At 44.0% G+C, this 130,124-nt stretch overlaps 2 long non-coding RNA genes across 2 annotated transcripts; one reads left to right on the top strand and one right to left on the bottom strand.

Annotated features, from left to right (window-relative positions):
• Positions 1 to 20,488: 20,488 nt before the first annotated feature.
• On the bottom strand, positions 20,489 to 98,024 carry LOC130360861 (uncharacterized). Its single transcript, XR_008890841.1, has 4 exons — positions 97,868 to 98,024; positions 45,434 to 45,527; positions 40,281 to 40,394; positions 20,489 to 20,524 (listed from the first exon to the last, which is right to left on the bottom strand). It is a non-coding gene; the product is annotated as an uncharacterized LOC130360861 (long non-coding RNA).
• Positions 98,025 to 103,462: 5,438 nt separating this feature from the next.
• On the top strand, positions 103,463 to 120,643 carry LOC130360862 (uncharacterized). Its single transcript, XR_008890842.1, has 3 exons — positions 103,463 to 103,546; positions 108,893 to 108,981; positions 120,507 to 120,643. It is a non-coding gene; the product is annotated as an uncharacterized LOC130360862 (long non-coding RNA).
• The last annotated feature ends 9,481 nt before the right edge of the window (positions 120,644 to 130,124 follow it).

Raw genomic sequence — 130,124 nt, forward strand, 5'->3', positions numbered from 1 at the left:
GTCGTATCCACTAGCAACGGCTCACCTCTCTGACTGCTGAAGATGCTGAAGATAGGCGAGGTACAAGGGAGTAGGCAGAAGCAAGGTCGGACGTAGCAGAAGGTCGAGGCAGGCAGCAAGGATCGTAGTCAGGGGCAACGGCAGGAGGTCAGGAACACGGGCTAGGAACAGACAAGGGAACGCTTTCACTAGGCACTAAGGCAACAAGATCCGGCCCGGGAGTGCAGGGGAAGTGAGGTGATATAGGGAAGTGCACAGGTGAACACACTAATTGGAACCACTGCGCCAATCAGCGGCGCAGTGGCCCTTTAAATCGCAGAGACCCGGCGCGCGCGCGCCCTAGGGAGCGGGGCCGCGCGCGCCGGGACAGAACAGACGGAGAGCGAGTCAGGTAGGGGAGCCGGGGTGCGCATCGCGAGCGGGCGCTACCCGCATCGCCAATCGCATCCCGGCTGGAGGCGGGACCGCAGCGCACCCGGTCAGTGGATCTGACCGGGGCGCTGCAGCAACGAGGATGAGGCGAGCGCTCCGGGGAGGAACGGGGACCCGGAGCGCTCGGCGTAACAGTACCCCCCCCTTGGGTCTCCCCCTCTTCTTGGGGCCAAAGAACCTGAGGAAAAAAAAGTAAATTTTTCCGTGATGAGGTCCGATGCACATTAGGAGGGGTTCTGTGCGGAAACGCATGAGATAGTCCAATCTTTTATTGATAATACAACAGATGTAGAGGGGTCTGGCGAGGCTGGTCACAGGGACGTAGAACCTGTTGATAAGAGAGGCCAAAAAAATTTTTCCTGCAGATCCGGAATCCAAGGAGACCATAGTAGAGAAGGAGAAGGTAGAGGCAGATATCCGCACAGGCACAGTAAGGCGTGGAGAAGCAGAGTTGACATCAAGAACTGTGTCACCTTTGTGCGGAGTCAGCGTACGTCTTTCCAGGCGGGGAGGACGGATAGGACAATCCTTCAGGAAGTGTTCGGTACCGGCATAGTACAGGCAAAGATTCTCCATGCGGCGTCGTGTCCTCTCTTGAGGTGTCAAGCGAGACCGGTCAACTTGCATAGCCTCCGCGGCGGGAAGCACAGGAACGGATTGCAGAGGACCAGAGGAGAGAGGAGCCGGGGAGAAAAAACGCTTCGTGCGAACAAAGTCCATATCCAGGCGGAGCTCCAGACGCCATCCGGAAGAACGCATGTCAATGCGAGTGGCAAGATGAATGAGTTCATGTAGGTCAGCAGGAGTCTCTCGTGCGGCCAGAACATCTTTAATGTTGCTGGATAGGCCTTTTTTAAAGGTCGCGCAGAGAACCTCACTATTCCAGGACAACTCGTAAGCAAGAGCACGGAACTGAATGGCGTACTCGCCAAAGGAAGAAACACCCTGTTCCAGGTTCAGCAGGGCAATCTCGGCAGAAGAAGCTCGGGCAGGCTCCTCGAAGACACCACGGACCTCAGCGAAGAAGGACTGGACTGTGGCTGTGGCAGAATCATTGCGGTCCCCATCAAACTTGTCCGGCAGGGACAAGCAGGGGTTAGGAACGGCCGGTTGCTGCGGAGGAGTTGCAGGAGCCGGCGGAGGAGATGGTTGTTGCAGCTGTAGCTGTGACTGAAGTTGCTGTATCTGCGGCAGCAGCTGCTGTGACTGAAGTTGCTGTATCTGCGGCAGCAGCTGCTGTAACTGTGACTGAAGACGCTGTGTCTCGGAGATCAAGTATGCCAGCTGTTGATCTCGTTGGGCGATCTTTACGCCAAATTTGTCCGGCAGGGACAAGCAGGGGTTAGGAACGGCCGGTTGCTGCGGAGGAGTTGCGGGAGCCGGCGGAGGAGATGGTAGTTGCAGCTGTAGCTGTTGCTGTATCTGCAGCTGCTGTATCTGTGACTGAATACGCAGTGCCTCGGAGGTCAAGTATGCCAGCTGTTGATCTCGTTGGGCGATCTTTAGGGCTAGCTGGGCGACCAGTGTAGGATCTTCAGCGGGATCCATGGCCGGATCTACTGTCACGATGCCGGCTGGCAGGAGGTGGATCCTCTGTGCCAGAGAGGGATAGCGAGGACCGTGCTAGTGGACCGGTTCTAAGACACTACTGGTTTTCACCAGAGCCCGCCGCAAAGCGGGATGGTCTTGCTGCGGCGGTAGTGACCAGGTCGTATCCACTAGCAACGGCTCACCTCTCTGACTGCTGAAGATGCTGAAGATAGGCGAGGTACAAGGGAGTAGGCAGAAGCAAGGTCGGACGTAGCAGAAGGTCGAGGCAGGCAGCAAGGATCGTAGTCAGGGGCAACGGCAGGAGGTCAGGAACACGGGCTAGGAACAGACAAGGGAACGCTTTCACTAGGCACTAAGGCAACAAGATCCGGCCCGGGAGTGCAGGGGAAGTGAGGTGATATAGGGAAGTGCACAGGTGAACACACTAATTGGAACCACTGCGCCAATCAGCGGCGCAGTGGCCCTTTAAATCGCAGAGACCCGGCGCGCGCGCGCCCTAGGGAGCGGGGCCGCGCGCGCCGGGACAGAACAGACGGAGAGCGAGTCAGGTAGGGGAGCCGGGGTGCGCATCGCGAGCGGGCGCTACCCGCATCGCCAATCGCATCCCGGCTGGAGGCGGGACCGCAGCGCACCCGGTCAGTGGATCTGACCGGGGCGCTGCAGCAACGAGGATGAGGCGAGCGCTCCGGGGAGGAACGGGGACCCGGAGCGCTCGGCGTAACAACAAGCCAGTGAGTACTTTTGCCTGTCCTTTCACAGTTGCTAGGCCCTTGACAGATTAACAGGTACAAAATAGTACACTCATTAGATGTAGGTATGTGGTATGCACCTATGTGGGCACAAAAATGAGCTGCAGTACGTTTAAAAACGCATTGGAGTAAATACCAGACGGTGATTACATTTGCCTGGCCTTTAACAGTATCTAGGCTCTTGACAGGTTAACAGGTACAAAATAGTACACTATTGAGATGTAGGTATGTGGTATGCACTTATGAGGGCAAAAAATGTGCTACAGTACACTTAGAAAAGTATTTGAGCATAACACCAGCCGGTTATTACCTTTCACAGTATCTAGGCCCTTGACAGATTAACAGGTACAATATAGTACCTACTTTTATGTAGGTATGTGATATGCACTTATGTGGGCACAAAAATGCTCTACAGTATGCTTAAAGATGTAGTGGAGTAAAACACCAGCCAGTGAGTACTTTTGGCTGTCCTTCCACAGTATCTAGGCCCTTGACAGAATAACAGGTACAAAATAGTACACTACTTAGATGTACATATGTGGTATGCACTTATGTAAGCACAAAAAATATGCTTAAAAAAACTTATTTTTGCACAACACCAGCAGTACACAACAGTGCTGCAGCACACAGCCGCTGTGTATTAAACCCAAAATTGCACTCTCTCCCAGACTATTAGGAATGCACTGCTGGGTGTGTATTATACCATCTACAGACTAGTATAACCAGCAGAGCATTTGTTGTGGAACAAAGAGGGCAGAAAAATGTGCTTAACATAGAAACGTAGAATGTGTCGGCAGATAGGAACCATTTGATAAGAATCGCGGCGATATTCGCATTCCTTGAGAGTCTAATTTTTCATGAAATTCGTAACAAATTCGGATTCGTCAGATTCGATTTGTTCATCTCTAGGAGGAACATCAATAGGACAAGGGCTCAAGCCCCCTTTCTAATCAACCTGTGCACGTCCCTGCTGACCTGAACAAACACCAGAAGCATGTGTGATGCAAGCCTCACTGCATGACCACCAGAAGCTCATAGAGATTACTGAACTTGAAAATTTGGTGTCCAACTTTATCTCAGGATCCTCTGGCACCAGTGTCATATTTATGTTAAGCAGCCTGGCTCCATATATAGTCTTCTATAGAGAAAGACTTGAGATTGTCTAACGGACATAACTCATATATTACAAAAGCATAATATTCTTCTAATGTTGTTTTTCAAAATACAGATGAATGAACATGTAAATTTAATGTAAAATAAAGATAAATTACTGGTCATGACCTTTAAAAGACAATATGTATAGACTGGAAAATACTGCACAAGCACCCCCCCCCCCCCCCCCCACACACACACACTGTTCAAATCTATCATGGCACTGCCCATGAGGAATAGTCACCTTTTTCTGCAGTGCTGCCCCTAAGCGAAAGCCTCTTATACCCACAAACAATACATCTCTGGAAAAACAAACAATGGCATCACTTAGTCTGAATATCATATACCATCAGATTTGCCAACCATCTGTAATATGTATATACACAAAAAAGAATCCAACCTGACACTTTGTATCTTAAAGCATCATTTTTCTATCATAGTGTCCAATATGATCCTAAATACCTGATCGTGGAAACTCCATAGACCCCCATAGGGCCTCATTTACTAAGCTGAAACCGACCAGTTTTTGTAGGGTTATTTTGGCGCAGAGTGTCTGCGACATGTCTGTGCCAGTCTGCACCAGTGTGCGCCTGGAAAATCAGACAAACCTGACATTGCACTGTGAAAATCTGAAAAAGGGGGCGTGTACTGTCTGAAAAGGGGCGTGGTTTCACAACCCGACCGATTTACTATTGAATTCACAGAAAATCCTATGGATAAATGGCTGGAAATATCCACCTAGAAAAAGCTGGTCAGAAAATGTTCCCGACTTTTCCCAATAGTAAAAAGAGAAGGATCCTGCAAGTCTGAAACAACTTTTCCCACTAGTAAAAACCCGAAACTCTTAGTAAATGAGGCCCAATATGTACACAAAAAAAAAACACAGAAGAGTTCGTACAAACCACTTCATAAAAATGATTGTATCTTTATTGATAAAAAAAAAAAATGAAAACTCAACAAATAGAACAAAGTGTGTAATATAGATGAACTCCGGACTGCAACAGAGAAATAATTATATAATAAATAATATGATATTGCACTCCTCAAATACTGCACTAATGCCAACCAAGAACCATACTTTTATGCTCTAGTTCTGAGTAACCTTACCATGTCATACTAATCCAAAATTGGGATGCATCCTTTTGCGGTGCTCAGACTAGGTGTGCTGGGTGCACAGCATAAACCCTCACATTCCCAGCACACTATTGTGAAGTACTAGTGAAGCATGTGCGGAGATGACATATCACTAAGTGCAAATGTGCGCACCCATGATTATAATTATCTCTGCGTCACAACGCCGTTTCGTTGTCCCACTTTCTCAAGAGGCCGCCGTCCCCCTGAGAAAGTGGGACAACAAAACAGCGTTGGGGCACAGAGATGTTACACACCTTGTTATATATGTTGAGTTTGTTTTTTTAAATTTTTTCTCAATAAAGATACAGTAATTTTTATGAAGTGGTTTGTATGAACTCTGCTGTGTTTTTTTGGTGTACACATCTGTAATATGTATGGCTTATCCTTAATAATTCAGGACTTTAGTAGTGTTTGTGAAAGAATTTAATGTGTCCATGCATGAATTTTTTAACCTGTAATAGCTTATTGGGGTTATTGTAATTTTTATAAATCACAGTAAATTATTCTTGTGCCAATTCTGGACTTTTTCTAGTGTTTGTGAAAAATACTTCTTGTGCCAATTCTGGACTTTTTCTAGTGTTTGTGAAAAACAAACACTAGCGGGAACTTGTGGGAGCTTATTGGGGTTGCCATTGTCATCGTCATTTTTATAGAGTACAGTAAATGTTGCCAATATGTAAATTTTTGCCTTCGGGGCTGTGCCCGTATATCAATGTTCATAACTTATTGTGGGTCTCTAATGTGTCTGTACATTCAGATGTAGCCATAGTTAATTGGATTGCATTAACCCAATTAAGCAATGTGTGGTGTTGATATCTCCTAATGCACCAGAGATCAAGATAAGGCCAGTAATTAAGGAGTAACCAGTTTTGTATAAGATATCTTATCTCAACTTCAGCAGTGTGGTACAATATCTTAGCACACCAGGGATCAAGAGGATGCTGGCTACATCTGTATGTCTGTTCGCAATTTTTGGATAAGAAATCCCCCCCCCCCCCCCAAAAAAAACAAACAAAAAAAAAAAACATCTGTTAACCCTGTGTATTTTATCACTTATACATGAAGAGCCTTGCTATCTGATTATGGGTCCTCCGCCCCTAGACATGTTATCCCCTATCCAAAGGATGGAGGATAACATGCCTGATCGTAAGGAGCCAGCCGCTGGGACCCCCACAATCTCTGTGCCAGCGCTGCGGAGTTATGGTCACGGAAGCCTGGGGCTCTCATGATCATGATGTCACGCCACGCCCCCTCCATTCATATCTATGGGAGGGGGCATGATGGCTAGTACACAGCCGCCACACCTCCTCCCATAGACATGAATAGAGGGGGCGTTCGGGCTGTGATCGCCTGTCATCCGGAACAGAGCGGAGTTCGCTCCGTGCACCAGATGACTTGGGTGGCCATACATATTTAATAACATGTCAGCAGTTATTTCTCCCTGCCTCCCCATACATGTGAATGTACACGGCTGATCATATTTTTTTTACTATTGAGTAAGGTAAAAATCCAACACGTATGACCCTTGTCCCATAGACTTGCATTGAGAGGGCATGGCGTGACGTCATGAGGGGGGCATGGCTGTACCCCTGCAGAGTGCACACAGCGTTCGGAACTAAATGTTCTGAACGCTGGCCAGTGGAGTACCCCTTTAAGGTCTACCAGCAGCACAGACGGGGTATTCCACCTTCCGTGAACTAGTAGGACAGATGGAATTTTAATGCCAAAAGCCAATAACAAAAAAATTAAACAATCACCCACCCTGTGTTTTTTTTCTGTGCTGCCGGATAGTAGATATAGTAGAAGGAGCCTTATACCGCTGGAACTCATATGCAAATAGGCTTCTTGGAGTTTTCAATCTACCTTTGTTACTCATTATAGGTTGGGATCTAGACAGATCAAGTCATTCTTCCTTTTGGCAAATTATTTTATCATCCTCCAGACATGAGAGCCCTCCCATAGACTCTTGTCCCTGCTAAATCCCCATCTGTACTGCTTATAGGACGTAAGAGAATCAGTTAATTTCTACCGATAATTAGTTTTCCCTTATTCCTCACAGCAGCACACAAATATCCCTCCCTAGCTTTGAGTAAGGCACTTTTGCTTCTTGTAAGTTATACACAGTGGACTGAAGTTGATCTCCACTTTATAGGGTGGGGGGGGGGGGGGTTTCATTTGTTTGTTATGAACATTTGTCATTAAAATTCCTTCTGTCTTACCCCATGTGTGCTGCTGTTAGGATTAAGGAAAACAAATACTGTTAGAAATTAACAAATCTATCAAGTTAACAAAGGTCTATTTTAAAGCAATGACCTGATGCATTATGGGGGGATTACGCTGAGGTGTCAAGCACAGACATAAACTGTCAGTGAGTTATGGAGATGCGTTCAGACCATTGCCCCCAGCAAGTCTATGAAATGAAACATCTCTTTTCAAAACAGGCTTCTGAAATACTATCAAAGAGAAAAGCTGTGGAGCTGCTCGGTTCTTCAAGCTATTAAATGTTATGGAATCTGGAAGCAATCTCTGTAGTAGCACCGCTGACATCATTAGTAGTTGCAAACATTAGATTATCGCAATTTTCTTTAATTCTGTTTACACTGCTATTTGTGTTACGAACGATTTGCAGAGAAGTACATGATACACGGTGTTCACATGACAGATCAAACCAGGGAACAGATATGTTCTCCAAGATAATGTCAATAAATGATTCCACAGACCCTCGAGGGTAACAGGAGAGACTTGTCTGCACTCATAAATAATGCAAATTCCTCCTTGCTAATAATGTATAGCAACTAGACGAAATAGTGTAAATTCCTTTCAAAAAGATTGGGAAGTTTGTGAATAACTTTACAAGATAGGATGATAGGATACATTTAAAGGCAAATCCAATTTTGGCCTTGAATGGGCGCTGTCACTTGGGAAAACATTTAGATCAGGTAGAGAATAATATAATATGTATATTTGTATATTTTTGGGTAAAAAATGCTGTATTGTCCCTGCAGCTCTTGCCTGTGTGTCTCTGTGCAGATACAAAATACAGGATGTGTGGAAGGGAAAAGCAGGGCTCTGTGCACTGAGGACAAGCAGGGCTCTGTACACAGAGGGAAATCAGGGTTCTGTACACAGAGGACAAAAAGGGCTCTGTACACTGAGGACAAGCAGGGCTCTGTACACTGAGGACAAGCAGGGTTCTCTACACTGAGGAGAAGCAGGGCTCTGTACACTGAGGACAAGAAGGGTTCTGTACAGTGAGGACAAGCAGGGCTCTGTACACTGAGGAGAAGGAGGGCTCTGTACACTGAGGAGAAGGAGGGCTCTGTACACTGAGGAGAAGGAGGGCTCTGTACACTGAGGACAAGAAGGGTTCTGTACAGTGAGGACAAGCAGGGCTCTGTACACTGAGGACAAGCAGGGCTCTCTACACTGAGGAGAAGGAGGGCTCTGTACACTGAGGACAAGCAGGGCTCTGTGCACTGAGGACAAGCAGGGCTCTGTGCACTGAGGACAAGCAGGGCTCTGTACACTGAGGAAAAGCAGGGCTCTGTGCACTGAGGACAAGTAGGACTCTGTGCACTGAGGACATGCAGGGCTCTGTACACTGAGGACAAAAAAGGCTCTGTACACTGAGAACAAGCAAGGCTCTGTGCACACAGGACAGGCAGGGCTCTTTACACTTAGGACAAGCTGGGCTCTGTACACTCAGGACAGGCAGGCTCTTTACACTTAGGACAAGCAGGGCTCTGTATACTGAGGAGAAGCAGGGCTCTGTACAATGAGGACAGGCAGGGCTCTGTACACTGAAGACAAGCAGGGCTCTGAACACTGAGGACAAGCAGGGCTCTATACACTGAGGACAAGCAGGGCTCTGTACACTGAGGACAAGCAGGGCTTTGTATACTGAGGACAAGCAGGGCTCTGTACACTGAGGACAAGCAAGGCTCTGTATGCTGGGGACAAGCAGGGCTCTGTACATTGAGGACAAGCAGGGCTCTGTACACTGAGGACAAGCAGGGCTCTGGAAGCTGAGGACAAGCAGGGCTCTGTGGGCATTATTAGCATTGGCATTTTACCATGAATGCTTCATATGTGGAAATTCAAATATGAGACGAAAATTTGTTATACTTATAATGGTAAAATGTAAAACAAAAAACAAAAAAACGATTCTGACAAAAAAAAGTCTTGTTCACCAGTCTCCTTAACCCCTTAAGGACCAGGTAATTTTACACCTTAGGACCAGAGCGTTTTTTGAACATCTGACCACTATCACTTTAAACATTAATAAATGCTTTTAGTTATCATTCTGATTCCAAGATAGTTTTTTCGTGACATATTCTACTTTAACATGGTGGTAAATTTTTTGGGGTAACTTGCATCCTTTCTTGGTGAAAAATCCCAAAATTTGATGAAAAAATGTAAAATTTAGCATTTTTCTAACTTTGAAGCTCTCTGCTTGTAAGGAAAATGGATATTCCAAAAAAAATTAAAATTAATTCACATATACAATATGTCTACTTTATGTTTGCATCATAAAATTGACAAGTTTTTACTTTTGGAAGACACCAGAGGGCTTCAAAGTTCAGCAGCAATTTTCCAATTTTTCACAAAATTTTCAAACTCACAATTTTGTAGGGACCAGTTCAGGTTTGAAGTGGATTTGAAGGGTCTTCATATTGGAAATACCCCATAAAAGACCCCATTATAGAAACTGCACCCCTCAAAGTATTCAAAATGACATTCAGTCAGCATTTTAACCTTTTAGGTGTTTCACAGGAATAGCAGCAAATTGAAGGAGAAAATTCACAATCTTCATTTTTTACACTTGTAAACCCAATTTTTGAATTTTTACAAGGGGTAAAAGGAGAAAATGTATACCTGTTTTTATAGCCCAATTTCTCTCGAGTAAGCACATACCTCATATGTCTATGTTAATTGTTCGGCGGGTGCAGTAGGGGGCTCAGAAGCGAAGGAGCGACAAGGGGATTTTGGAGAGTACGTTTTTCTGAAATTTTTTTTGGGGGGGGCATGTTGCATTTAGGAAGCCCCTATGGTGTCAGAACAGCAAAACCCCCCACATGGTAAACCATTTTGGAAACTAGACCCCTTGAGGAACGTAACAAGGAATTAAGTGAGCCTTAATACCACACAGGTGTTTCACGACTTTTGCATATGTAAAAAAAAAAAATTATAATTTTCACTAAAATGTGTGTTCTCCCCCAAATTTCACATTTTTGCAAGGGTTAATAGCAGAAAATACCCCCCAAAATTAGTAACCCCATCTCCTCTGAGTATGGAAGTACCCCATAAGTTGACCTGTAGTGCACTACGGGCGAACTACAATGCTCAGAAGAGAAGGAGTCATATTTGGCTTTTTGAGAGCAAATTTTGGTCGGGGGGCATGTCGCATTTAGGAAGCCCCTATGGTGCCAGAACAGCAAAAAAAAAAAAAAAAAAAAAAAAAAAAAAAAAACACATGGCATATCATATCATCAAGTGAGCCTTAATACACCACAGGGGTTTCACGAGTTTTTCATACGTAAAAAAAATTTAAAAAAATCACTAAAATGTGTGTTTCCCCCAAATTTCACATTTTTGCAAGGGTTAATAGCAGAAAAGACCCCCCAAAATTTGTAACCCCATTTCTTCTGAGTATGAAGGTACGTCATAAGTGGACCTGAAGTGTACAACTCGCGAACTACAATGCTCAGAAGAGAAGGAGTCATATTTGGCTTTTGGAGAGCAAATTTTGCTAGGGGGGCATGTTGCATTTAGGAAGCCCCTATGGTGCCAGGACAGCAAAATAACCCCCACATGGCAAACTATTTTGGAAACTAGACCCCTAGAGGAACGTAACAAGGGGTAGAGAGAGCATTTACCCCCCCCACTGGTGTCTGTCAGATCTTTGGAACAGTGGGCTGTACAAAATCTTTTATTTGCACAGCCCTCTGTTCCAAAGATCTGTCAGACACCAGTGGGGTGTAAATTCTCACTGCAACCCTCATTACATTCCGTGAGGGGTGTAGTTTCCGAAATGGGGTCACATTTTTTTTTTTTTGCGTTTGTCAAAACCGCTGTAACAATCAGCCACCCCTGTGCAAATCACCTCAAATGTACATGGTGCACTCTCCCTTCTGGGCCTTGTTGTGCGCCCCCAGAGCACTTTGCGCCCACATATGGGGTATCTCCGTAGTCGGGAGAAATTGCATTACAAATTTTGGGGGGCTTTTTTCCCTTTTACCTCTTGTCAAAATGAACAGTATAGGGCAACACCAGCGTGTTAGTGTAAAAAAATTATTTTTTTGCACTAACATGCTGGTGTAGACCCCAACTTCACCTTTTCATAAGGGGTTAAAGGAGAAAAAGCCCCCCAAAATTTGCTAGGCAATTTCTCCCGAGTACGGCGATACCCCATATGTGGCCCTAAACTGTTGCCTTGAAATACGATGGGCTCCAAAGTGAGAGTGCCATGCGCATTTGAGGCCTGAATTAGGGATTTGCATAGGGGTGGACATAGGGGTATTCTTCGCCAGTGATTCCAAAACAGGGTGCCTCCAGTTGTTGCAAAACTCCCAGCATGCTTGGACAGTCAACGGCTGTCCGGCAATACTGGGAGTTGTTGTTTTGCAACAGCTGGAGGCTCCATTTTGGAAACAGTGGCGTACCAGATGTTTTTCATTTTTATTGTGGAGGGGAGGTGGGCTGTGGAGGGGTATGTGTATCTGAAGGGCCAGATGTTACAGAACTACAACTCCCAGCATGCCTAGATAGTAAGGGCATGCTGAGGATGTGTAGTTTTGCAACATCTGGAAGGGAACAGTGGTCTCCAAACTGTGGACCTCCAGATTTTGCAAAACTGCAACTCCCAGCATGCCCAGACGCCAAGGGCTGTCTGGGCATGCTGGAAGTTGTAGTGTAAGGGGACCAGATGGAGCAGTCCAGATCGCTTTATGGCGGTCTGGACTGCTGCAAAGGTCCCGCGCCACCTCGCCACCTTGCCACCTCGCTCCTATACTTCAGCATGGTCCTGGCTGTCTGTGACAACCAGGATTATGCAAAATTACCGGGCGGTCAGGTCCCAGAGACCCGATCAGCCCGGTAATGCCGCAGATCGCAGGGCCAATTTCCCTCGGGATTTGCGACGATCGCCGACATGGGGGGCAGACATGGCCCCCCTCGACGTTTACCCTGGATGCCTGCTGAAGCATTTCAGCAGGCATCCGTTTCCGATCTCTGCCCGGCACGCGGCAGGGACCGGAAATCGCCAGGACGTATGAGTACATGCCTGGTCCTTAAAGCCCAGGGCGCAGGGACATACTCATACGTGCCTGGTCCTTAAGGGGTTAAAGGGGTACTCCGGTGGAATATATATATATATTTTTTTAATCAACTGGTGCCAGAAAGGTAAACAGATCTATAAATTACTTCTATTTAAAAATCTTAATCCTTCCAGTACTTATTTGCTGCAGAGGAAGTTGTGTAGTTCTTTTCAGTCTGACCACAGTGATCTCTGCTGATACCTCTGTCCATGTCAGGAACTGTCCAGAGCAGGATAAGTTTGCTATGGAGATTTTCACCTGCTCTGGACAGTTCCTGACATGGACAGATGTGTCAGCAGAGAGCACTGTGCTCAGACTGAAAAGAACTACACAACTTCATGTGGAGCATACAGCATCTGATAAGTACTGGAAGGATCAAGATTTTTAAATAGAAGCAATTTACAAATCTGTTTAACTTTCAGGCACCAGTTGATTTAAAAAAAATTCCACTGGAGTACCCCTTTAACTGACACAATGGCCCAGATTTACTAAAACTGTCCAATTATTTGACCAAAGTTGTTCGAGATCTTTGGCATGCTGTTAGCAGCTACCAGGGAAACAACAAAAAAGTGGTTCTTGTTAGACTGGTGCTGGTATTAAGTAGGCACTGTCAAATCCAAAAACTTTTTCTATGTTGTTACTGATGAAAATTAAAGACCTTTTGTAATATGGTTGTTGAAAAAATGTAGAATATTTAATAAAGAAAACAACTCCTGAAAATCCCACCACTAGAGGTCCCCTTACCTACTGGGACACTAACCAGTCCTTCAGCAGCATCATCTTGTCCATGAGTCATGGACAAGAGATGACTCATGGACAAGGCTGCATGAGCAGACACACCAATCACCTCCCACCACCACAGCTAAAGAAAAGATGTATTTTTATGATAAATATAGGTGGTAGAGGCATAAAAATTAGATGAACATGGTCAGGATTAGGTACTGAGTAACATATTCATTTCATTTTTTATATTTGTGGGATCTGACAGGCATGCTTTAAAGACTATATAAGCCCAAATATAGAAGTCATCCACACTCATCAATCTTTTCAAAGGACCCAAACATTTTATTGATAAATAAACAATGTACAGAACAAGGCATTTAGAAGTTTGTTTTCTAGCTGTCATTGTCATTATTTTTATCACCTCATATACTAATGGTGCATAGATTGTCAACTAGGCAGACACCAACATTCAGTGCTCAGATTCGAGTCCTGTTGAGTAGTGACCACCCCCAGGGCCGGCTCTGCCTAAAGGCAAAATAGGCAGCCACCTAGAGCGTCCTCTTGATAGGGGGCACCGCTCTGCCTTCCACAAGAAAGGTAGACAACCAGCATCCAAACCACTCGCTTAGCCAGCAGCATGAGGAGGAGATTTGTTACAGTGTGTCACCCCAGTAGTAAGGAGATTATATGAGGGGGAGGTTTATTACAGTGTGTCACCCCAGTAATAAATTGGGGCGTGTCAAAGGGAAGGCCAAGGGGTGGTAAAATTAGCTTTTGCCTAGGGTAGCAAAAATCCCTGCACCAGCCCTGATCACCCCCTTGACAATGACTGCAAAAATGTCCATAGACTGTCAGGGGGGATGACCACTGCTGCCCTCGAGAGGACATAACCCAATCACCCTCCCTATTCAGAACTGAGTGGTGAGGACTGCCCAGATAAAAGCATATGCACAATTAGAATGTCAGGTGATGAAGCTAAAAACAATCATATGAAACATGAGAGAGAGAAAAAAAAAAGCAAGAATCTGAGGATCAGGAGCTTCATTGTAACATTTTTGAACAGGTGACATTTTTTAGGTGGTCATCAGTTCTTTGGGGACACATAAATCTACCCGGCAGCTGTAAACACAGTAAAGTAGTGTAGCTGTAAGATCTGATGAGTTGTTTGGTTACAAAATTGGTTGTAAAAATTAACAAGCCCTTTAACCTTGCATACATATTTGGAAGTTTGTTTTGTTTCAGCCCTTTCTCCCATTAGGTGGGCCGTTTCTAGTTGTGGGCCTACAGGTATTGAGTTTGTGGCATTTATTAAGGAACCTTTTGGTTTCTTTTGTTATTTTTTTGTGATCAAAATGAAAGCTGAATGGTTGGGGCATGGGCGGCGATGTGCCCCAGGCATGGACTTCTTCATCAGATGAAGCTGTCAACACCTCCTTGGACCTTGTCCGCTGACCCCGTCCTCCTGATGAATTGTTTAGCTCCTATCTGGACGCCCTCATTGGGTTGATGCATCTGTTCACCCTTTTCTTGACCTATTCATTTACTTCTCCAATCTCGTTTACATAATATCTGCAAAACTAATCTCCAGGCATCCTCCGCTTCCCCTTTGTATTTTGGCTGCTTACTGCTACAAATTACGTAAATGTGACTACTTCATGAGGCTTTTTAGTGCTGCTGTTTTCTGCACGGCAACTCAGGGGGTGATGTATTTTACCACCGTCTGGACCCAAATTTACTGTTTATGTTACCTATAATTTATGATGCTTTCACTACCAAACTTAAAGTAGAAACCCTGGACAAAAAACTGCACTTCAGGCTAGGGCAACACTAGTGGATTGTCATGAGTTGCGTCAAAATTGAAGAATTGTTGCAAATTTTAATGTTTAAAGGGGAACTCGGCCACTAGAAATCTTATCCCCAATCCAAAGGATAGGGGATAAGATGCCTGATAGCAGGGGTCTCACAGCAGGGGATCTCGGTTGCGGCACCCCAGACATCCGGTTCACCCGGCATTCGTTTAAAGAGTCAGGCGCAACTCCGGAGGCTCGTGACATCACGGCTGTCATGTCCCCTCCCACGGACTTGCATTGAGGGGGCATGGCCGTAACGTCACAAGCAGGGTGCGACTGTGATGACACGAGCCTCCACCCCACATCACCAGTCATCTGGCACGGAGCGAAATTCTCTCCGTGCACCGGATGTCTGGGGTGCCGCAGCCGAGTTCGCGGGGGTCCCCAGTGGTGATAAGGGGATAAGATGTCTAGGGGTGGAGTACCCCCCTTGAAGACACAGCCCATTTTCTTTTTTTTTGTGTGTTTTCATTTTTGTCTCCTTACGTTTTTAGAGCCATAAGTCTTTTGTTTCTTGCACGACCAGTTGTACCATAAAATGTACAGCAAAACCCAAAAATGATTATTTTACACATTGCACTTTATGGTAACTTTTTTACTTTTCCCTATACGGGGCTGTATGGGGGCTTGTTTTTTGCGCCGTGATCTTTAGTTTTTATCCATACCATTTTTGCTTTGATGTGAACAAAAAATCAGCATTTCTGGCAGATGGTATGTTTTTTTACGCTTACGCTGTTCACTGTGCAGGATGATAAATATTATGGGGGAGATTTGTCAAAACCCGTCCAGAGGAAAAGTTGCTGAGTTGACCATAGCAACCAATCAGATCGCTTCTTTCATTTTTGAAAAGGCCTCTGAAAAATGAAAGAAGCGATCTGATTGGTTGCTATGGGCAACTCAGCAACTTTTCCTCTAGACAGGTTTTGATAAATCTCCTCCTATGTTTTTAGCGTTCGGACCATTCGGCATGCGACAAAACCAAATTTGTTTCTTGTTTTGTTTTATGTTTTTTTGTAAAATGGGAAAATAGGGGTAGTTTAAATTTTTATTAGGGGATGGGATTTTAAATAATTTGAAATACTTTTTTATTACTTTTTATTTTACACAATTTAAAGTAGTACTCCAGTGGAGAACATTTTATTTTATTTTTTAAATCAGCTGGTGCAAGAAAGTTAAAACAGATTTGTAAATTACTTCTATTTAAACATGTTAATCCTTTCATTATTATCAGCTGCTGTATACTCCACAGGAAGTTCTTTGCTATTTAAAGTTCCTTTCTGTCTGACCACAGTGCTCTCTGCTGAAACCTCTGTCCTTTTTTTGGAACTGTCCAGCATAGGAGAAAATCCTCATACCAAACCTATCCTGCCCGGACAGTTCCTAAAATGGACAGAGGTGTCAGCAGAGAGCACTGTGGTCAGAAAGAAAGGACATTTAAAAAGAAAATAATTTCCTGTGGAACGTTTAGCAGTTGATAGGTACTGAAAGGATTAAGATTTTTTTAATAGAAGTCATTTACAAATCTATTTAACTTTCTGGCACCAGTTCATTTGAAAAATGTGTTTTCCACCGGAGGACCCCTTTAAGTCCTAATAGTGGACTATCATATGCAATGATTGGATTGCATTCATTGTACAATGCTATTGCTACTGCATAGCATTGTACAGGGATATCTGGGCAATGATCTGGCCTTCAGAAGGAGGGTAAGAGGACGTCCTTCACTATTTTAACTCATTAGACCCCTGCAATCTTACTGTGGGGGTCTGATAAGCCTTCCAAATCCACCGCAATCTGTCAATAAGAATTTAGATGATCAGTGATCAGTTTTCATCACTGTTTTTTTTTTTCTAAAGACTCAGTAATATAACAATAATTTTACAACTCCGTAATACCCCCTTAAGATCAGGTAACTTTATAACTGTGTGAAGGAAAGTGTGAGATGCCTGGTTTTAGAAACAAAATCTTATACCCACTTAATCAACAGCGAATTTTAAACAGATATTGATTTAAAATAAATAAATAAAATGACATATGCTCCATAAAGATCTCAAGGTACCGTATTTTTCGCCGTATAAGATGCACTTTTTCTTCCCCAAAACTGGGGGGAAAAGTCGGTGCGTCTTATACAGCGAATACACACCTATCGCGGCGGTCCCTGCGGCCATCAACGGCGGGGACCCGCGGCTAATACAGGACATCACCGATCGCGGTGATGCCCTGTATTAACCCTTCAGACCCGGCGATCAAAGCTGACCGCCGCATCTGAAGGGAAAGTGACACTAACCCGGCTGTTCAGTCGGGCTGTTCGGGACCGCCGCGATTTCACCGCGGCGGTCCCGAACAGCCTGACTGAATAGCCGGGTTAGTGCTTACAGGACACCTGGAGGGACCTTACCTGCCTCCTCGGTGTCTTCTCCGTTCAGGGATCCCCTGTATGGCCGGCGCTCTCCTTCCTTGTCATCACATCGTCTCGTACGTGCGTCGGCGTGCGTAACGACGTGATGGCGGTGACGGAGAGCGAGGATACCCGGCCGGCAGCAGAGACGTTCCGGAGCGACGGGGACACGGCGACAGCGATGGAGCGACATCCAGGGCAGCGGTGATGGGTCCAGAGCGGCGGGGACACGTGAGTATTACCTCCTATGCAGTGGTCTTCAATCTGCGGACCTCCAGATGTTGCAAAAACTACAACTCCCAGCATGCCCGGACAGCCAACGGCTGTCCGGGCATGCTGGGAGTTGTAGTTTTACAAGATCTGGAGGTCCGCAGGTTGAAGACCACTATTGGGTTCAAAATCTTTATTTTTTTTTGATTTTGCACCTATAAATTGGGTGCGTCTTATACGCCGGTGCGTCCTATAGGGCGAAAAATACGGATTATTATATTGACAGAAATAACACCCTTTAATGTGCAGGAGACAGGTGAGGTTAATAAGCAGAATCTCTTCTCGATCTTCCTGCACCATCATTTCTTTCCATGACATATTTGTTTTGTTTTATATTATTTCCCCCATCAGGATCTGTGATCCCTTACTGACATTTGGACTTTACCTCTGTCAGCTTCCTATTAAAATCTCTTCCTCTGCGCTCAGCGTGTTACTCCTGAACTTATACACAGCGTGCGAATCCTGCAATCATTCCTGGAGCATGAACCCATCTCTCTGCTGGAGCTCTATGGAAGAGTTACATGAGATTTCCCAGCACCTGCGGATGGAGCACATGTGCCAGTAATTGAGATGATGCGCCTCCATTATCCAAAAGGAACCTGCTGTGTCTGGCCAAGTAAGATTATATGTATTAAAGGGGTACTCCAGCCCTGAGACATATTATCCCCTATCCGAAGGATAGGGGATAAGATGTCTCATCGTGGGGGTCCCGCCGCTGGGGACTCCGGCAATCTTGTATTCGGATCCCACCTGTTTGAGCTCCACGACGCGGTGCCAGCTCACAGACAGCCGGGTGGCGACCACTGCGCCGGAGTATAGTGACTCCCTGTGTGACGTCACCCCCGCTATGCAAGTTTATGGGAGGGGGCATGACGGTTGACCATGATTTTGTCTCCGGTTTAAAAACCGTACTGCAACTGCATACTTTTTTTTTTAACATGGACGTCAATGGGAAACGCACATGTATACGGTTCCATATGGGAAACAGTATACGGCTTTTACTTTGCACATGTGCATCTGCATCCTAAAGTCCCCACCCAACACCCCTCCCATTAAAAATGGACAACATTTTAAAAAACTTATGTTTAAAAAAAAAAAACGGATGGAACCGTATGCACTTTTAAAAACAGTATAAGGTTTAAAAACGCATACGGTTTACTTCTTCCCATACTGTTCCATCCGCTATTTTTGCCATACGGTTTTCTTTAGAAAAACTGATTGAAAACAATATGGCAAAAACGTTATGTGATCCCAGCCTAAGGTGCAAACAAAAACATCACGGCACACCATATGACTTCAAAACCAGTGGGTGATTTATTCATTCATGTAGTGATACTTTTCAGCAGGGCCAAAGATTGTTGTGTTGTGCTCCAGGATCATGTTCTGTTGCAGCCAGGCCCAGACTGGGACCAAAAATAGGCCCCAGTATAGACCATGCAGACAATTTTTTTTGGTGGCAATCTGACTGCTGGATATAGCCCTGCCAGACACTGCCCCCCTGCCGCACACTGTTTATTCTGAGTTTGGCTGAACTCCATCCTTGTACTGTCCTCCTCCAGATGCTTCTGTTCCTCCAGACCCCTAAGTCCTCCACCAGCCCCCTCTGTCCCCATCTTCCTCAGACTCCTCTATCCCCAAACCCCTTTGTCTTCCTTTTGACCCCTATGTCCCCATCTTCTCCAGACTCCTCTATCCCCAAACCCTTAAGTCTTCCTTTTGACCCCTCTGTCCCCTCCTCCCCCAAACTCCTCTACCCCCCAAACCCCTAAGTCCTTCTTCAGACGCATTTCCCTTCTCCCCTCAGACTCCTTTACCCCTAACCCCCTAAATCCTCCTCTACACCCCTAAGTTCTTCTTCAGATCCCTTATTCATCCAAGTCCTTTAGACCCCTACAGTATCTCCCATAGATAAGTCCACCCCTCAAATTTTAGTAAATATTTTTTTTTTATCTTTTCATGTGACATCACTGAAGAAATGATTGTCTACTACAATGTAAAGTTGTGAGTGCGCAGCCTGTATAACAGTGTTCTGTCACCTCAAAATAACTTAACACACAGCCCCTAATGTCTAAAACTTGGCAACAAATGTGACTACACCCCTAAGGGGAAATGTCCAAATTGAGCCCAAAGTGTCAATATTCTGTGTGGCCACCATTATTTTCCATCATTGCCTTAAGCCTCTTGGACACGGAGTTCATCAGAGCTTCACAGGTTGCCCCTGAGTTCTCTTCCCTCCTCCATGATGACATCATGGAGCTGGGGGATGTTAGAGACCTTGTACCCACCACCTTCCATTTCAGGATGCCCCACAGATGCTCAATAGGGTTTAGGTCTGGAGACATGCTTGACAAGTCCATCACCTTTACCCTCGGCTCCTTTAGCAAGCCAGTGGTGGTTTTGGAGGTGTTTAGGGTCATTATCATGTTGGAATACTGCCCTGTAGCCCAGTCTCTGTAGAGAGGGGCTCATGCTCTGCTTCAGTTTGTCACAGTACATGTTGGCAATTATGGTTCCCTCAATGATCTGTAGCCCCCAGTGCCAGAAACACTCATGAAGACCCAGACCATGACACCCCTACCTCCATGCTTGACTGTAGGAAAGACATACTTGTCCTTGTACTTCTCACCTGGTTGCCACCACTCACACTTTAGACTATCTGAACCAGATAGGTTTATCTTGGTCTCATCGGACCACAGGACATGGTTCCAGTAATCCATGTCCTTAGTCTTACTTGTGCATCATCTTTAGTAGAGGCTTCCTTTTTTTTTGATCCTCAGAAAGCCTTTGCCATGAGGTGCCATATTGAATACTTTTTGGACAGACCTGACATATATTCAACAAAGGAACAAAGTGAATCCAGCTCAAAACCTCAGTTGTAATACCTTTTTTTCTCCAGCACAAATTTGTAGCTCCGACCAGGGCCTCTGTACACATACAAAAAGAGATCCAAATCTGGCAAGATAAAAGGGCTTGATTTTTTTTTTGGCATTCGTCTATAGTCACTTGGCATGACTAGGGTGTCCCTGTCAATCACCATTTTAATGTAACCATCATATTGGACAACATTGATAGTTGTTGATGACAAACATATCTGATGATTTAAAGCAGTACTCTGGGATATGAAAACTTATGCCCTTTCCTAAGGATAGGGGATAAGTTTCAGATCGTGGGGGGTCCGACAACTTGGACCCCCCACGATCTCCCGTACGGGGGCCCCAGCTCTCCGGCAAATAGCACGCATCAGTGCGAAGCAGCAGCCAACACAACCCCTAAATGCAGCTCTATGAAGATTCGGAGATTGTCGAATGCGGTAGAGTTTCATTGAGGGTGTGTGTCAGCCGCTGCTTTGTGCAGTGGTTCAAACACGCCCCCTTCCTGCGGACCGCCGGGCCCTGTTCGGGAGATTGCGGGAGGTCCCAAAGGTCAGACTCCCTGCAATCTGAAACTTATCCCCTATTCTTAGGATAGAGAATATGTTTTCATATCCCAGAGTACTACTTTAATAAATGTATCCCCTAGTTCGTTTAAGAGTAACATGGGACAACATGGTGGCATTTGAAGGACCATTGCAATATTAGGACCTCAATGTCTCTCTATGGGAAACAAGATCACAATGGCAAAAACTGCACTGTGCTACAATTATTTTTAAATAACTAATTGTTATTGGGTTGTATTTAAAGCTCACTAGGGAACCATAGGTCATTGTGTCATAAATAGAAACTAATATTAGCAAACAGCGCATTAAGCTCATCATTAGTGGTGACATCTTTTATGGACCCATTAACCATTAACTAAACAGTCTATCCAGCACCCAGAAGCTGATATCTCTCCATGTGTGATGTATCAGTAAACAGGACTATTGAGCCTCCTGAGCACTTCAGCATAATGACAGATACAGTATCAGGACAATTGTGTCACCAAAGACTTTCAAGGGGTTATCCACTGGCTAATGGCTCCTCAAATCTCTACTTTTTATAAAACAATGATGAAAGACTCGACTCACAGATAAAGCCGAAGGGCTGAGACATACATGCAAGGTTCACTGATAATAGCGGGAAGGATTATTTGTTAATGATAGGGGAGGAATGAAGAAGACAACTACTTGATCAAAAAGATACACAATGACCTAGTGGAGGAATCAAAGTACATGGTATGCAGAGGACCCTGAAGCAAAAACAATACCTAGTCCTTCCCCAACAGACCATCAATGACATCATCAGTCACTTTATCCAAGTCAAAGCCTTGCGTTGAAAGTATACATCAGAAAAAATTCTGAAATATGCAACATCGCCCATGTGGTCCCATTGTAAAAAATGTATAAATAATAATAATGGTATAACGTTAAAAAATAAAATGCTATTACTGGATTCCTCTATATGGAAAAGTGTAGTCTACCAGTACAGTATATTATATATGGTAAAAAAAAAAAAAAAGTACGCCAATGCACACTGGCCTGGTGTATGCCAAATGGAAACTTTTTTGGCATATGGCATGTTATCCGGTGGGAGGAATTTTTTTTGTAGAAGTATTCATATGTATTAGATAAAAAATGAATCTCTACTCACCACCAGCACTCCCATGGTGCCTCGGGTGTCCTGCTCCAGCCCCCAAAGCAGTCTTCTTCCTACTTCTGGGGTCTGGCACGTTACATTACAGCTCTGCTAACTGCCGACCTCAGTGGTGTCATACCTCTGCCAGTGATTGGATGAGCAGCAATATGACAGATTGGTGCCTGGGCCCAATATGTCACACTGGCTCTCAGCCAATCACTGGCCAAGTTGGCACACCGGTGTGGTGAGCAACAGAACAGAAATGAGGCACATCTATTGCCATTTTGATAAAAAAAAATGTATTATTCTTTATTATTATTATTCCATTCAATTACAAAAAGAGAAAAGACACAATAGTCACTGCCGGGGAGAAGAAGAAAAAGAAATTCCCCAAATAAACCTCCAAATATACATACAATGGCCGCAATTTATCATTCATTGTAGGTGTAAGTGAAGCATTTATCATTGTAGGTGTAAGTGAAGCATTTATCATTGTAGGTGTAAGTTAAGCATTTATCATTGTAGATGTAAGTGAATCATTTTTCTGCACCTTTTTTTGTGCGCTGATAATGTGTAGGAGAACCCAATTTATTAGATGGTCACAGGGCATTTGATGAATTTTGTGCAGGTCACATTTTCTGAAATTTCTCTCTTCACATACTCCAAAAAGCTAAGCTAAGTCTGGGCTGGGGTAGTTTTAGAAACTTTTAAGTGCCTTTGCGCCTTTTTTGCGCCTTTTCACAAAAAGGCGCAGTTCATAAAACCCTTCCATATCATGTGTATTGCCAAAATCAGTGGATTGCAACTCAAAATCAGCAGAAATGTGTAAACCAAAAGGCGCAAAAAAGGCGCAAATAAACCCTGCTTGCGCCTTTTTTGCGCCTTTTGTAGACACAAAAAACAGTCTAAAGACAATGATAAATGTCGGCCAATGTGTGTACAGAAATACAAAATCGCACTACATTCCCACCTCCCTCCTTGCACCTTCTTGACAAAGAGTCAGATTATGCATTTCCTATTAACCCTTTCTATCTTGTGTTGTCAGAGACCAAATCAAGATTCACATATTCTATATTCCTTCTTCACCCCTTCCCTCCATTCATAGACATATGGAGCATTCGGAGATATCCACTTCCTTACAATCATCAATCTTGTGTAAAAAAGTAGCTTATGTAGTTTTTTATTCATATGCTAAGTTATCTCCATCCCCAGATGATCTCCCAGGATCGCTGTCAATGGGGTCAGATCTAACTTGACCTTCCAGGTTTTTTCTATCTCTAAACATACCTCTAACCCAAATTTTTGCACTTCAACACACATCCACAGCATATACTAAATCAGATCAATGAATAATTTTATTGGTTACAGAAATACAATAAAAACCCACACTGGGTGAAAAATGGAATACAAATACAATAATGATGGTCACTATGGGCCAGAACTGAAAGCGGTGGCAAAATGGATAATATTTATACACAATACATAGAAAAGTACAAGGTCTATCCCTTAAGGTCTGGGGCAAAGTCCCCATAGAAAGGTAAATTCATGATGGTAAACTATACACTCCATAGGTATAAATATGAACATTGATACATATAAAACACACAGTGGAACGGAGTATACCTGAGTAGCCACACGCTGAACTCAAAGTTTTGCTTACTGCTTCATCTGGGACGTGGTCTAAGACACATCTACCCCTCCTTTTATATTCCCAGAGACCAATCAACACACAACTCCCTAGGTATAGGTCATCATATTGTGCCCCGTATGTGAATATCCTCATAAAATGCATGCACCTGTGTATAATGACCCGCATGTGGATGGCCAATGAGGGCGCTACAAACGCCCGCCACCCACGTGGACAAGTGAGGTCCGTCTGCGGCGCGATTTGCGCTGGTAACCACGTTGTCACAGGGGAAGAACGTCACTCACACTACAACCCGAGCCCTGCCCACGGAGCGACGCACCACGCCACTGGACACGTGACACGCCAGGTCACCCTGGAGCCGGACCCACACCGAGAACGAGCCTGTCATGTGACTGGAGCCACTGGCCAGCCCCCTCCACAAGACTGCTTCTTCCTGTCCACATAACAAGAGCTCAAGCCATTTTGATAATTTTTGTGCATTAACTTAAAGGGGTACTCCGCTACTCAGTGTTTGGAACAAACTTTTCTGAAGTTTGCTGGCAGCTCAAGATGTCATAGCCCCGCCCCTCATTATGTCATGTCCCGCCCCCTTAATGCAAGTCTATGGGAGGGGGCATGATGGAAGTACTCCTTTCAGGGAGACTAACAATAACTGTACTAGTGGGAGAACATACCTGTATTTCGAGTAAAAATTTTCTGTTTGGAACTGTTGTAGATGGTGTGCTATTCAAGATAGGGAAAATCTTAGAATATGTTTATTATTGTTGTATCATGCTCTGTTATAAAATACAATATTATTATTATTATAATCATGAAAAGGAAGAAACTACAGATGACGGCACTCACCATTCAAAGGTCTTTATTGGGAAAAAGCGGTGCATACAGACTTCAGCAGGCAGAAGCAGCTATGGCAGGGATATCAGGACAGACTGTTTCGCGCGTGTCGCGCGAAACAATCTGTCCCGATAACCCTGCCATAACTGCTTCTTCCTGCTGAAGTTTGTATGCACCGTCTGTCTCAAAAAGACTTCTGAATGGTGAGTGCCATCACCTGCCGTTTCTTCCTTTTCATGATTTATATGTCAGAGTCGGTGTGGAACGTGCGGTTTGGACCCTCTGCTCCCCATTTATCTTACAACTGTGTCTTACAAGTGTGTCTGAGTGTGTATAAGCTCCTAGTGATGCAAATGCCAGATTACCTATTTCTTTCCATTACGTATTATTATAATAATAATTGTTATTGTTATTATTAGCAGTAGTAATAGTAGCAAGCAATGTTTTTAAGATGGAACTTGTAATACTGTATCCAGGGAAGTGCCCCATCATATTTCATACAAAATCTGTCAAAAGTAAAAATAAAAGGTATACGTAGCTACATAAGATTTCCACATAAATCTATTGGTGCCGCATTACATCTCCATACAGTTCCTAGGTTAGGAAGAGCCATAATACATAAGGGCATGACAAAGATTTACCTAATTAGAGAGGAACAAATTGTTTCAGAACGAATCAAATTCATTCCAAATTTCTCCAAAAATTCCAATTCACCGGAATCCAAAACTCTTGGGATTTGTTTCATCCATATTTATCAGATTATACATATTACATAAAAACAGGGGATCCTGTCAAAAATAGGAGTCCCTGCTCCTGTACACTGAGCGGCAATGTCCCAATATTGCTGCTTACACTCACTGGACCTGGCCTAGGTTCTCATGAAAAGTACATCATTTATTGCGATAACCATCCAAATTTTTGCCCACATTTATTTTGGGACAGTCAGGGGAGCATTGATTTGCATAGTAAATGGCAGAAAAGAGCATTTGGCTTGGTAGTAAGTTAAAACTTTTGAAAGAACTAGGACATCTGGTAACCCTTTGGATGTATAAATGCTTCCTCCCTCGGAGAGTATCACATTGTCTTGTACTGTACAGATGAATAACAATAAGTGAAGAGAGAGTGTTCGTAGCTTTCAGAGATGGAGGCCGCTTTCCACAAAGTTAAATGGTTGAAAATTGAAACAGTTGCAAGTTTCCTTTTTTCTTGCTTCAAGCTTATACAAGGATACATCCGAAGCAATTAGAAATACAGAGGATCTGTAAGAAAGTCTCCGAGATGTGGAATGTGAAGAAACGATCAGAACTCTGATTACATAACTGCGATTGTCTCCTGAGTATTGTTTACAAGAAGGTGGACCGGCAATAATGGCACCAGACAGGAGGACTTATCAGGAACAGACCCCTACAGAAGACGTAGGATTGATAAAGTGTACACAACCATAAGCAATCCCAATCAGTGGGGGCAGCATGGAGGTATGTGCCTTATCTGCTCTGATGTTTACCATTAGCTCTTTAGCAAAGCTGTCACTGAAAAATGATGTAACTCTATGTAACACTTGATAAGGTACCGTAGTCTGTAGCCCCTCAATGAGTCCCAGCAAGAGGAACATCTAGGGAATTTTTCTCATCTATATATAGCAAATTACCTGGACAATGGGACTGAATAGAATACGCTTTCTGTTTATGAGTCAATATGACAACTGGGCTGGAACCTGATTGTGTAGGGGAGATAATCAGGTCTCATCATCACAGATGGTGGCAGTCGATATAGGGTCTCGGAATTGTACCAACCATCATTATAGTAAAAGCCTATTTCTACCTTAGGCCCTACTCACATCCAATTTTTTGCTGCAGTATGACATGAGGAGAAAAGAGTGGTGGGGCATTGTGTTCAATATTCAAAGGCCTAGTCCAGTGACCACAGTAGATACACAAAGACCACCGCCTTTATCCTACTTTACTGCTTTTGAGGACAGAATGGTGTAGAAGCAGCAGCAACACTCACGTTTAACAAAAATTGTGCAATACCCCCAAAATTAACAGAGCGGTGTATTATGCCAACAGCGTAGTGCACTGCTGACTAAGTTACATACATTCAGAGGTCTTTATTGCGACAGACGGTGCATACAAACTTCAGCAGGCAAAAGCAGCTATGGCAAGGGTTATCGGAACAAACTGTTTGGCGCGACCAGAGATGTACCCCAAAAATTTGATATGAATGAAACCTTTGAGTTATTTCTCACATAGACATTAACATACAGACTACAGTCATGGCTGTAAAGGTTGACACCCCTGACATTTTTCCAGAAAATGAAGTATTTCTCACAGAAAAGGATTGCAGTAACACATGTTTTGCTATACACATGTTTATTCCCTTTGTGTGTATTGGAACTAAACCAAAAAGGGAGGAAAAAAAGCAAATTGGACATAATCTCACACCAAACTCCAAAAATGGTCTGGACAAAATTATTGGCACCCTTAACTTAATATTTGGTTGCACACCCTTTGATAAAAATTACTGAAATCAGTCGCTTCCTATAACCATCAATAAGCTTCTTAAACCTCTCAGCCGGAATGTTCGACCACTCTTCCTTTGCAAACTGCTCCGGGTCTCTCTTATTGGAAGGCGCCTTTTCCAAACAGGAATTTTAATATCTCTTCACAGGTGTTCAATGGGATTTAGATCTGGACTCATTGCTGGCCACTTCAGAACTCTCCACCGCTTTGTTGCCATCCATTTCTGGATCCTTTTTGACGTATGTTTGGGGTCATTGTTCTGCTGGAAGACCCAAGATCTCGGACACAAACCCAGCTTTCTGACACTGGGCTGTACAGTGTGACCCAAAATCCGTTGGTAATCTTCAGATTTCATGATGCCTTGCACACATTCAAGGCACCCAGTGCCAGAGGCAGCAAAGCAATCCCAAAGCATCATTGAACCTCAACCATATTTCACTGTAGGTACTGTGTTCTTTTCTTTGTAGGCCTCATTCCGTTTTTCGGTAAACAGTAGAATGATGTGCTTTACCAAAAAGCTCTATCTTGGTCTCATCTGTCCACAAGACATTTTCCCAGAAGGATTTTGGCTTACTCATGTTCAGTTTGGCAAAATGTAGTCTTGCTTTTTTTTTTATGTCTCTGTGTCAGCAGTGGGGTCCTTCTGGGTCTCCTGCCATAGTTTTTCATTTCATTTAAATGTCAACGGATAGTTCCTGCTGAAACTGATGCTCCCTGAGCCTGCAGGACAGCTTGAATATCTTTGGAACTTGTTTGGGGCTGCTTATCCACCATCCAGAGTATCCTGCGTTGACACCTTTCATACATTTTTCTCTTCCGTCCATGTCCAGGGAGACTAGCTACAGTGCCATGGGTTGCAAATTTCTTGATAATGTTGTGCACTGTGGACAAAGGAAAATCTAGATCTCTGGAGATGGACTTGTAACCTTGAGATTGTTGATATTTTCCACAATTTTGGTTTTCAAGCCCTCAGACAGTTCTCTTCTCCTCTTTCTGTTGTCCATGCTTAGTGTGATACAAACAGAGACACAATGCAAAGAATACATGAACTTCTCTCCTTTTTATCTGCTTTCAGGTGTGATTTTTATATTGCCCACATCTGTTACTTGCCTCAGGTGAGTTTAAAGGAGCATCACATGCTTGAAACAATCTTAGTTTTCCACAGCCCATTTTTGGAGTTTGGTGAGACATTATGTCCAATTTGCTTTTTTTCCTCCCTTTTTGGTTTAGTTTCAATAAACACAAAGGGAATAAACATGTGTATATCAAAACATGTGTTACTGCAATCCTTTTCTGTGAGAAATACTTAATTTTCTTGAAAAATTTCAGGGGTGCCAACATTTATGGCCATGACTGTATATGGTCAGAAACTAGCTGACCAAACATGTTTGTTGCCGATGGTTGTAGTTATAGAAGGTGCAGAGTTGGCAGATGTTCCCAGGTCCTGGTGCCATTTCAGAGGTTCTTTTTAGGATTTTGTAGTCAGGCCCAGAAGCTTCTAGTTATACCTCTGCCAATATCTCTCTCTCTCTCTCTCTCTCTCAACCTTAGTCAAGCATTTCTACTTCAATAGTTGGAGGCAGTGATATTACCTTTTCCCAGCAGAGCAAAAGCTTAGGCATAATCAATTTCAAAATATCTCATTTGGGGAAAACCAGAAGACCCCCAAAGTACTGTAGGATCTACTGAGATGGAAGACATTTTTTATGGCCTTTACGCTGATGGCCCATCCTCCACATAAGCCATCAATGTCTGATCAGCCATCAATGACAATGAGCTATTTGACAGAGCCACGGTACCGGCACATAGATAATGAATGACTAATTTCGTTTTCTAGCCAAGCCGGATTACTGCAGCTCAGCTCCCATTTAGTTCAGCACCCCAACCATCATACACTGATGGCCTATCCTGAGGGGAGGACATCCAAGTAAAAGTCACAGAAACCGCCTTTTAGGGTATGTTCACACTGCAGATTCCACCTGTCACTGCAGATTTCATTTCGGCTTTAGGACCGCGCGGCAATGCTCCATCACCATTGTCAGCTATGCAGTGCTCGCGGACTTTCGCGCAAAGAATGAACATGTTCTATCTTTGCGCGGAACAATTTCAGCAGCGGAATTGTCCGCCGCTGAAATTCCTCAGTGTGAATGAAGACCCATTCCCACTGATGCTAAAGTTCACTTCTCGTAATGGCACTCAGGAATTACACAGTGTGAATATACCCCTATAAGTAATAGACAGCTTAACACACCTTTACTTGATCCACCTTTTTGTGACTTTGCATGTCGATAGAAAAAGCGTACAACATTTTGTCCCCACGTGAACACCTTACTGGCTCCTGAGTACCAAGCAGAACCTTGCAAAGCACAGCAAACTGTTTAGCATTAAATCCTTGGCATACCCTACCTATTAATATTAAGGCATCTTAAAAAGGCATAAAAACTCTTATCCCTGATTGTCACAGGCAGGGCCAGATTAAGGCTGCCTGGAAGACGGATCACTTCATTATGTTGTCCCCCCCCCCCCCCCCCGACAGTTCCCCCACATTAGGTGCAGTACAGTTCCCCCACATTAGGTGCAGTACAGTTCCTCCACATTAGGTGCAGTCCAGTTCCCCCACATTAGGAGCAGTACAGTTACCCCACATTAGGTGCAGTACAGTTCCCCCACATTAGGTGCAGTACAGTTCCCCCACATTAGGTGCAGTACAGTTCCCCCACATTAGGTGCAGTATAGTTCCCCACATTAGGTGCAGTATAGTTCCCCACATTAGGTGCAGTATAGTTCCCCACATTATATGCAGTATAGTTCTCCACATTAGGTGCAGTATAGTTTCCCCCCACAACAGTTCCCCCACATTAGGTGTAGTATAGTTCCCCCACATTAGGTGCAGTATAGTTCCCCCACGTTAGGTGCAGTACAGTTCCCCCACATTAGGTGCAGTACAGTTCCCCCACATTAGATGCAGTATAGTTCCCCCACATTAGGTTGACAGTATAATTCCCCACATTAGGTGCAGTATAGTTCCCCCACATTAGGTTGGCAGTATAGTTCCCCCACATTAGGTGCAGTACAGTCCCCCATATTAGGTGCAGTATAGTTCCCCACATTAGGTACAGTATAGTTCCCCACATTAGGTACAGTATAGCTCCCCACATTAGGTGCAGTATAGCTCCCCACATTAGGTGCAGTATAGCTCCCCACATTAGGTGCAGTATAGCTCCCCACATTAGGTGCAGTATAGTCCCCACATTAGGTGCAGTATGTTCCCCCACAGACATGCAGCCTTCAGCCATACAGTGTATGGCTGGAGGCTGTATGCCTGTTTATTGCCCCACTTCAGTGCTCCAACCACCGCTCCTCCAGTCCGGGGACTCCGGGGTCATGATCTACTGCTATGGCCTTTGGGCCATAGCAGTAAGTCCCGAGAGCGGAGGTCGGAACACTGAAGATGACGTGCCGCTGGTAACTTACCATGCACGCGCGTCCATCTTCTCACACCCCGCTCTGCATTTCTTCTATGGGCGCATGCACAGTACGTCAGTGACGTCCCTGCGTGCGCAAACTCCCGGCGGCCCCTGCGTTTTTAAAGTTAACGCGGGGGACGCCGAAAAGAGGTAACCGCCGGGACATCCTTGTGTCCTGAAAAGATTTTCCGGGACATAGGGATGTCCCAAGTGTGATGGGGGCCCCCTGCGGGCACGGGGCCCGGAGCAGGTGTTCCATGAGCGCCAAAGATCATGTTCATTACACATCACTGTACAAGGTACTAATCACTGAAAATCTTCCCCTTACTCTTACATCTTAGGCATAATAAAATATAAAACTTAAACGAATAATATATTACAAAAAATTTTACGTACCGATATTCTTACCACTTCATCTGAACAATAATGGAGGTAGAAATATTGGTGGCAAATATTTTATACAATAATTTTGCCCATTGGTTTTATTGGTCAATAACATAACATTTATATCATAACGAGAATTTAGAAAAATGTCAATAACAATCCGCCAGATCACCAAGCAGGTTAATATGCCTCCAACAAGTTAAAATGTGTATCAAAACCTGTTTACAGAAAGCCGAGAATTCTCCATGCCAATAAGAAACAAGACCTATGAAAAGGAAGCTATACATCTCCTGGCAAATATAAACACAACCCTTCGAACAGAGAGGTACTTGGCAGCCATGTTAAATAAATATTATGAACCATGTGATTAGGCCACTGACTGCCTCGCCTGCTTTTAATTACGCTTCCCTTCGTCTGGAAGAAAAGGGCTAATGAAACTTTGTAAGAGAAGTAGATGAGCGGTGCTAAAAGCTGGTGAGCAGTCGGATCTGGTAAAGCTCAATTTAGAAGTTGTTCAGACGCTTTATACTAAACCAACTCCTTCCCAAGCCCTTGGATGACGTTCTTTAACAGATATATTTGTCACGAGGACAGCGGCTAAAGCCAAAAGAGATATAAATAAAAGGAAAATGCAACACTCAGCACATAATTCATGGCCGGTTTAACATGGCCTTTAGATGGTCATATTTTACTGTCCATATTGAGGTCATCGATGCCAAACTCAGCCCAGTTCAGTAAAAGTTTGGGACATTCAGATGTTACAATCCACAGACCCATCATTGGATTTTGTTGCATCCTATTTATATCATTATTGAATAGAAAGGAATGTATTTATTTGTTTAAAATCGGTTTCACTCTGAAAATTTGGGAATTGGCTGCAAGAGAATCGAGAACAGGAGCAAGGACACCTGTTAAAGGTAAAAGTCTCTGCTCCTGTACAATGAGTTGCAAGACATATCCTCCAACTCTCACTGGAGTATAATGGAGCAGGAACTCTTGCCGTTGACAGGAGTCCCTGCTCCTGTATGTACTCTCCAAGGCCACAGTAAGTAGGTAAAGGTGCAGAGTATGTCAAATCTCAGGTGTCCCTGCTCCTGTTCACGGAGCAGTGAGACATAAATTCTATGCTTCACTGCTCAGTTAACATTTGCTAGGCCGTGCACTGTGCGAATGCCTGCAGTTGCCCATACTTACATTCAAAACATTCACTCAGCTGGGTACTCAGTGCTCAGCAATAGTGTTGAGCGGCATAGGCCATATTCGAATTTGTGAATATATGGACGAATATTCGTCATATATTCGCGAATATTCGCATATTCGTAATATTCTCGTTTTATTTTCGCATAAGCGAAAATTCGCGAATGCTAAAATTAACATATGCGGAAATTAGCATACACAAAATTAACATAAGCGAAAATTCGCATATGCGAAAATTAGCATATGCAATATTTTCGCATATGCGAAAATGCACGCACCAGTCTCACACAGTAGTATTAGAGCCTTCTTTACACCACACAAGCTGGAAGCAGAGAGGGATGATCACTGTGATGTGTACTGTGAAAAAAAATAAAAAAATAAAACGAATATTCGTAATTACGAATATATAGTGCTATATTCGCGAATATTCGCGAATTCGCGAATATGCGATATTCGCGAATAAAATTCCCATTGCGAATATTCGCGAGCAACACTACTCAGCAAATGTGTGTGATCATTGAGGTAAGTGGCCATACTTTATTGATTATTCAAATTTATTACATTGCATGTCTTGCCACTCAGTGTACAAGAGCAGGGACTCCTGTCTTTTCGACAGGCTTACTCATCTCTACTATTTAACAATCTAGAAGTTTAAGTACTCAGGCTAAAATGTAGTTGAAAGTAATCGTAAAACAGGTGTGTAGGTGGCTCCATCTCCTGCAATGAGTTAAAGAGAGAACCGAGCCAGGGAGTAAAGTACACTACCTCATGCTTTGCCTTGATATATCTAGAGATCAGTGAGAGTCTTAGCACTGATACCCGTACTGATCAAAACTTTTGTCATGTCTGTGCGACATGTCAAATTTTTCTATAAATAACAGCAAAACTTTTAATGCAACTTCTGTGCATTAGCTGAGGCCAAGTTTCCCAGAAAAGTTTTTGTGGAATCGAGTAGCTGTCACCAAATAAACTTTTCTAAACTAACTCAAGCTATGTTCCCTACCTACTCCTAACACCCCTCCCACCCTTCAAAAAAATTTCAGAGCTTTGAAAAGCTGTTCAGCTTTTAGACTGTGCATCAGTTTCCAGTGAGGCTCTTTGCAGCTGTCAATCAAGCTCAGTGCAGAGAAACACTTCCTGAGTTTGGTCTCCTGCCATTACAAGCAGGAGACCAAAATCTGAGATTTTGACCAGACAGAATGTGTTCTGGCCAAGAAGAGAGACCCCTGGTGGCCAGAATTATACAACAGAAAAACCAACACAAAATGTTTTTTTTTTTTTTTTTTGAAAGGAAGCCAATTACAAAAGTTATTTATTTATTTATTAAGGAATCAAATATAAAAAATCATGTTTAATGACAGTGCCCATTTAAGGGTTGTTTGTAACCTGGATATGGGGGTTTCTACTGTATGTAGGTCAGTCACTTTAACTATTAGAATGGAGTAGATGTTTTTTAGCGCAGGAAAAACATTTCAGAAATTCCACCATGGTACAAAGTATAAACTTTAATCCAATGTTCCGACATATTGGGATATGCCCACTGCATAAGCAGCTTTATGTCATCCTTAATATACAGGTGAAATTCGAAAAATCATTTCAGTAATGCATCTTGTCTGCGGAAGGAAGCATGAAGTGCTTGAAAATTTCCTGGTAGACGGATGCGTTCACCCTGGACTTAATGAAGCACAGTGGACCAACACCAGCAGATTACATGGCTCCCAAAATCATATCATATATTGGGGATTTGGGGTTTTCATGAGCTATAAGCCATAATTATCACAATTATGACAAATCACGGCTTGAACTATCTTGCTTTGGATGTAACGAGTCTCTCTCATATATTAGTTTCACCTTTTAAGTTGCATTACTGAAATAAATGAACTTTTGCAGGATATTCTAATTTTTCGAGTTTCACCTGTATTTCCCCAAACCCAGTATGGTAATAAATAGATATAAAGTGTCCCTTTTGTTGAAGAAAATGTAAAAGATGTGCAGGATAGAGACGTCCACCAAATTCAGACTTTCTTTAGGAAAGTTGTGATAATCGTGCCCTTTAAAGGGGGAAAGGGGAGTGAGGTTTTTGACTTTTCGTAATTAATTGTCTGAGAATGTAGTGTTGGTATTTTTATTAAACTATGAAAATATTTGAATGAGGATGACTCATCTAGATCAGGCACTTACAGTAAGCCACAGCAAATCTTTTAAAGCATTTTTGAAAAAAGAGGTGAGATGATAATTACATTTTTAAAACATTTAAAGTGTGGTTCAAGTGTGGGTTAAGAAAAAAAAAATGGGTACCATTTTGTGCTGTGGATTGGTCATTCACATATGTTCAACGATCTGGAGCTAGCCTGTTTGGAACTCTGAATGCAAGAAACTTGATGCATTGCAAATAAGCCTGAAATAGGGCACAAACCTATGGGCATGAAACCAGACCTGCCAACTTGCAAACACTGTAGTCAACATTTTTGTATATTTTGCAACCACATTAGAGAGAAATTATTCTGTATCACACACATATGTCAATATACCGTAAGGGGATAACCTTGGTGATCACACATGCTCTATCAGCACTGGGCACATTAGGTGGATTTTCTAAGAAGGAATCAAAAGATTATTTAGGGCCCCAATTGTTGTTGTTGTTTTTTTTAAACAAAATTATAATATAAAAATTGTTGTTTTACCTGATCTAACAGAGAAATCTAATATTTAAAGGGGTATCCATTATAAGGTGACTTTATTAATTGCCTGTCAGTCAGTAATGGACATGCCTACCAAGGATTCATGCTTGTGTTGATGGTAAACAGTCATGTCCTGTGTCTTCCATAATTTAGCTGCTTTGTTTTTGTGAATTGGCTATTTCCTGTTTCTGTGCCCTCCCTTCAACTGCAATCCCCATTATTCCTTGTTTCTGGGTGAAAGCAAGAAAGGTAGAAGGCGCTCTGTGTGTAGAACCTCAGGATCATATAGAGGGGGAAGGGAACCATCCACAGCCGCTTACCGGATCAGGTTGTGTGAACTCACACACAACAACGGATAGCGCATGGAACGGGTAACCAAGTCGTCCACAGCCTTCCTGGAGACTGATGAGCAATTGTTACGCCAAGCGCTCCGGGTCCCTGCTCCTCCCCAGAGCGCTCGCGGCGTTCTCCTCTCTGCAGCGCCCCGGTCAGCGCTGCACTGTGACTGCCGGCGGGGATGTGATCCGCGTAGCGGGACGCGCCTGCCCACGGGTCGCATCCCAATCTACTCACCTGTCCCGTTCCCCGGCTGTCACGTCCCGGCACGTGCGGCCCCGCTCTCTAGGGCGCGCGCGCGCCGGCTCTCTGAGATTTAAAGGGCCAGTGCACCACTAATTGGTGCCTGGTCCAATCTGTGTCAATTAGCTTCCCTGCTCCATGTGAATAAAAACCCACTTCCCCTTCCTCTCCTGGCCGGATCTTGTTGCCTTAGTGCCTAGTGAAAGCGTTTTGTGAGTGCCCTTACCAGTGTTTCCAGACCTTCTGCCATTGCCCTTGACTACGAACATTGCCGCCTGCCCTGACCTTCTGCTATGTCTGACCTCGCCTCTGTCTAGTCCTCCTGTACCACGCCAGTCTCAGCTGTCAGCTGGGGTTGAGTCGCTATCGGGTGGAACGACCTGGGGGTTACCTGCCGCTGCAAGTCCATCCCGCTTTGCAGCGGGCTCTGGTGAAAACCAGTAACCCCTTATACTCCGTTCCCCTGGTACGGCCCACGCCATCACCCCACTGACACAGAGGATCCACCACCAGTGTCCTCGCTGCATACCAGTCCGGATCCTGACAGTAGATCCGGCCATGGATCCCGCTGAGGTGCCGCTGCCAAGTCTTGCTGACCTCGCCACCGTGGTCGCCCAACAAGGACAACAGCTGTCGCAGTTGACCGCCATGCTACAGCAGCTTCTGCCTCTACAGCAGCAACCATCTCCTCCGCCAGCTCCTGCTTCCCCTCCGCAGCAAGTTGACACTTCCAGACTCCACTTGTCCCTACCTGACAAGTTCGATGGGAACTCTAAGTTGTGCCGTGGCTTCTTGTCCCAGTGTTCCTTGCACTTGGAGATGATGTCGGACCAATTCCCCACTGAACGGTCTAAGGTGGCTTTCGTGGTCAGTCTCCTGTCTGGAAAGGCCTTGTCATGGGCCACACCGCTCTGGGACCGCAACGATCCTGCCACTGCTACAATCCAGTCCTTCTCAGAAGTACGTAGTGTCTTTGAGGAGCCAGCTCGGGATTCTTCAGCCGAGACAGCCCTACTGAACCTTGTCCAAGGGAGTTTTTCTGTGGGCGAGTACGCTATCCAGTTCCGCACCCTCACCTCTGAGCTATCGTGGAATAATGAGGCCCTCTGCGCGACCTTCAAGAAAGGCTTATCCAGTAATTCGAGAAATTCCTGCTATCCTATCTGAACTTATCCAGTTGGCCACCCGCATTGATATGTGTTTTACTGAAAGACGCCAGGAGCTCCGCCAGGGAAAGGACCTTGATCTCTGGGTACCTCTCTCCCAGAATCCTCTGCAAGCTACTCCTGTGCCTCCCGCCGAGGAGGCTATGCAAGTGGATCGGTCTCGCCTGACCCAAGAAGAGAGGTCTCGCCGCAGAGATGAAAATGTATGCCTGTACTGCGCTAGTACCGAACATTTCCTAGTGGACTGCCCTATTCGTCCTCCGTGTCTGGGAAACGCACGCACCCTGTTCACATGGGAGTGGCGTCTCTTGGTGTAAATTCTGCCTCTCCACGTCTGACTGTACCTGTGCGGATTTCTCCTTCCACCAACTCCTCCTTCTCAGCAGTGGCCTTCTTGGACTCAGGTTCTGCAGGAAACTTTATTTTGGCCTTTACGTTAATAGGTTCAGTATCCCAGTAACCCGTCTTGTCAAACCGCTCTCTATCTCTGATGTTAACGGAGAAAAATTGGACTGCACTGTGCGCTACCGCACTGAACCCCTGCCCATGAGCATTGGACTTCACCATGAAAAAATTTAATTTTTCGTTCTGCCTAACTGCACCTCTGAAGTTCTTCTCGGCCTGCCGTGGCTTCAACATCATGCTCCTACCCTCGACTGGACCACTGGGGAGATCAAAAATTGGGGTCCTTCTTGTCACAAACGATGCCTCACATCTGCTCCCACTTGTCTAACTCCTTAGGTTCCACCTTTACCGGGCCCTCCCAAGGCTTACCAGGACTTTTCTGATGTTTTCTGCAAAAAGCAAGCAGAGATCTTATCTCCTCATAGCCTCCTTCCTGGTACCACTCTGCCCCGTGGCAAGATTCACCCTCTGCCCCCCCTCCCCATTCCCACTTCTTCTGGAGTTCCTGCCGTATATGAAGTAACCCGGGACTTCTCCGTTATCTGGAAGGAGACTCAAGAGTCACTCCCACTGGCCTCGTCTCGTATGAAGAGACATGCAGATAAAAAGAGGGGGAGTCCTAAGGGGGGGTACCCGCTGACCGGGAGTGCTGCACTGTCACTGCCGGCGGGGATGCAATCCGCGTAGCGGGACGCGTCCGCCCGCGGGTCGCATCCCAATCTACTCACCTGTCCCGTTCCCCGGCTGTCACGTCCTGGCGCGCGTGGCCCCGCTCTCAAGGGTGCGTGCGAGCCGGCTCTCTGAGATTTAAAGGGCCAGTGCACCACTAATTGGTGCCTGGTCCAATCTGTGTCAATTAGCTTCCTTGCTCCATGTGAATAAAAACCCACTTCCCCTTCCTGTCCTGGCCGGATCTTGTTGCCTTAGTGCCTAGTGAAAGCATTTTGTGAGTGCCCTTACCAGTGTTTCCAGACCTTCTGCCGTTGCCCTTGACTACGAACCTTGCCGCCTGCCCTGACCTTCTGCTACATCTGACCTCGCCTCTGTCTAGTCCTCCTGTACCACGACAGTCTCAGCTGTCAGCTGGGGTTGAGTCGCTATTGGGTGGAACGACCTGGGGGTTACCTGCCGCTGCAAGTCCATCCCGCTTTGCGGCGGGCTCTGGTGAAAACCAGTAACCCCTTAGACTCCGTTCCCCTGGTATGGCCCACGCCATCACCCCACTGACACAGAGGATCAACCACCAGTGTCCTCGCTGCATACCAGTCCGGATCCTGACAGCAATGAAGTGACTGAAACAACAGGAATCAATCCGACGCTGGACAAGTACATGCAGGGAAGCAGCAGGTGTAAAAGTCAGGTAGGTTTATTCAAACATGCAACGCGTTTCGTTACACATGCACAGCTTCATTAGGCATCCTGTCTGATGAAGCTGTGCAATGCATAGCGAAATGCATTGTTTCTAGGGGGGAGGTGACTTATCTCCATTCCACACCTCAGTCACCCCACCCATTGCAACACATCTGAACTTCCTTCCATGCATGCTGTGCTTGAAACTATGTTCCCTGCAGCCGGGTGAAGAATTATCTCCTCCTCACCCAGCAGTCACTTCACCTGTTGAAGATCAGCCACGCTTCCTTTCAACACCTGACTAGTGATGTAATGTCTTGGGCCACACTGCAATCTGGAAAAGGGCTGAGACAACCCTCATTTTGAATGCTGCTAAAAATGAACATCCAGTTCATTTGATAGGTATTTGATTGGTTGCCACAAGCAACTGTTACTTTTTGTATCAACTTTATTAAATGGCACTGGTTGCGCCTTCCAGCGATCTTTGAATAACACGACTGTATTACACATACGTACATACAAACGTTTATCGTGAAGCCTAGTCCTCTTGTATTCTGTAATAAAATCTAAAGCTCCTATATAAATACGAGCACGAGTTTCAATCATACGAGTTTCATATTTTCATCCACGCTTCATCATCATAAAACTATGAGTAGGCCCCTGAGATAGTGCTGCCAATGGTTGCCATTTGTGAAGAAGAATGAACAGAGAACTGAGCTTAGCCGAAACAGTCGAGTCATTTTTATTCTATATTGATGTGTATTTTAAAAAAAGATTTATTTTAATAGCCCCCTTCATGCTTCAGCCCTTGTCTGGCTATCAATGAAAGATGCTTTCTCATACTTTCTCATATGTTTTGGCTGCACACCCTTCCCCATGGGAACAGGAGGAGAAACATTTTCATAACAAAATTCTTAAAAATAGGCAACTTAAAAATAAATCAATGGTAAAACCCTGGATCTATGCAGTGGCTGATGAAAAAATACCTTTTTAAGTAGCCGGGAGGAATCTGGTTGCATTAGACGTTCATGTTGGCTTGTAAAAAGAGGGCTGTCTATTTTTTACTCACAGCTTTATTGTTTCGGCTGACGGGAGGGCTCGGTATATATATATATATATATATATATATATATATATATATATATATGTGTATGTATATATATATATATATATATATATATATATATATATATATACACAGTCCTCCCTTCAAGGAAACTGCACCAGTCACTGGGTCCAGGTTAATAGCAGGTTAAGGTTCTTTATTGCATGTGAGCAAAAGATGCAACATTTCGGCGTACAAGCCTTTATCAAGGATAGTAAAAGAGTGATATACAACAATCTTAAATAGGTGAACAAAAAAACCTGATTGGTAGAAACACATCTGTGTGACATCAGTGCATTAGCAGTGGGAAAACCCACTGATTATCATTGGTTAAGAAAGTGACCACATGACAAAAATCATGTCACAATTGTAAACATTACAAATATCATATACAATAGTGGTATTAAGTGGTGATCAAATGACATACCGCGATGTAGGGGTCTCCCTTATTATATAACTACATTCCAATCCTCTTCCATTTATACTGGGAACCGCGATCACACGGGGTCTGCGCATCATGATGCTGTTTGTAAACATCACTAGTACGGCTGCTCGAGAATCCCTGTGTGATCGCGTGAGTTTGCAATGACAGATTGTCCGTGCAGTATCCACATATGCATACGCGAACTTATGATGCGCAGCGTAGTCCCCAAGTATGTGAATCGCTCAAAGGGATTCCCCAGCGCATGCGCAGTATGCACGCATAGCGCATCCGTCCTGAATCCACATTGAGCCTGCTGGCAGATACAGTCAGCAGGAGCTCAAATTAATTCTGACAGGGGCCGGACCGGGATCACAGAGCAATGTAAAATTTCTCACATACTTTAGGAAGATGATCTTGCTGTTTGTGAGTTCTGTTGTTTTGTGTGTTCCTCCATGGAGCTCCCAGCATTGCTTGTAGTCAGATGATCCAGAGTGCAATAAGTGTGAAAGTGCCCTAAAAAATAGAAGACATAAAAATTTTTTAAAACAATGCCTTACGTTATTCAAGTGTTGTTTATACATATTCTGAACAGGTACTAAAATAAGGGGAATGAGAAAAAGGAAAAAGAGAAAAGAGAAAAAAAAGGAAAGAGAAAGAAAAAGAAAAAAGAAGAAAGAGGGGAAAAAAATAAATAAAAAAGAGAAGATGTGAGCAGAAAGGAAAGGGGAAAAAAGGGTAGGGGGAAGGGGGGAAAGGGGGGAAAGGGAAAGGACTAAAATGAAAAAGAGCCTAAAAAATTAGGACACTAAAAGGGAAAAAAGGGGAAGAAAAATAAAAACAGTGTATGGGGGAATAACCAGAAAGTAGGGTGCAATCTAACTTATTCCATATATGGTTTAAGATTAAACTCGATGTTCAAACTGTGTGGATACAGAGTATTAAGTCTATGTATCCACTGGAGTTCTCTCTGTTTAAGAAGCCTTTCCCGGTTTCCTCCTCGTCTGAGAGGAGGGACGTGGTCTATTATTCTAAAGCGAAGCTGGCTAAGATTATGCCCCATCTCCTTACAAGCCTGGTAACTGATTGCACAGAGGGATATTTACAGTGTAGGGTCTGTCCCAATGAGGTCACCTTATCACGGTGGGATGGTCCAAACTATTTGGCCAAATGGTGAGCAAAGCACCTCCAATTTTTTCATTTTTTGCTTTTTAACAATATAGCATTTCATGTTTTATCTGTATCTTTGTGCTAGCAGTGTGCTGCTGCATTCTCCTGTTTATGTATATTAAGCCTAGCAGCATGCACCTGTAGTACCTACCTGCAGTAGTTTGGTATCAGTATGTGCTTATCCTTGTTTATATATATATATATATATATATATATATATAGAGAGAGAGACACAGAGGGAGATATATCAATACACGTGTAGAGGCAAAGTAGTGCAGTTGCCCTTAGCAACCAATCAAGTTGCTTCTTTCAGTTTTAATGAGGCCTGTGAAAAATTAAACAGCAATCTGATTTGTTGCTATGGGCAACTGCACCACTTTGCCTCTACACGTGTTTTGATAAATCTCCCCCTATGGGGATATTTACTACTGTGAGATATTTGAGTATGTCGGAGAAAACTTGATGTACTTGCATAGAGGCACAACATACTTCATAGTCACAGTCAGTTTAAGTGGCATACATGCATAATGGTTACAGTCTAGAAGAGGTGACAGTCTAGAAGAGTCTGGTTCTTCTCACACTTCAGGAACAGTGGATCTGCAGTCACTTGAAAAGCCTGTTTAGTCCGTAGGTCAGCTTAAACCTTTTATGCTACTCTAAGTCTATGGGGTCCAACCCCTGCAGTGTGAAAGCACCATCTCCCAGCTGCTAGAGCAGTGCTTCCCAACACGGGTGCCTCCAGCTGTTGCAAAACTACAACTCCTAGTATGCCTGGACAGCCAATGTTCAGGCATTGTGGGAGGTGTCGTTTTGCAACAGCTGGAGGCACCCTGGTTGGGAAACACTGTGCTAAAGAGTGAAGTTGTCAAGTGGATGAGGACTTAAAGGAGCAGTCCAGTATAACAAAACTTATCCCCTATTTAAACAAATATCCTGCCAAGACATTGCGCTTAAAGGGGTGCTCTGCTGCTCCATCATGCCCCCTCCCATAGACTTGCATTGAGGGTGTGGGGTGTGAGGGTGCGGGGCCGTGACATCACGAGCCCCCCGGCTCCGCTCTAAGTGTTCGGAACATTTTGTTATGAAGCGTAGAGTGCCCTTTAAAGATTTTAGTGGGCCCCCTTACCTACTAGGCCCTTAGGAGGCTGCACATGTCGCACCCTTAGAGGGAAGTTATAATTGTAATGGAATTTGAGAAACTTCCAAGACTCCTTGAAAAGCAGAAACTAAAGCATGATCTTCTTAGTTGAAAAAGTTAAAGGGGTTCATTATAATATAGTAATTTGTTCCAGTTATGTGAAGCGCGCTCAGGAGCTGAGCGCGCTTTGTACCTGTTGGGTCCCGGTTGCTATCAGTAACCAGGACCCGCGACTATTACCGGACATCGCCGATCGGGCTAATGTCCAGTATTAACCCTTTAGATGCCGCGAGCAAAGTTGATCGCAGCATCTAAACCGAGAGAAAATACTGCCGGTTTGCTCAGAAGAGCTGTTTGGGACTGCCCCGGTGAAATCGCGGCATCCTGAACAGCTGAGAGGGCAGTGGAAGGCGCCCTACCTTGTTCCTTGTTGTCTGATCATCGCCCCATTGCTACAAGTCTGAGATCCAGGCTGGAGCAATTGAGCACAGATTACACTGATCAATGCTATGCTATGGCATATCATTGTTCAGTGTATGCAATTAAAGGATTGCATGTAATAGTCCCCTATGCGGGCTAAAAAAAAGTGTAAAAAAGTTTTAAAAAAAGTGAATAAATGTGATTTAACCCCTTCCTGAATAAAAGTTTAAATCACCCCCCTTTTCCCATAAAAAAATATATACGGTATATACATAAACAAAAATAAAAGTAAACATATGTGGTATTGCCACGTGCATAAATGTCCAAACTATAACAATATAATGTAAATTAAACCGCACGGTCAATGGCGTACATATAAAAAAATAAAAAAAACAAAGTCCAAAATTGCGTATTTTTGGTCACTTTGTATACCCTAAAAGAATGTATAAAAAGTGATCAAAAAGTCCCATCAAAACAATCATGGTACCTATAAAAACTTTAGATCACGGCGCAAAAAATTGGCCCTCATACAGCCCCGTATATGGAAAAATAAAAAAGATATATGGGTCAGAAGATGACAATTTTAAACATTCTAATTTTGGTGCATGTAGTTATAATTTTTTTAAAGTAGTTAAATAAAATAAAAAACGATATAAATTGTATATCATTGTAACCATATGGACCTACAGAATAAATATATAGCGTCATTTATACCGAAAATGGCACTGCGTAGAACCAGAAGCCCCCAAAAGCTAGAAAATAGCATTTTTTTCCAATTTTGACCCACAAATAATATTTTTCTGGTTTCGCCATAATTTTTTGGTTGAAATGATTGATGTAATTGCAAAGTACATTTGGTGGTGCAAAAAACAAGACCTCATTTGGGTCTGTAGGTGCAAAATTGAAAGCGTTCTGATTTTTAGAAGGTGAGGTGGAAAATATCAATGTTAGGGGCAGCGCTCTGGCTATTCATTCTGGCTGTGAGCACTGCCCCCTCCCTGGTCTCCCTGGCTCCGGGACTCGCAGCCAAGGACGTACCAGCACGTGTGTCCCAGGCGTAACCATGAGCAACGCTCCGGCTGTGAGGTCCGTCCGTGAGCGATCCCCTTCTAGTTTTCCTGTTGGCGCTGGGACTCGCTCTGCAGGGCGCTACAGCATGCGAGCCCCGGGCATCCCCTTACCTTCCTCTGTCCCCGGCCTCTCTGCTCCTCTGCTTCGCCAGCGCACTCATCCCCTGTCCTTAGTGCGCTCCTTTGCCGCCTGCCTCATGACTTTGTGCCTGTGACCTGATTAAGCTACTTTGCTGCCTGCCTCCTGACCTATGCTTTGTCTGACTTTGCCTTCTTCTGTGCCAAGCATCATCTGGGCAACCTGTGTGGACGGATCGTGACAGGGGTAGCGACCTGGGTGCCGCCTGCTGCTGCAAGTCCATCCCGCTTTGCGGCAGGCTCTGGTGAAAACCAGCAGCACCTTAGACTCTGGTACAGTTCAGTCATAGTCCACACAGGACAGCGGATCCACCTATCCTCTGCCATTATGGTAAGACCTTTACAACGAAAGTGCAAAAACTAAAAAAACTGTGGTCCTTAAGGGGTTAAAGACCATGGCTGTAGATGGGTCATACCTCTTTGCATATACCTGTACATTCAAGTATATATCCCTTCCATACATCTGTCTCGAAAGACTATGTAAGCCAAAAATTCAGCAATAGCTACTGTTCTATAACTTAAAGAAGCTGTTTGGCATTTCTTTTCTTTTTTTAAAAAGTGGTCAAGCTAAGAGAAAAAAAAAACATATCAAAAGACTATACTTGCCTACTGGGTAGCCCGCCACTGCTCTTCTGACAGTTTCATGTCCCCACTGATCACCACTTCCTGGTCCCCTCCCATGAAAGGCCCACTTGGTAATCAATGGCTGTAGCCGTGATCCTCCTCAGCCAATGACCAATTAAGTGTGCATTTCCTTGCTTTTAGATGGGGACTAAGAAGTGGGGAACAGCAGTGACGGGTTATTGGACAGGTGAAACAGCTTTGTTATATATATATATATATATATATATACACATATAGTACACGAATAGGCAACAGCACTCCCGTATGGTGCAAATAAAATGGTCCTATAACATGGTGGCAACGTTTCGGCTAGCTCACCTAGCCATTGTCAAGCAACAAAATGTGCATACAAGTAAAAATATATGGCCACACAGGGCCCATCAATTAGTAACATCACAGTGCATATTTAGAACAAACATGTAGCATTCTGTATGTACTTAAGTGCTCAATATAAATACAGACATTCATATGGCATCCCACTATAGGGATGCAATGTGCGATTGCATGTACATACAGTAAAGTGCATATTACAGTTAAAATTTGTTAATTAGTGTCCATGTGTAAATGGCGTTTACTAATTACCTGGGCAGAGACACGGGTGCTCTATAGGTTGGTATGGGGGACAGCAAGGTAAACAAAGTCCACGTGTGTTCAGTTCCGCAACGCCGTTCTCCTCGACGTGCAGGCTGGAAGCCGGAAGTGGCGTCATAGTCGGTCACAGGTTCACTGTTGCTAGGCTGCGGCCAAGCTTCTGCCTGCGCAGGCGCTCAGAAGCTTCTCGCTACATCGCAGGGCAATAGGTGCACAGCAATCCCCACTGCAGCTCTAGCAATCCGGTCAACTTCGGTTATTGAACCGCAGTCTGCCAGTTAACCCGTCCATGTCCACCACGGTCCCCACCATATGGCGGTTGCCCCGGTTAACAAGGATGCACAGTACAGTAATCCGGGGAAGTGACCTCTAAGCCCTCATATAAATAAATAAATAGTACCGACCTTGTATTCTCGCCATTTTTATCGGCTGTTGCATGTAGAAAAACTATAGCTGTCTCCTTTCTTATTTTAGACTGAGCAACCCGTGTCCACCGTACTGCATAGTAAACACACAAAAAATAATATTAAAATCATGGTTACACACAACTGAAAAAACATATAAAAAATTTCTAATACATATTTTTTCTTATCACACCTATACAAATTGATGCAATGCATTAATGCAACTTATGCATTACATATGTCATGTGTTATTTTTAAATCCACATTCAAGCCGTGTGGCCTAAGTGAATTCAGCTCAAAGATCCACCATAGTTCCCTCTTTTTTAATAATGCTGTACGGTTGCCTCCTCATTTTGGTTTAGTTACCTGATCCAGTAACATAAATTTTAACTCACTCTCCTTGTGTCCTGCCTCTATAAAATGTTTAGGTACTGGTAAATCGGTGCGGCCCTTCCGAATAGTGTACCTGTGCTGATTTATCCTGGTTTTAGCATCCCAGGTGGTCTCCCCTACATAAAGTAATTGGCAGGGGCACCAAAGCACGTAAATTACATGATCCGACGTACATGTTAAATAACTTTTGATGTATATTTCTTGTCAGTCACCGGATGTATAAATTCCCTGCCCTTCTGCATGTAGGAACAATTCACGCAGGAGCGGCAAGGAAAAAAGCCCTTGCTGATACTGGATATATATGTTTGGCGAGATTTATCCAAAGCTACGTCCGTCTTAACCAGTTTGTCCCTAAGATTGCTACCCTTTCTGTATGACATCAAGGGGGGGGCACTCGAACTCAGGGATACCCTCATGTCCTTCTCTGAGTATGTGCCAATGTCTCCTCATGATGTTCGTAATTTTCTGTAATGCCTCTGAGTATGTGGAGACAAAGGCTACACGTCGGCCGGGATTGGTCTCACGGCCTCTGAGCAGCTCCTGTCTGCCCATACCCACTACTTTTCTCCTGCAGTCGTCCACTAGTCTTCTAGGATACCCTCTGCGTATAAAGTTTTTTGTCATGGTATCTAATGCCCGATCAACAAGTTGCTGTGTATTGATGATACGCTTCGCCCTGATCATTTGGCTGGTCGTTAGCGAGCGTATCATATTCCTTGGGTGATTGCTATCAAACCTAAGTGTCGAGTTGCAGTCCATCGGTTTTATAAAGATGTCAGTGCCCAAGTGATGTCCTGAGATGGTAACTTGAGTGTCCAGAAAGTTAACTGTAGTAAAAGAGAAGGTCAGGGTAAATTTAATGCTGTCAACCATAGAATTAAAAAATTTATGAAAGGCATGTAGTTGACTCTCTGTCCCAGTCCATATCAAGAAAACATTATCTATGTAATACCACCACCTCAGCACATGGCTGAAGTGGTGGCATGCATAGATGATGTTTTCCTCAATGTATGCCATGTAGATGTTCGCGTATGTTGGCGCCACATTGGTCCCCATAGCTGTACCTGTGCGTTGTATATAATGGATGTCATTAAACATGAAATGATTTTTTGTCAATACAATGTACAAAAGTTCAGTAAGGAGTGTCTTCCTCTCAGGTGAGAAAATCCCTGCAATAATGGAGGACACAGCCTGTACACCTCCATCATGGGGTATGGAGGTGTACAAGCTGACAACATCGAAGGAAGCCAATATGGCTCCCGCCGGCACATGAATTCCACTCAATTTGTTGAGAAAGTCGCCTGTATCCCTTATGTATGACTTAGCTGATGTGGCATAGGGTCTGAGAATCCTATCCAAAAATATAAATATATGGCTAGTCACAGACCCTGGTCCGGAGACTATTGGTCTTCACAGGGTGGTCGATCAATGTCTTATGTATTTTAGGTAATACATAAAGCATTGGTGTGACTGGGTGACTAATGTATAAATAGTTGTACAAAGATTCATCAATAAGATCCTGTCCTTTAGCCTCTGCTCTCTTGGGTTTTCTTGTGTGTGTATATATATATATATATATATATATATATATATATATATATATATATATATATGTATATATATATATATATATATATATATATATGTATATATATATATATATATATATATATATATATATATATACAGATATACATTTTTTTTAAGACACTTGTCAATATATATATATATATATATATATATATATATATACATTTTAAGAAACTCTTGTCAACATCTTTTAGGCTGAACATTAAAGGAGTTATCCATTTTTTTTTTTAAATAAAAACTGATATGGAATTGGGACAGGAGTAAAATAGAAAAAAAAATAATAATATATATATATATATATATATATATATATATATATATATACCTAGTCCCAGTCCCCCGTTGGTCCCCTCCAGCTTTCATTCTCTTATGTCAAGTCCTTGTGTGTCCCCTCATGTACATATGTTTTGCCTTTTATTATGCTGTAAAGTGTGTAGAAAAGTGTTATAACTTTAAGAAATGTTCCCATGTGATCTTCAGTTGTCATGTGAGTTATCATGTGATTGTTACCCAGGAGGTATCAGTGACCAGGTGACTTAAGGGTGATCAATGAGATCCCACAAGAAAGCCCTGGGAGGAGTCTCTTCTCTCTCTTTCTGCTAAGCTGGGGTCCAGTGCGGTTGAGTCCTAGAGTGTGTCTGGAGTCATAGGAGCCTCAAGTGCAGTCTGCAGCCACAAGCTACAAATCTACAAGTAAGATAAAGTCACAGCTTAGTCTGTCTCCAGTCAAGTCAGTCACTGTCATCTATTGTCAAGTCAACGTGACCTGCACTAAATTGTCCAAAACAACTGCAAGTCCCAGCAAGCCCTCAAGGTCCCTGAAGTCACTGGTCACCTCCATGGGCCCGGCTACACTGTATAGACTGTACGATCTGACACTTAGTAAAGCTACCATTGTCCATAACTTGGTGTCTGAGTCATTATTGCCCCCGTGCCTAGCCCAGGATCCAGCGGTATACCTTTGGGTGGTATTGAGGATAAACCACGCCCTGCGTCACAAATATAAGGGGTTTATGCTATCTGCCCTGTCACGATGCCGGCTGGCAGGAGGTGGATCCTCTGTGCCAGAGAGGGATTGGCGTGGACCGTGCTAGTGGACCGGTTCTAAGTCACTACTGGTTTTCACCAGAGCCCGCCGCAAAGCGGGATGGTCTTGCTGCGGCGGTAGTGACCAGGTCGTATCCACTAGCAACGGCTCAACCTCTCTGACTGCTGAAGATAGGCGCGGTACAAGGGGGTAGACAGAAGCAAGGTCGGACGTAGCAGAAGGTCGGGGGCAGGCGGCAAGGTTCGTAGTCAGGGTGGATAGCAGAAGTTCTGGTACACAGGCTTTGGACACACAAAACGCTTTCACTAGGCACAAGGGCAACAAGATCCGGCAAGGGAGTGCAAGGGAGGAGATCAGATATAGCCAGGGAGCAGGTGGAAGCCAATTAAGCTAATTGGGCCAGGCACCAATCATTGGTGCACTGGCCCTTTAAGTCTCAGGGAGCTGGCGCGCGCGCGCCCTAGAGAGCGGAGCCGCGCGCGCCAGCACATGACAGCAGGGGACGGGAACGGGTAAGTGACCTGGGATGCGATTCGCGAGCGGGCGCGTCCCGCTGTGCGAATCGCATCCCCGACGGCCATGACAGTACAGCGCTCCCGGTCAGCGGGACCGACCGGGGCGCTGCGGAGAGAGAGACGCCGTACGCGCTCCGGGGAGGAGCGGGGACCCGGAGCGCTAGGTGTAACAGTACCCCCCCCCTTAGGTCTCCCCTTCTCTTTGTCCGGTAACTGCCTCCCCTGGGATGAGGACACCGGGAAAGGATGGAGGGATTCCTCAACGGAAGGCAGAACAGCAGGAGTGGGAATGGGGAGGGAGGGCAGAGGGCGAGGCCTGGCACGGGGCAGTGTGACACCAGGACGAGGGCCATGAGGAGGCACCGAGGCTTGCCTGACTGGACTGGGAGGGGGGGAGAGGCACTTCTTAAGGCAGGCAGAGTCCATAACGACCTTAGGGAGACTGGATACAGGAGGAACCACAGGGTCACGGCAGGGAGTACTGGGAACCGGTTTAAGGCAGTCCTTGAAGCAAGAGGTACCCCAGCTCTTGATCTCCCCTGTGGACCAATCCAGGGTTGGGGAATGGAGTTGAAGCCAGGGTAGTCCAAGGAGAATTTCGGAAGTGCAATTGGAGAGGACCAAAAACTCAATTTTTTCGTGATGATTTCCGATGCACATTAGGAGGGGCTCCGTGCGGTAACGCACGGTGCAATCCAACCTGGCTCCGTTGACCGCGGAAATGTGGAGTGGCTTGACAAGACGGGTCACCGGGATGCGGAATTTATTCACCAAGGACTCCCGAATAAAATTCCCAGAGGCACCAGAGTCCAGGCAGGCCACGGCTGAGAGGGAAGAGCTGGCTGAAGTAGAAATCCGTACAGGCACCGTGAGACGTGGAGAAGCCGACTTAGCATCAAGAGACGCCACACCCACGAGAGCTGGGTGCGAGCGTGCGTTTCCCAGACGTGGAGGACGGATAGGGCAATCCACCAAAAAATGTTCGGTACTGGCACAGTACAGACAAAGATTCTCTTCCTTACGGCGATTCCTCTCTTCCAGGGTCAGGCGAGACCGATCCACTTGCATGGCCTCCTCGGCGGGAGGCCTAGGCGCAGATTGCAATGGAGACTGTGGGAGAGGTGTCCAGAGATCTAAGTCTTTTTCCTGGCGGAGCTCTTGATGCCTCTCAGAAAAACGCATGTCAATGCGAGTGGCTAGATGAATGAGTTCATGCAGGTTAGCAGGAGTTTCTCGTGCGGCCAGAACATCTTTAATGTTGCTGGATAGGCCTTTTTTAAAGGTCGCGCAGAGGGCCTCATTATTCCAGGATAGTTCAGAAGCAAGAGTACGGAATTGTATGGCGTACTCGCCAACGGAAGAATTACCCTGGACCAGGTTCAGCAGGGCAGTCTCAGCAGAAGAGGCTCGGGCAGGTTCCTCAAAGACACTTCGAATTTCCGAGAAGAAGGAGTGTACAGAGGCAGTGACGGGGTCATTGCGGTCCCAGAGCGGTGTGGCCCATGACAGGGCTTTTCCAGACAGAAGGCTGACTACGAAAGCCACCTTAGACCTTTCAGTAGGAAACTGGTCCGACATCATCTCCAAGTGCAGGGAACATTGCGAAAGAAAGCCACGGCAAAACTTAGAGTCCCCATTAAATTTGTCCGGCAAGGACAGGCGGAGGCTAGGAGTGGCCACTCGCTGCGGAAGGGGTGCAGGAGCTGGCGGAGGAGATGATTGCTGCTGAAGTTGCGACTGAAGTTGGTGCACAATGGTGGACACTTCCGACAGCTGGTGGGTTAGATGGGCGATCTGTCGGGATTGCTGGGCGACCACCGTGGTGATATCAGAGATATAAGGCAGAGGGACCTCAGCGGGATCCATGGCCGGATCTACTGTCACGATGCCGGCTGGCAGGAGGTGGATCCTCTGTGCCAGAGAGGGATTGGCGTGGACCGTGCTAGTGGACCGGTTCTAAGTCACTACTGGTTTTCACCAGAGCCCGCCGCAAAGCGGGATGGTCTTGCTGCGGCGGTAGTGACCAGGTCGTATCCACTAGCAACGGCTCAACCTCTCTGACTGCTGAAGATAGGCGCGGTACAAGGGGGTAGACAGAAGCAAGGTCGGACGTAGCAGAAGGTCGGGGGCAGGCGGCAAGGTTCGTAGTCAGGGTGGATAGCAGAAGTTCTGGTACACAGGCTTTGGACACACAAAACGCTTTCACTAGGCACAAGGGCAACAAGATCCGGCAAGGGAGTGCAAGGGAGGAGATCAGATATAGCCAGGGAGCAGGTGGAAGCCAATTAAGCTAATTGGGCCAGGCACCAATCATTGGTGCACTGGCCCTTTAAGTCTCAGGGAGCTGGCGCGCGCGCGCCCTAGAGAGCGGAGCCGCGCGCGCCAGCACATGACAGCAGGGGACGGGAACGGGTAAGTGACCTGGGATGCGATTCGCGAGCGGGCGCGTCCCGCTGTGCGAATCGCATCCCCGACGGCCATGACAGTACAGCGCTCCCGGTCAGCGGGACCGACCGGGGCGCTGCGGAGAGAGAGACGCCGTACGCGCTCCGGGGAGGAGCGGGGACCCGGAGCGCTAGGCGTAACATGCCCCTAGGGTAATTCCATCTGCCCTGCATCACACCCCATACCACACTTGGTCTTCTCTCTTCTTCAGGAACTGCCGGATAAGCCAAGCCATAGCCGAGAAGGGGCATCACTGTGGTCAATGATTGGCTAAGCTAGCAGGTCCTGCATCAAGGCTCACCATCAAGAAAGCAGGAAGAAGAGAGAAGCTCAGGAGGCAAACGGGAGCTGCAGGGGGACCAGCAGGGAAGGGGGCTAGATAAGTATGGGGTTTCTCCAGTTCTCAGTCCTCACTTTTCTTCAGGACCTGCCAGGTAAGCCAATCCTAGCCAGGTAGGGACATCACTATGGCCAGTGATGGGCTGAGCTGGCAGGTCCTGCATCAAGGCTTATCTCAAAAGCAGGAAGAAGCGAGAAGGCCAGGAGGTGAACAGGAACTGCGGGGGGGACAAGCGGTGGATCAGGATAGGTAAGTATGCTCTTTTTTTTCTATTTTCCCATGCCCCAGCACCATATTAGTCTTTCTAAATCACCAGATAGTCTCTTTAACAATAGGTGGGTTGATTGACTGTCTATAGTCTTCAGAACCCTTTCTGCTAAAATGTATGCTAAAATGTAATGCCTTACATTTACATAGAGCAGTAGTCTCCAAACTGCGACCCTCCAGCTGTTGCAAAACGACAACTCCCAGCATACCCGGACAGCCAGCGGCTGTCCGAGCATGGTGTGAGTTGTCATTTTGCAAAAGCTAGAAGACTATAGTTGGGAGACTACTGACATAGAGCATTGTAACACCCCAACATTTTTTAGCCATGAAGCATCTATTGTTTCCGAAATAGTTGTGAATATTAGACATACATTATTTTCAAGAAGTTGGACTGCAGGGATCATTGGCAACTCAATACCCCTCATATCATCTGGGTGGTATCTGCCGGCATAGGTTCTAGAATATCTACTCTTTTTTACTAGCGTTTGGGATCTTCCTGTGAGCAACAAATTAACCCATTTCAGTTTCGTAGGTGTCTGCCAGACGAGGCCAATGTACATATTGCCAAGATTTTAAACAGAGCTGTCCCAAGAGTCAGCTCAGGAGGCATCTATCTGAACCAGAGCACTGAATTTTTTCCTGTTGCGGAAGGATGTAGACTGAGAAATGATTCCAGCATCGGACTAGAGTTACATTTTTATGAATAAATTACACATTCATGGGTGAAGGAATATCCTTGTGGTTTCAGCCATGGTCTGCACAGTGGGAGACCCAGGCTGCAAGCCAGATCTATCTTTACAGAACTGTGCTCTGCTTAGGTTCATTTATACAAACTGTTGTGCAACAGCTTGTGTTTAAGGAGAAAATGGCCGTGCGGCGTCTGTTGCTCGCAAGACGTTCCTATTTTTGACATAAAGAAATAGTTAGAAATGTTTTCTTTAGACGAAACCCTCATCCAGATTCATTACCGCCAATGTGCCATTCACGAATTCTGCATTTATTTTACTAGTATCAGCCTACCAATTCTCTATGGGAGAAACAGCAGTATTCTGAATGGTTCAGCACTTCAGGCATGTAGGTATATGAGATGCAGACATAGCAGGCACCAATGAGTGATGTCCAGATTACATAATGGTTTTTACATAAAGGGGTACTCCGGTGCTTAGACATCTTATCCCCTATCCAAAGGATAGGGGATAAGATGCCTGATCGTGGGAGTTCCGCCGCTGGGGACCCCGTGATCTTGCACGCGGCACCCCGTTTGTAATCAGTCCTTGGAGCGTGTTCGCTCCGGGTCTGATTACCGGCGACTACAGGGCGGGCGGCGTGTGACATCACGCCCTGCCCCCGTGTGATGTCACGCTCCGCCCCTCAATGCAAGCCTACGGGAGGGGGCGTGATAGCCGTCACACGCCGCCTGCCCTGTAGTCACCGGTAATTAGTCCCAGAGCGAGCACGCTCCGGGGATGATTACAAACGGAGTGCCGCGTGCAAGATCACGGGGGTCCCCAGTGGCGGGACTCCCGCGATCAGGCATCTTATCCCCTATCCTTTGGATAGGGGATAAGATGTCTAAGCACCGGAGAACCCCTTTAATCATCGTCACTCCGCCTTGTTAGGTTACATTGTATATGAGTTATGAATTTTTGTTTTATAACATATTAGGAAAGACAATGGGCCATGGTAGCCAGAAGCACTACCATGTTGGATTGCGGTGGTTGGTAACCAGTATAAAGGCCTCCTAAGCTGCCAACCACCAGAGAAGGTAATGAGATGGCTGTAGGCCCTGACGGCACCTGTACTGGTAGGGGGACACACATAGCAAAAGGGAATTTCTTAGCAAATTGATGATAAAGCAAGACTGTTGATGACAAAGTGAAAGGCAGATAGAATGGAGTTGGTCTGTCAGTAGTAGGGTATGACTTGCCCTTCTGCTGAATAGGCAGGACTACTGGAGGCTGAGGAGGTGCAGGGCCGAGGCAAGACATTTTGTCTATACAAGCAGCCGAAGGGGGATTTTGGTGCCCCCCACCCCAATCCATCACTGAAGTAGTGTAGATGGGAAGCACCCGGGACATGGCAGAATACTTTGCGTCCCCCAGCCTGTGAATGTAAGAGAATGGTGGTATATACAGTGTATGCATCGCCACTCACCAGGGACACATGCTGAATTTTCTCACAGGTTATGGTTCAGAAACATAAATTGATACCTCCACACCAGGATGACATATTACTACTTCAGTGACTAATACAATCATACTGTTATTAAATAAAAACCACTTTACAGAGACCAATATCACTACTAAAAAAGGACAAATAATTCCACCACACCATGACCACCAAAATTACAACCACATAGTGACTGGATAATACTACTATACTTATACTGATCTGAGTCCCCTGCTAGTGGCTGGGGATTAGGATTGTTTCGCCCCTCCACCGTACTGGCACCCAAAGGCCCTGCTCCAGGAGGTGCTTGTATGCTGGAGGCTGGGCAACATGGCACAGATTCATGTAGAGCATATCAGGGGGCTTAAAGGGGTACTCTGGCCCTAGACATCTTATCCCCTATCCATAGGATAGGGGATAAGATGTCTGATCGTGGGGGTCCCGCCCCTGGGGACCCCCAGGGATTTCGGCTGCAGCACCCTGCTGTCATTACTGCACAGAGCAAACTCGCTCTGTGCATAATAACGGCAATACAGGGGCCGGAGCACCAAGATGTCATGGCTCCGTCCCTCGTGACGTCACGGCCCCCCCCTTAATGCAAGTTTATGGGAGAGCGCGTGACGGCCACCACGCCCCCTCCCATAGACTTGTATTAAGGGGGTAGGCCGTGATGTCACGAGGGGCGGAGCCATGACATCTCGATGCTCCGGCCCCTGTATCGCCCCTCATTACGCACAGAGTGAGTTTGTTCTGTGCAGTAATGACAGCTCGGTGCTGAAGCGGAGATCACGGGGGTCCCCAGCGGCAGGACCCCCGTGATCAGACATCTAATCCCCTATCCTTTGGATAGCAGATAAGATGTCTAGGGGCGGAGTACCCCTTTAACCATTCAGTCACGGTGATTCTTCAAAGGAGGAGCATTAATGTTGCTTTCATAAACACAATCTTATATAAGACAAAAGAAAAAACACGGAGCGCCTCATAGAGTATTATCCTTAGTAAAATATTAGTTGTAAAATAAATAAAAACAGGGTGCTCACCTGTATAGGTTGTGGATTAGCCACAATACTATTAAATGTCAATCAATCCCTCTCCGGCGAGAGCGTCCGGGGCATGCAGCAAGGAGACTATGGCCGAGCAGGACTAAAATATATGTCCGCCCGTATAGGATAGACAGAGAGAAAGTGAAAAAAAAAGCCTCCAATTTGCGCAAGAGTTCCCCTTAAGTGCTAACAAACGCTCTATTCTGTTGTATAGGATGTCAATGTTGTATTTATTTAGTCCATAACAAATATTGAACTGACCAATCCACTTTTCTGGGGCTAAATGAGGAATGTTAGCTGCCACAGAAGTGCTATAGCTGAGTATATTGTCAGCCTGTGAGTATCCTCCTGTGAGGGGTCCACTGGACCACTGGGACAAACTTATGTAACCTACTGTATGAAGGGCAAGTAATGTAGTATTTAAGCCCAAGTAAGTCTGTAGTTAGGTCTTTTTTGGATACCAAGGAGGAAATCCATAACCTTGGCAGGTTGGCCATGTCTATGAGGTGGGTTGAGAAGGTAGGCTTTGAAGCTTAACCTAGGTAAAGGAACCTTGGTAGTAGGCTCAGTTAGGACAGTACTGTAAGCAGTGCACTGACTCAGTCTTTAAGACAGTGGTGGGGGTGGCAAACTGGAGTTTCTGTGGTGTCCAAATATGCCCATCTATTCTATAGCTATAGTATGAGGAGAAATGGTGGTGGACCTTAATGGTTGCCCAGTGGGAACAGTAGTTAGAGATAACCTACAGGGCAGTATTTTTTTTTTAGTACGTTGACTTTCATAAGAAAAAAGTATACTCATTAAATATTATCATATCTTATTTTCTCTTTTATTAATATTTTCCATTAGTATCTTTAGTTGTCTCTTTATATATAATAATATTTTTTTGTTTAGTTGTCCTTTCCCTCCCCCCTCTCTTTCCCCCCCACCCCTTTTCTTTTTTTCTTTCCTTATCTTTCTTCATCCCCTTTTCTTACCTTTTTTCCCTTTTTATTAGCATGTGCGTTTCGTTCCGAATCCAAATTCGTACGAATCTTTGGAAATTCCGACTCGCAATGTGTCCGAAATGATCCGAAACCGAAACTTTGCGGCGTAAATTTCTGAATCAGAACACCTTTACGATTTTGAAACGTACGAAGCTTACAATCGCAAACAAACCGATTGTAAAAACGATCGTGCGTTCGAACGACCGAAGACACGATTAAACACGTGACTGTTTTCTAACCAATCACATGTATTTTTCAGCTGCTGGGGGTTGGATTGCGGGTTATCATGTGACTGCTCTTCGTGGGTTAGAGAAGTGAATAGAGAGAGAAGTGTTGTTGAGATCTGTGCTAAAAACTGAGATTTATCTTTGCCATCCTTAGTTTATTTTGGGTTTTTTCATTTATCTTAGTTGTAGTGAGTGAGAGGATCTTATTTTGTTTATTATTTTCTGTTTTTTTTTTTTTTGCGCTGTGAGACTTGATTTTTGTTCTTTTGTTTTTCCCCCCCTCCTCTGTGTCCTTCATATCACATTTATTTTCTTATTTTGGGGTTTAGTTATTCTAGGTGTTCTTTTCTTGGGGTGTGTACTAATTTAGTAAATTTTAGTAATTTTGTGCCACAGGCCGGCATTTTATAATTCTGCAGAATCTGATCTGATCTGTGATTGTATTGTGACTGCCAAAACTTCAATGTTGTGACCTAGATTCCTTGTTGTTGTGTATTGTTTAGAGTCACAAACAATGTCGAATCCTGGTGGCTCTGATAGTGCTCACTGCTGCTTATCTCCGCTCAGCTCCCCTCCTGTGAAGCTAAGGAGGACAGGCAGTATCAGCTCAGCTGGCACAAGCATGGTATCTGCTAAAAGCCAAAAATGCCATGGAGCCAAGAGCTGCCGGCAGCTCTTTAAAGATTTGCTCCCTAGAACCACCTGCACTTCCTTAACCAGCAGGGACATTACCACCACCGATTCCGCCACATCTGCTGCTGTGAGCATAGTGCCTTCTATGTTTTATGGCAGAGGCCAGGTGAAAGCTGTGAAGGTTTTCCTAGCATCCACGCCTTCAAGCAGTCAAAAATTAAACTTTTGCCTGTGCAGGAGGCACTATCTTAGGCTGATGAATCTGCCATCACTACTGCAAGTGCTACCACCAGCAGTACTGTTGTTGCAACCGCCACCACCAGCAGAACTGCGATAACATCTGCAGTTAGCAGTGAACCTACACATCTGGGAATGAAGAGAAGTGAGGGAACAGCTGTCCCAAAAAAATCAGTTCTCTGCTCCTCACACTTTGGATGTGGATGATGATGATTTGGAGGTGGGCTTGTTCCCATCCCTGATAACTGATGATTCAGACTTGGAACTGTTTGCACCCTGTGTCTCCCCTGACAGACCACCAGACTTTCCACAGCTTCATTCCCCACTGCTTTTCTCCCCTGGTCCACCTGCCTCACCTGGTACACCTTCTTCTACACCAGATGTGAGTCCTGGGATCATGTCTGACTCAGACACATTTGCTGTGGCCAAGGTTACAGGGATACATATGTCTGGCGCCCAACCTCGGCCACACACTGCCCCTGATGTTCAAGCTATTCCACCATTCAGTGGCGGTGCTAGCTGCTGTTCTAAAATATGGCAGCATTTTGTCAAAATTGGGAATGGGCAGCTAGCAAAGTGTAATCACTGTTGAGCAGGGGAAAAGTGGTTGGTCACTTCACCAACAGTGGCATGAACCAACACATGCACTTGTTACATAGTTTTGGCTGACCGGGGTAAAAGATTGTCAGCATGTCTCTTCCTATAAATGAAGAGGTAGGCAGGTGCTGCACAACATTCTTAATCACCTTCAGCTTCATCTGCACCCACCAAATGCTTGCCTGATAAACCAGTACAGAGTGCAACGGTCAGCAGAAGCATATATCATATTCAGTCCCATATTGAGTCAAACATATTGATGAATCATCAGAAAGGGGATAAACATGGGCGGCATCTATGTTTTAGCTGTTGAAAGGATTGACATTTTACATGTTAAAAATAAGGAAAGATATAATGTTAGTGCTTGATAGAGATCAGAATATTTGCTCCCGAGTCCCAACCAACTTCTAGGGTTCATACGCCAATGTTGGGACACTACAGGATATAAGGGCTACTAGCAGTGTTTTTCATACAGAGATTAGAATGCATTTCTCTGTGAAAGAGCCACTTGAAAGTAAAGTGTATTCAAGGTTCTTTTAGAAGGTGATCTCTTGGTTAAAAAATAGACTCTGTGAACACATGGTGTATTCAAAACCCAATTGGAGATTTTGGATATTATTTCACTTTTTAAGATTTCATTGCAAAAACGAAACCATCAGGATAAGGGACTTTTTTTCAAAAGTGACAGGCATGTACTTTTATAAGAGTATTACTTAACCCTAAGAATGGCAATTCTGCTACGTACGAATAATCGTGCGAAATACAAAGAAATTACGAACAATTGGAAATTACGAAGAATTGGGAAATCCAAATTCGATTCCGATCCGAATGCGATACTGAACCCGATACTGATCCGAAAGCGATTTGAAACACGGTTCCGTTCCGCCAACACAACTAAATTGGTTAAAAATGAAAAAAATGAAATCCGAAATTATATGAAACATAACTAAACAAATTTTTTGCCAGTGCACATGCCTACTTTTTCTTCCCTTCTCTTTCCCTTTTCCCCTCCTCTTCCCTTCCCCCCCCCCCCTCCCCTTACCCACTTATTTCCCTTCCCCCCTCTATTTGTACAATAAAAGAAGTTCAGGAGAACGGAAGCTTGGATGACCGGTATGCAGAAGGACTATGTCAGAAGGTATGGAAAGCAGTATGATCTTTTATTCATGCAACGCGTTTCTGGGTATTTAAAAACCAGGCATGGTACAACAAGGAAAGAAGCAGACTTATATACACAAAAAACAATGACATAATCACCGGAAATGACATATCGGAGATCCGAGGAGAACGTCATCAGGCAAAAGGAAGTATATATATTTTTTAACATACAAAAGAATTATAATAATAATAATAATAATAATAATAAAAATTGAAAATAGAATCATTTTATGGTTAAAAAACTGTTCAAGATAAATATTCATTAATAAAAATATGTATCAAAATTAACCCCTTAATGACGAAGGACGTAAATGTACGTCTTGGTGACGTGGTACTTAACGCACCAGGACATACATTTATGTCCTAAGCATAACCGCGGGCATCGGAGCGATGCCCGCATCATGCGCGACAGGTCCCGGCTGTTGATCGCAGCCAGGGACCCGCTGGTAACGGGGGACATCCGCGATCCCGCGAATGTCCGCCATTAACCCCTCAGATGCCGTGATCAATACAGATCATGGCATCTGCAGCATCGCAGTCACTTGAATGGATGATCGGATCACCCGCATCGCTGCCGCGGCGATCCGAACATCCAGCATGGCGGTCCCCTCACCTGCCTCCGCTGCCTTCCGGGAGTCTTCTGCTCCGATCTGCCTTCCCGCAATCTAGAGAAGAAGATGACCGATAACCCTGATCAGTGCTATGTCCTATACATAGCACTGAACAGGATTAGCAATCGTGTGATTGCTATAAATAGTCCCCTATGGGGACTATTAAAGTGTAAAAATAAAAGTAAAAAAATAAAGTAAAAAAAATGTGAAAAACCCCCTCCCTCAATAAAAACTTAAATTGTCCAATTTTTCCTATTTCACCCCCAAAAAGTGTTAAAAAATATTTTATATACATATTTGGTATCACCACGTGCGTAAATATCTTAACTATTAAAATAAAATGTTAATCATACCGTACAGTGAACGGCGTGTACGTAAAAAAAAAAAGTCCAAAATAACTGCATTTTTATAACATTTTATTCCCAAAAAAATTAATAAAAAATGTATTAAAAGTTTTATGTAAGCAAATATGGTATCAATACAAAATACAGATCATGGTGCAAAAAAATTAGCCCTCATACCGCCGCTTATACGAAAAATGAAAAAGTTATAGGTCTTCAAAATAGGGGGATTTTAAACGTACTAATTTGGTTAAAAAGTTTGTGATTTTTTTTAAGCACAACAGTAATAGAAAAGTATGTTATCATGGGTATCATTTTAATCGTATTGACTCAAAGAATAAAGAACACATGTCATTTTCACCATAAATTGCACGGCGTTTAAACAAGACCTTCCAAAATTAACAAAATTGTGGTTTTCTTTTTAATTCCCCCACACAAATAGTATTTTTATTGGTTGCGCCATACATTTTATGGTAAAGTGAGTGATGGCATTACAACGGACAACTGGTCATGCAAAAAACAAGTCCTCATACTAGTCTGTGGATGAAAATATAAAAGAGTTATAATTTTTTGAAGGCGAGGAGGAAAAAACGAAAACGTAAAATTTAATTGTCTGCGTCCTTAAGGCCCAAATGGGCTGCGTCCTTAAGGGGTTAAGATTCAGTTCTTTCTATGCATTCATTAAGGCCCTTGGGCCAGAGTGTGTTAAAACGAAAAATCCAAAAAGATTCTCTATTTATGAGACATTGGAAACGATTTGGCACCTCGATCGCAATCGATTTGATAACACATACATTGACACAATTATTATCGTCTGCATGATTTAAGGCAATGTGTCAGGAGACTTATTCATCCTCATGCGTAGACATTGTACCGTTCTACCTGAATATTGCAATCCACATTTGCAGGATAAAAGATAGATTACATAAGAAGACGAGCAGTTAAAAAATGTATTCACTAAAAAGGTTTCACCTATGGAAGAGGAGACCATATTGGAAATACCATAATGCGTATCCAATTGCAGCATAAACATCTCTGGGATCCACAACAGAAAGTGCCTGTGCAGGAGTCTTGGTTCATGGAGGTAATTGTTTCAAGTTTTTTTTTATCCTGCTAGGGGCCAGATAATTTCGCAGGGTTTTGGCTCTCCGATATGTGATGGCGCTTTTTTTTTTTTTGGAGTAATTTTTTTTAAATCGGGTCGGTTAATATGGTGGATCAATGTTTTTTCAGAATGCCAAATATTGTTTTTGGTGTGTTGTTGAAGTTGGTAATGAAATTATCTTTCCTAATATTGTTTTTATCCAAATGAATAACCTTCTGTTGTTTTTACCTTTTTACTCCACTAAAAATTGACTAGCTTTAGTAAAGGCAGTTCTCAGCACGTTTTTAGGATAGCCCTTTTCGGTGAATTTTGATTGTAGAATTTTGGATTGTAATTTGAAATCTTCAAACTTGCTAAAAAAAATTCTGAGATGTTGGTACCGGCCAAACGGAGAATTTTTGATCCACTTGGGAAAGTGACAACTATTATAGTTGAGAAAGCTATTTACATCCACTTTCTTAAAGATTTTTCGTTTTAACACACTCTGGCCCGAGGGCCTTAATGAATGCATAGAAAGAACTGAATCTTAATTTTGATACGTATTTTTATTAACAAATATTTATCTTGAGCCGTTTTTTTTTTACCATATAATGATTCTATTTTTTATTTTTATTATTATTATAATTATTTTGCAAGTTAAAAAATGTATATACGGTACTTCCTTTTGCCTGATGACGTTCTCCTCGGATCTCCGATATGTCATTTCCGGTGATGATGTCATTGTTTTTTGTGTATATAAGTCTGCTTCTTTCGTTGTTGTACCATGCCTGATTAAAGGGTTTTAACCCCTTAAGGACTCAGCCCATTTTGGCCTTAAGGACTCAGACAATTAAATTTTTACGTTTTCATTTTTTCCTTCTCGCCTTCTAAAAATCATAACTCTTTTATATTTTCATCCACAGACTAGTATGAGGGCTTGTTTTTTGCGCGACCAGTTGTCCTTTGTAATGACATAACTCATTATATCATAAAATGTATGGCGCAACCAAAAAACACTATTTTTGTGGGGAAATTAAAACGAAAAACGCAATTTTGCTAATTTTGGAAGGTTTCGTTTTCACGCCGTACAATTTATGGTAAAAATGACATGTGTTCTTTATTCTGAGGGTCAATATGATTAAAATGATACCCATTATTACATACTTTTCTATTATTGTTGCGCTTAAAAAAAATCACAAACTTTTTAACCAAATTAGTACGTTTATAATCCCTTTATTTTGATAACCTCTAACTTTTTATTTTTCCGTATAAGCGGCGGTATGGGGGCTAATTTTTTGCGCCATGATCTGTACTTTTTTATACCACATTTGCATATAAAAAACTTTTAAAACATTTTTTATTATTTTTTTTTAATAAAATGTATTAAAAAAGTAGGAATTTTTGACTTTTTTTTTTCGTTCACGCCGTTCACCGTACGGGATCATTAACATTTTATTTTAATAGTTCGGGCATTTACGCACGCGGCGATACCAAATATGTCTATAAAAATATTTTTTACGCTTTTTGGGGGTAAAATAGGAAAAAACGGACATTTTACTTTTTTATTGGGGGAGGGGATTTTTCACTTTTTTTTTACTTTTACTTTTACATTTTTTTACATTTTTTTTTACACTTGAATAGTCCCCATAGGGGACTATTCATAGCAATACCATGATTGCTAATACTGATCTGTTCTATGTATAGGACATAGAACAGATCAGTGTTATCGGCTATCTTCTGCTCTGGTCTGCTCGATCACAGACCAGAGCAGGAGATGCCGGGAGCCAGACGGAGGAAGGAGAGGGGACCTCCGTGCGGCATTCTGAATGATCGGATCCCCGCAGCAGCGCTGCGGGCGATCCGATCATTCATTCAAATCGCGCACTGCCGCAGATGCCGGGATCTGTATTGATCCCGGCACCTGAGGGGTTAATGGCGGACGCCCGCGAGATCACGGGGGTCGGCCATTGCCGGCGGGTCCCTGGCTGCGATCAGCAGCCGGGATCAGCCGCGCATGACACGGGCATCGCTCCGATGCCCGCGGTTAAGCACAGGACGTAAATGTACGTCCTGGTGCGTTAAGTACCACCGCACCAGGACGTACATTTACATCCTGCGTCCTTAAGGGGTTAAATACCCAGAAACACTTTGCAAGAATAAAGATCATACTACTTTCCATGCCTTCTGACATTGTCCTTCTGCATACCGGTCATCCAGCAGTGGGATCCAAGCTTCCGTTCTCCTGAACTTCTTCTATTGTCCATTTCGCACTGATGGTTTTGGCGTGGGAAGCCGCAGCAGCTGACCATAGCATCACATTTTTCTGTAAATGTTGTGCCTGGATTCAGCACAACCTTTCCAGATGAGCAAGTTATGAATCAAGCTCTTATCAAAGCCTACTTTGGTGATCCCAAACAAGGAAGCGTTTTGTGTTTTATGTCCCCTCTATTTTTGGTTTACATCATGCACATAGCACCTTAACATATGCACATTATTTTTGCACATAGTATTAAAATGATGAATTTATAATGGTTGTGTTTTGGGGATATATATGTATATATATATATATATATATATATATATATATATATATATATATGTATATAAATTGTGTGGTACACATATATGATATTCGGTCACATTTTATTGCACTTTGATATATATAATTTGCACAGAACACTTCATTTAAATTATATATATATATACAGTAACCCCCCGACCTACGATGGCCACGACATATGATAAAATCGACATACGATGGCCTCTCAGAGGCCATTGCATGTCGTTGTCAGCATCGACATACGATGCTTTTATATGTCGGGGCCATCGCATTAACTGCTATCCGACAGCGCAAAATGCTTCAGCTGCTGTCGGATAGCAGTTTAAGCATCCCGGGCAGGTTAATTGACCTATTCCCGCTGCTCCGGGTCCACTTTGCGATCCTCCGGTGTCTTGCGCATCTTTTCCAGGGTCCGGGCCTTGCTTTCCGGCGTCGTTATTACGTCACTACGCACGCCGCGCCGGCGCAGCAGCGTAATAAGTAATATATGAATTATTCACTTTTATTAATATCTCTCACTTCTCAGTCTATACTACTTTTTTATTTTATAAACATATTTGGTATTGCCGCGTGCGGAAATGTCCGAACTATCAAAATAAAATATTAATGATCCTGTACGGTGAATGGTGTAAGCGTAAAAAAAAAAAAACTGCAAAAATTCTGTTTTTTTGTCACATTTTATTCCCCAAAAGATTTATAAAAATGATCTAAAAGTTTTATATATGTAAATGTGTTATTGATACATTTTTGGGGGGGTTTGACGTACATTTTATGGTAAAATGAGAGGTTTCATTACAAAGTATATTTGGTCACGCAAAAAACAAGCCCTTTTATGGGTCTGTAGATGGAAATATAAAAGAGTTATGGATTTTAGAAGGACAAGAAGAAAAACCCAAAACGCAAAAATACAATTGGCCTTGACCTTAAGGTCAAAATGGGCTTGGTCCTTAAAGGGTTAAGTATGTATTGGTACAGGTTTTTTCCTCTCTGTATCTAGATTAAGTGTAGCATGGTTATATGCACGAGTTACATGTTGATTTTATAAGTCTGTATTCTCTGAGGTGTTATACTAGGGTTCAGTATGATACCTTTTGGGTCTCTCTCTTTCCCCCACTTTTGTGGAAGACCTCCATGCGTTTTAATAATATGTAAACAATAAAATATATTTTTGTTTTCTCATGTAATGACTCCATTGGTTCTTTAATAGTATTTTGTGTGGTAGGAGATTATATAAGCATATTATACACTGGGGTAATAGTGATAATATTCATATGGGACTTTGCATGAGGGTTTTGAGTGAACCCAGAAATTTATGAGATCATTTCACATTAATATAATTTTTGGATCCCATATGTGTTTAATGTTTACACAAAGGAACCTTGGTAGAAGGCTCAGTTAGGACAGTACTGTAAGCAGTGCACTGACTGAGTCTTTAAGACAGTGGTGGGGGTGGCAAACTGGAGTTTCTGTGGTGTCCAGATATGCCCATCTATTCTATGGCTATAGTATGAGGAAAAATGGTGGTGGCCTTAATGGTTGCCTAGTGGGAACAGTAGTTAGAGATAGCCTACAGGGCAGTAAATTGTCAGTAACCTATGTCTGGGTCAGTGCAGTTAAAGTCATGGACTGATAGAAGGAAAGAAGTAGTCATCAGAAAGATTGTGGAAACTGCCAAAGTGGCTGTACCAACTCCAGTGGAGAATCTCTTTGAAGAAGTAGGTAAGTTAAGCTGCAGGTGGAGACTGCTTCAAGTGATGCTGAGGGTGAGGTAAAGCCTCTTTGAGTAAAGCCAAACTGCAGAACCAGATTTTCTATGAATTTTAAAAATAAAAAAAGATACAATGGTAGCAGATAACGCAATGGCTTTTTACTAGTGGGCCAAAAATAATTTTTGGGAGAAGCAACAGGTTTTGCGCATGAAAAGTAAAGAAGCAGTGGATTTTTACCAGCTGTAAAAAAAACTATACAAAAGTGCAAGAGAGTCACACAAAACTCTCTTTGCAGCTTCTTCACAATAAAGTGTACCACAAAAAAACCTGTAACACAACTGCAATGAATGAGATTTTACTCTGAAAGATGCAGACCACTTGCTGTTGCTTTACTACAATTGTCATATATGTGTGGTCCTACTCCTATCTGTGTTGCTCACTGCCTAATGTCCCTCACAGAGATCTTCACCTTACAAGTGCTATCTCTAAAAAGGCTGCTGCTATGTGCATAGGCTTTTATAGTGACTCTAACATCCTCCTTATACTGCCTCCTGATTGGCTGGTAGAGCTGTTTGCAAGGCATTATGGGCTAGACTTAGGTCATGTGATCCCTCCTCTTTCTCCTTTTGACATTATCTTTAGAGATGAGCGAAATTTTGAAAAATTTGAATCGTCAGATTCGCAGAATTTTTCGAAGAAATTTGGTTTGATCCGAGATTTATTAGTGGCAAATTGCTATTAAAAATGGCTATTTCTGGGCTACAGAGAGCCTCAATAGGGGTGTAGAACACTTTGCCTTGTCACTTTGGCTTGCTCTGTCTGAGTGTTGCTTTGGAATAGAGGCTGTTGAAAGAGAGTTGTAAAACAGGAGATATCTGCTGTGCGAAGTGAATCTGTGGAGCTGGAGTGACTTGTGTGAGTACTTACATTTGCACATAGAGGCATCACTGATAGAATTTTAAACAGCCTTTTTCCTTTTTTTTTCATCTCTACTCTGCCTCTAGGGGAGGGGTAGATTGGTCACAGGTGCTTAAATCTTAGTTTGGGACTCAGTTCTGAGCTTGCTACGTATGAGTGTTGCTTTGGAAGAGAGGCAGTTGAAAGAGAGTTTTAAAACAAGAGATATCTGCTGTTTGGAGTGAATCTGTGGAGCTGGAGTGACTTGTGTGAGTACTTACATTTGTACATAGAGGGATCACTGAGAATTTTAAACAGCCTTTTCACTTTCTCTTTCTCTACTCTGCCTTAGGGGGAGGGGTGGATTGGTCACATGTATTTAAATCTTAGTTTTGGACTCAATTCTGAGCTTGCTTTGTCTGAATGTTGCTTTGGAAGAGAGGCAGTTGAAAGAGAGTCATAAAACAGGAGTTTGAAAGCATGAGTTTGAGATCGCTGTGAGTGTTACTTTGTGAAATCCTAGATGGCCTCCATGTTAGAAAATGCAGTCCGGTGTACATCTTGAGCGATGTTTGCAATCCTTGAACAGCAGTTTGAGGGTGCATATTGTTGTGTGAGTTGTTCATTTGGAAGCCCAGATCCTGGATCTAGCGTAGGAACTGGCAACATTGAGACACATTGACAACTTGGAGAGGAGTCTCCTGCTCACTGAGAAAGTATTCTTTAGGGTAGAGGAGAGGGAGGATAGTGGGATGGAGGTGCAGGACAGTCAGGCAGCTAGCTGGGTTACGGTTAGAAAATGGGGTAGAGAGAAAAGTGGCAGGGAGGCTAGTCCTGATCTGGCACACCCAAACAAGTTTGCCCAGTTGGCAGATGAGGGGATGCCATTTCAGAGCTAGCAGTACTGCAGCAGGACTCTGCCTCTGACCGCTAGGGGAGTGTCTGCTCCAGTATGGGGGGAAGGAGTAGTGCAGGGCAGGCCAGACAGGTACTGGTAGTGGGGATCGCCAAACAGTGTGTTGTCTACCTGGCGCTGGGTGGGGCTGGAGAGGACCCAGTGGTCATGGTACATATTGGCACCAATGACAAAGTAAAAGGTAGGTGGAGTGTCCTTAAAAATGATTTCAGGAACTTAGACCGCAAGCTTAAGGCAAAGACCTCCAAAGTAATATTTCCTGAAATATTACCTGTACCATGAGCCACACCAGAGAGGCAGCAGGAGATTAGGGAGGTAAACAAGTGGCTCAGAAGCTGATGTAGGATGGATGGGTTTGGGTTCATTGAGAACTGGGCCGACTTCGCTGTTGGATACCGGCTTTACCATAGGGACGGGCTGCAGCTCAATGGCGAGGGTGCAGCTATGCTTGGGGAGAAGATGGCTAGAAGGGTGGAGGAGTGTTTATACTAGGGACTGGGGGGGGGAGGGAACCTACAACACAGAGGGGGAAGGTAGTGTAGATAGAGAGGGGGGACTTATTAATGTACCTAGGGGTGGAGCGGAGGGAGGGGTTAGAATAGTTAATAGGGTTCATGGGGCAAAAAAAACATACATTATTGAATTGCATGTTGACTAATGCCAGAAGTCTGACCAATAAAACTGACTAACTGGAGTTGATAATGTTTGAGGAGGATTATGACATAATGGGTATAACAGAGACCTGGTTGGACGATAGCTGTGACTGGGCAGTTAACATACAGGGTTATAGTCTATTCAGGAAGAATCAGACAAAAGGGAAAGGGGGAGGAGTTTGTCTTTATGTAAAGTCCAGTCTGAAGGCTGCACTGCGGGAGGATATACGGGAAGGAAACGATAATGTGGAGTCATTATGGGTAGAAATATATGGGGTTTGTTATAAGCCACTAAACATAATGGAAGAGGAAGAAGATCAATTACTGAGGCAAATAAACAAGGCAGCAAATCAGAATGAGGTGATAATAATCGGGGACTTTAACTATCCTGATATAAACTGGGAGACTGAGACCTGTGAATCTCATAAAGGAAACAGGTTTCTGACTATAGCTAAAGACAATTATCTGATCCAAATGGTGCAGGGTCCGACCAGAGGGGGTGCCCTACTAGACTTAATATTAACCAAAGTACCTGACAGAGTAACTAATGTGCAGGTAGAAGGACACCTAGGAAATAGTGATCATAATGTAATACATTATAACTTGTTCTTCAATAAGGGAATCTCTCGAGGGGCCACAAAAAACAATGAACTTTAGAAAGGCAAAGTTTGATCAACTCAGAGGAGCCGATAACAATATAAAATGGGATAATGTCCTCAAAGACAAGAATACTGACACTAAAGTGGAGAATTTTAAGAATATTTTAAATTGTCACAGTAAGAAGTATATACCTTATGGGACTAAAAGGGTCAAAAATAAAAGAAAACCTATATGGATGAATAAAAATGTTAAGGGGGCAATAAATGACAGAAATAAAACATTAAAACTACTAAAACAGGACGGCAGTGAAGAAGCATTAAAAAGCTATAGAGAAAAATGTAAAATATGTAAAAAACACATACAGTAAAAGCCGCAACAATTGAGACAGAAAGACTTATTGCCAAAGAGAGTAAAACTAACCCCAAAATGTTCTTTAACTATATAAATAGCAAAAAGGCCAAAAATTTAAGTGTAGGAGCTTTAAAAAAAATGATAGGGAAGAAATTATAGATGGGGATCAAGAAAATGCTAATATATTAAACCAATTTTTTTCCACTGTATTCACCAAGGAAAATGAAATGCCAGGTGAAATACAGCGAGATAAGGTAAACTCTCCAGTACAGGTCACCTGTCTAACCCAGGAAGAAGTACAGTGCCGCCTGCAAAAAATCTAAATAGACAAATCACCAGACCCAGATGGCATACACCCCCGTGTTCTAAAGGAATTAAGTAATGTAATAGACAGACCCCTATTTTCAATATTCAGGTACTCTATAGTAACAGGGAATGTTCCCCAGGACTGGCGCATGGCAAATGTGGTGCCAATGTTTAAAAAGGGGACAAAAGGTGACCCCTGGAATTATAGGCCTGTTAGTTTAACCTCTGTTGTACGTAAATTGTTTGAGGGTTTTGTAAGAGATGCTATTTTGGAGTATTTTGATAAAAATAAATGTATGACTCCATATAAGCATGGCTTTATGAGGGATCGGTCCTGTCAAACTAACCTGATCAGCTTTTATGAGGAGGTGAGCTCCACACTGGACCAGGGGGAATGGCTGAATGTTGTATATCTGGAATTTTCCAAAGCAATTGATACAGTGCTACATAAAAGATTGCTGCATAAAATGAGAATGATTGGGCTGGGAGAGAATGTGTGTAAGTGGGTAAGTAACTGGCTAAGTGATAAGAAACAGTGGGTGGTTATTAATGGTACTTATTCTCATTCGGTGACTGTTACTAGTGGGGTACCACAGGGATCAGTCTTGGGACCTGTTCTATTTAATATATTTATTAATGACCTTGTAGAGGGGTTAAATAGTAAAGTAGCAATCTTTGTAGATGATACTAAACTCTGTAAAGCGGTAAACACAATAGAGTACAGTGCACTGTTACAAATGGATCTGGATAGTTTGGAGGCTTGGGCTGGGAAGTGGCATATGAAGTTCAACACTGATAAATGTAAGGTAATGCACATGGGGAGGAAGAATCCGGGCTGGGATTATGTATTAAATGGGAGCACACTTGGGACGATTGATGGGGAAAAGGACTTAGGAGTCTTAGTTAACAGAAAATTTAGCGGTAGTGACCAGTGTCGGGCAGCTTCTGGCAAGGAAAATTAAATTATGGGGTGCATCAGTAGGGGCATAGATGCCCATGACAAGAAAATAATTCTACCACTGTACAAATCACTAGTCAGACCACACATAGAATACTGTGTACAGTACTGGTCACCAGTGTACAAGAAAGATATAGTGGAGCTGGAGAGGGTTCAAAGACTGTCAACCAGGGTAATAAGGGAATGGGAGGACTACAGTACCCAGAAAGATCAGAATTAGGGTTATTTAGTTTAGAAAAAATGAAGGCTTAGGGGAGACCTAATAACTATGTATAAATATATCAAGGGACAGTGCAGAGATCTCTCGCATGATCTATTCATACCCAGGACTGTATCTATAACAAGGGGGCATCCTCTACGTCTAGAGGAAAGAAGGTTTCTACACCAGCACAGACGGGGGTTCTTTACTGTAAGAGCAGTGAGACTGTGGAATTCACACCCAGAGGAGGTGGTCATGGGGAACTCTGTAGAAGAGTTCATAAGGGGTCTGGATGCATTTTTGGAGAATAATAACCGCTGGTTATGTATACTAGATTTATAGGGACAGGACGTTGATCCAGGGATTTATTCTGATGCCATATTTGGAGTCTGGAAGGAATTTTTACCTCTAGTATGAGGGTTTTTTGCCTTCCTCTGGATCAACACAGTAGGGACTCATTAGGGATATAGGTTGAACTTGATGGACTCTGGTCTCTTTTTGACCTTATGAACTACCGTATGTTACTAAGTAACACGCATAGGGCGTGTGCTGTGTTAGTGATACAATACTGTTATTGTTACGCCGAGCGCTCCGGGTCCCCGCTCCTCCCCGGAGCGCTCGCAGCGCTCTCTCATTCGCAGCGCCCCGGTCAGACCTGCTGACCGGGTGCGCTGCGATATTACTCCCAGCCGGGATGCGATTCGCGATGCGGGACGCGCCCGCTCGCGATGCGCATCTCGGTTCCCGTACCTGACCCGTTCCCCGTCTGTGTTGTCCCGGCGCGCGCGGCACCGCTCCTTAGGGCGCGCGCGCGCCGGGTCTCTGCGATTTAAAGGGCCACTGCGCCACTGATTGGCGCAGCAGGCCTAATCAGTATCCTCACCTGTGCACTCCCTACTTATACCTCACTTCCCCTGCTCTCCCTCGCCGGATCTTGTTGCCATTGTGCCAGTGAAAGCGTTTCCTTGTGTGTTCCTAGCCTGTGTTCCAGACCTCCTGCCGTTACCCCTGACTACGATCCTTGCTGCCTGCCCTGACCTTCTGCTACGTCCGACCTTGCTCTTGTCTACTCCCTTGTACCGCGCTTATCTCTGCAGTCAGAGAGGTTGAGCCGTTGCCGGTGGATACGACCTGGTTGCTACCGCCGCTGCAAGACCATCCCGCTTTGCGGCGGGCTCTGGTGAATACCAGTAGCAACTTAGAACTGGTCCACCGACACGGTCCACGCCAATCCCTCTCTGGCACAGAGGATCCACCTCCAGCTAGCCGAATCGTGGATCCCGCTGAGGTCCCGCTGCCAGTTGTCGCCGACCTCACCACGGTGGTCGCCCAGCAGTCGCAAAAGATAGCGCAACAAGGCCACCAGCTGTCTCAACTGACCGTGATGCTACAGCAGCTACTACCACAGCTTCAGCAATCATCTCCTCCGCCAGCTCCTGCACCTCCTCCGCAGCGAGTGGCCGCTTCCAGCCTCCGATTATCCTTGCCGGATAAATTTGATGGGGACTCTAAACTTTGCCGTGGTTTTCTTTCTCAATGTTCCCTGCATTTGGAGATGATGTCGGACCAGTTTCCAACTGAAAGGTCTAAGGTGGCTTTCGTAGTCAGCCCTCTGTCTGGGAAAGCCCTGTCATGGGCCACACCGCTCTGGGACCGCAATGATCCTGTCACTGCCTCTGTACACTCCTTCTTCACAGAGATTCGAAGTGTCTTTGAGGAACCTGCCCGAGCCTCTTCTGCCGAGACTGCCCTGCTGAACCTGGTCCAGGGTAATTCTTCTGTTGGCGAGTACGCCATCCAATTCTGTACTCTTGCCTCCGAATTATCCTGGAATAACGAGGCCCTCTGCGCGACCTTTAAAAAAAGGCCTATCCAGTAACATTAAAGATGTGCTGGCCGCATGAGAAATTCCTGCTAACCTGCATGAACTTATTCATCTTGCCACCCGCATTGACATGCGTTTTTCCAAAAGGCGTCAGGAGCTCCGCCAGGATATGGACTTTGTTTGCACGAGGCGGTTTCTCTCCCCGAACCTCTCTCCTCTGGTCCTCTGCAATCCGTTCCTGTGCCTTCCGCCGTGGAGGCTATGCAAGTTGACCGGTCTCGCTTGACACCTCAAGAGAGGACACGACGCCGCATGGAGAACCTTTGCCTGTACTGTGCCGGTACCGAACATTTCTTGAAGGATTGTCCTATCTGTCCTCCTCGCCAGGAAAGACGCACGCTGACTCCGCACAAAAGTGAGACAGCTCTTGATGTGAACTCTGCTTCTCCACGTCTTCCTGTGCCTGTGCGGATGTCTTCTTCTACCTTCTCCTTCTCTGCTATGGCCTTCTTGGATTCCGGATCTGCAGGAAACTTTATTTTGGCCTCTCTCATCAACAGGTTCAACATCCCGGTGACCAGTCTCGCCAGACCCCTCTACATCAACTCTGTTAATAATGAAAGATTGGACTGTACCGCACGGAACCTCTCTTAATGTGCATCGGACCCCATCACGAAAAAATTGAATTTTTGGTCCTCTCTAACTGCACTTCAGAAATTCTTCTTGGATTACCGTGGCTTCAACGCCATTCCCCAACCCTTGATTGGACCACAGGGGAAATCAAGAACTGGGGTACTTCTTGCCACAAGGACTGTCTTAAACCGGCTCCCAGTACTCACAGTCAAGACCCTGTAGTTCCCCCGGTATCTGGTCTTCCCAAGGCCTATCTGGATTATGCTGATGTTTTTTGCAAAAAACAAGCAGAGACTTTGCCTCCTCACAGGCCTTATGACTGTCCTATTGACCTGCTCCCGGGTACTACTCCACCCCGGGGCAGAATCTATCCCCTGTCTGCTCCGGAAACTCAAGCCATGTCGGAATACATCCAGGAGAACTTAAAAAAGGGGTTTATCCGCAAGTCCTCCTCTCCTGCCGGAGCTGGATTTTTTTTTGTCTCCAAAAAAGACGGCTCCCTACGCCGTTGCATTGGTTACCGCGGACTTAATAAAATCACTGTAAAAAAACGCTACCCCCTACCTCTTATCTCGGAACTCTTTGACCGCCTACGAGGTGCCCACATCTTTACCAAGCTGGACTTAAGAGGTGCTTATAATCTCATCTGCATCAGGGAGGGGGACGAATGGAAGACTGCATTTAACACCAGAGATGGCACATTTTATCCCTCTTCCAGGCCTTCCTTCGGCGCCTCAGTTGGCAAAGCAATTTTTTATACACATTTTTCGCCTTCACGGGTTGCCCACACATATCGTCTCGGATAGAGGCGTTCAATTTGTGTCTAAATTCTGGAGGGCCCTCTGTAAGCAGCTCAAGATCAAATTAAACTTCTCTTCTTCTTATCATCCCCAATCCAATGGGCAAGTAGAAAGAATTAATCAGGTCCTGGGTGACTATTTGCGACATTTTGTTTCCTCCCGCCAGGATGACTGGGCAGATCTTCTACCATGGGCCGAATTCTCATACAACTTCAGAGTCTCCGAATCTTCTGCTAAATCCCCATTCTTCGTGGTGTACGGCCGTCACCCTCTTCCTCCCCTCCCCACTCTCATGCCCTCTGGTTTGCCCGCTGTTGATGAAGTGACTCGAGACCTTTCCACCATATGGAAAGAAACCCAAAATTCTCTTTTACAGGCTTCATCCCGGATGAAAAAATTTGCTGATAAGAAAAGAAGAACTCCCCCCATTTTTGCTCCCAGAGACAAGGTATGGCTCCGCTTTCGTGTCCCCAGTTATAAACTGGGACCACGCTATCTTGGTCCTTTCAAAATCAAGTGCCAGATCAACCCTGTCTCTTACAAACTCCTTCTTCCTCCTTCTCTCCGTATTCCCAATGCCTTCCATGTCTCTCTCCTTAAACCACTCATCCTTAACCGCTTCTCTCCCAAAGTTGTGTCTCCCACTCCAGTTTCCGGTTCATCTGACGTCTTTTCGGTGAAGGAGATTCTAGCATCCAAGACGGTCAGAGGTAAAAGATTCTTCTTGGTTGACTAGGAGAATTGTGGCCCAGAGGAGAGATCTTGGGAACCTGAGGACAACATCCTGGACAAAAGTCTTATCCTCAGGTTCTCAGGCTCCAAGAAGAGGGGGAGACCCAAGGGGGGGGGTACTGTTACGCCGAGTGCTCCGGGTCCCCGCTCCTCCCCGGAGCGCTCGCAGCGTTCTCTCATTCGCAGCGCCCCGGTCAGACCTGCTGACCGGGTGCGCTGCGATATTACTCCCAGCCGGGATGCGATTCGCGATGCGGGACGCGCCCGCTCGCGATGCGCATCTCGGCTCCCGTACCTGACCCGTTCCCCGTCTGTGTTGTCCCGGCGCGTGCGGCCCCGCTCCTTAGGGCGCGCGCGCGCCGGGTCTCTGCGATTTAAAGGGCCACTGCGCCACTGATTGGCGCAGCAGGCCTAATCAGTATCCTCACCTGTGCACTCCCTACTTATACCTCACTTCCCCTGCACTCCCTCGCCGGATCTTGTTGCCATTGTGCCAGTGAAAGCGTTTCCTTGTGTGTTCCTAGCCTGTGTTCCAGACCTCCTGCCGTTGCCCCTGACTAAGATCCTTGCTGCCTGCCCTGACCTTCTGCTACGTCCAACCTTGCTCTTGTCTACTCCCTTGTACCGCGCTTATCTCAGCAGTCAGAGAGGTTGAGCCGTTGCCGGTGGATACGACCTGGTTGCTACCGCCGCTGCAAGACCATCCCGCTTTGCGGCGGGCTCTGGTGAATACCAGCAGCAACTTAGAACCGGCCCACCGGCACGGTCCACGCCAATCCCTCTCTGGCACAGAGGATCCACCTCCAGCTAGCCGAATCGTGACAGTTATTCAGTATGACATGCAGCATTGCACCCCAGTGAAGCTGTACAGAGTCGCTGAGTAGTACACCCAAAATTGCTCTCTCTCTCACTGCTGCAAAGCTATTTTTATGTGCAACACACACACTATTCTCTCTGCAATAAAACGATTATATAGGGCTGTGACATCACAGGGCTGGCTGGCTGCTGATAGGCTTCATTTGATTCAGGGTCATCCTGCCTACCCGCCTTCCCACCTTCCCAGAGTTCCTTGCCCCATGTCCTTACACGTGGAGCTGCCATTTTAGATACCCTGGAGCCTGGACGGCACTAAGTGGGAGTTTATCGTGGTGATATTCGGATTTGTTACGGATCAAATTTTTCAGGAAATTCGTAAGGAATTCGGATTCGTCAGATTCAATTTGCTCATCCCAAATTATCTTAGCGAATTTGTGACCAAAGGGGGCGGTTTGCTCATCTCCAAGTGTGACGTTGTTTCTTTAAAACGTATGGTTACTTCCATAAAACCTGGTTTGCCAATGATAAAGGGATGCTTGCTCACTCCTTGTCTTGTCCCTTTGATTCTTATACAGTTTGTTTACTTTGTGTTATATATAGTATAAACACATTCCAGTTCTTAATATACCACTGAAGCAGTGGCGTACCTAGGGGGGGGGCGGTGGCCCGCCCCGGGTGCCACTCTCAAGGGGGGTGCCAGGGGCGGACTGACCCGCCGCCACCACAAAATTAAATTTTTTTAAATTTTTTACACCTTGCCGCCTCCCGCGCTGTGTGCCGCCGCCCGCGCTCTGTGTCCGCCCACAAATACCCCCCCCCAAGCCGTTCCCCCTACCCCCACGCCCCCCCCCCTTTCCTTACCTCCCAGGCAGCCTGCGGCGTGCGGCCCTACAGCACCGCTGTGGCTGCCTAGGAGAAGCGTCATCACGTTAGTGATGACGCGTGAGACGTGGTGCCGGCAGAGAGAAGCGCGCTGGAGATGAGCATGCACCCTCCAGCAGTTTTGTCTGTTCCAGCAGAATGTTGCAGCGCTAGGCCTCCCGCTACTGTGGCCGTACAGGTAACCCCCTCCCTCCCCACCTGCATGGCCTCCCTCCCATCACCCACCACCAGATAGGTAACCCCCCCCACCTGCCTGCCCCCCTTCTACCTCCCCCTTCAACCCCTTTGGCTGTCCGGGTATGCTGTGACTTGTAGTTTTGCAACAGCTGGAGGCACCCAGGTTGACAAACACTACCTTAGGGCCTAACCCAGTGTTTCCCATCCCGGGTGCCTCCAGCTGTTTCAAAACTACAACTGCCAGTATGCCCGGAGAGCCTTTGGTTGTCTGGGCATGCTGGAAGTTGTAGTTTTGCAACAGGTGGAGGCACCCGGATTGGCAAACACTGCCTTAGGGCCTAACCCAGTGTTTCCCAACCAGGGTACCTCCAGCTGTTGCAAAACTACAACTGCCAGCATGCCAGGACAGCCAAAGGCTCTCCAGGCTTGCTGGCAGTAGTAGTTTTGCAACAGTTGGAGGCGCCCTGGTTGGCAAACACTGCCTTAAGGCCTAACCCAGTGTTTCCCAACCAGGGTACCTCCAGCTGCTGCAAAACTACAACTGCCAGCATGCCCGGACAGCCAAAGGCTCTCCAGGCATGCTGGCAGTTGTAGTTTTGCAACAGCTGGAGGCACCCAGGTTGGCAAACACTGCCTTAAGGCCTAACCCAGTGTTTCCCAACCAGGGAGCCTCCAGCTGTTGCAAAACTACAACTGCCAGCATGCCCGGAGAGCCTTTGGATGTCTAGGCATGCTGGGAGTTGTAGTTTTGCAATAGCTAGAGGCGCCTGGGTTGGCAAACACTGTCTTAGGACCCAGAGTATTGTATTATACTCCAGAGCTGTACTCACTATTCAGCTGGTGAGGTCACTCTGTACATACATAACATTACTTATCCTGTACTGATCCTGAGTTATATCCTGTATTATACTCCAGAGCTGCACTCACTATTCTGCTGGTGAGGTCACTCTTTACATACATTACATTACTTATCCTGTACTGATCCTGAGTTATATCCTGTATTATACTCCAGAGCTGCACTCACTATTCTGCTGGTGAGGTCACTGTGTACATACATTACATTACTTATCCTGTACTGATCCTGAGTTATATCCTGTATTATACTCCAGAGCTGCACTCACTATTCTGCTGGTGAGATCACTGTGAAACAGAATCACTTTTTTTACATTTATTATTTTATTATTATATAGATGTATAGAGGGTGGGGTGTAGCTCTGCATATACCTATGGGAAAGAGGGGGGGGGTAGCTCTGCATATACCTATGGGAAAGAGAGGGGGGGTAACCCTGCATATACCTATGGGAAAGATGAGGGTTGTAGCATATACCTATGGGAAAGAGGGGTGGGGGGAGGGAGTGTAACTCTGCATATACCTATGGGAAAGAGGGGGGTAGCTCTGCATATACCTATGGGAAAGAGGGGGGGTTAACTCTGCATATACCTATGGGAAAGAGGGGGTTACCTGGCTACCTACCTACCTGCCCTTTTACTGTGCAGGACACCAAGGAGGGCATTATTACAGTTTGTTGGCCTATAGATGAAAAGATTGTAGAGGAGGGGAGGGCACTGAATATATGCAGAGTCTGACATGTTTTTCCTGCAGATGTTAAGAGATCCACATGGCGGTCTTATCCGGACGAAGAAGAAAAGGAAAGAGGACGCCGCTGATCAGAAAAGACGTAATTGTGAGTCCCAAAATGTAACTGTAATCACTTATATGGTATACACATCCTGTGTACAGCTAATATCTACTGCCATATGGTCCTGTATATAATCACTTATATTGCATACAGATCCTGTATAGTATACTGGTCTGTGTATAGTGGTTTTATTCAGAACATTATGGCTGTATTGTCCAGTTATTGTGTGGTGGTATATATTTACTCCTTGTATACCAGTATTATTGGTCATGGAAATTTACCTACGTTAAAGTGTTTCTTACATATATAAATTTTAATTTATCGTGTGTGGGATTTGGGTGGAATAGGGGCGTGGCAGAAGATTGACGAGCTGCAGAGACTAGCAGGGGTCCTTGCCTTTTTTTTGGTCCGGGGGCCTCGAGTGTTGTCAGTTCGCCCCTGGGGAGAGGGGAGGGAGGGGGTGTAATTAAGGGGGGTGCATGTGTGTGTGTGTGTGTGTGGGGGGGTGCCAAACAAAGGGTCCGCCCCGGGTGCCAAATGCTCTAGGTACACCCCTGCACTGAAGTAACCTAGAACCCTTGTTAATACTTTTATATATAAAATACTCTACTGCATACTTATCTTACTCTACTAAATGATGTAAGAGAGAGAAACACCAAAGGTAAACAACACATACCACACAGTGCAAAGACATAAAGTGATACTATATGATACACAACAGACCAAATTCAATGACGAAATATTAAGAGTAAAGAAAGAAATGCACAAATTAACTTATTTGGCTCAGATAAACCATAGGACTCAAAAAGCTATAAATTCCAAAATGTTTCTGGCGCCTAACTTTTTGGATAATTTTATAGAGATCTCTAAGGATACAACAAATTGGCTGCGAGTGAAAAAAGTCAAACTATGTCATCGCCCCATTTGGCCAACTGCTGCATTTGTAGAAATGTGTTTGCGGCTGCAAGAACTGTTCAACGTGATTTTATATGATAGTTTTAATGGTCTAGCAGTGGTGAGGAACCTGTGTGAGGTTTTTGAGTGCACTCCAGAGATTTCTGAGCCAATAAAGTCCTAAGAATACATAATCAGGTTACAGTGAACCGAGATGCCCCCTGGATTTTTATTACAAGGTGATAGCTCTGTAGCACAATGTCACTTGCTGTGAGAGCGCCATTGTTAGAGCAGCTCAAACTTGATCCAGACTAATTATGTTGGGGGCGATCGCTCAAGCGCGGAGATAGGTTGAGTGGGTCACTAGCTTCATTTTAATCCCACAATTGAAGGTACTTGTACCTTTTGATTTTGCAAAAAAAAAGAAAAAAAATCTGGATGAAATGTGACAGCAACCAGTTTGAAAGCCTAGAAGGGATTCAGGCATGAGTAGTAGCATTATAGCGAGAGAAAACCAACATTATGGGGAAACCTCAAGCTGTAGAAAGACATAAAAGCAACAGAACACGGGACTAATAAATTGTAGTTTTTCTTTTATTTAAAGGGGTACTCCTCCCCATATATCTTATCCTCTATGCAAAAGGATAGAGGAAAAGATGTCTGATCGTGGAGGTCACACTGCTGGGATCCACCATGATCTCCTTGCAGCACCCGGCGTCACTCCATGTTCCCTCCATTCATGTCTATGGGAGGGGGCTTGATGCTCGAAGCAGCGGGACCCCTGCGATCAGACATCATATCGCCTATCCTTTAATAGGGGATAAGATGTCTAGGGGTGGAGTACCCCTTTAAATTCCCTTTGTTATTAAGAGTAAAAAAAAAAAGTCTCTAGATAAAAACAGATATGAACGAACTGAACCTGTGGAACCTTAGTTTGGTCAGAGCTTTGATAAAGTTTGGATCAGCTAGAATGCTGGGGAGGTTCAGCATAGCAGTACCTTCTAAAATAACATCAGCCACATGGTAGAAAAAAGAAAGAGGGAAGATCACATGACCCCAGGGAATACCATAATGCCTTTTAAGCAGCTCTCCCAGCCATTCAGGAGTCAGTATAGGGGTGATAACAAAGCCACTATAATAGCTTTAGCAGCCATTTTAGAGATTTATCATTGTCTTTAGACAGTTTTTTGTGTCTATAAAGGGGCAAAAAAAAAGGAGCAAGCAGAGTTTTTTGTGCATTTCTTTGCGCCTTTTTGTTTACACATTTCGTCTGATTTTTAGTTGCAATCCACTGATTTTGGCAATATACATGATATGGAAGGGTTTTAATACTGCACCTTTTTGTGAAAAGGAGCTAAAAAGGCACAAAGCCACTGAAAAATCTCTAAAACTACCCCAGCCCAGGCTTGGTGTAGCTTTTTGGTGCATGTGAAGACAGAAGTTTCAGAAAATGTGACCTGCACTAAATTTATCATATGTTCTTTGACCATTTAACAAATGTGGTACTCCTACACATTACCAGCACACACAAAAAAAGGTGTAAAAAATGCTTCACTTACACTACAAGGATAAATGTGGGCCAGTATATCTTAGGTGAAGATCTCTGTGAGGGATGCTAACAACACTCTATACTATCTGTAAATAGCTCAGGATTATCTGCAGAATAACCCTGATAACCAGAGGAAGGATTGCTTATTGAAAATAACTCATCATTAGTGTTGAGCGCGAATATTCGAAATACAAATTTTTACCGCGAATATCGGCAATTCGTGATTTCGAGAATTTCTAGAATATAGTGATATATATTCGTAATGACGAATACTCGTGTTTTCTTGTGAATATGCAAATATTTGTGAATATCGGCACTTCCAGTCAGAGGACATTGATCTCTCCCTTCTTTTAGGTGACAGATATAATCGCGCATGCGCACTATGCAAATTTCATTACGAATTTTTGCATGAAAAAAAACTAACATAGCGAATATGCGAATTTCGCAAATATAGGACGATTATTTGTCCATATATTCGCTAAATATCGCAAATTCGAATATGGCCTATGCCGCTCATCACTACTCATCACCCCTCTGGTTATCTGTCTAGATACCACATATAATCATAAGGCTATCCTTCATATAAGATAGGGCCAGGGACTATTGATAGGATTCAGATTGGGCAGACTAGATGGGCCAAATGGTTCTTATTTGCCGACACATTCTATGTTTCTATATCCCACCAATATTTCCTTTCTCAATTGGTGTGTTGTTTGTTCTGATCTATTTGTTTTGATGGGAATTATTTATTTGTATGGTTGACTATGGCCTCATCGGCCTTGATTTACTATTGTAAACCCGACCTGCTTTTGTAGGGTTGTGCACCAAAATGAGGCGAGGTGCGCTACACTTTGACGCCTTGCATCACAAATTCTTTAAAAAAAAACTACAAATCCAACAAATCCGAAAAAGGAGTGTGGTTGACCAAAAAAAGAGGCGGGTTCTCACAACCCAACCTTTTTACTATTAAATTAACACAAAATCCTGTGAATAAATGACTGGAAATTCCCAAATAAAAGCTGGTCAGAAAACTTTCCCGACCTGTGATGGCCTTCTAGTAAGTAATGTGGAATCATCCAAGTATGAAACAACATTTCACACAAATAAAATGAATAAATCAGGGACATTAAGCAGTAATATAAGATGTCTGATCGCGGGGGTCCCGCCGCTGCGGAACCCCAGACATCCGGTGCACGGAGTGAACTTTGTGCTGGATGACTAGCAATGTGGGCCAGAGGCTCGTGACATCAAGGCCATGCCCCGCTTGTGACGCCTTGGCTCAATGCAAGTCTATGGGCCATCACGCCCCCTCCCATAGACTTGCGTTGAGGGAGTGTGGCCATGATGTCATGAGCGGGAATGACCGTGATGTCATGAGTCTCCGGTACTGCACCCGATGCTCTAAATGAATGCCGGGTGCAGCAGGGATATCGTGGGGGTCCAGGATGGCCGTCACACCCCCTCCCATAGACTTGCATTGAGGGGGCAAGCGTGACGTCATACAGGGAGATGTGGCGTCACTATACTCAGTCCCATGGTCGGAAGGCATAAGACTTGGAGCCTCCAGCGCTTCCTGCAGTGCTCACAGGTGGGTGCTGCATTCTAGATTGCGGGGATCCCCAGCAGTGGGACACCCGCGAACAGACATCTTATCCCCTATCCTTCAGATAGGAGATTAGATGTCTAGGGGCGGAGTACCCCTTTAAGCACTGGACATCTATCAAACCTACGATTTACTCCGATATCTGCATACGGGTACATCAGATCTTGCATATTTCCCTAGAAGGCTGCTTAATAATACTTTTCATGTTTTTCCCTCCAGAGCTGGAATACAAGAATTACAATATTTTCATTGTTATTTCAAAAAATGAGCATATTGTCTGGTTAGTGTCAGGAAGTCCTGGACCTACAGTTCTATTTTCCTTTTATTAAGTCAGACTCTGTTACACCAGTTGCCATATATGAGGCCAGACATACAGTATGTGCAAACATGTAGCAAGGTAAAAAAAAATATAACATCTGTAAAGTATAAATAAATATATAAACAATGTAATAATATTAAGGTAATATGCACATGCTTAATACCAATATGTAAATGCCTTTAGGGTCCTTAATACTGATCTAGGAGATGAAATGAGGGCAAGTTTTTCTTTGTGAAATTCTACTGAAAAACTATGGAACTCCTTGCCAAATAATACATAATTGATTTATTGAAGCAGAATGACAGGGTCCTGAGACCCTTTTCTAAAAGATATAAAGTCACAGATTATATGTACTAGATTTGCTAAAATGGACGTTGGTCAAGGGATTTATTGTGAGTTTAATATTTGAGGTCAAAAAGGATTATTCGACTAGTAGGGGCAAATGGTGTAGACATCATGGAGATATTGCCTTCTGCTCGATCAGCATGAGCACATAAGTTGGAACTAATGGACCTGAGTCTTTTCTCAGCATTATCAGCTTCATACTGTTACGCCGAGCACTCCGGGTACATTCAATCCTTTGATTGCATACACTAAACAATGCTATGCCATAGCATAGCATTGATCAGTGTAATCTGTGCTTGATTGCTCCAGCCTGGATCTCAGACTTGGAGCAACGGAGCGACAATCGGACAGCGAGGAGCAAGGTAAGGCGCCTCCCGATGTCCTCTCAGCTGTTCGGGATGCCACGATTTCTCTGCGGCAGTCCCGAACAGCTCTACTGAGCTAACTGGCAATATTTTCTCCCGGTTTAGATGCCGCAATCAACTTTGATCATGGTGTCTAAAGGGTTAATACCGGACATCAGCCCAATCAGTAATGTCCAGTATTAGCCACGGAACCAAGTTTTGCGGCCCTCACCAGGGATCTGGAATTTGTATTGTCCGATGCCCAGGACATGTTCTGGGTGCCGGGCAGGTGATTTCTTCAGGCATTTAGCCCTGCTTCAGGCAAGCAGGGCTAAATGCCGGAAGACTTTACACACTCCGGCAAACACTGCTACATGGGACCCGATGCACATATGATGGGGCAACCAGTCTTGCCCCTTCACTAAACTGCTACTTACATCTGCCTGCAGGGACTTTCTGGCGGAGGTGTGCACGGTGAGTGATGTCATAGCAAGCGCCGCACAGGGACACCGACGTCCTGCGCTGCGCGTGCGAGGACGTCACTTATAGCGTGCACCTCCGTCCAGGGAGTCCACGCAGGCAGATGTAAGTAGTGCTATCCAGCTGGGGAATCTGTGCTACGGCTACCTAATGTTGGGAATTTGTGCTAAGGCTACCTAATGTGGGGAAACTGTGCTGCGCTACCTAATGTGGGGAACTGTGTTGCGCTACCTAATGTGGGTAATCTGTGCTGCACTACCTAATGTGGGGAAACTGTGCCATGGCTACCTAATGTGGGGAAACTATGCTACCTAATGTGGCTGAAACTGTACCTTCCTAATGTGGGGAAACTGCTGCCTACCTAATAACCCCCCCCCCCCCCCCAGCAGTACAACAGGACTGGGCTACTGAGCATATGTGACCACAAGAACTGTGCTACATAGGCTGTAAAGTTAGTGTAGTTCATAATATAGTGTCTGTACCTGTGTTTGGTGGTTGGTCTTGCAATTATTATCTAATATTTTCCCCAATGATCATTTTTAGCAGCATAAAAAAGGAGTGTTGTCTCTGCTTTTCCCAGGTTGCAATGCAGCCTGAGATATTACATCACTAGTCAGGTGTTCAAAGGGAGCCTGTCTGATCATTCTCCCTGTAGGAAATTGTAGCTTACAGAACAGCACAGCATGCAAGACAGCTCAGGTGTGCTACAATGGGTGGGGTGACTGATGTGTGGGAGGAAGAAAAGTGAAATAGCCGTTTCACAAAAAGAAAGCAGCAGTGTTATGGTGAAATCACAACACAGCCATTTAGCCACAAGACAGGCATGGATTATTTCTAAGCATGCCCATTACTGTCTGGCAGGTTAGTACTAAAGTCACCTTATGGTGGATAACCCCCTTTAATTAGAAGTCCAAAGAGCTGTCCTATGAATTGTATTAATAATATCTAAACAGGAACCTTTTGTAAAAAAAATTATTCCAATTACCAAAATGTTCAACATTTTATGTTCCGAGTGATTTAATATATATATATATATATATATATATATATATATATATATATATTTCATTATTTAATAACGTGAAATGATATTATTTATATTATATAATCTTTGCTTTCCGATAGCGGTATTTCCCTGGAGAAAACTGGAATGATTTGTGATGAGGATCTGTCATGTTTTTTAAGAGCTTATTTTAAATCAGTTGGAAAACCTGCAGACAAGTACTGTCCTCTGACTTATTTATCAGCAAATCCCATCCAATAATGGTTACATTTCAGCCAGTCTTTATCTAGGGATCAGGTAACAGGCAAATGCTTGAGTTGTTGTTTCTGTCCAGGAGGGAAACAGCCATTTTGAAGAGAGTTGGATCACGTCAATAGAAGTCTTTCAGCTGAACAATCCCCTCCGCTTTCACATCAGCTCGGGGGATTTGCTTGGTCTGACTTGGTTTGGTTTGCTTTCCCTTTTTTCATTGTTTTGAATACAAAGATGGCTGAAACCTTTCACTGTCTTTTTTAACTGGTTACAAGGAAGGGAATATGAGGAATGTAAAGATCAAGAGCCAATGCTGTCAACAAAGACCATTGCTCAGACCTCATTATCCTGCCCGAAGTTTACTTTTTTTGTTAAGAATTTTTTGTAAGCAAAGGGCATCACCTGGCCTCAATACTAAGACCACCTCTGAGAGGAGTCTAGGCATAGACTATGTAAAAGCAAACATATATTTATTCTTAGAATGTTAAGTAATAATGGCATTTTTATGCCAGTCAAAAGATAGAAAGTAGTGGGAGTGATTAGCTGAGACCCGATGCGATCAACAACTTTTGACCTGTTTGAGTGACATGTGAAAAGTTGTTTGTCGTTACAGTAACACCTTAACACCAGACTCCACTGTCCCTCAATATCCCTGAAAATGTCCCTAATAAGGCGACATGTAATGTGCAAAATGAACCCTAAGACAACCAACAGAAGTTCTCTAGGAATTAGAAACAAAAAACCAGGACTGAGATGTTCTGGACTATGAAGCAAAAGGAAGAACAGAAGCTACTGATACAAAAACAAGGACTACACAAGAATGAACGATAAACCAACTGGACTGACAAGGAACAAAAGTAGACTAGAAAAAGATACTAGGGAAATGCAAGGAATCCTGGGTTCAATTGCCATATATATATATATATATATATATATATATATATATATATATATATATATATATAATTCGCATCACTCTGCATAAGGCAGAGATGTTAAAGGAGAGGCTAAACTATTAGAAACTCCTGCTGCGAAGAGCTAAGCAGCAAGATCCACTAATCGATCAGCTGTGGGACAGTTACACATTAAACGTCCTTAAAGGGGTACTACACCCCTAGACATTTTATCCCCTATTCAAATCATAGGGGATAAAATGTCAGATCGCCGGGGTCCCACCGCTGGGGACCCCCGGGATCTCTGCTGCGGCACCCCGCTATCATTACTGCGCAGAGCTAACTCGCTCTGTGCGTAATGACAGGCGATACAGGGGCCAGATCATCGTGTCATCACGGCTCTGCCCCCTTGTGACATCACACCCCGCCCCCTTAATGCAAGTCTATGGGAGGGGGCGTGATGGTCGCCACGCCCCCTCCCATAGACTTGTATTGAGGGGGCGGGTCGTTACATCATGAGGGGGCAGAACAGTGACGTAACAATGCTCCGGCCCCTGTATTGCCCGTCATTACGCACGGAGCGAGTTAGCTCTGTGCAGTAATGATAGTGGGGTGCCGCAGCGGAGATCCCGGGGGTCCCCAGTAGCGGGACCCCGGCGATCTGACATTTCATCCTCTATCCTTTGGTTAGGGGTTAAGATGCTGGGGGGAGTACCCCTTTAAATGGGCACTGTCAGATACAAATACTTTTGATATGTTGTAAAGCATGTATAACCAATAGGTTTTGCAATTGCTTTCAATTGAAAATTTTCTGTATTTCTTACTGAAAAAGCCAGTCAAACAACTACCGCCCCTGCCTGCTTGGACACATACTAGTCCTGCTGTGTCCATGAGTCATCACCTATGTCATGGACACACTTCCTTGATTGACAGCTGTGAGTGCAGGGCTCAGAGCTGGAGGAAAAATCCTCCCCCTGTCAGCTTGTGTCCCGCTACTGTCAGTGAGGACAAGCTGGGAGTTGTAGTTTTGCTAATGCTAGGGGAGATGTGAGCAGACAGCACACTGAGGGAGGGGGCGGAGACCTGCACAGTGAGGCCACGCCCCCTCCCTTTGGGAGGAATTCAGACTAGTGAGCTAAATTAAAAGTGTAATAAAAAATAAATAAAGGTGCTAGACACATAAAAATTTGATGTACATGGTCAGGATTAGGTACTGAGTGATATATTTAAAAACATTTTTTTTGTTGGATCTGACGGGTACACTTTAAATAATTAATAGACGGGAAAAGACAAAATTCATTCATTGACAACAAAAAAATAGCTCCCCAATGCACCAAGGAGTAGTTGAAATCCAATGAAAGTTTGTATGTGTAAATGTAATATTGATATGTGTAAGTGATTAAAATATTAGTAGTAATGGATAAGTTTATTAGGGGGAGACTGTACAGTGGAAAGGAGGCTTTAGTACCCTGCCGGGCACCATAAATACTAAACTGGGGATAAATCTGGTGGCAAAGGAAACAGTGTTGCTATCTTGTATACATATTAACCCCTTAAGGACTCAGCATTTTTCAGTTTTTGCATTTTCGATTTTTCCTTCTTACCTTTTAAAAATAATAACCCTTTCAATTTTCCACCTAAAAATCCATATTATAGGTTTTTTTTTGCGCCACCAATTCTTCTTTGCAGTAACATTAGTCATTTTACCCAAAAATCCACAGCAAAACGGAAAAAAAATCATTGTGCGACGAAATAGAAGAAAAAACAAAATTTTCTAAGTTTTGGGGGCTTCTGTTTCTACGCAGTGCATTTTTTCAGTAAAAATTACACATTATCATTATTCTTTAGGTCTATACGGTTAAATTGATACCCTACTTATATAGGTTGGATTTTGTCGTACTTCTGGAAAAAATCATAACTACAAGCAGGAAAATTTATACGTTTAAAAATGTCATCTTCTGACCCCTATAACTTTTTTATTTTTTTTTATTAGTATAATTTTTGTTTTGATTGGACTTTTTGATCACTTTTTATACATTTTTTTATGGTATAAAAAGTGACCAAAAATACGCTATTTTGGACTTTGGAATTTTTTTACGTGTACGCCATTGACTGTGCAGTTTCATTGACAATATATTTTTATAGTTTTGGACATTTATACACGCAGCGATACCAAATATGTTTATATTTATTTTTATTTACATCATTTTTTTTTTAAGGGAAAAGGGGGTGATTATGACTTTTATTAGGGAAGGGGTTATATCACATTTATTAACACTTTTTCTTTCACTTTTTTTTTGCAATGTTATAGTTCCCATAGGGGACTATGACATTGCACAGACTGATCTCTTACACTGTTCACTGCCATGTATTAACATGGCATTGATCAGTGTTATCGCCGCTCGAATGCTCCAGCCCTGATCTCAGGCACGGAGCAGTCATTCGGCGATCGGACACCCAGGAGGCAGGTAGGGATCCTCCTGTTGTCCTGCAAGCTGTGGGGGATGCCGCGATTTCACCACGGCGGTCCCGAACAGCCCGACTGAGCTGCTGGGATGCTTTCGGTTTCACTTCAGATGCGACGGTCAACTTTGATCGCCATGTCTGAAGGGCTAATACCGGGCATCCCTATGATCGATGATGTCCTGTATTAGCTGCGGGTCCCAGCCGTTGATGGCCCCTGGGACCGTCCCGATATGACGCGGGGTTACCATGTGACCCCGCATTATATAGTGGGAGCCGGCGTAGGACATAAATATATGTCCAGTGTCGTTAAGGAGTTACATTTTGTTTTTTAAATCAACTGGTGCCAGAACGTTAAACAGATTTGCAAATTTAAAAAGTAGCCAACCCCTCTAGACTAGTATCAGTTGCCTGATACAGTGATGTAATGGTAAAAATGATGACTGGATCGTGCTTCAATTATAAAATGAAATATTAAAATACATATTAAAATAATGTATTTTAAAATACATATAAAATATAAACAATAACTCCTCGAAACACAAGGGCCCTTGTGCCGAGGAAAATTACAATATAAAACTTATAAAACTTATACACACACCAATAGCTAGCATTGAGAATTTTTTTGAGAATTTTTTAACAATGCAATAATACTTTAAATCCGGCCTCCGATATTTCAAATGGGTTAAATGTCCCTTAAAGGTATGGATTCCAATTATACGTAAGGTAAAGTCCCATATAGGATATAGATTCCAAATTTTAAACGTAGAATGGGTAAATTATAATTACCAGTCTGCAATACATCCCGATAGAAAGTCACCTTGAGTTGAAATGTGGAGTCCGCACGATTAGGTGGTACCAGACGCTGGCATGCGTCCTCGCGGCAGTCTGCCTGCCACAGACCAGCTGTAATAATAACCGCTTGCTGATGTTTCGCTGCAGATGGTAACCATACGATGAAGCAGGTGCGGACTTCTAGGTAACTCGATGGTGGGTGACGTCACAGGCGCTTGGGCAATGCTGCCTGGAAGATGATTCCGGGAATGGTGTACTGCATAGCAGAACTGGATCGGAGTTCGCCTTTGAACAGTCAGGTAGCGGTGATGTATAATAATCTTATACCTAGACGCGTTTCTGGGCTCACATGTGCTTTACACACGGCCCTTTCCTCAGTAGGTTTGTAAATTACTTCTATTTAAAAATATTAATCCTTCCAATACTAATCAGCTGCTGTATACTACAGAGGAAGTTCTTTTCTTTTTGAATTTCTTTTCTGTCTGACCACAGTGCTCTCTGCTGACACCTCTGTCTGTCTCGGGAACTGTCAAGAGCAGGAGAGGTTTGCTATGGGGATTTTCTCCTACTCTGGACAGTTTCATGATCAGAGGTGTCAGCAGAGAGCACTGTAGTCAGACAGAAAAGAAATGTAATAAGAAAAGAACTACTAAGTACTGGAAGAGTTAAGATTTTTCAATAGAAGTAATTTATAAATCTGTTTTAGGGTCTATTCACACGTACAGTATTCTGCGCAGATTTAATCCGCAGATTTGATGTGCAGGATTTTTTGCTGCAGATTTCACTGTAAACTGAATGACTTGAAATCCTGCACGTTAAATCTGTGCAGAATACTGTAAGTGTGAATAGACCCTTAGAGTTCCAGCACCAATTGATTTGAAAATAGTTGGTTTTCACCAGATTTCCACTTTAATGGGAACCCCTTGCTGTGTGTAGACGAGCATTAGCCTGCTAAAGAAAAATGCTACTTGGAAGCCACAAAAGGCAACAGATGTGTCTCCAGGACATCCTGCACATATCACAATGCTGTTAGTGTCCTTCGTATCACTACCAGGGATGGCCGGCTGTCCCGATGGCTCCCCAGATCATCACACCAGCAGTTGGGGCAGTTTGTCGCTCTACAGCATAATGTAAGTAGGACAGGCTTCAGTGGAAACAGCAGGTTCAACGTGTATACTTGGGTCCAGTCAGCGCCACATTGAACCTGCTGTTTCCACTGAAGCCTATTCTACTTACAAGTTATATCTGAGCTGGAGGGCTGCAGATGGTGATTCCAACCCATTATCATGTGCTAATCATTGTTGTGTATGATGGTACACAACCACCAGGGCTCAAGTCCGGAGTTTCTGTACTTTTTTCACAGCAGGAACACCATTCCCGTTTTAAGGAGTCCTGTAGCACTAGCCCTTTGGTGGAAATCAAGGGTGAGTTCCCACACTTTTTTCCCAGGACTTGACCCCTGACAACCACCCAGGGTGAGCGGCTTTCATGCAATTTTACCGTACCCTATTTCATGTGTGATTTACCCTATGGAGCGCCTTTACCTCTCTTTTAAGCTCCATAGCATAAGCAGGATTGAAGAGCTCACCGTGAGGTCACCATACTCTAACAAGACCATTGTCAGACCCAGAACAGAACTTGTATTTGTTGCTAAAAATGATATGGTGCCAACAAATTTCCTTTCTCTAAATGCCTGGAAAATGGTCCTGGCAGAGACCGGGTCTGTAAGAAAGGTGCTACCTGTCTCTGAATGGTGGACAACGAAACTGTGGGACTTGCACGTGCTTGTCGGTGGACCAAATGAGTCTCTCGACTGGTGGTTTATCTTGACCTTCCGAAGCCTGTTAATCTTGTGTGTGCCCTCACAAAACCACTTCTCTTAACAAGTCCCAACATCTTGGTCAGAATGGTCTAGATAAGTGGCTCTGAACCTTTTTCACGACTGTACCCACAAAGGGTGAAAGTATGTCCGCGGGTACCCCTTGCGTGTAAATTCGCGCTGAACTTACACGCGAGGGGTACCCACGGACAAAATAAGTCATAAAATTACTTATTTTCATAATGGGGTGGGCTTACCACCCCCTCCCTCTGATCCCATTTTGCCATTAGCAGATAATGGCAACATGGGATCAGAGGGAGGGGGGGGGGGGGGTAATGGCAAAAGGGCATTAAGATTTGTGGGGAGGGGAAATAATGGCAAAAGGGGATCAGAAGGGGGGGTGGAATAATGGTAAAAGGGGATCAGAGGGGGGGTGATCTTTACACCACCCCCGCCTCCATCTTAATCCCCTATGCCATAATTCCCCCTCCCTCTGATCCCCTTTTGCCATTATCCCTCCCCCTCCATCTTAATGCCCTTGTGCCATTATTTCTCCAAACCCCCCCTCCTGCCCCCCCTCCGATCACCCTGGGCGAGTATATACATACAATAATATCCCTCCCATCAATACACTTTATTTATTTATTTATTTTTTTACATTACCCGGCCTGTTCGGGTATACAAGCGTCCTGTTCCCGGAGTCCCATTCAGCGGGGCCGCACTCATGGGTGACGTCCTTCTGCACTGTGTGGTACCTCCACGCATCGTCAGGGGACATCACATGTCTGCCTGGCAACCACGCAGCTCCTGTAAAGTAGCTGCGGTACTTTACAGAGAGCTGCCGCGGCCATTCTCCCATTTGTGTTGACAAATACTGGCCAATGCATGGCCGGTATTGGTCAGCGCATTGGTGTACCCCGCACAACCCGTGATGTACTCCTAGGGGTATGCGTACCACCAATGGAGAACCCCTGGCCTAGATGGTGTGCAATTTGTTGAAAGGACCATCCTTCACAGTCTAATGAAGAGCGCCCTTTCAAAGTCTATTCGAGATTTTGGGTTTCTTCAAGTACATTGTAGAGGCATGTCTAACAGTCCACAATCTGTCACCAAGATGTACACTACCCAAAAGTAGCCTCTGGGAGCCTTTTCATAGGGCAGCAGGAAAGCACTTTTTGGCCCTCTTGTGTCAGACTCCAGTGCTAATCAGACCATACCTGTACTCCGGGTTTTGTAACATTGTAACATTTCTATCTGGTCGCATTATGTTTCTGTCATTGAGAGGTACAGGTTAAAGGGGTACTCCACTGGAAAACATGTTGTTTTTTATTTTTTATAAATCAACTGGTGCCAGAAAGTTAAACAAATTTGTAAATTACTTCTATTTAGAAATCTTAATTCTTCCAGTACTTAGCTGCTGTATGATCCACAGGAAGTTATTTTCTTTTTGAATTTCCTTTCTGTCTGACCACAGTGTCCTCTGCTGACACCTTTGTCCATTTTAGGAACTGTCCAGAGTAGGAGCAAATCCTCATGGAAAATCTATTTTGTCATGGACAGTTCCTGACACAGACAGAGGTGTCAGCAGAGAGCACTGTAATTTACAAATCTGTTTAATTTTCTGACACCAGTTGATTTACCCCTTTAAATCTGCTTTCCCTAACACTATTTACCAGGATTGGGGAATGACTGACCAAACCCTAGAACAGTGTTTCTCAACCAGGGTGCCTCCTGGCAGTTCTAGTTTTGCAACAGCTGGAGGCATCCAGGTTTGAAAACACTGCCCTAGAAGAAGCCAAATTAGTGATATTTGGTTTTGGTAGGCAAAGTCATGAAGAGTCCTTTGGCAGAGTTTGGCACTTCTGTTCTTTAAAGGGGTACTCTGGTGGGAAACTTTTTTTTTTTAAACAGAAAGTTAAACAGATTTGTAAATTACTTCTATAAAAAATTCTTAATCCTTCCAGTACTTATTAGCGGCTGTATACTACAGAGGAAATTCTTTTCTTTTTGGATTTATTTTCTGTCATGACCACAGTGCTCTCTGCTGACACCTCTGTCCATGTCAGGAACTGTCCAGAGCAGGAGAAAATCCCCATAGCAAACATATGCTGCTCTGGACAGTTCCTAAGATGGACAAAGAGCACTGTGGTCATGACAGAAAAGAAATCCAAAAAGAAAAGAATTTCCTCTGTAGTATACAGCCGCTAATAAGTACTGAAAGGATTAAGAATTTTCCGTTGAATAAAAAAAATAATAATAATTACACCAGAGTACTCCTTTAAAGTGATGATGTGTGATTTTATCTCTGAGATCTTGTAGGTACAATGAGGCGGTTTCTACTTGTTTTTTTGTGGCCCAAAAAAAGCTCGAAAAAACGTCCCTGCATTTTCCTGTGTTTGACTGCATTTTTTCTGCTCCCTTTGATGTTCTTTTTCAAAATTTGTTGGATAAAAAAAAAAATTAATAAAAGGATGCAGTAGTAATGGAAAATAATGTATTTAACTAAATTTATAATTTTTAAAACAAAATTTAAATAAATTTTTAAACAGGGATCAATGTATGTGGGCGGGCAGGGCACTAAAAAAATGTAGCCGGCAATAATAAAAATGTAGGGGGAGATTTATCAAAACCTGTGTGTTCTATGCTGGGAGTAGTAGTACGATCTAAAAAATATTTTAAAAAAGTGAAAAATACACACACACTACAGGGGAGATTTATCAAAAACTGTGTGTTCTATGCTGGGAGTAGTAGTACGATCTAAAAAATATTTGAAAAAAGTGAAAAATACACACACACTACAGGGGAGATTTATCAAAACCTGTACAGAGGAAGAGTGGTGCAGCTGCCCATAGCAACCAATCAGATTGCTTCTTTCATTTTTCCTGTGCCTCTTTAAAAATGAAAGAAGCGAGCTGATTGGTTGCTATGGGCAACTGCCCCACTCTTCCTCTGTACAGGTTTTGATAAATCTCCCCTGTAGTGTGTGTGTATTTTTCACTTTTTTTTCAAATATTTTTTAGATCGTACTACTACTCCCAGCATAGAACACACAGTTCCATGATGAGAGTAGTAGTTCCAGTACTAATAGGCAGATCGCCCTGGTTGTCACTCCTGACACCAGGTGCGATCGTCCATAATATAGCAGCAATGCGGAGTGACTCTGTACAGCGCTTGCATCTCTGCACTATACTCCGGGCCGGCCAGTGATGTGAATAGAAATTCACATTACTCATTCATATTTTCCGCCCAGATTGAGGATTGGCTGGATGGTGGCAGCCAATCACTGCTCTCAACGGGAAATATGAATAAGTGAGTGGCCGGTCGGAGTACAGAGCCGAGATGCTAACTCAGGAGAAAGCCGCTCCGCATCTCAGGGATGAAGGATGATCGCAGTGGGTGTCAGGAGTGACACCCGCTGTGATCTATCCTTAACTGCAGGTACTACTGCTCCCAACATGAATCAGAGTATGGTCCATGTTGGGAGCAGTAGTACCTGCAGTTAAGGACAGATCATAGCAGATGTCACTCCTGACACCCGCTATGATCCTCCTGTATAATGTATAGATGTGGCATCCGCTCTTCTATGGTCCCCTGCACTGACGTATATATTCACATATTCATATTTCCCACAGAGAGTTGTGATTGGCTGTAACCATCTGGCCAATGGGCGATCTGTCAGTTAGTTCAGGTACTACCAATCCCATCATGGAACAGTGTGTTCCATGCTGGGAGTAGTAGTAGCACTACCTAAAAATTTTTTTACAAAAAGTGAAAAACACGCACACACTACATTTTTATTATTGTCGACTACATTTTTAGTGCTCTGCCTGCCAACAAAAATTGATCCCTGTTTAAAAAATTATAAAAATTTTGTTACCATCACTACTGTATCTTTTTTAATATATATTTTTTTAATGGTACCCTACGATATTTTTTATTAAAATAGGTATCTTCATCACTTTTTTGGATCACTAAAGTCCCAAAAAGAATAGAAACCGTCTGCAAAAACGACAAAGTTAAAACCCAAATGTCGTTTTGCTTGGTGTTTTCTTACTCCCATAGACTTCTATGGGAGAAAAAACGTCACGATTTCAGGGAGAAAAACGGCATAGGCTCAACATGCTACGACTTTGCAAAACCGCCAAGGAGCTAAAAAAGAGTGAAAAAACACCATTGATTTACAGCTAACATCTGACCGCAGCATTTTTTCAAGGAAAAAACGCCATGGGGGCTGTTTTGGCATTTTTTTTTTTTGGGGGGGGGGGGGGGGGGGGGGAAATTGCACACAAAAAAACAAGTGGAAACTTAGCCTAGAGCGTTTATAGTGAACCGTGTACAGTATGTCGTGGCGTGACATCGTGGGTGGCCATTTCTTCTCCTCTTCCATGCTCAGAGATTTTAGAGTCTTAACTCCATAGAGAAGTATGCTGTGCTGTTTTGACAACTCTTACACCTCTAAGTATTTATTTTCAGCTGTGGTTTGGAGCCGCATAGAAAACTATATTGACTTTTAGTGATTCATAAGAGGTTATCCTACTTCTACTCGCTTCTTGCCTCACCCCATAACAGACCTTGGCTGGTATGGAGTTAGAATATTCCGTAAATAGTGACATATATGAAAACATTAGATACTAAAAAAACAAATATAGTTCTATTATTGTCAGATAAAAAAAATATATAATTTATATATTGTATAATTAGTCAAGTATATTAATATGTATATATATATATATATATATATATATATATATATATATATATACCATAAATTAATATGAAATGGATTTATTTATTTTTTTAAATCCATTTTTACCACTGTGACTAATTTGCAGTCTTGTTCCTTAGACACTGACCGTCCACACTTTACATACATGCTGTGGGGGTTTCACTTGGTTCTGACCTAACACCATCAATCACCCCCAATGACAGTCAGAGGACAGAGGTCAGGCGGAGGTATCACACTGTCCAGTGAGGCAGGAAGCAGCCACAGGTTTACTTAGGTCTAAAATAGTTTAAACATCCTCTGCACTTTAGGTCCTGTGCTACATCCAAGATGACATGGTTAACATGTTTTTTGTTTTTTTAATAGGTGCTTTTTGTTAAAATATGTCTTTGAATTGAAAGCAGATAGATAGATTAGACTAGATAGATAGATAGATATGAGATAGATATATAGGGGGAGATTTATTAATACCTGTGCAGAGGAAAATGGGACCAGTTCTCCATAGCAATCAATCAGATCGCTTCTTTCATTTTTTTTAAAAAGGCCTCTGAAAAATGAAATAAGCGATCTGATTGGTTGCTATGGGCAACTTGTCCTCTCTATAGGTTTTGATAAATCTCACCCATAGATAGATAGATAGATACAAGACAAAATTATCCTCGCAGCACACCCGGATAGTGCAAAGCAGTGAAGGTTTATTAACCCATAAAGACGATTGTCTTTATGGGTTAATAAACCTTCACTGATTTGCACTATCCAGGTCTGCAGCAGGGATCATTTTGTCTTGGATCTACTTTCATGGTCTGTGATTGGGACCGTGCACCTCACTTGCCTGCACCCCAAGTATATTTTTGAACTCTAGTTGTGCTGCCTCTACCTTGCTGTGTAGATAGATAGATATGAGATAGATAGATAGATATGAGATAGATAGATAGATAGATAGATAGATAGATAGATATGAGATAGATAGATATGAGATAGATATATGGGTATTAGATAGATAGATAGATAGATAGATATGAGACAGATATATAGATAGATAGATATAAGATAGATAGAAAGATAGATACATAGATATTAGATAGATAGATAAATATGAGATAGATACATAGATAGATATGAGATATATATGAGATAGATATGAGATAGATAGATAGATATGAGATAGATAGTTATGAGATAGATAGAATGATACGAGATAGATATGAGATAGATAGATATGAGATAGATAGATGGGTATTAGATAAATAGATAGGTATTAGATAGATAGATAGATATATAGATAGATATGAGACAGATAGATAGATATAAGATAGATAGAAAGATAGATACATAGATATGAGATAGATAGATAAATATGAGATAGATACATAGATAGATAGATATGAGATATATATGAGATAGATATGAGATAGATAGATAGATATGAGATAGATAGATAGTTATGAGATAGATAGAATGATACGAGATAGATATGAGATAGATAGATAGATAGATAGATATGAGATAGATAGAATGATACGAGATAGATATGAGATAGATAGATAGATAGATAGATAGATAGATAGATATGAGATAGATAGATATGAGATAGATTAGAGATAGATAGATAGATAGATAGATAGATAGATAAATATAGGATAAGATGGGTGGGGTGCAGGAGCCAACATGGAGGTAGCCACTCCCCCCATATGTACAATACAAAAAAGGATAAGTTGGCCAGTACATACTGATACAAAACTATTGCATGGAGCCGGCATACAGGTGCACGCTGCTAGGCTAAATATACACAAGCAGGAGAATACAGCAGCACACTGCTAGCACAAAGATACAGATAAAACATGAAATGCTATATTGCTGGGTCCATGCAATAGTTGTATATCAGTATGTGCTTGCCAACTTATCCTTTTTTGTATAGTACATATGGGGTGAGTGGCTACTTCCATGTTGGTTCCTGCACCCCACCCATTTTATAAGGTGCTGGATGTCCCAGACCTTACAAGCCTGGTAACTGACTGCACAGAGGCTATTCATAGTGTAGGGTCTGTCCCAATGAGGTCACCTCATCGTGGTGGGATGGTACAAACTATTTGGCCAAATGGTGAGCGAAGTGCCTCAATTTTTCATTTTTAATTGTAGCAATATAGCATTTCATGTTTTATCTGTATCTTTGTGCTAGCAGTGTGCTGCTGTATTCTCCTGCTTGTGTATATTTAGCCTAGCAGCATGAACCTGTATGCCGGGTCCAAGCAATAGTTTTGTATCAATATGTGCTGGCCAACTTATCCTTTTTTGTTTTTTAGATAGATAGATTGATAGATAGATAGAGAAGAGTTTTAAGAAGCCTGGCACAATTTGACGCCCTGTCCATTCCCAACCAATTATATGACCAAAGACTATATGGCTGTTTACATGTCTGGGGTCACATAGGATCAATTGTTTGTTTGGCCTTAATTATCTGATAATTCTGTTGCACTGATGGATGTTGTCTAATAATAGATCACTTAGACCCCCTGGGCACTAATGCAAGAAATGAATTGCACCCCCAGCACCAAACCATGTACTTCTGTCATGCTGGAAAATGGGTATTGTTACTTTGGGAACTTGCACTCACCTATTAAATCCAATATTCCCACCAGCAATGTGGTAACTTCATGCAATACTTGGGCTCTTCAGCTAAACACTGGCTACATTGGGCACGTGCCGTCCCTACTGTTGTCTTTGCTGCGGTGCCAGTACAGAGGGGGAGATTTGTCAAAACTTGTCCAGAGAAAAAGTTGCCTAGTTGCCCATAGCAACCATTCAGATCGCTTCTTTCATTTTACAGAGGCCTTGTTAAAAATGAAAGAAGCGATCTGATTGGTTGCTATGGGCAACTTTTCCTCTGGACAATTTTTGATGAATCTCCCTCAGAATGTCTTGGGGCCATCTGAAGTGACAGGGGATTGAAAAGGTTAGGTCAGGCTTTTTATTTTTTTTTAGATAATCCATATGATACTGAAAATATGAAATATTAAAAATTGCTAAAAAGTGTATCCAAACAGCAGATTTTGGCTAAACTTGTAGCAGTGGGAAATATGCACCAACAATATGCTGCTATAGGTGACCATACACATTAGATAACAGTAGGTTGATGGGTCTTCTCGGACATGCAGCAGAGTCCCATTGATTTTAAAGGGATTCTTCTGCACTGTGCACTCTGCAGAATTTCTGCAGCAAATGTTTATGCCGCTGAAATCTCGATTCCAGCGTTCGCAGAAAGACTAGACATGTCTGTTCTTTCTGCAGGTTCCGCTAGGAAATGCATTGCCGTCTATGAGATGACACATTTCTGAACAGTCCTTGCACCAGGAAGAACATTTAAAGGGGCACTCGGCTGCACCAGCAATCGGAACATTTTGTTCCGAATGCTGGGTGTGGGCGGGGGGGGGGGGGGATCGCAACATCACGACCACGCCCCTCGTGACACCACACCCCCTCAATTTAAGTTTATGGGAGGGGGCGAGAATGTCGCCACGTCCCCTCCTATAGACATGCATTGGGGGCATAGTGTTATGTCATGAGGGGTGTTGCCATGACCCCCCCCCCCCGCGCACTGCCCGCATCCAGTGTTCTAAGTGAACGCTGGGTTCTGCACAGAGATCACGGGGTCCCAGCAGCAGGAACCCCATGATCAGACAGCTTATTCACTATCCTTTGGATAGGGGATAAGATGTCTAGGGGCAGAGTACCCTTTTAAATGTGCGTAATGTCTGCCCATGTTTTCCAGTTGGGCATTTCCGCACATTTCGGCGGTGTGAACAAGGCCTCAGCCATACATATTTTTGTCCATGTTTTATCTGTTAAAACATACCTGGCAATTACCAAAACTTTTATTATCTCCTAGACATGTAAAAAAAAATTATCTGTTGGGGTCTGAATGTTCGATCCCCAAGCGATGACGAGAATGACCGGGGAGAAGTGTGCGCTGCTGCTCACTCCTCTCCCCACTCAGTGTCTATGCATTCAAAGTCTATCTAGGTCATGTAACGCTGAGCCGGTGGAGAACACGTTAAATGCACACTTTTCCGGGGTTTTAACACTCAGACTCCAAACGATCAAAACTTTTGATATTTCACTATGAGACATCAAAAGTTTATCAAAATGGAAGGTTTGCTTTAAAAGGGTACTCCACCGGAAAACATCTTATCCCCTAGCCAAAGGATCCCCCCCCCACCCCCATGCGGTCTCCAGGCCGTCAGCAGCAGTGTCCGGAACACGGAAGCTTGGAGCTTCCAAGATCGAGACGTTACACCACTCCCCCTCCATTCATGTCATAACACCAGAAAAGGACAAACAATTGTTGTAGGTATCAGGCTGTGAATTTGTGTTTGTGATATCTTCTTCCGGCTGCATCTAGTGACGATTTATGCTGTTTAAGATGCACAAGCTGAGAACTTAGTTTAAGGGTAGGGTCACACGTCGCATATTTGATGCAACTGCATATTTTGCTACCCATTGACTTCAGCATCAAATATGCAGCTGCAAACACATCATCAAACAGGTAACATGTGGCCCTAACTTAAAGGGGTATTCCAGGAATTTGACTATGCTACAGGCGCTGTAAAGTTAGTGTAGTTCATAATATAGTGTCTGTGCCTGTGTTTGATGGATGATCTCACACTTTTTATGTAATCTTTGTCCCAATGCATACAAAAAGAGTGCCATCTCAGGTTTTCCCAGGTTGCAGTGTGGCCCAAGACATTACATCACTAGTCAGGTGTTCAAAGGGAGCTTGTCTGTGCTTCAACTAATGGAGTGACTGCTGGTTGGGGAGGAGATCATTTTCCACAGGGCTGCAGGGAATTGTCCCGGGTGTGTTTCAATGAGTGGGGTGTCTGATGTGTGGGAGGGAGAAAAGTGACCTCACACAAACAAGGGATCCGGGGACTTGTAGTCGGAGGGAGGAAACTCCAACAGGAAATAGCCCTTTAACAAAATGAAAGCAGTAGCGTTATGGTGGACTCACAACACAGCCCTATAGCACCAAGACAAGTACGGATCCTTCCTAAGCATGTCCAATACTATCTGGCAGGTATGTATATAATCACCTTATGTTTGATAACCCCTTTTAGGCCGGTAGGAGAAGACATCATGAATGGCCATGCACCACTCTCTACCTATAAAGCGCTTTTGCGAGATTTCAATGCATGGGCCAGGCTGAATGTACAGGCTTCTGTCTGTCAATTAAATGACTGTTGGCAAGTCATTGGGTGTTGACTAGCAAGCCTTGGGGCGTTACTTATGAGTATCATGGCCTCATCTATATATTACCTATAATATTTTTGAATGGCAAAAAGCTCTGCTCTAAGGTGAAAGGTCTTCTCCAGAGGTGAGATGGTAGAAACAGGATGTCCTGTATTTTATATTAAGTGTCTTCTCTTGCTAGTCAACACCCTACGACTTGCTCAATTTATGGTAGTCAGAGGGAGGACGTCACATTTTAACCATCAAATAAATATAACACGAGCTGCCAACAGGTCTGCAGCCAGCGTCCTGCACCGTTCTCAAAGTACCTAGTGTCTGCTGAATTCATCAGGCCTTATTGACAAGTCTGGTTAAATTATCAAGTTGTATTTAATTTTGTACAAGCTTTAGGAAAATGAACGTTACATCCAAAACCTTGGTATTTTTTCTTCTCTTGAAATGATGATTTATACGTCTTGGCCGGGATAGATAGGGTGTCAGGGAGACTTTATGCCTCTCCATCTCTGACACATGAAGCACTTGGTTTCCAGTTGTAACTCCCAACCTCAAGCATGTTTCCCATTACACACGTCCAAGTGACTGCGCTATAAACACTGACTCACGTAGCTGTTTTACATTTTCACTAAATATATATCCCAATCAAAATAAAATACAGATGGTGTCACCCCCGATCGAGTTCTTTATATTCACAGTTTTCTCTATTCATTCTTATTCTATACATTGAAAATCTTGAACCTGAGGCTATTGGTCACACACTGTTTTTTTACTTTATCTTTTTTGTGCCACTTTTGGAGCCATGCAAACTTTCGCTTTTTTTGTAAGTTGTAGTTGGGAGTTGTAGTTTTGCTACAGCTGGAGGCACACTGTTTGGAAAACATACAAATGGATTATCTCCTTTATGACAGGAGGTGATCAAAATAATACTATTTCACAGTTAGTTTGTTTTTTACACTGTTTACTGTGTTTCATAAATTACATTATGATATAGTGTGGGTCCATAGAGACCGGAGGATACTTTTTTTTTGACACAATCAAGGACTTTTTAATGGAAAAGATTTTTTTTTTTTTTTAGAATTATTTATATTTGTTATTATTATTATTTAACTTTTTTTCCTTTTTTTCCCCATTCCACTAGGAGAATCGATTTACTGTAATCCTCAACATACAATGGCCCCAACATACAACAGATTCAACATACCATGGTTTCTCAGCGAGGACAGTCGGGGGGCCCCCTTTCTGGATATCGTGTGGGTCCGTTAAGTCGGATCCCTTTTCCTGTGATCAGACTAGTGTTGGGCGTGAAAATTCGAATTTGGAATTTTTATCGTGAATATCGCAAATTCGCGAATATTGCAAATATGATCACTATATATTCGAAATTGTGAATATTCTTTTTTTGCGCATATGTGAATATTCGCATATGTAAATATTTGTATATTCCTTCTTTTCACTTGTGTGCCAATTAGAATGATGAAAATACAATTGTCAGAGGTTATCAACATGATCCCTAGCAACTAATAGTAAAGTTGCCCACCCCCTCACTGTTTTCTTCCTTGAATAAGCGAATATTCACATATCCGAATATGCGAACATTCACATATGCGAACATGCGAATATAATTATATGCGAAATTCGTGAATATAGGATGAATATTTGTCTATATATTCACGAAATATCTCGAATTCGAATATGGGCAATGCCACTCATCACTAGATCAGACAATTATCTGATAGGAGATAAGTTTAAAGTACTGGAATACCCCTTGCAGAACAGGACATGGTTTATCTGTACTATTTGTGTGCTTATTTTCCTTTATTGCTCATGTTTTCTTGGTTGGGTTGACATTTCAAGGACTAAAGTATCAATTACAGTTTATTTCCCTTTTTTTTTTGCATTGTTATCAGGGCCGCCATCAGGGGGGTACAGGCTCTGTGACCGTCCCCACTCACTGCCCGCAGGAAGTAGACCCCGTCCGGCCGGGTTAAGGGCCTGCCGCCGCTACTGAGGATACGGGACACTTGTCCCAGATCCCCAGCAGACATTGCTGCCTTGTCCTGTATGCGCGACACACGCACATGCAGTAGAAGGCATCCCCTCTGTGTGAGCCACATCTGCAGCTTACACAGAGGAGATGTGACCTCCACCCCACACAGCATGCAGTACAGGCGCCGATGATGTCACTCATCAGCGCCTGTACTGTGGAAGGGAGAAGACGCGGGCCCTGCTGCTGAGGAGATCGCTGCATGGGATATCAGGTGAGCATCACTTTTTTTTTTTACTCTGCCTATACCCATAGAGAAAGGGGAAGAAAGGGGGGTAACTCTGCCTTTACCTATAGGGAAAAGGGGGAGGGGGTAACTCTGCCTATACCTATAGGGAAAAGGGGGAGGGGAGTAACTCTGCCTATACCTATAGGGAAAGGGGAGGAAAGGGGGGTAGCTCTGCCTATACCTATAGGGAAGAAGGGGGTAACTTTGCCTATACCTATAGGGAAAGGGGAGGAAAGGGGGGTAACTCTGCCTATACCTATAGGGAAAAGGGAGGAAAGGGGGTAACTCTGCCTATACCTATAGGGAAAGGGGAGGAAAGGGGGGTAACTCTGCCTATAGCTATAGGGAAGTAGGGGGGGGAACTCTGCCTATACCTATAGGGAAAGGGGAGGAAAGGGGGTAACTCTGCCTATACCTAAGGGGAAAGGGGGGAGATAACTCTGCCTATACCCATGGGGAATGGGGGGGGACTCACTTTATACCTTGATGCCTAACTACTTACCTACATACCAGGCTATCTACCTATATACCCAGCTATCCAACTATGTACCTGGCCTTCATATATGGCTGCCTAACTACCTAGCTAGCCCCCTACCTACCTGGCTTGTCACCTACCTACATATCTGGCTTCCTGATCTACCTACCTAGTTACCTATTTACCTGGCTACCTACCTGTGAAATGTTTTTCCTGCAGATGTTAAGAGATCCACATGGCGGTCTTATCCGGACAGAGAGGAAAAGGAAAGAGGACGCTGCTGATCAGAAAATACGTAATTGTGAGTCCCAAAATGTAACTGTAATCACTTATATGGCATAGACATCCTGTGTACAGCTGATATCTACTGCCATATGGTCCTGTATATAGTCACTTATATTGTATACAGATCCTGTACAGTATACTGGTCTGTGTATAGTGGTTTTATTCAGTACAGTATGGCGCTATTATTCAGTTATTGTGTGGTTTTATATATTTGCTCCTTGTATACCAGTATTATTGGTCATGGAAATTTACCTATGTTAAAATGTTTCTTACATATATAAATTTTAGTTTATTGTGTGTGGGATTTGGTTGGAATAGGGGTGTGGAACAAGATTGATGAGCTGCAGAGCCTAGCAGGGGCCCTTGCCTTTTTTGGTCCCATAGGCCATAGCAGTGGATCCTGACCCCAGACTAGAGAAGGAGTGATTGGACCATGGAAACTGGCGATTACACAGATATACTGCCTGAAGCCGCATCCTATATATGGCTGGAGGCAGTATGTCTGTGGAGGGCCTACAGCAGTATATGAGGGCCCAGAGGGGAGGGGGGGTCATGAAATATATATGGGGGCACCAAGAGGGGGTCATTAAATATATTATGGGGGCACCGAGAGGGAGTCCTTAAATATATATATATGGCGGCACCAAGAGGGGGGGGTCAATAAATATATATGGGGGCACCAAGAGGGGGTCATTAAATATATATATGGAGGCACCGAGAGAGGGGTTCAATAAATATATATACGGGGGCACCAAGAGGGGGTCATTAACCCCTTAAGGACCCAGCCATTTTACACCTTAGGACCCGGCCATTTTTTGCACATCTGACCACTGTCAATTTAAACATTAATAATTCTGGGATGCTTTTAGTTATCATTCTGATTCCGAGATTGTTTTTTCGTGATATATTCTACTTTAACATAGTGGTAAAATTTTGTGGTAACTTGCATCTTTTCTTGGTGAAAAATCCCCAAATTTGATGAAAAATGTGAAAAGTTAGCCCTTTTCTAACTTTGAAGCTCTCTGCTTGTAAGGAAAATGGATATTCCAAATAAAAATAATTTTTTATCACATATACAATATGTCTACTTTATGTCTGCATCATAAAATTGACGTATTTTTACTTTTGGAAGAGATCAGAGGGCTTCAAAGTTCAGCAGCAATTTTCCAATTTTTCACAAAATTTTCAAACTCACTATTTTTCAGGGACCAGTTCAGGTTTCAAGTGGATTTGAAGGGTCTTCATCTTAGAAATACCCCACAAATGACCCCCCAACTGTACCCCTCAAAGTATTCAAAATGATATTCAGTAAGTGTTTTAACCCTTTAGGTGTTTCACAGGAATAGCAGCAAAGTGAAGGAGAAAATTCAGAATCTTAATTTTTTACACTCGCATGTTCTTGTAGACCCAATTTTTCAATTTTTACAAGGGGTAAAAGGAAAAAATATATACTTATATTTGTAGCCCAATTTCTTTCAAGTAAGCACATACCTCATATGTCTATGTAAATAGTTCGGCGGGCGCAGTAGAGGGCTCAGAAGCGAAGGAGTGACAAGGGGATTTTGGAGAGTACGTTTTTCTGAAATGGTTTTTGGGGGGCATGTCACATATAGGAAGCCCCTATAGTGCCAAAACAGCAAAAAAAAAACTACATGGCATACCATTTTGGAAACTAGACCCCTTGAGGAACGTAACAAGGAATTAAGTGAGCCTTAATACCCCACAGGGGTTTCACGACTTTTGCATATGTAAAAAAAAAAATTCACTAAAATGTGTGTTTCCCCCAAATTTCACATTTTTGCAAGGGTTAGTAGCAGAAAATACCCCCCAAAATTTGTAACCACATCTCCTCTGAGTATGGATGTACCCCATAAGTTGTCCTGAAGTGTACTACGGGCGAACTACAATGCTCAGAAGAGAAGGAGTCATATTTGGCTTTTTGAGAGCAAATTTTGGTCGGGGGGCATGTCGCATTTAGGAAGCCCCTATGGTGCTAGGACAGCAAAAAAAAACACATGGCATACCATTTTGGAAACTAGACCCCTTGAGGAACGTCACAAGGGGTACAGTGAGCATTTACCCCCCCCCCCCCCCCACTGGTGTCTGTCAGATCTTTGGAACAGTTGGCTCTACAAAATTTTTTATTTGCACAGCCCACTGTTCCAAAGAACTGTCAGACACCTGTGGGGTGTAAATTCTCACTGCACCCCTCATTACCTCGCTCCTATACTTCAGCACGGTCCTGGCTGTCTGTGACAACCAGGATCATGCAAAATTACCGGCCGGTCGGGTCCCAGAGACCCGATCAGCCCCGTATCGCCGCAGATCGCAGGGGCGATTTCCCTCGCGATTTGCGACGATCGCCGACATGGGGGGCCTACATGGACCCCCTCGGCGTTTGCCCTTGATGCCTGCTGAAGCATTTCAGCAGGCATCCGCTTCCGATCTCTGCCCGGCGCGCAGCAGCGACCGGAAACCGCCAGGACGTCCTGGGTCCTTAAAGCCCAGGGTGCCAGGACGTCCCCTGACATCCTGGGTACTTAAGGGGTTATATATATATATATATATATATATATGGGGGCACCAAGACAGGGTCATTAAATATATAGGGGGGCACAGAAGGGAGGGGGATTTACAAATATGTATGGGGGCACCAAGGGGGTCATTAACAATATATGGGGAAAAAGGGGGGGTTCTATAAATATATAGGGGGCACAGGGCGTGATGTAGCTTGTGAGTCAGTAAATGTAAGTGTAATCCCTTATAATGGCTGCAGAGCCCTTGCTTTTATCTACCTCTGTATGATCCGTATGAGGCAATATTGTTGAATTTTTAGGGAAGTTTCACAGTAACTAGATTAGGGTGTATTAGAATATAGCAGGGTGCAGTGCAGAAAAATACTGTGCAGCACAATGTCTTATTGCACTGCACTCTGCTTTAATCTAATTAGAAATATATAATTAGAAAATAAAATAAGATTAGGGACAGGCCCTGGGCGGATTTGGGGGGGTGGGCCACGTGGTTTAAGGGGGGGCCCAGGCCTTCAGTTGTGTAAGGGGCCCCAAAATTTCTGATGGCAGCCCTGATTGTTATAGCCCCCATAGGGGACTATAACACTGCACACACTGATCTCTTACACTGTTCACTGCCATGTATTAACATGGCATTTATCAGTGTTATCGCAGGCACGGAGCAGTCATTCGGAGATCGGACACACAGGAGGCAGTTAGGGATCCTCCTGGTGTCCTGCAAGCTGTTCGGGATGCCACGATTTCACCGCGGCGGTCCCGAACAGCCAGGCTGAGCTGCTGGGATGCTTTCAGTTTCACTTTAGACGTGATGGTCAACTTTGATCGCCGCCTTCTGAAGGGTTAATACCGGGCATCACCACGATCGGTGATGTCCAGTATTTGCGGCGGGTCCCGGCCATTCATGGCTGCCGTTACCGACCCGATATGATGAACGGTTACGCGGAGCCAGCGCAGGACGTATATGTCCTGTGTCGTTAAGGAATTAAGGACCGGACCATCTTTTGTTTTTCTTCATTTTTTTCTCCATAACGCTTGAAATTTTCCACCTACAGACCCATATGAGGGCTTTTTTTTGTGCCACCAATTTTACTTTGTAATGACATCAATCATTTTACCACAAAATCTACAGCAAAACCAGAAAAAAATTATTGTGGGGCAATATTGAAAAAAACCCCACCATTTTGTAACTTTTGGGGGATTCCGATTATACACAGTGCACTTTTTTCGGTAAACATGACACCTTATCTTTATTCTGGAAGTCCATACGGTCACAAGGTTTTATTTTATTTTACTTCTAAAAAACTTTTTAATCACATGCACCAAAATTAGTATGTTTAAAATTTGGTCAATTTTGGGGGCTTCCTTTTCTACGCAGTGCATTTGTCTGTAAAAATGAAACCTTGTCTTTATTCTGTGGGCCATACAATTAAATTAATACTCTACTTATATAGGTTTGATTTTGTTTTACTTCTAAAAAAAATCATAAATACATTAACGAAAATTTTTACTTTTAAAAATGTCCTCTTCTGACCCCTATAACTTTTTATTTTTCCGTATACACGGCGGATGTATGAGGGCTAATTTTTCGTGCCGTGATCTGAAGTTTTTATCGGTACCATTTTTGTTTTGATCAGACTTTTTGATCTCTTTTAATTCATTTTTTTATGGTATAAAAAGTGACCAAAAATACACTATTTTGGACTTTGGAATTTTTTTTGCGTACACCATTGACCGTACAGTTTAATTAATTATATATTTTAATAGTTCGGAAATTTACGCACATGGCAATACCACATAAGTTTATATTTATTTTTATTTACATATTTCTTTTTTTTATGGGAAAAAAGGGGGTTATTCAAACTTTTATTAGGGAAGGGGTTAAATTACATTTAGTAACTTTTTTTTACACTTTTTTTTAGCAATGTTATAGCCCCCTACCTGATCGGGACACCGTGGTTTCACCACAGTGGTCTCGATCAGCCTGACTGAGCAGCAGGGAATGCTTTTTTTTTCACTTTAGACTTGGCAATCAACTTTGATCACCACGTCTGAAGGGTTAATAATGGACATCACTGTGAGCCCCCGGGACTGACCCGATATAAGGCGGGGGGACCACGGTATGCCCTGCGTCCTTGAGAGGTTAAATCACACCATTTTTTTGCCCCCATAGGGGACTATTACATGCAATCTTCGGATTGTATACACTGTTCAATGCTATGCCATAGCATAGCATTGATCAGTGTTATCGGCGCTCTGCTGCTCCAGCCTGGATCTCAAGCATGGAGCAGCAGAGTGCCGATCGGACTGAGATGGAGGCAGGTAGGGACCTGCGATTTCACTGTGGCGGTCCCGAACAGCCCAACTGAGCTGCCAGGAATAGTCTACTTTTGTTTTAGACGCAGCCATCAACATTGATCGCCGCGGTCAGTGATGTCCGCCATTAAACACAGGTCCTGGCGGCTGATAATCGCCAGGATCACCCCGCTATGATGCAGGGTCAGCCTATGACCCCACGTTATAGCATGGCAGTGGGACCAGGGCGTACAGGTACGCCCTTTGTCCTTAAGGTGATAATGATGATGAATGTTTGTTTTCCAATAAAGAAATAGTTTTTTCTACTTTAGTAATTAGCCTCTATTTTTGAAAAGAGTAGTTTATGTGGCCCATTGCAGCATTTCAGCATTTATACATAGCCGGTGCTTTGTGTATTAATAGATAGATATAATTATATAAAAACAATGAACATATAACCTGTCATTAGGCACCATAACATATATAAATTTTTTTGCAATGTTAAGGCTCAACAAAAACTTTCTATTTACCGACTGCAGGACACTAAGCAAAGGTGGAGCTCAAAGTGAACTTGGAGCCACAAACGCCATTTCTGTTTTCAATGTAAACAGCTACATAAATCTGCACTGTGAGTAATTTCTTAATATATCTTTATGGGGCCAGCGCTCATCTTTTTTTCTTTTTCTTTTTTTTATAAAGAATTTCATATCTGTAAAAAATAAATAAATAAAATAAAAAAAGTATATATATATACATATATATATGTATATACATATATATATATATATATATATATATATATATATACTTTTTTTTTTTTTACAGATATGAAATTCTTTATAAAAAAAAAGCAGTCTGTGTACTGAGTTTACACTAAACTTAGAGATAAGGGTTTTTTACATTTTTGATGAAAAAAAAAAAATATATATATATATATATACATATATATATAAATATATATATATATATATATATATATATATATATATATATGTGTATATATATATATATATATATATATATATATTATTTTTATTTATTTTTTTCCCCACCGAAAATGTAAAAAACCCTTATCTCTAAGTTTAGTGTAAACTCAGTACACAGACTGCTCCAATGTCTCCCAACCAGGGTGCCTCCAGCTGTTGCAAAACTACAACTCCCAGCATGCCTGGACAGCCAAGGCTGTCTGGCCATGCTAAGTGTTGTAGTTTTGCAACAGCTGGAGGCACCCTGGTTAGGAAACACTTGGCTATTCACTTGTCATCCCATGGTTAGCAGCTGGGAATGCACATTACAGTACCCCACAAGCTATAGAATATTCACTTATTTCACTGTCTTTATTATACTTGGGCAATTACGCACCTCCCGGCCAAACCACAATGTTTAGAAAGCCGCACACATCTTGCCATCCGAGATAAAAGGAGGAAGTAATGGTCTGACTGTGGTTTACAAAGCAACACGTTTTCATTGTAGGAAAATACTTTCTATTATACTTTCAGATTAACTTTTGTATTAGTTTTGGACCCGACTGCGGCGCAGACGAGGGTAAAATAATGTAATTATTATCTCACACAATCATATTTATTTAGTTTCACTAAATTGTTATGAAAGCTTCATATTTTTTATGTTTATTCAGCTTTTTTGGAGGATAAGTATTGAAGGAGATGATGACATCATTCGTGGTGAGCGCAGTGTCCGCATCTGCGTACCTGATACTTTCAGACGCGGATCTCCATCTCCATCTTCTAATTTTCTTATATTTACTGCCTAATTTCCAAGAATACTATTTACATTATATATGTGACATAAGACTACGCCTCATGTCGTATTTAGGCTAAGTTCACACTGCCGTTGTGCTCCGATTCATTCTGACACCGCCGGGTCCCATTGACTGGAATGTGATCCGTCAGGTGTCTGGTATTTTATTTCTCTGCTCAACTCCCGTCCTTCTGACTAACTGCCAGGCGGAGATCCTTTTACCGGGGCACAGCGACAGTGTGAATAAGCCTTTTGTCTCTAACTTCTGTTTGTATGTACTTAGATGATAGCATAAGGTGATCCAAGGTGAACACCATTTTGTTGCTTTCTTTTCTTTTTAGCGCACACAGATTCTGTAGTGCTGTACACTCAAATTGGTCCCTGTCCCCATTGGGGCACACAATCTAAACCAGGGGTCTCAAACTCACGGGCTATTTGCGGCCCTCAAAATGAAATTTTGCGGCCCGCACCAGGGATCTGGATTTGTATCGTCCGATGCCCGGGACATGCAGTTCGGGGCGCCAGGCACGTGATTTCTTCAGGTATTTAGCCCTGCTTCAGACAACCAGAGCTAAATGCCGGAAGACTTCAAACACTTTGACAAACACTTCTACATGGGACCCGATGCACATATGATGGGGTAACCAGTCTTGCCCCTTCACTAAACTGCTCCTTACATCTGCCTGTGGGGACTTCCTGGCGGATGTGCGTGCGGTGAATGATGTCATTGCAAGCGCCGCGCAGTGATGTCGACGTCCAGGAAGTCTCCGCAGGCAGATGTAAGTAGTGCTATCCAGGTGGTGAATCTGTGCTAAGGCTACCTAATGTGGGGAATCTGTGCTACGGTTACCTAATGTGGGGAATCTGTGCTACAGCTACCTAATGTGGGGAATCTGTGCTACGGCTACCTAATGTGGGGAAACTGTGCTGCGCTACCTAATGTGGGGAAACTGTGCTAAGGCTACCTAATGTGGGGAAACTGTTCTGCGCTACCTAAGGTGGGGAATCTGTGCTACGGCTACCTAATGTGGGGAATCTGTGCTATGGCTACCTAATGTGACTAATCTGAGCTACGGCTACATAATGTGGGGAATCTGTGCTACGGCTACCTAATGTGGGGAATCCGTGCTATAGCAACCTAATGTGAAGAAACTGTACTGCGCTACCTGATGTGGAGAAAATGTGCTATGGCTACCTAATGTGGAGAAACTGTGCTGCACTACCTAATGTGGGGTGCTGTGTTGCACTACCTAATGTGGGGAATCTGTGCTACGGCTACCTAATGTGGGGCAACTGTGCTGCGCTACCTAATGTGGGGAATCTGTGTTGCGCTACCTAACGCGAGGAAACTGTGATATGGCTACCTAATGTGGGGAAACTGTGCTGCGCTACCTAATGTGGGGAAACTGTGCTATGGCTACCTAATGGTGGGAAACTGTGCTGCGCTACCTAATGTGGGGAATCTATGCTACGGCTACCTAATGTGGGGAATCTGTGCTATGGCTACCTAATGTGGGGAATCTGTGCTACGGCTACCTAATGTGGGGAAACTGTGCTGCGCTACCTAATGTGGGGAAACTATACTGCGCTACCTAATGTGGAGAAAATGTGCTATGGCTACCTAATGTGGAGAAACTGTGCTGCGCTACCTAATGTGGAGAGCTGTGTTGCACTACCTAATGTGGGTAATCTGAGCTACGGCTGCCTAATGTGGGGAATCTGTGCTACGGCTACCTAATGTGGGGAGTCTGTGCTACGCTATCTAATGTGGGAAACTGCTGCGCTACCTAATGTGAGGAACTGTGTTGCGCTACCTAATCTGGGGAATCTGTGCTACGGCTACCTAATGTGGGGAAACTGTGCTGCGCTACCTAATGTGGGGAAACTTTGCTATGGCTACCTAATGTGGGGAATCTGTGCTACGGTTTCTTAATGTGGGGAATCTGTGCTACAGCCACCTAATGTGGGGAGTCTGTGCTACGGCTACCTAATGTGGGAAAACTGTGCTGCGCTACCTAATGTGGGGAAACTGTGCTAAGGCTACCTAATGTGGGGAATCTGTTCTGCGCTACCTAAGGTGGGGAATCTGTGCTACGGCTACCTAATGTGGGGAATCTGTGCTATGGCTACCTTATGTGGTTAATCTGAGCTACGGCTACCTAATGTGGGGAATCTGTGCTACTGCTACTTAATGTGGGGAATCTGTGCTACAGCTACCTAATGTGAAGAAACTGTACTGCGCTACCTAATCTGGAGAAAATGTGCTATGGCTACCTAATGTGGAGAAACTGTGTTGCGCTACCTAATGTGGGCAGCTGTGTTGCACTACCTAATGTGGGGAATCTGTGCTACGGCTACCTAATGTGGGGAATCTGTGCTACGTCTACCTAGTGTGGGGAATCTGTGCTACGGCTACCTAATGTGGGGAAACTGTGCTGCACTACCTAATATGGAGAACTGTGTTGCGCTACCTAATTTGGGGAAACTGTGCTACGGCTACCTAATGTGAGGAAACTGTGCTGCGCTACCTAATCTGGGGAAACTGTACTATGGCTACCTAATGTGGGGAAACTGTGCTGCGCTACCTAATGTGGGGAATCTCTGCTATGGCTACCTAATGTGGGGAATCTGTGCTATGGCTACCTAATGTGGGGAATCTGTGTTACAGCTACCTAATGTGGGGAAACTGTGCTGCGCTACCTAATGTGGGGAAACTATACTGCGCTACCTAAGTTGGAGAAAATGTGCTATGGCTACCTAATGTGGAGAAACTGTGCTGCGCTACCTAATGTGGGGAGCTGTGTTGCACTACCTAATGTGGGGAATATGTGCTACGGCTACCTAATGTGGGGAAACTGTACTGAGCTACCTAATGTGGGGAAACTTTTCTATGGCTACCTAATGTGGGGAAACAGTGCTATGCTACCTAATGTGGGGAATCTGTGCTACGGCTACCTAATTTTGGGAATCTGTGCTATGGCTACCTAATGTGGGGAAACTGTTCTAAGGCTACCTAATGTGGGGAATCTGTGCTATGGCTACCTAATGTGGGGAATCTGCTCTATGGCTACCTAATGTGGGGAATCTGTGCTACGGCTATATAATGTGGGGAATCTGTGCTACAGCTACCTAATGTGGGGAATCTGTGCTACGGCTACCTAATGTGGGGAATCTGTGCTATGGCTACCTAATGTGGGGAAACTGTACTGCGCTACCTAATGTGGAGAAAATATGATATGGCTACCAAATGTGGGGAAACTGTGCTGCCCTACCTAATGTGGGGAATCTGTGCTACGGCTACCTAATGTGGGGAATCTGTGCTACGGCTACCTAATCTGGGGAATCTGTGCTACGGCTACCTAATGTGGGGAATCTGTGCTATGGCTACCTAATGTGGGGAATCTGTGCTATGGCTACCTAATGTGGGGAAACTGTACTGCGCTACCTAATGTGGAGAAAATATGATATGGCTACCAAATGTGGGGAAACTGTGCTGCGCTACCTAATGTGGGGAATCTGTGCTACGGCTACCTAATGTGGGGAATCTGTGCTATGGCTACCTAATGTGGGGAAACTGTGCTGCGCTACCTAATGTGGGGAATCTGTGCTATGGCTACCTAACGTGGGGAATATGTGCTATGGCTACCTAATGTGGGGAAACTGTACTGCGCTACCTAATGTGGAGAAACTGTGCTATGGCTACCTAATGGAGAGAAACTGTCCTGCGCTACCTATTGTGGGGATCTGTGTTGCACTACCTAATGTGGGGAATCTGTGCTATGGCTACCTAATGTGGGGAATCTGTGCTATGGTTACCTAATGTGGGGAAACTGTGCTATGGCTACCTAATGGAGAGAAATTGTCCTGCGCGACCTAATGTGGGGATCTGTGTTGCACTACCTAATGTGGGGAATCTGTGCTACGGCTACCTAATGTGGGGAATCTGTGCTATGGCTACCTAATGTGGGGAAACTGTGCTGCGCTACCTAATGTGGGGAAACTGTGCTATGGCTACCTAATGTGGGGAAACTGTGCTGCGCTACCTAATGTGGGGAATCTGTGCTACGGCTACCTAATGTGGGGAATCTGTGCTACGGCTACCTAATCTGGGGAATCTGTGCTACGGCTACCTAATGTGGAGAAACTGTGCTGCGCTACCTAATGTGGGGAAACTGTGCTATGGCTACCTAATGTGGGGAAACTGTGCTGCGCTACCTAATGTGGGGAATCTGTGCTATGGCTACCTAACGCGAGGAATATGTGCTATGGCTACCTAATGTGGGGAAACTGTACTGCGCTACCTAATGTGGAGAAAATGTGCTATGGCTACCTAATGGAGAGAAACTGTCCTGCGCTACCTATTGTGGGGATCTGTGTTGCACTACCTAATGTGGGGAATCTGTGCTATGGCTACCTAATGTGGGGAATCTGTGCTATGGCTACCTAATGTGGGGATACTGTGCTGCACTACTTAATGTGGGAGAACTGTGCTAAGGCTACCTAATGTGGGGAAACTGTGCTAAGGCTACCTAATGTGGAGAATCTGTGCTACGGCTACCTAATGTGGGGAATCTGTGCTACAGCTATCTAATGTGGGGAATCTGTGCTACGGCTACCTAATGTGGGGAAACTGTACTGCACTACCTAATGTGGAGAAAATGTGCTATGGCTATCTAATGTGGGGAAACTGTGCTGCGCTACCTAATGTGGGGAGCTGTGTTGCACTACCTAATGTGGGGAATCTGTGCTACGGCTACCTAATGTGGGGAATCTGTGCTATGGCTACCTAATGTGGGGAAACTGTACTGTGCTACCTAATGTGGAGAAAATGTGCTATGGCTATCTAATGTGGGGAAACTGTGCTGCGCTACCTAATGTGGGGAGCTGTGTTGCACTACCTAATATGGGGAATCTGTGCTACGCCTACCTAATGTGGGGAATATGTGCTACGGCTACCTAATGTGGGGAATCTGTGCTACGGTTAACTAAACTGGGGAATCTGTGCTACGGCTACCTAATGTGGGGAAACTGTGCTGCGCTACCTAATGTGGGGAAACTGTGCTATGGCTACCTAATGTGGGGAAACTATGCTGCGCTACCTAATGTGGGGAATCTGTGCTATGGCTACCTAACGTGTGGAATCTATGCTAAGGCTACCTAATGTGGGGAATATGTGCTACGGCTACCTAATGTGGGGAAACTGTGCTATGGCTACCTAATGTGGGGATACTGTGCTGCACTACTTAATGTGGGAGAACTGTGCTACGGCTACCTAATGTGGGGAATCTGTGCTATGGCTATCTAATGTGGGGGAAATGTGCTGCGCTACCTAATGTGGGGAGCTGTGTTGCCCTACCTAATGTGGGGAATCCGTGGTGTGCTACCTAATGTGGGGAAACTGTGCTATGGCTACCTAATGTGGGGAAACTGTGCTGCGCTATCTAATGTGGGGAATCTGTGCTACGGCTACCTAATGTGGGGAATCTGTGCTATGGCTACCTAATGTGGGGAAACTGTGCTGCGCTACCTAATGTGGGGAATCTGTGCTATGGCTACCTAACGCGGGGAATATGTGCTATGGCTACCTAATGTGGGGAAACTGTACTGCGCTACCTAAGGTGGAGAAAATGTGCTATGGCTACCTAATGGAGAGAAACTGTCCTGCGCTACCTATTGTGGGGATCTGTGTTGCACTACCTAATGTGGGGAATCTGTGCTATGGTTACCTAATGTGGGGAATCTGTGCTATGGCTACCTAATGTGGGGAAACTGTGCTATGGCTACCTAATGGAGAGAAACTGTCCTGCGCGACCTAATGTGGGGATCTGTGTTGCACTACCTAATGTGGGGAATCTGTGCTACGGCTACCTAATGTTGGGAATCGGTGCTATGGCTACCTAATGTGGGGAATCCGTGCTGTGCTACCTAATGTGGGGAAACTGTGCTATGGCTACCTAATGTGGGGAAACTGTGCTGCGCTACCTAATGTGGGGAATCTGTGCTACGGCTACCTAATGTGGGGAATCTGTGCTATGGCTACCTAATGTGGGGAAACTGTGCTGCGCTACCTAATGTGGGGAATCTGTGCTATGGCTACCTAACGCGGGGAATATGTGCTATGGCTACCTAATGTGGGGAAACTGTACTGCGCTACCTAATAAGGAGAAAATGTGCTATGGCTACCTAATGGAGAGAAACTGTCCTGCGCTACCTATTGTGGGGATCTGTGTTGCACTACCTAATGTGGGGAATCTGTGCTATGGTTACCTAATGTGGGGAATCTGTGCTATGGCTACCTAATGTGGGGAAACTGTGCTATGGCTACCTAATGGAGAGAAACTGTCCTGCGCGACCTAATGTGGGGATCTGTGTTGCACTACCTAATGTGGGGAATCTGTGCTACGGCTACCTAATGTGGGGAATCTGTGCTATGGCTACCTAATGTGGGGAAACTGTGCTGCGCTACCTAATGTGGGGAACTGTGCTATGGCTACCTAATGTGGGGAAACTGTGCTGTGCTACCTAATGTGGGGAATCTGTGCTACGGCTACCTAATGTTGGGAATCGGTGCTATGGCTACCTAATGTGGGGAAACTGTACTGCGCTACCTAATGTGGAGAAAATGTGCTATGGCTACCTAATGTGGAGGAACTGTGCTGCGCTACTTAATGTGGGGTGCTGCGTTGCACTACCTAATGTGGGGAATCTGTGCTATGGCAACCTAATGTGGGGAATCTGTGCTATGGCAACCTAATGTGGGGAATCTGTGCTACACTACCTAATGTGGGGAAACTGTGCTGCGCTACCTAATGTGAGGAACTGTGTTGCTCTCCCTAATCTGGGGAATCTGTGCTACGGCTACCTAATGTGGGGAAACTGTGCTGCGCTACCTAATGTGGGGAAACTTTTCTATGGCTACCTAATGTGGGGAAACAGTGCTATGCTACCTAATGTGGGGAATCTGTGCTACGGCTACCTAATTTTGGGAATCTGTGCTATGGCTACCTAATGTGGGGAAACTGTTCTAAGGCTACCTAATGTGGGGAATCTGTGCTATGGCTACCTAATGTGGGGAATCTGCTCTATGGCTACCTAATGTGGGGAATCTGTGCTACGGCTATATAATGTGGGGAATCTGTGCTACAGCTACCTAATGTGGGGAATCTGTGCTACGGCTACCTAATGTGGGGAATCTGTGCTATGGCTAACTAATGTGGGGAAACTGTACTGCGCTACCTAATGTGGAGAAAATATGATATGGCTACCAAATGTGGGGAGACTGTGCTGCGCTACCTAATGTGGGGAATCTGTGCTACGGCTACCTAATGTGGGGAATCTGTGCTACGGCTACCTAATCTGGGGAATCTGTGCTACGGCTACCTAATGTGGAGAATCTGTGCTGCGCTACCTAATGTGGGGAAACTGTGCTATGGCTACCTAACGTGGGGAAACTATGCTGCGCTACCTAATGTGGAGAAAATGTGCTATGGCTACCTAATGTGGAGAAACTGTGCTGCGCTACCTAATGTGGGGAATCTGTGCTACGGCTGCCTAATGTGGGGAATCTGTGCTACACTACCTAATGTGGGGAAACTGTGCTGCGCTACCTAATGTGAGGAACTGTGTTGCGCTACCTAATCTGGGGAATCTGTGCTACGGCTACCTAATGTGGGGAAACTGTTCTGTGCTACCCAATGTGGGGAAACTTTTCTATGGCTACCTAATGTGGGGAAACAGTGCTGTGCTACCTAATGTGGGGAATCTGTGCTACGGCTACCTAATGTAGGGAGTTTGTTTGAGACCCCTGATCTAAACCTCTCAGTAGCCAGAGGAAACCCACGCAAACATGGAGAGAACATACAATTTCTATGCAGATGGTGTCCTTGGTGGGATTTGAACCAAGGACCCAAGTGCTGCAAGGAAACAGTGCTAACCAATGAGCCAAAAATTATTTCACAAGATATCTTTACAGCAATTTAGAGATCCAAATTCCTTCCATAGATATTGATGTTAAAATGATACAATTCTAGTTATCTTCTTCCAACAGTAGGGTGAGTTTTAAAGAATAAAGGGTATTTCCATCTCATAATGTAATGCTATCTTTCTTTGTTTATTTATTTGTTTATTTAGTTATTTTTTTTTTTTATACCTAGGATTGCAGGATTGAATCTAGCCCCAACCTCTGTGCCATGGCTATCTAATGTGGGGAAACTGTGCTGCGCTACCTAATGTGGGGAGCTGTGTTGCACTACCTAATGTGGGGAATCTGTGCTACGGCTACCTAATGTGGGGAATCTGTGCTATGGCTACCTAATGTGGGGAAACTGTGCTATGGCTACCTAATGGAGAGAAACTGTCCTGCGTGACCTAATGTGGGGATCTGTGTTGCACTACCTAATGTGGGGAATCTGTGCTACGGCTACCTAATGTGGGGAATCTGTGCTATGGCTACCTAATGTGGGGAAACTGTGCTGCGCTACCTAATGTTGGGAATCGGTGCTATGGCTACCTAATGTGGGGAAACTGTACTGCGCTACCTAATGTGGAGAAAATGTGCTATGGCTACCTAATGTGGAGGAACTGTGCTGCGCTACTTAATGTGGGGTGCTGCGTTGCACTACCTAATGTGGGGAATCTGTGCTACGGCAACCTAATGTGGGGAATCTGTGCTATGGCAACCTAATGTGGGGAATCTGTGCTACGGCTACCTAATGTTGGGAATCTGTGCTATGGCTACCTAATGTGGGGAAACTGTGCTGCGCTACCTAATGTTGGGAATCGGTGCTATGGCTACCTAATGTGGGGAAACTGTACTGCGCTACCTAATGTGGAGAAAATGTGCTATGGCTACCTAATGTGGAGGAACTGTGCTGCGCTACTTAATGTGGGGTGCTGCGTTGCACTACCTAATGTGGGGAATCTGTGCTACGGCAACCTAATGTGGGGAATCTGTGCTATGGCAACCTAATGTGGGGAATCTGTGCTACACTACCTAATGTGGGGAAACTGTGCTGCGCTACCTAATGTGAGGAACTGTGTTGCGCTCCCTAATCTGGGGAATCTGTGCTACGGCTACCTAATGTGGGGAAACTGTGCTGCGCTACCTAATGTGGGGAAACTTTTCTATGGCTACCTAATGTGGGGAAACAGTGCTATGCTACCTAATGTGGGGAATCTGTGCTACGGCTACCTAATTTTGGGAATCTGTGCTATGGCTACCTAATGTGGGGAAACTGTTCTAAGGCTACCTAATGTGGGGAATCTGTGCTATGGCTACCTAATGTGGGGAATCTGCTCTATGGCTACCTAATGTGGGGAATCTGTGCTACGGCTATATAATGTGGGGAATCTGTGCTACAGCTACCTAATGTGGGGAATCTGTGCTACGGCTACCTAATGTGGGGAATCTGTGCTATGGCTACCTAATGTGGGGAAACTGTACTGCGCTACCTAATGTGGAGAAAATATGATATGGCTACCAAATGTGGGGAAACTGTGCTGCGCTACCTAATGTGGGGAATCTGTGCTACGGCTACCTAATGTGGGGAATCTGTGCTACGGCTACCTAATCTGGGGAATCTGTGCTACGGCTACCTAATGTGGAGAAACTGTGCTGCGCTACCTAATGTGGGGAAACTGTGCTATGGCTACCTAACGTGGGGAAACTATGCTGCGCTACCTAATGTGGAGAAAATGTGCTATGGCTACTTAATGTGGAGAAACTGTGCTGCGCTACCTAATGTGGGGAGCTGTGCTGCACTACCTAATGTGGGGAATCTGTGCTACGGCTGCCTAATGTGGGGAATCTGTGCTACACTACCTAATGTGGGGAAACTGTGCTGCGCTACCTAATGTGAGGAACTGTGTTGCGCTACCTAATCTGGGGAATCTGTGCTACGGCTACCTAATGTGGGGAAACTGTTCTGTGCTACCTAATGTGGGGAAACTTTTCTATGGCTACCTAATGTGGGGAAACAGTGCTGTGCTACCTAATGTGGGGAATCTGTGCTACGGCTACCTAATGTAGGGAGTTTGTTTGAGACCCCTGATCTAAACCTCTCAGTAGCCAGAGGAAACCCACGCAAACATGGAGAGAACATACAAACTCTATGCAGATGGTGTCCTTGGTGGGATTTGAACCAAGGACCCAAGTGCTGCAAGGAAACAGTGCTAACCAATGAGCCAAAAATTATTTCACAAGATATCTTTACAGCAGTTTAGAGATCCAAATTCCTTCCATAGATATTGATGTTAAAATGATACAATTCTAGTTATCTTCTTCCAACAGTAGGGTGAGTTTTAAAGAATAAAGGGTATTTCCATCTCATAATGTAATGCTATCTTTCTTTGTTTATTTATTTGTTTATTTAGTTATGGTTTTTTTTTTATACCTAGGATTGCAGGATTGAATCTAGCCCCAACCTCTGTGCCAACCTACTTGGACTATCCACCCCAACTGGGCGACAGTCCCTATACTGAACTAAGTACAGGGGCTTCAAGAAGTGTTACACAGTCAAAGTCAATAAAAAAGGTTTAACCCCTTAAGGACCCAGGCCTTTTCTGTTTTTTCATTTTCCATTTTTCCTCCTTAACTTTAAAAAATCATAACTCTTTAAAATGTTCACCTAAAATTCTTTATGATGGCTTATTTTTTGCGTCACTAATTGTACGTTGTAAAGAAATTAGTGATTTTACCCAAAAATCTACGGTGAAACGGGAAAAAAAATCAATGTGCGATAAAATTGATGAAAAAACACCATTTTGTAAGTTTTGGGGGGCTTCCGTTTTTACGCAGTACATTTTTCGGCAAAAATGATACCTTATCTTTATTCTGTAGGTCCATATGGTTAAAATGATACCCTACTTGTATAGGCTTGATTTTGTATCACTTCAGAAAAAAATCATGAATACATGCAGGAAAATTTATACGTTTAAAATGGTCAACTTTTTTATTTTTCCATGTTCAGGGGGCTATGAGGGCTCATTTTTTGCACCGTGATCTGATGTTTTTAGCGGTACCATTTTTGTTCTGATCAGACTTTTTGATCACTTTTTATTAACTTTTTTGTGGTATAAAAAGTGATCAAAAATGCACTATTTTGGACTTTTGAATTTTTTTGCGCGTACGCCATTGAACGTGCGGTTTAAAAAGCGGCATATTTTTTATAATTCGGACATTTCCGCAAGCGGCGATACCACATATGTTTATTTTTATTTTTATTTAAACTGTGTTTTTTTTATTCTTGGAAATGCCGGGTGATTCAAACTTTTATTAGGGGAAGGGATAATTGAAAGGGTTAATGATTTTTTTTTACACTTTTCTTATGCAATATTATAGCTCCTATAGGGGGGGCTATAACATTGCATTAACTGATCTTTAACACTAATTGATTCATCTCCATAGGAATGGATCAATCAGTGTTTTCGGCGATTGAATGCTCAAGCCTGGATCTCAGGCTTGAAGCATTCAATCAGCGATTGGACTGCCGGAAGGAAGGTAAGAGACCCTCCTGTGCTACAGCTGTTCGGGATGCCGCGATTATACCGCGGCGATCCCGAACAGCTCCCTGAGCTAATCGGCACTTTTTACTTTCACTTTTAGTCGCGTGGCTCAGCTTTGAGCGTGGTGCCGCGCGCTATTAGAGGCGGGTCCCGGCTTCACTATGACGCCGGAACCGCCGTGATATGATGCGGGGTCACCGTGTGACCCCGCGTTATATCCCAGGACCGGGACCCAGGACGTACTCATATGTCCTGGGTCCTTAAAAGGTTAAATCAAAAGGTAACAGTAACAATCCTGTGGATCAAAACCAAGAAGGCAGCATAGTACAAAATCAGAGACAACACAGGACATGCAAGGGTCAAACTTAGAGAGTAGCAAAACACCATGTCGGCAGATAGGATAAAAGCCAGGGAGCAAGCAAAAGGTCAGGCCACAGGAAGTCAGAACAGTATGAGAACAAAGGGAACAGGGATGCTGGTGATGGGGCTAAATACAATCACAGGCATGGGACTGAGCAGTAGATTAGTTTAAATCTCCCACCGCTGGGAAGTGTGAGTGTCAGTGCAGCAGCTGATTGGCCTGGTGCTCGAACCTCCTGATAGACCAGCATGTTACCCAATGGCAAACATCAGGACAGCGAGGGAAGCAGCCAGATGTGCTGAGAAAAGAAGAGAGACAGTGCTGGAGCCAAGCAGGGTACGTATGTAACATGCAACAAGGGGATTCACCTTTGCCTCCAATGTAAAGATAGGTGGGTGTCCCAGAGGTAAGATCCACATCAATCAATGTGGATGCAAAAAAACAATGCTGATTAGGCCTTAGGAGAAAAGAAACCTAAAATCTGCAATTCCCAATCACACAGGTAAAAGTCAAGCTTGGCAGTAAGCTCAAAGCTAAGTGCAAGCAACTACAAGTCCCAGCAAGTCAATAGGCTTCCCAGGGTCACTTTGCACATCCCCTGCACACAAATTGCCCCAGCTCATGGCCCAGAAAAGTTAAACCTTGAAACATGGAAGTTAATGTGACCCCGGCGTCACAAACTGTGTATTACATCATTCACCCCATAGACACCCCATAAATAATTGTATTTTACAGAAATTGAAGATCATCACTTAATAACCCTTTTCATGTAAAATTTTAAGAAAAATTAAGTACTTAAAATTCTACCTAATATCCTTCAATTTAAAAAAATAAACATGGCAGGTTGTGTCTTTATATATAACCAATGTGATACATGACAGATTCTCACTTGTCACTGTTCTCTACTGGTTTGAAAAAACGTTACCCGTAACTTGGCGTCGGAGTCATTATTGCCCCTGTTCCTAGCCCAGGATCCAGCGGTATACCTTCGGGTGGTATCGAGGATAAACCACGCCCTGGCGTCACGAATACAAGGGCTTAATGCCATCTGCCCCTAGGGTAACAACATCTGCCCTCATCACACGCTGCTACCATACTGTGCTAGGGCAACAAAAGATTGCATGTAATAGATCCCTATAGTGACTAAAAAAGAGGGAAACATTTTTAAAAATAAGGTTCATACATGTGAATCATCCCACTTTTCCCATTTTATAAAAAAACAGTGTAAAAAAAGGGGGTATTGCCGTGTCCGTACTGTCCAAACTATTAAAATAAACCGTTAATTAAACCACCAGGTCAATGGTTTAAAGTAAAATAAATATAAAGACCAGAATTGCTGATTTTTGGTCACTTCATATAGCAGAAAAAAAATAATAAGTGATCAAAAAGTCCCATCAAAACAAAAATGGTATCTAGAAAAACTACAGACCACAGCGCAAAAAAATGAGCCCTTATACATCCACGTATATTGGAAAACAAAAAAGTTATAGGGGTTTGGTAAGATAACAATTTGAAGCATACAAATTTTCTAACAAAAAAGTTATAATTTTTTTAAAGTAGTCAAATAAAAACAAACCTACATTAATTGGGTATCAATAATAATACCCAATTGTTAAATATGTTAAAATATGTTACGCCTCAAAGTTGCAAATTTATATATATATATATATATATATATATATATATATATATATAGGTTTTTTTTTGTCCCACAAATTTCATTTTATTTTTTCACTGTAGATTTTATGCTAAAATGAGGTTGTTGCCACAAAAAAAAAAAAAAAATCCTCGTATGGGTCTGTAGGAGGAAAACTGAAAGCGCTAAGGCGAGAAGGAAAGAAACGAAAAAGCCAAAATAAAAAATCTCTGCATCCTTAACCCCTTAAGGACTCAGGGTTTTTCCGTTTTGCACTTTTGTTTTTTCCTCCTTACCTTTTAAAAATCATAACCCTTTCAATTTTCCACCTAAAAATCCATATTATGGCTTATTTTTTGCGTCACCAATTCTACTTTGCAATGACATTAGTCATTTTATCCAAAAATTCACGACGAAATGGAAAAAAAATCATTGTGCGACAAAATCGAAGAAAAAACGCCATTTTGTAACTTTTGGGGGCTTCCGTTTCTACGCAGTACATATTTCGGTAAAAATTACACCTTATCATTATTCTGTAGGTCCATACAGTTTAAATGATACCCTACTTATATAGGTTTGATTTTGTCGTACTTCTGGAAAATATCATAACTACATGCAGGAAAATTTATACGTTTAAAAATGTCATCTTCTGATCCCTATAACTTTTTTATTTTTCCACGTACAGGGCGGTATGAGGGCTCATTTTTTGAGCCGTGATCTGAAGTTTTTATTGGTATGATTTTTGTTTTGATCGGACTTTTTGATCACTTTTTATTCATTTTTTAATGGTATAAAAAGTGACCAAAATACGCTTTTTTGGACTTTGGAATTTTTTGCGTGTACGCCATTGACTCTGCGATTTAATTAACAATATATTTTCATAGTTCGGACATTTACGCACGCGGCGATACCACATATGTTTATTTTTATTTACACTGTTTTATTTTTTTTTATGGGAAAAGGGGGGTGATTCAAACTTTTATTAGGGAAGGGGTTAAATGACCTTTATTAACACTTTTTTGTTACTTTTTTTTGCAGTTTTATAGGTCCCATAGGGACCTATAACACTGCACACACTGATCTCCTATACTGATCACTGGCGTGTATTAACACGCCTGTGATCAGTGTTATCGGCGCTTGACTGCTCCTGCCTGGATCTCAGGCACGGAGCAGTCATTCGCCGATCAGACACTGAAGAGGCAGGTAAGGGCCCTCCCGGTGTCCTGAAAGCTGTTCGGGACACCGCCATTTCACCGCGGTGGTCCCGAACAGCCTGACTGACTAGCCGGGATACTTTCGCTTTAGAAGCGGCGGTCAGTTTTGACCGCCGCTTCTAAAGGGTTAATACCGCACATCGCCATGATCGGCGATGTGTGGTATTAGCCGCAGGTCCCGGCCGTTGATGAGCGCCGGGACCGACGTGACGTGATGCGGGGTCGCAGCGCGACCCCGCTTCATATCGCGGGAGCCGGCGCAGGACGTAAATATACGTCCTGCGTCGTTAAAAGGGTACTCCCGTGGAAAACTTTTTTTTTTTTTTTTTAATCAACTGGTGCCAGAAAGTTAAACAAATTTGTAAAATAACTTCTATTAAAAAATCTTAATCCTTTCAGTACTTTTTAGGGGCTACTTAAAAGATACTACAGAAGGAATGCTTATCTTTTTAGATTTCTCTGCTGTCACGACCACAGTGCTCTCTGCTGACCTCTGCTGTCCATTTTAGGAACTGTCCAGAGCAGCATATGTTTGCTATGGGGATTTTCTCCTTGTCTGGGCAGTTCCTAAAATGGACAGCAGAGGTCAGCAGAGAGCACTGTGGTCATGACATCAGAGAAGTCTAAAGTAAAGCATTTCCTCTGCAGTATATATCCCCTAAAAAGTACTGGAAGGATTAAGATTTTTTAATAGAAGTAATTTACAAATCTGTTTAACTTTCTGGCACCAGTTGATTTAAAAATAAAACGTTTTCCATGGGAGTACCCCTTTAAGGGGTTAAAGGATGACATTGGATGTAATATACACATGTAGTTTAACATACAACCTACACATGGATTTAGGCGCCATATGCTGCATGTTACAACATAGAGATTACATACAGCACCGCCATATGGCTCTAATAAATCCAAGTACAAGAAAAGTGAAGGTCTCCTGTCAAAATAAACACATTTAATGCATTGTGAAGGCACAAGTTACTATTCATCTACGTCTTATGTCAATTTGTAAAATGTAACGCAGACATCGGGCAGAAGAAACCGGTTCCAATTGTTGCGAAACACTTCTCGCCGTATACGTTGCATATTTTTTCCACATTGCATTTTGTATGCATTTTAGAACTGGCGAGAAAAAGATTTCGAAAAAATAGTTTAGCGTGAGGTTCGGTCTTTATCCTCACGCTTGGTTCACTGACACTGAGACAAGTGCAGACTGATGGGGTCCAGACAAACAGGCTTGCTGAACGGTGACACAGCAATCTTGACAGTTGCAATTCTCTATAGATACAGCAGTGTTTCCCAATCAGGGTGCCCCCAGCTGTTGCTAAACTACAACTCCCAGCATGCCCGGACAGCCAAAGGCTGTCCGGGCATGCTGGGAGTTGTAGTTTAGCAACAGCTGGAGAAGCCCTGGTTGGGAAACAATGAGATACACAAACGCTTAGTGGTTACTTTCAAACTAGGTGGCATGCCCTTCTTACATGTTAGCGATAATACAATGCTGACAGGAATTTATCAGTATTCAACCCATTAAGGGTTGTCTGGAAACCCAAGGGGTTGTCTGGAAACACAGAGTTAATATCGTTCAAAAATAGCGCCACCCCGGTCCTCAGGTTGTGTGTTGTATTACAACTTTGATCTGTTCACTTCAATGGAACTGAGCTGCATTACCGCACACAACCTGAGGACAGGGGTGGTGCTGGTTTTAAATTAATTTAGCTCTGGGTTTCTATTCCTTGAAAACCCCAGACCTTACAGGAGCATCTTCTGGTCTGTGACACTTCACAAAAGACCCCAGACATCAGTTTGTGCCTGCTGTCTGGCATCTACCTCCTTTTACCTGATGCTGAGCTTAAAATGGGAATTTCGGTGCTTACACATCTTATCCCCTAACCAAAGGATAGGGGATGAGATGCCTGATCGTGGGAGTCCCGCAGCTGGGGACGCCCGCGATCATGCACGCGGCACCTTGTTTGTAATCAGTCCCCGGAGCGTATTTATCCGGGTCTGATTACGGTCGACTGCAGAGCTGGCGGCGTGTGACGTCACGCCCCCGCCCCCGTGTGACGTCACGCTCCGCCCCTCAATGCAAGCCTACGGGAGGGGGCGTGATGGCTATCACGCCCCCTCCCGTAGGCTTGCATTGAGGGGCGGAGCATGACATCACACGGGGGCGGGGGCATGATCGCGGGCGTTCCCAGCTGCGGGGATAGGGAATAAGATGTGTAAGCACCTTGGATGTGTAAGCACCTTTAAGGGTACTGACTAATTATAGCCCGGTAGTCTGTCTTCCTTCACTTGTACCACTAGGCCTCACTAAGGCCCACCTCCAATTGCTCAGCCAAAACAGCTATGGTGCCATCTAGTGTGTTTGAACTTCACTCTCAGGGACCCCACTGTGCCACCCCTTCCACTAGGAAGGTTGGGGAGGGCGTGGACCACACCTGGTATGCCCCCAATCGAGGTGACACCACCAGGGATGGTGTGGCCAGGCTGTAATACAAGGTTGGGCGTAGGCGGAGGCACGTGGAAGGCTGGGGGCATCGAATGAAGCAGGGGAGAAGTGTCTGCAGCAGAGAGCTCCCTCTGCTGGTTGTAGCTGCCACCCTGGAAGTAATCCTATGACCTCACCTCCCACCACCTACCTCCCACAGCAATTGCAACTTAGGCTGGGTTCACACCACGTTTTTGCAATACAATTCCCGTATCAGGTTTTTGATTTAAAAAAAAGGGATTCCTCAAAACGTTTTTTTTTATGAAACCGTATGCCGAAACCGTATAGCAAAATCGTGGTGTGAATCTACCCTTACACACTTATCCTGAATCGAGATGTCTAAGAGGGAAAAAAAGGAGTCTAAAAGAGGAGACAGAGGTGTCTGAAAAGGGATGACAGAGGAGTGTGGGGGAGAAAGAGGGGCCTGTAAGATGAAGAGAGAGGGGTCTGAAGGGGGCAGAGGTAATTGTTAAGAGGTGTCTGACAGGATAATATTCATAGCACAGTATATGGCAATATTATTTTCAGTGGCAGTATTCAACGGAACAGTGTGTGGCAGTATTATATTCAGGAGCACAGTGCGTTACAGCATTATATTAAGGGCACAGTGTGTGGTAATATTGAGGGAGATTTATCAAAACCTGTGCAGAGGAAAAGTCGACCACGCCCCCTCATGATGTGATGCCATGCCCCCTCAATGCAAGTCTATGGGAGGGGCGTGAAGGCCTTCACGCCCCCTCCCATAGACTTACATTGAGGAGGCAGGGTGTGACATCATGAGGGGGCGTGGCTATACTATACCCCGCAGAGCACAAACAGCGTTCGGAACTAAATGTTCGCTGGCCATTGGAGTACTCCTTTAACATGGCTGCAGCTCACTCAGGCAGCTCACTCAGGGTTATATGGGGGGAAAAAAAGTTGGGGACGGTGGTGACATCATTTTTTGCCCCCCCCCCCCGGTGACACTAACTCTAGCTTTGCCACTGTTTCCACTATCTTACCAGCTTGGACCCTCTTACCCTCTTTCCAGCATTGTGATTTGGACTTCCTGTTGCTAATCATTTTCATCAATGACCTCATCTTGCCCATGTTTTCTCCCTACCAAAACCCTTGTAAAATTAAAGGGGTACTCCACCCCTAGACATCTTATTAGGGCATAAGATGTCTGATCGCGGGGGTCCCACCGCTGTTTCTTGTCCGGAAGCGCTGGAGGGTCTGCGTCACGACCACGGGAACGGAAGTCTGTGACATCATGACGGCCGTCACGCGCCCTCCCATAGACTTGCATTGAGGGGACGGGGTGTGACGTCACATGGGGGGCGGAGTCATGATGTCACGGACTTCCGTTCCTTTGGATAGGGGATAGGATGTCTAGGTTTCCCTTTTAAGTGTGAGAAATAAAAGGATGGGAAGATTGTCACACCTGTCTCGCGCCTGTTGTAAGTGTCAATGAATGATGGCACTTGACTTGTTTCTTCTCCGGATTGTAAATAGCAATTTCTAGTTTTGAAGGACATTTCTTTGGTTGAAGGACAACTTTGGGTCGTAAAGGGGTACCCCGCCCCAACACATCTTATTCCCAATCCAAAGAATAGGGGATAAGATGTCTGATCGCGGGGTTCCCCTGTGATCTCAGCTGCAGCACCCCAGACATCTGGTGTATGGAGCGAACTTCGCTCTGTGTCGAATGGCTGGCTATGCGTGGAGGAGGCTAGTGACGTCACGGCCATGCCCCCTCCATGCAAATCTGTGGGAGGGGTTGTAACAGCCATTACGCCCCCTCCCATAGACTTACAAGGAGGGGGCATGGCCGTGACTGTGACATCATGAGCCTCCGACGCTGCATCTGATGCTCTAAACGAACGCTGGGTGCAGTAGGGAGATCGTGGGGGTCCCCAGCGGCAAGCGCCCCCTGCGATCAGACATCTTATCTCCTATCCTTTGGATAGGGGATAAGATGTCTCAGGATGGAGTACCCATTTAAAAGAATCTAGAGGAAAGCCTTACCTTCAAAAAGAGTTAATCTGATGTAAAGCTTCATTGAAGCAATGCGATGAAGCATACCACAATTTCTTCTTCAGGGAGCAGGCCCATGGTGCTAGGTAAGGCCCCTCAGCTAAAATTCCAAACTTGAACCAAGAACCCATAATCATCAAATGACATTTATAGTCCTGCCGTGGTCTTATTTTGACAGAGGGTCCCGGGGGGTGATTGAGGACTAAACACGCTTTACAGCTGTGCCCCTGGTGTAAGAACAGAGTTCAATGCTTGGACCCACAGCAGGAATTTTTATCTTGGATTATAATCTTCTGAAGAATGTCATAAGCAATTTTTTGAATTGGCTGCCATAATATTTCCCCGAGGTCTCCTCTCCTAAATCTAGATTATTTATAAGAAGGAACATGAAGCACTTCCATCTCATTTAACATTTTGGACGCTCTCAAACAAGCGATTTCGTACTTGAACTTTGGACGCAGCCCGAGCTGATTTCATTAATAGTCTTCATAAAATCTGCGAATTCCCATAGTGCAGACTCTGCCGCGCTTTCTTTATTGTAGCTGATTTATAAATAGAAGATAATCGGAGCTGATTCCGATGGCCGTTTTCTTGATGTTTTGAGGGAGCTGGATCTTCTTTCACTTTTTTGGCCTTACTCACATCCAGGGGACATTTTAGCTTGTTTGACCCTTTAAAAGTGAAGGAAAAAAGAAACGTGTAATTTATCACCCTGAAGTTCTTGAACGATCTTTCTGCAGTCCCTCTTAACCGGCTGCCAAAATCACGTTTTCTCAACAAATATTCAAACCCT

The sequence above is a fragment of the Hyla sarda genome, chromosome 3 (assembly GCF_029499605.1).
Source record: "Hyla sarda isolate aHylSar1 chromosome 3, aHylSar1.hap1, whole genome shotgun sequence".
Classification (NCBI taxonomy): Eukaryota; Metazoa; Chordata; class Amphibia; order Anura; family Hylidae; genus Hyla; species Hyla sarda.